This window comes from Ammospiza caudacuta, chromosome 17 (assembly GCF_027887145.1).
Source record: "Ammospiza caudacuta isolate bAmmCau1 chromosome 17, bAmmCau1.pri, whole genome shotgun sequence".
Classification (NCBI taxonomy): Eukaryota; Metazoa; Chordata; class Aves; order Passeriformes; family Passerellidae; genus Ammospiza; species Ammospiza caudacuta.
The window spans coordinates 14,882,281-15,008,182 of NC_080609.1; the positions used below are offsets into that span (position 1 = coordinate 14,882,281).

At 52.3% G+C, this 125,902-nt stretch overlaps 5 protein-coding genes across 17 annotated transcripts; 2 read left to right on the top strand and 3 right to left on the bottom strand.

The window, feature by feature from the left end:
• The first annotated feature begins 2,093 nt into the window (after positions 1-2,093).
• Positions 2,094-78,192, top strand: MPRIP (myosin phosphatase Rho interacting protein). Of its 6 annotated transcripts, none has more exons than XM_058816369.1 (25): positions 2,097-2,279; positions 12,998-13,075; positions 14,889-14,954; positions 32,439-32,590; positions 34,516-34,600; positions 37,933-38,143; positions 38,539-38,698; positions 44,858-44,999; positions 45,476-45,592; positions 47,758-47,814; positions 48,995-49,063; positions 49,292-49,381; positions 49,805-49,914; positions 54,166-54,751; positions 55,631-55,747; positions 58,699-62,553; positions 65,352-65,499; positions 66,090-66,207; positions 67,100-67,259; positions 67,349-67,468; positions 67,975-68,061; positions 68,694-68,856; positions 69,168-69,253; positions 70,313-70,374; positions 73,440-78,192. In XM_058816369.1, the coding sequence occupies exons 1-24, from the start codon at positions 2,160-2,162 to the stop codon at positions 70,343-70,345; spliced, it is 6,930 nt and encodes a 2,309-aa protein (XP_058672352.1). In that variant the 5' UTR covers positions 2,097-2,159; the 3' UTR covers positions 70,346-70,374; positions 73,440-78,192. The 6 variants fall into 6 exon arrangements, with proteins under 6 accessions (XP_058672350.1, XP_058672353.1, XP_058672352.1 ...); XM_058816368.1 differs by having other exon boundaries at positions 2,098-2,279; positions 70,313-70,378; XM_058816367.1 differs by lacking the exon at positions 70,313-70,374 and having other exon boundaries at positions 2,094-2,279; positions 38,539-39,055.
• A 422-nt stretch (positions 78,193-78,614) lies between these two features.
• Positions 78,615-80,430, bottom strand: PLD6 (phospholipase D family member 6). The gene is made up of 2 exons (XM_058815699.1): positions 80,037-80,430; positions 78,615-79,914 (listed from the first exon to the last, which is right to left on the bottom strand). Exons 1-2 carry the CDS (start codon positions 80,428-80,430, stop codon positions 79,676-79,678), a joined length of 633 nt encoding a protein of 210 aa, XP_058671682.1. The 3' UTR covers positions 78,615-79,675.
• Positions 80,431-82,083: 1,653 nt separating this feature from the next.
• Positions 82,084-93,437, bottom strand: FLCN (folliculin). Of its 2 annotated transcripts, none has more exons than XM_058815946.1 (12): positions 93,370-93,437; positions 91,829-92,112; positions 90,511-90,657; positions 89,656-89,877; positions 88,923-89,083; positions 88,106-88,197; positions 87,193-87,383; positions 86,501-86,614; positions 85,978-86,101; positions 85,600-85,731; positions 84,218-84,323; positions 82,084-83,481 (listed from the first exon to the last, which is right to left on the bottom strand). In XM_058815946.1, exons 2-12 carry the CDS (start codon positions 92,075-92,077, stop codon positions 83,280-83,282), a joined length of 1,740 nt encoding a protein of 579 aa, XP_058671929.1. In that variant the 5' UTR covers positions 92,078-92,112; positions 93,370-93,437; the 3' UTR covers positions 82,084-83,279. The 2 variants fall into 2 exon arrangements, with proteins under 2 accessions (XP_058671929.1, XP_058671928.1); XM_058815945.1 differs by lacking the exon at positions 93,370-93,437 and adding an exon at positions 93,176-93,223.
• Positions 93,438-97,583: 4,146 nt separating this feature from the next.
• On the bottom strand, positions 97,584-108,339 carry COPS3 (COP9 signalosome subunit 3). 7 transcript variants are annotated; one of them, XM_058815672.1, is made up of 12 exons: positions 108,257-108,339; positions 105,375-105,504; positions 104,408-104,520; positions 104,255-104,304; positions 103,306-103,398; positions 102,408-102,587; positions 101,376-101,516; positions 100,209-100,382; positions 99,290-99,376; positions 98,891-99,004; positions 98,241-98,321; positions 97,584-97,922 (listed from the first exon to the last, which is right to left on the bottom strand). In XM_058815672.1, the coding sequence occupies exons 1-12, from the start codon at positions 108,309-108,311 to the stop codon at positions 97,869-97,871; spliced, it is 1,272 nt and encodes a 423-aa protein (XP_058671655.1). In that variant the 5' UTR covers positions 108,312-108,339; the 3' UTR covers positions 97,584-97,868. The 7 variants fall into 7 exon arrangements, with proteins under 7 accessions (XP_058671655.1, XP_058671656.1, XP_058671660.1 ...); XM_058815673.1 differs by lacking the exon at positions 108,257-108,339 and adding an exon at positions 107,829-108,206; XM_058815677.1 differs by lacking the exon at positions 108,257-108,339 and adding an exon at positions 107,829-108,202 and having other exon boundaries at positions 103,306-103,466.
• A 2,738-nt stretch (positions 108,340-111,077) lies between these two features.
• NT5M (5',3'-nucleotidase, mitochondrial) lies at positions 111,078-115,828 on the top strand. The gene is made up of 5 exons (XM_058815679.1): positions 111,078-111,344; positions 114,009-114,109; positions 114,486-114,546; positions 114,838-114,952; positions 115,152-115,828. The coding sequence occupies exons 1-5, from the start codon at positions 111,078-111,080 to the stop codon at positions 115,307-115,309; spliced, it is 702 nt and encodes a 233-aa protein (XP_058671662.1). The 3' UTR covers positions 115,310-115,828.
• The last annotated feature ends 10,074 nt before the right edge of the window (positions 115,829-125,902 follow it).

The window sequence follows — 125,902 nt, forward strand, 5'->3', positions numbered from 1 at the left end:
AGACGATCATCCACCCCTCTCCACGGAACAGAATTTCCACAGTCGTGTGCCAGGTGAACCCTGGACCCACAGCCAGGGCAGCAGGGTCTGTACAGTCCAGAGGGGAAAATCCTCCCTCCCTGGGCTAGGGTCATGCTGCTTTTGTAACATTGGGATCAAGGAAAAGGTGGGGAAATCCTCCAAAAACGGTGAGGTGTGGGGGTCTGGTGGGCACCCCCAGCCTGGGATCATCCTGGGCTCAGATGCACTGGGGTCACTGGTGCTCTGCTGTCCCATCCCAGTCCGTGGCACACGGTGTGCTGCGAGTGGCCCTGGCAGGAGGGACAGGGATGATTAAAGCTGCCTTTGATGAAGCAAAACTTAATAAACAAGCAGGCAATTGTGCTGGGCTCTATTTACTGGGGATGACAGCGCGGAGCCGGCGTGGCGAGGCCGCCCGGGCCAGGCCCACATCAAACACCAGGACAGCGCCAGGCGTGAGGGGACCACGCCATCACCTCCTCTCCGACGGGTTTTTCCTGGCCCCAAAAATCCAGGAAGATCCATGTGCCTGTTCCTCATAGCAGGGCCCCATCCCACACCCGTGGGGAGCCTGGGATGAGCAGGAGATGCTCTGTGCCATGCTGAGGTTGGACTGGGGCAGGGTGTGCCAGGCTTGGGTGCATTTTGGAGGTGACACTTGGCACCTTTGCCCTGTCCTCCTGCCCCAGGTCAGCATTCCCAGCTCTCTCCTGATCCAGAGATGCTGCACAGGCTCTGAGGTCCCTTCCCTGGTGCTTCTGTGCAGAACACAGGGGCAGAGCAGGGAGGCCAAGCCTGTGGCCTCACACCAGGCCCTTATCAGCCGGTCAGGAATATTTACCCGCCGGTTTCCACCGGATAAAAATTCACTGGACAAACAGGAGCACCCAGCTGGCCCCAGGGTGGTGGCACAGCAGGGACGTGGCTCAGCTGGGACCCCTGTCCCTGCTTCATCCCCCCTCTGTCCCCAGTGCCGCAGGAGTGTGAGGGACATTGTCCCCCCCTAATCCGAGTGCCCGAGGGTTGGTGACCCCCGTGTGCCCTCGTGTGCCAGGGCTGGGGACAGGGCCATGGATTGTCACCCCGTGTCACCATGTGTCCCACGGCTGGGGGTGGGCTGTGTGGGGAGGTCACTGTGCTCTATGGGGGGCACAGGACAATGCTCCTACAGGGGGCTGAACTGAGCTGGTCCGGGACAAACTGAGCTGAGCAACGCCCAGCTGAGCTGAGCCGTGCTGAAACAGGCTGAAGAGAGCTGAGCTGGGACAAGCAGAGCCAAACAAAGCGGTGCCAGGCTAACCCGAGGCGAGCTTATCTATGCCAGGCTGAGCCAAACCATGTTGAACTGACTCGGGCTGAAGGAAGTTGGGCCGTACTGAGCAGAGCCGAGCTGAGCTAAGACACGTCCCCAAACTGTGCTGGGCTGAGCTGAGCCAGTCTGTGCAAGGCTGAGCCAAACCGAGCTGGGCCGATCCGATTCGAACCAAGCTGGGCTGAGCCGAGCCGGGCCGAACGCAGCCGAGCCGGGCCGAACGGAGTCGGGCCAAGCTGGGCCGAACGCAGCCGATAAGAGCCGAGCGGAGCCGATGGGGGCCGATCCTGACCCAGCTGTCAGCGCACCGCCCCTCCCTCTTTCCTCTTTTCCCATTGGCCAGCACGGCCATCCGTTAGGGGCGGAGGCGCGTTCCCATTGGCGGGCGGGCACGTCTGTCCGCGCCGCGGCTCCGCCCCCTTTTCCGCCTGGCTCCGCGGCGCTGGAAACTTTGCGGGCGGCGCAGTCGGGAGCGGCTCCCGCAGCGCCCGCACGCCCGGACCCGGCCCTGCTCCTGCTCCGCACCGACCCCCGCGCCGCCCCTCACCGGCCCGCCCGGCCCGGTCCCGCACGGCGCGGGCAGCGCCGCCCCTCCGCGCTCCGCCGCCGCCGCCCGGCCATGCGCGCCCGCTGAGCCGCAGCAGAGGCGGCCGCCCTGCGCTGCGCTCCCTCCTTTGATTTTTCCTGCCGTGTTCCTCGGGGTTCTGTGTCGGCTTTTGCGTTCGCGTGACGCCCCCCGCGGGCGCGGGGCGGCGGCGATGGGCGCGGCGGCGGGCGGGCGCTCCGCGGGGCGCTGAGCGGGCGCGCAGCGGGCGCGGGCCGCGCCATGGCCGCCAAGGACAATCCCTGCAGGAAGTTCCAGGCCAACATCTTCAATAAGAGCAAGTGCCAGAACTGCTTCAAGCCCCGCGAGTCTCACCTGCTCAACGACGAGGATCTCAACCAGGTGGGATCTTACCCCAAAATCCAATGTTTTTCCCCCAAAATCTACCGCGGCGTCCCGCCCCTAGGACGCTCTGGGTCTCCGTGCCGGTGTCCGCTGGCACCGTGGGTAGCCTAGGGTCCCACAGGTATCTTGGGAGCCCCCTGGGTAGGTAGGTTAGGGTCCCACGGGTGTCCCGGTGGGTATTATAGGGTCCCATGGATGTTCTGGGGTCGCAAGGATAGAACGGGGTACCAGGTGTGCCTGCTGTCCCCACGGCTGGCACAGAATCCCATGGGATTCCCAGGGGATCTGCCTGCTGGACACTGATATTGTAGCGTCCTGTGGGTGCCTGTGGCTCTAGGTACCGTGGAATCAGGTCAGGGATGCTCTGGGGTCCCATGGATGGCACAGGGACCTACAGGTATCCCTATATTCCAAGGGATGTTGGGGAACTCCAAAGGTGCTTCCTGGTTCCATAGGGTATCTAGGAACCCTATGGGTGTTTGCTGATCATACAGATAGCCCAGGGACCCATAGGTATCCATGAGTTCTGTGGGGTGTTCAGGAGCACTCTGGTCCCATAAAGTGTCCAGGAGTCCCATGTGGTGCCTGATGACCCCATGGGTGGTGTGTGGTCCTGTGGGGTGTCTGCTGACCCCACGGATAGCACAGGGACCCACATGTGTTTGTGGATCCCATGGGGTGTCCAGGAGCCCCGTGGTTGCTCTCTGTTGCCATTAAGTATCCAGTGATTCCAGCGGGTGCCTGCTGGTCCCACGCATAGCTTGTGGGTCACTTGGGGTGCCTGCTGACCTCACAGACAGCACAGGGACTCTCAGGTATTTGCGAAGCCCATGGCCCGTCCAGGAGCTCTTTGGGTGCTCTCTGGTCTCACAGGGTGTCCAGAGATCCCATGGGATGCCTGCTGACCCCACAGATTCCCAGGTGTCCCACGGAGCACCCACAGTGCCCACTGGTCCATGAGGCTATGGCTCACCCCAGTGCCACCTCCCCAAGGGACTTCACCCCCTGAGGACGTCTGGGGTCCCGCACCAGCACTTGGGGTGATCCCGTCCCCTCCTGGGGTGCACGGCAGCAGGTGGGGGGTGTCCTGTGAGCTCCATCAGGCGATCCAGAAAGTCCTGGGAAAAACTCGGTTGGAAACAAAACGTCCCCTCCTGGACGTGCGGGACATGATCCCCCTGCCCTACACCCCCCTGCACTCCCGGGGACATGGCAAGGGGACCCCAGCCCCTTTCCAGAGAGGGTTCAGCGCTGGGGGGCTGCCAGGGCTGGGCCTTCCTCCTCTTCGTCCTCTTCCTCCCAGGCCTCACGCAGGCCCAAGGCCGGTGCTCCCATGGCAGGGGGTGTTGGGGGCATGGGGGGCGTTTTTGGGGTGCAGGGGCCCGTCCGTGGGTTGGGGTGAGGGGAACAGGGCCGCCCTCCCTCCTCCCACACCTTTCTGGGCCAGGGCTGCCATCCCCGCTCCCGATCCTATTATGGCAATGAGATCAGACATATTGCAGCGCTCGCTGGGGGGGCGGCGGAGGGGAGGGGGGGGCATCGTGAAATCTGAGGGCTAATATGGAAAAAATGTAACTGGAAAAAAATGCCGTGGTGTGTGCGGGAAAGGGGCGGGCGGCGCGGAGCGTCGCGGCCGTGCCCAGACAAAGGAGCCGTCCCGGAGGGGGCTCGGGAAGAGCCCCCCGCTCCCGGCCAGCCCCTTCCCGCTGCCCGGGTACTGCGCTGCCGCCTGGTGCAAAGCTTATTTACTTTTTGTTGGGGGGCTGAGAGCATCGCACGCAGCCCGCCGTGGTGCCTGCCTGCCCTGCCACGGCGGCCACCCACCTCTCTGGGGACGCGTTTCGGGCAGCCCCTCGCTGGCTTTGTTCCCGTCGGGGTGGTGGGTGGCCCTGGGGGGCTGCCCAGCGTCCGCTTCCCATGGGGTCGGGGTCAGCGCCGTGGCCGGATCCAGGCCGTGCGCGGGGGGCTCCGGTTGGGAAAACGGCGCAGTCCTGCTCGGCTTTCTCCCTTGCAGCTGGGGTGAAGTAATCCCGCTTCCCAGATAAGATGGTGGCTGTGGTGGTGTGTGATGCACGCACGCACCTCCCGCCCTGCCCGCAGCCCCCCGTGCCCAGCAGCCCCCCGAGCGCGGCCACCCCGGCGCTTCCCCGCCTCCCCTCCCAGTTTGTGCCCCGTTTCCCAGCCTGGCTGGATGTGGGGGTGTGCTTGCTCCGAAGCACACCCAGGAATAACGGTTCATTTAACAGCTCTGAATGTTTCTTCCTCTTTCACTCAAACATTTTGGGTTGGGAGGTCTCACTCTGCAGCCCACTCTGCTGGGCTCAGTGCCCAGCAATGTCCTGCTCGCCCCATGGACAAGGGACAGTGTTGGTGATTACCTAGAGTCAGGCTAGAAAAGTCTTTTGGAGTCATCTGACCTTTGTACTTGGCTTGGAGGAAAGGTGAAGGTACTTCACACTTACGCACTCGTGTCCCTTTTGGATTTTTCTTAGATAAAAATACCTGCGTGCGTGTCAGGAGCTGCCCCCGCTGCTTCCTGGGATGCTGCAGGGCGCTGGAGCCGCTCGGGGCAGAGACCCAGAGTGTGTTTGCAAAGAGTCACAAATATTTAGTGGTAGTAGTGGATTTCCGTCGTACTCGGGAACCGGCTTAGGAATGGGGCTGGGAGGGGGGAAATCCAGCCCCAAACATCAGGATTAATGAGCTGGAGCTCTCTAATAATAATCAGACTTAGCACTTCCAACTTCAAAGGGCTGTGCGGACGCTAAGTCCCTAATCCCGGGAGCGCTGCGTTCACGAGTTGTTTTTGTGCGTGGCTGTGCTGCCGGACGGGGCTCGGTGTGATTTGGGGCAGCTCCTTGTGGTCCCACCACCTGTTGGGGACGTGACTGTCCCCTCCCAGGGCTGCAGGTGGGAGGTGATGTGCCCTTGCCCCCCACAGTGTGTGTTTGACCTTCTGGGGTGCCCACACAGCATGGGAAAAACTGGGTCAGTCAGCGCAGCTGTTCTCCCTTTGGGAAAATCTGTTGCTGTGGGGAGTGGGCTGTCAGATCCCTTGATCCTTTGTGGTGGCAGGATCTGGCTGCTGGCAGACGTGGTGCTGTTGGTGGCTGTGTCGTGGCTGTGCCACCCACCTGTTGCCAGCTTGTCTTACGCTGCTCCTTTCCCATCCAGGCAGAAATTCCCTTTTTGTGGGAATTTCCACTTTCCTGGCAAGACATGCCCATGCTGGCACTGCACGGTCCCTCTGTAACCACCTGCAAATCTCATATGGAGCTCAACTTTCCAGAACCTGCCCTGGGAGAATGGATGGTTCCCAGGGTCCCCCTCCTGTCTCCAAGAGAAAGCCAGCCTGTCCAGTGGGACCCTTTCCCCAAGCAGCCTTTTCTCGTGGGGGTGTCCCCATGGGGTCTCTGCTCTCCACACTGGCTGTTCCACGCCAATCCATGTTTGCACACACACATGCCCTTGGTCTGTGAGATGAAGCTCCCAACAACATGGGACAGGCTGGGAATTAACCTAAAAATTTTGCCTGGCCTGAATTGGAAGAAGAGCAGAGTGTAAAACAGTTGCTTTTAATTTTCTCCATGCATTTGCTCTCTCGGGGAGTGGGGACTGGCACAGATAGAGGAATTTGAGGATGTCTTTCCAGCTACCAGTGTCTCTTTTTTTCCCTCTTTTTTTCTTTTTATTAGACGTCATGGCATAGATGCCCAGAGGACCACCCAGTTAGAAAATAAAGCTCTCGGACTTTTCCCACTGCCTCTTCCTGTGACACCCCTGCCCAGTGACAGGGGGTAGTTATTTCCATCCCTCCTCCATTGGACATTATCACTTTCCTACTGTTCTGGATGCTGAGCAGCTGGTGGCCAGCAGCCTTGAGGCTGCAGCGTGTCAGTGTTTGGTCACAGGCTTGGCTTTGCTCTGGGACATTGCATCCATAGGGCTGGGATGCCCTGTGCCGGTGCAGGGGTCTTGTCCTGGCTCCTTGCATTGTCCAAAGGGTGACAGGGTGAGGGATCATGTCCCAGCCACACTTTTCCCTCCAGCTCTGCTCCTTTTTGGGAGGAAAAGCCCCCATTTTCCTGGAAAGCAGCCCCCGCGCTTGCATTCCCTGCTCCCCACTGCTTGTATCATGCTGCAAAAATCCGCCTCTACTTGACTGGTTATTAGCACTGAACAGGGGGAGATTTCTCTGCAAATGTCAAATTTGCCTCTCTGGGTGGCTGTGGAGGTCAGGGACTTGGAGGGCACAGCCAAGGGGGCTTGGGGGGCAGGCTCATTCTGGCTCTGCCCTGTGGGCAGTACCCATCCTTGGGCAGTGACGTGCAGGCAGGGAGGGCAGCGGGCACTCGGAAGCTGTGTTGGATGCTGGTGTTGATTTGGGGAGCACTTGAACCTCTGTCTGGCCCAAGGGGAGGGACGAGCCGGCGCCTTTGGGTGCTGGAGAGCCGTCCCCTTTGCTCACACTCTCTTGCTGCTGGGTTTTTGCATGGCGCCGCACCTTATCTGCGCCGGCAGCCGACAGAGTGATAAATCCCCTCTCCAGCACTGTGGAGAGATGTTGCGGCTTCTCCCAGGCGCTGAGGCAGGCCAGTGGTGGGAAGTGGTTAGATATTCCTGGTGGCTGCCAGGCACACCGGCTTGGGGCTGCTCGAGAAGGAGCTGGAATTGCAAAGTCCATTCTGTCCCGCTTTGTTTTGTTGCTGTTTGACCAATTCCCCGTGCGTGCCACAGCCGGGCTCAGCCAGCTCTTGCTCTGACTGCCCCGGGCGATGGCAGCGCTGGGACCCAAGCGCAGCCCTGGGACCAGGGGTGTTTGCAGAAAGGGGCCGGCTGTTTGCACGAAGGGTGAATCCAACCTGTCCTCTTCCTGTTCCTCTGGTCGGTCAGTCACTCCCACTGCCCCACACGACAAACTGTCAGGGCAGCTCTGTCCTTTGGGATTTGTCAACACCTGGATCAGTGGTAGCGTTGTGCCAGGAGGGCTGTGCCATGCCCAGTGCCCACCAGCTGATCTGTGACAGTGGCATTTGGTGCTCCTTGTGCCCCAAGTCTGGTCTGTCCAGTCTGGTTTGGCCTTGTGCTGCATGTGGAGATGTGTTGGTGGTGAAATCCTGGCCTGGGATTTGCAGCTCTGGCAGTGGCAAATGTGTTTTGGCAAAAGAACAGGATACGGATGGAGAGGGGACTCTCCCCATCATCCAGGGTGGCCTCCAGAAGCTGCCCAGGTCTCATCCTGGAAAAAGCACTGTCTGGGCTGGACCCAGGGGCAGTGAGCAGCCACTTGGATGAGGAGCTGGGGGATGGGAGAGTGTTTTTGCTTTAGGAATGGTTGTGGATGCTCAGAGGCAGCGCTGCAGCCTCCGCGCTGGGGTTTGGCGTCACCAGGTGACAGACAGCAGAGGGGAAATGTAGAGGCAGGAAAACAGGGATGTAAGCAGCTTAACTACTGAGGCTGGGCTTCATCCTGGCCCTGGGGATTGCTGCTGGAGCATGGATTTGCACAGCAGCGTTTGCAGAGCCTCCCCACAGCCGTGGTCACGGGTCTCTGGTGGGTCTCCATCTGCCATCCCCCTGGGAGCACACAGAATATCAAGTGATGGCTGTCTCAGTTCCTAGAAGCCATGCTGTGGGCAGGAATGCCTGCTTGGCTGTTGCATCCCATTCCCTCCCTGAACACCGTGTCACCTTCCCCATTCCTGCCGTGTGACGGCTGCTCCGACTCATCCATCAGCGATGTTCTCTTGGCTCCAAGGTGTGCAAAACTGAGAGCACAGCGGAGCTGGAACGGCCCAGATTTCCTATTTTGAGGTTGCAACCACAGTATTTGTGGTGACTTTCTCCTTGAACTGTGCCAGAAACGGGTCCCTGCCTCTGGAGAGCTCTGAGTGGATCAGGAGACAGCACACAGGCAATGATGACCTTACTGTCCCCCCTCTCTGGGTCTGGATGAGAGCTGTCACCCCATTGTGCTCCCCTGGGTGTGGGAAGCAGCAGGCGCTGCTGTCAGAGAGGCTCCTTTGGTGAATATTGGGGCTGACCCATAAAGGTGATGGAACAAGTTCCACCTTGGATCCACCCCCAGCCTGGGTGGGTTGGGTACATCATTTTTTTGTGGGGCTGCTGGAAGCCCTGGCATCACTCCCCTGGTGCACAGGGCTCCCTGCTCCCAGTGCTGGAGGCAGAGCCTAAAGCTCCGATGCAACAATCCATTTTTCTTCCCCTTCCCGCTCAGTTGCCAAGCCTGAACAAAACAAGCCCTGCCTCCACCCGAGACAGGCTGATTACGTCTGCCGGCAGCCTAAACAGATTATCCCTCCCGCCACGCGCTCCGGGCCAGGAGTCTCTCCCAGCAATGGATTCGGGCTTCCCTCAGAACGTGTGGGGTGGGTGGGCAGAGGCTGTGGGGGCCTCCCAGCCCACCCAGGTGTGCAGCACCCCAGCAGGGATGTGGCTGCTCTGCCGTGGGGTTGAGTCTGGAGCCTAGGAGGGGATGTGGGTGTTGGTACAGCTCTCCTGTTCCACCCTGTGCAATGAACTCCTGCAGCACTGTGGGGCTGACACAATGTGGCTCTGCTGGGTCCTGACTGCTTTGCATGGGGAGGGAAGAGCTGAAGGCACCATAAAAAACACAGGAGGTGTGAAAGCCTGTCAGACAGGCAGCTGGTTGGTGTCACAGCCCACCTCCAGCCCTGTGGCTTGGCACTCCATGGGCTGCCACGCTCCTGTGACCCATCCTGCCCTCTGGAAGCGGGTGCCCTGTGGCCCTGGGGGTGTGCAGGGGTTCCTGTATCAGCCTGGGCTCTGGGAAGTGATGAGTGGCTCTGCACGTCCTTCAAGCCCAGTTCCCCATCTGCTGGGATTGTTTTCCCAGTGCTGGTGGAGCTGGTTGGGGTGGTTTGTCCATGCCTGGGCAGCATCAGCACAGCAGCCTGACAGCTTTGTGTAAACCCAGCTGGGGCCGCTTCCTTCTCCGCTTCCTCCCACCCGCCGTGCTGCCGGCGCTGGGCTGGAGGCAGCGTCCTCCCCCTGGCTGCACTGTGGGATGAGGGGACGGAAGCAGTGGCTGGAACTGCGACCTGAGAGGCAGCTGAGGTGCTGGTGTGCCCCACAGCCCCGCTCCGGTGTCGGATCAAAGGTGGGATCCGATACCTGGGCACTCCCAGAGGTGTGACAGGAAGCAGAGCGGTGACGTGGGGGTGTTTCTGCCTGAGTCATCCACCAGTAGTGCCAGGGATGGACTGGGCACCGTGGGGCTGCAACCCGGCCGCACCTCTGCCCTGATGGTGGGGTGAGCGTCACCCCACCCCAGCCCCATCAGCGGCCGCTCTCCACTCTGCTCTCCCACAGCATTTTGTGGCTCACCCTCCGGCCAGGCACCTTCTGGATAAAAGCAAAGCCACCCACCCAGTGCCTGAGCACCCTGTGTGGCTGCTACCTGTGGAGAAACTACATGAAGCTGCCCTTTGGATATCACTGAAGCTCCCAGGAGGCAAGCAGGGCCCTGTGTGGTCAAAGGCATCCTGGGAACCCTGGGGTTGTTTCTAACACCATCCCTAGGTGTGAAGTTGGACAAATCTCCTTGGAAGAAGGAAATTTTGCTCGGAGGTCTTGCTCAGTGTTGGCTGTTGGATTTTCTTCCTCTTGAGGAGCTTTCCAGAGGAGGCCAAGCCAGTGGAAAGGACGTGTGATTCCAGCTCCATCCTGGTGCTCCAGCACCCTCCAGGACCTGCCTCCCACACTGGGTTTATTTTAAACTTTGCTTCAGCTGGGCCATTCCAATGCAGGTGTGATGAGCTTATTTCAGACACTTCGTGTGCTAATTCATATCCCTTTCATTTAGGCTTGTATCTCTCTGGGCATTTGCTTGGTTTTAGCAGGAGCTTGTTTTGGTTTGGCTTTAAAAAGCGCTGCTGCGTGTTCATTTGTTGATGGGTGGAACCAGGCTGCCCACGCTGCCTGGCTCTAATTCATACCTTTCAGCTATTTTGGTTTCAATATCTGCAATTGGATGCTTCTGCCAAAATAAGTGAAGCCCACTGGTGGTTTTTTATGATGCTGGTACAGAAATGACCGTGCTCTGTGTTAAGGGTGTATATTTCAGGTGCTCGGTGTTTATTTACAGACAGTTTGAGCTAAAATTGGAATGGCTGAAGGCAAATTAATGTCTGCTGGGGGGTGTGAGCCAGGCTGAGGTAGGGCAGGACTTCATGCCTGTAATACTGGGTTAAGGTTGCTTGCTGCTGGCCCTGGTGATGATTCCCCTGTTGGTTTCACAGTTATTTTGTCCCTGGTGTGTCACTGGGACCTGCCTGCTGCTTGTCACACAGGCTGGATGCTGTGGGGTGCTCAGAGTGGCTGTGGTGGCTGCAGTGCTGTGGCTTGTGTCAGGGAGAGTTGTTGCTCATGGGGCTTTGCTGAGTGAGCACTTGGTCTTGGCTGGGAGCTGTGCTGGGACACAGAGGGGAGGAGAGCTGAGCCCTGCCTGCATCTCGTCTGTTGGGAGCATCACCACGGTGCTGCCCTGGCGCTGTGGTGCCGAGCATCGGGGACATCATGTGCTATTGTCACTGTCATCCTCTTGTTCCTGCATGGTGGAGGCCACTCCTGAGATTTTCCCAAGCCCCAGCTGCTCAGCACTCACCCCAGGTTCTCTCCTGGGAATTCGGGGACCCCATTTGTTGTCACAGTGACCCACTGAAGGGTCTCTGATGGTTCATCAGTAACGATTTGCAATTCTGCTTTTCCCCTGTAAACCACAAGAGACATTTGGGGTGTCTGGCTCTTCCCAGGCCACACGGGTGGCCGTGGCCACATCCCAGCACCAAGGGAACATCGGGATCCCCGCTCCCTGCGGAGCCCTCCCATGGTGCGGGCACGGATGCGTCACGGGCGGCTCTGGGTGGGGGCGCGGGGCGGGCGGGGTGTGCCGGGGGAGTGGCACAGCCTGGCTCACCTGCGGGGCGCTGCCAGCGTGGGCGGCACCGAGTCGGGCACGGAGCTGGGCACGGAGCGGGGCTGAGCGGCTGCAGGTGGCATGGGGGCCACGGGCGAGCAGGGCACCGGCATCCAGGTGAGCTGGGCAGGGCTGACGGGGGACTCCGGGCCCTTTGCCAAACCCAAGGAGGGTGGTGGTGCACGCAGGTGCCTTTCTGTGCCCCCACTGGGGTCGTGGGAACAGATGTAGGGGTGTCCTGGGCCCCCATGACTCCCCCAAATTGGATGCCAATCCCAGCGCTTTGTTTTCATTGGTTTAAATCTCATTTAAAGGGGAAAGGAAGGAAGGTCTTCTCAAATCATGTTTTCCCAGCTGCTGGGAGAGCAGCACCTCGAGCTGGTATGTCATATTGTGGAGGGGATAAGAGATTTTGTTATTTCTTTTCACTTTATAAACAGTAAAAGGTCTCCTCCGGCGTGTTTCCAGTTTGCTTACTCAGTGCTTCATGCATTTGACAGTTTCTGGTGCATAGGCAGTTTCTTCTATTGTTTGCAGGGATTTTTCCAGAGGGGAAACTTTTTTTTAACATTACAAAACCACAGAAACTGGCAGGAGGAATCTAGGGGAGGTACTGAATTGGAAACAGTTTTAAACTTTAAGGAACGGAAAAGAATGAAAGCAACAAGATTAACTGAATCAGTTAGAGAAGAGCTGGGAGTGTGTGTCCTTGTGACTTTTTGGCTGGGCCAGGATGGACGTGCATGGATGTTCCATGGTGGAAAGCAGTGTTCCCAGGCCCAGGGTCTCCTGGAGCTGGCTCTGCTCTGGGTTTCCTCCCTCCTGGTCTGCCTTGGTATCTGTGGAGCCGCCTTGCTGGTGTGGCAATGTCTTGCCACTCTTGCAGCAGGATTTGGCCCCCGCCCTTGCCAGGTGTTGGCTCATCGTTTACAGCTTGACAAGGCAGCGGGAGCGGTGCCCGCGGGAGTTTGCGTGGGAGGACATGCCCGGTGCCCATCCCCATCCCACGCCTGCTGTGGCGTGGGCCAGCTTCACCCTGGCCACTTCTGCATCCAAACCATCAGTGGAAAGAGCCTGGATAATTTTTTTTCCACTGACATACGGCAGTGCTGCAAGGTTCTTTCCGAGTATTCTTTCCCTTTCTCTTCCCGGCTGGCTGAGTGAGCTGTTTTCCCTCCTCCTGGCTCTGACCTTCCTGTGTGCTCGCTGTGGGGAGCGGGCTGGCAGGGGCTGCCCTGCAGGGAAGCAGGAGTTGGATGTGCACAGCACGGGAAGCGGCTGGGAGCTGGAGAACTGCCAGCACCGGGTAGTTTTTCCTCTCTTAATTAACGAACGGAAAACATGGAGCTCTCCTTTGGAGTGTGTTTTTGCTTTGGAGTAGAGGCACGCTGCCGATGGCGACGGGAAGAGCCACGCTGGGGATGGGCTCTGCCGGAGCTTGGTGCTCCGGGCACGGTGCCATGCAGGAGCAGCTGTGTTTGGAGTTTGTGCCTGGGGTTTTGCCTCCTCCCGAGTCCTCGTCTCAGTCCCGTTGGCACACAGTGTGTGTCACACCACGGGTTGGCATCAGACACCACGTTCCCTGCACTGGGAAGGCTGAGCTTGCCTGCGTGCAGGAGGCTGAGCTCACACAGCTGCCTTCGTGCTGGGGCTGCTGCAGCTTTCCATAGTCCCTGACCATTGATTCCCTGTGGTGCTGATCTGTGTTGAGCTGCTTTCTGCTGTGAGTGACTGTTCCTCTGCTGTTTCTTTGCAGGCCAAACCCATTTATGGTGGCTGGCTGCTGCTGGCCCCGGAAGGAACAGACTTTGATAACCCCGTGCATCGCTCCCGGGTAAGTGAAGCTGAGACATCCCCTCCCCATGACGCTGGTGGGGGTGGCAGGAGGAGCAGCCAGGGCTGTCCCCGCCCATGGGGGTGGCTGTGACCCTGGGAGTGTGCTGAAGGCACCTCCATGCTCCCATTCTCTTGTGCAAATCAGGAAGCTGGGAGATGTTTCTGGCAGCAAGGTTGGAATGCCTTCTTTGGGATGGAGGGTCTCCTTGTGCTGGGCAGCAGCCTGGGGCACTGCAGGTGCGGGTCAGGCTCAGTCTGTGCAGTTTTATTGCTTGTTGCTTTTGCTTTTTGATGTTTTGATGCTGCTCTGCTTTGCCTGACACGTGCCATGCTGCCAGGAAGGCGCTCAGGCCAGTGGGGTGTGGGCTGTGTCACTCTGAGCTGTGCTGTGACCATCAGAAAAGCTCCTGGTTTTCCTTTGAGGCTTGGAAGCAGCTACTTTATTATTCTGCAGCTCGTCATGAGCATGCCCAGAGCTTTAGAGGTAGGCTGCAACCTGTGCCCTAGTGTGGATATGCCAATGTCAGGCAGGTTCTGCAGCAAGGAAGGGGCTGAGTGGAGGTTCCCATTTGCTTTAATCCTGCAGAGCACTGAAGCCAAGTGCTGGCAGCAGTGACCTGCAGACAGAGCAGGACACACTCAGCTCCTTCCCAAAGGGGTTTTCTCATGCCTGGCAGAAACATCAGCATCCTGTGGGGTTGGAGCATCCCCCACTTTCCTGTCCTGGCGGGTGTGAGGCTCAGAAGGATGTGGCCAGGCTGGGCTCCTTTCACTGCTGGCTTTTGACGAGGACTTCCAGCCTGTCCCCAGGCTTGTCTTGCAGGGAGCTGGCTGCTGAGGCTGCCAGGATGGGGCTGTCTTGTGCGTGGGAGGGATGGCAGTGGTCCGTGAACCCTCTGTCACGCAGCCAAAATGTTCTGGGAGCTGTTTGTAATAAAAAAATTGCTCCCGAACGAGCAAGAATTGGGTTCTGAGTTCAGCCTGGGGTATATGGGTTATTATTTGGAGTCTCAGCTTGTCATAGGCTTGCTGGCCTGACATAAAGGGGACATGGGACCCAGGTCTCCCCAGAACCCAGGCTACCTGCTAAGCTGGGGCTTGTGGAGGTCCACAAGCTCCTCCCTGGTTCTGCTTGTCCCTAAGCACTCTGGACTTTGCCCGAAGGGCTGAGAAAAGTGAGATAAGAATTGCTGCACTGGGGCTATGAATCCAGGACTTTTTTCTTTCAGCCTGCTCAACCAGTTTTTGCTCTTGGCTGAAAACAACCTGGCACACATGAAAAAAAAAAGGGCAGTTTTCCAGCCAGATCAGTTCTCCAATCTGATTTGCTGTGCAGCTGCAGAGGCAGCAGTGCCAGCGTGGTGCCAGGATTGCCTGGGCAGAGCCATGCCAGGAGTGCAGCACCATCCAAACTGAGCTCATGTGCTGCTGGGGGACATCTGACATGACACCCTGTCAGCCCCCAGCACTGGATGCTGGAATGGATGAAGCTGAGGCCTCAGAGCATTTAGTTTGGGGATCCTTCTGGTGTCCCCAGTACTTGTGGCATGAACCTGAGTCATGAGAGGTTTAGTTTGGATATTAGGAAAAGGTTCTTCCCCCAGCGGGTGGTCAGGCTCTGAACAGGCTCCCCAGGGAACGGTCAAAGTCCCGAGGCTGCCAGAGCTCAGGGCAGTGAGCTTGGGCAATGTGGGCTGATGCACACAGACCTTTGGCAGAGCCCTGCCAGGTGATGTGCAGCTCCAGTGCTCCCAGCAAGGCCCAGGGGCTGGTGGGCACTGCCATGACCCACCTCATGTCCTCTCTTGCAGAAATGGCAGCGTCGGTTCTTCATCCTCTACGAGCACGGGCTGCTGCGCTATGCCCTCGACGAGATGGTGAGTGCTGCCTGGCTCCGTCCAGCTCTGGGGATGGATCAGCTGGGTTATCTGCTGCCCTTGGAGTGCTCTGCCAAGCTGGAGGAGAGTTGTGCTCGCTGGGTTTGACTCTGTGCCAGGCTGGGTTTGTGTGGGACCTCAGTGGACACTCTGCAGAGGACCGGTGGGTGTTTCGGAGACATGCGAGTCCCTCCTGGCATGGGATTCAGCAGTTGCTGACAGATCCCACGCTGACAGGAAGTGCTGCAGGGGGTCCCCAAGGTTGTTGCCCCTCCTTTTTGCCCAGTTTCCCGGTGCCAGCTGGGTTTTGGATGTGGTGAATCACCTTGGCAGTGTCCGAGGAGGAGGCCCTGCCTGGCGATGCCCGTGGAAAGTAGGTCAGCTGGAACGCCCTGGAGCTGCAGCTTGTCACCAGCACTGTTCCCAGCAGTAAAAGGGGATCAAAGGAAGGCAAACCCATTCACTGGGAGCTGCTGAGTGGGGCTGAATAGCCCAGTAGGTCAGTCCCAGGAGCACCCAGGACTGCTGATCCATCCTGCTGGAAGCCCGCGGGAGGGTACCCAAGGCTGAGCAGGCTGGCACAGTAGGCACCCGTGTGCTGGGATCTGCCTGGGCAGGAGGCTCAGGAAGCCAGCTGGAGAGAGCACACCTGTGGGACAGGGACGCATGGGGACCTGTGTCTGTGGCAGGGAGGCTCCCTGAGAGGTCAGTGTGCCTTGGTCCTCCTCCAGTACCTCCTGTGAGGGCACCGTGGAATGAGGAGTCTCGGCGAGTGTGGCTCAGATTTCATGCTGTGTTTGTTTGTATTTTTACTTGGGGTTGGTCCAAGTGCCCTAAATAATTTAAATGTCTTTGGTAGGAGCAGTGGAGGCTTTAATACATTTTCAGTGTCAGCAACCTGGCTCTGCACTGGGCTGCTGTTTCCTGTCCTACACTGACAGGGGGGTGCTTTGTGTTTGGGTGGAGTAGGGAGATGCCCAGTCTGAGGGTAGAGGTGCAGAAATGCTGGGAGGGACAATCTGGGATATTTTTTTTGCTGTTTTGCATCCTGAGGAGGTTGAGCTGCCCCAGGTTCTGCCACATCTGGGCAGGAGCAGACAGGCAGTGCCCCAGCCCTGTGCCACAGAGAGCACCCAGAGGAGAGCAGGAGCATCCCACACTTCTCCAGGCACCTGTTGGGCTTTTTCCCCTTGAGAAGGGAGAACGTGGAAAAATACAAACAAAAAGGGAAGGTACACATGTGCAGCATGGGATGGTGTCCTGGGCTGTGTGACAGCCCTGTGCTGGCTCCTGGACTCGCTGCCCCATGGCCACTTGTGATGTGTGATGGATCCCAGGAGGGTTTGAGGCAGCAGGAGACCTCCCAGGCAGTGGCAGGCTGGGATTGAATGGCTCTGCTTGAACCTTTCAGACATTAATTTTGTGGATTTGGCAATTTCTACTCTTATTAAAAGTGGAATTGGAGGGAGGAGTGAGCTTGGGAGGGAGTCCTGGGCTGTTGATGCTGGTGGAGACATTCCTGTGCCGGGCCAGGGAGGTTCTGCTCCTGGCTCCCAGCAGGCTGGAGAGCAGTGGGGTGTGGAGGGGCAGCTCAAAGCACAAGCCCAGGTGGAGGAGACCTTGGAGAGTCCCCAGAGATGTTGGTGCTGTGGTACTCAGACTGTGGAATGGGGCAGCACTGGGCACAGGGAGCCTTTTGCCAAGGGATGGGTAAAGTTTGGTGTTGGATTGGAGCGTTTTGGGCATGGAAGGTGGGACAAGCAGGCCCCAGCTGTCCTGCTTGTCCTGTTCTCTCCTGAGACCTGCCCAGGGATATCCCAGAGCTGATCCTGAGTCTGTGCTCCTGCTTGGCCATCTTCTTTCTGTGTGTCAGTCATTCTGTCTGTCCTTGCTCTGCCATAGTTCCAGTCTGAAAACAAAATTAGTTCTGCCTGATGGCTGTGATGGGGAGAATTTGCACAGGCTCTGGACCTTTACCCCCTCAGAGCAGGCTGAGCTGCCAGACTCTCTCCCTGGGGTCTCCCTCTTTCAGGCTGGGTGCAGTTTGTGGCACCCAGATCCAGCCTGGCTGCTGGGAATGCCCAGGAGATCCTTCCCTCTGCAGGGACCATTCCAGCAGCTGTTCCCAGCTCTGCTGAGCCCTGCCTAAGCTGAGCCTGCTCAGACGTGCAGAAATTCTTGCCTCTCAGCTGTGGGTGGATGTGGAGGTTGTGTGATCACTTGGGGATGCCTTCCCATCCTGAACATCCACGACTGCACCTGATGCTGGCTTGCTCCTGCTGTTTGATAAACCTTCATGCTGGCACCGATGATGATGGGCTGATGCTTCTCTGCAGCAGCTGGAGGATGACAAAGCCACTCTTACTGAGGGAAAGCAGGAAAGGACAGGCTTGGGGTTGAGCTGCTGTGTTGTGAGTGTCCAAGGACAAATTTCAGTTCTCCTGGTAGAGCAGCCTGTGGTCTCCAGTGCAACCACTGCTGTGGAAGAGCAGCACCAACCCACTGCAGTGCTGGGAGGGTTTGGTTGGGATTTGGGAGCTGCCACAAGAATAGTGCAGGGCTCAGGGGCCAGAGGCAGCGAGTGGCAAGTGCAGAGCTTTGGCTGCCTTTGTTTTGATTGCTGTGATCTATAATTAGCGGCCGAGGTCTCTATAAATAGAGCCAGCCTGCGTGGGAATGGAAAGGCAGGAGGGGTTTGTGGGGATGGAGAGCTCTGCCGTGTCCCTCCCTGGGGCTGCAGGTGGGCTGTGGCCTCAGCCTCTGCCTGGGGATGGATCCAGGCCCATGGCTGGGGCACGTGAGAGGAGTGGGTCTGGATCTCCAGGCCAGATTCTTCTTAATGAATCACTGCATATCCAAGCCAGGCCTTGTCTCTGTGCCTCAGTTTACCCCTGTGCTGCTTCTCTTGAGCTGGGATTTATGCTAGGTTGGCATTTTGCATCCTCCCTGGGGTATTCTCGTGTCACATCAGGCTTCCTTTTGGTAGCTGACACTTAATTTAGAGGCTTTTTGCTTTGTGCATATGCTGGTTTGAAAACAGGACAAAATTCGGGCTTGTCTGGGAGCATCTCAGACTCGCTGGTGCTGTGGATGAGAGGCAAGGTGAGGGCATCTTCTGATTGGGCTCTTTTAGTTTCCCTGCAGGGATTCAGGAGGAGCATCCCTGTGCAGGAAATACCCACTTTGCAACAAGCTGACCTCAGTTGGTGTCTGGCACTTTCCAGCTTGATGAAATGTGTGAGCCTTATCTCTACCCTTCCTGTAACTTGCTGGAGTCAAATTGCTTTGTGAAATTGGGAAGGGATCTAGGAGGATGCTTGAATCAGTAGTCAGCCACCTCAATACCAGAATTGCTGGGGTTGGATGGTTGTGTCCTCCATGGTGGTGCTGCAGACCCTTCCCAAGCTCACAGCAGGGTGGTCCTGCTCCTAAATCAGGAGCTCAGATGGCTCATAATGTCATTAACCTCAGTACAATGGAGCAGACATCCCTGCTCCAGCGTGTGGTGGAGGGAGGGAGGTCAGGAGGGAGCTGGTGGGACTGGGGTGGGATGGAGAGCGAGGCCAGCCTGGCATCTGGCAATGGTTAGGGAGCAGTGGGACCCCTGGGCTGGGTGTATAAATAGGAGAAGAGAGGCCAGCTCAGAGGTGGGAGGTCTGGCACTCCACAGCAGGGCTGTGGGGTCACATCTGGAGACCTGCTTGGCCCCAGGCCCCATTCCTGGCCACAGAAACCTAAGGAACTGATAAATGGGTAAAAAAGGAGAATGGTGCAAGCATTGGTGGCAGCTGGAGGGGGATCAGAGGAAGGGATGCATGCTTGCTGATGCTGTGATCCACGGACCTGTGTGATTATTGTTTCCTAATTCACCCCCCTCCAAACACCTCTTTACTTGGAGGAAAGGGGCATTTTAAAATGTCACTGTCAGCAGAGCTGTGCTGTGTTGATTCTCATTGTAGTTACCTCCTTTGTCATCTGTATTGTTTTAAGAAGCTGAGAGCCCGTGTGTGTGTTTCCCCCCTCCTTTTTAGATCAAAGCAGTTTACTTCAGTTTTGGCACAGAATTGAAATTCATTGGCAGGGATTAAAAACGAACCTTAAACATCCTGGCCTCTCTGTCCTTACTTTTTCCACACATTTTGCCATTTAAGTGTTTCCAAGCTCTCCCTGCCCCCTCCTCCGTGGGAGCACCAGGCTTTACAAACCCCATTCCCCTCATCCCCAGTGGTTTCCCACCACGGACACAGTTTTGCCAGTGCCTCTGTTTGCCAGATCCAGACTTTCAGTTTCTGTTTAGCATAAAAAGCTTTTGGCTTGAATCAAAGCATGTTTGAAATTTAAAGTAAGCAGAGACAGAAAGGCTGGGTGGGAGTGACTGTGTGAGGCTCAGACAGTGACAGGGACTCCCCATCCCAATTTTGTTTTCTGGATGTAGTCAAGTCAGGGTGGATGATGATTTGTGAGGTTTTGTGGGGGATATTTGGTGTGTATCTCATAGATGATGCAGTGGCAATAAGGAAATGATGGGAAAATTGGGAAGCAGAGATCCTTTCTCCTTCAGGGAAGCTGGGCAGGAAAGGGACACCAGGGAGAGGGGACACAGTACATGCTTGTGATTGCTCTAGAGGAGTGCTAGTGACTCTGAACAGAGCTCAGAGATCTTTGAGGAATTTATTGTGTTTAATTTTCAATACTGATTTGGGGGAATAAAGTCCGTGAACCTACAGGGAGCCCTGGGAACTCATTCCCTGGGACATTGCTGAGGTCAGGACCAAGCAGCCTTGAAGGGGGTGAGAGGAGGACACACAAATCTTCATTTGTGCTTTTATATTGTCTGTCTTGCTGCTGATGCAAGTGTCATTACTGGGGTTGGGTGTGGGGTGACTTTGGGGTGTTCATGTCTTCCCATTTCTCTCGGCTCCAAGTGTCTGGCCCCAGTTGCTGTGGGAGGTGGGTTCTGCTGTCAGGACACCCTGGGCTCCTCCAGGAATGGTTCCCTACATTTGCTGAACCCTCTTCTGGTTTATGTCTTTTAGTTTGGCTTTTAGTTTGAGAAGGTAAAAGTGCTGAGCTGCAGAAGGAGAATTTGGGAGGGGGCTGAGGGAGTAGGAAGTTCTCCTCCAGGGATGGCTCCATCACGAGTTCTGGCAACTGACAATGACCAGGGACATCATCAGGGCCCCAAAAGTGCCTGGGTTTATTGTGAGCTTTGGAAATCACTGTTGTCCACATCCAAGCCCCCCAAGAAGGACATTTCATGGCTGCAGGACCCTGTCCGGAGAGGCCTGGTGTGAAACAACCCGTGGTGGGAGGTTTGGGAGTTAACAGGCAGAAAGAGGATGAAAGTGGAGTTGAAAGCTGGATGCAGCCAGCGACCTCCTAACACAAGCTGCTTTGATGACCTGGCCCAGGTGCTTCCTTCCTGGAAACAACACAGCCCCTATTGTCTTCTGCAGGGCGAGCCACAAAGCTGGAATTGCTCTTAGGCTGAGCAGCAGGGACAGGTTCAAGTGGCTCCATCCTTCTGCTTTTTCCCCACTCCTCGTCCCTCAGGACTTTTCTGTAGAGGACGTGTGCCAGAGCAGCGAGGGAAGTGAGCTGGAGTTTAGATTGCATTTATCTTGTTCCTGGGGGGGCAGAGTGAAACAGGCACTTGCAGCAGCTGCAGTGCTTTTGTGACTCCTGGACCTGTGGCTTCCAGCCGGGCTGCGGGCTCTTGGTGAAGGAAAAATTGTATCTGCTGGAAAAGGTTAATGTGGAAATCAAGCTCTGATGGCATTTAGGAGGGAAGATGTCAGGGCTGGCAGTGAAATGGCACAGCTGAGGCTGAGCAGTTACCCTGGCATGGGCCCTGAGGTCCCCCCAGGCAGCAGAGCAAGGGGCAGAGGTGGGTGCCTGATCCCAGCTCTTTCCAAGCCAGGACAGTGCTGGGCTCCCAAGCATCCCCCAGTCCCTGGGTGGCCTGCCAGTGTACATGTGAATCACCAAACCAACAAAAATTCCAGTTTTTCACCCTGCTGTTGCTTGGTGCTGGGGAGGGGATGTGAAATAAGATGCCTGCCGAACAACCCTGAGCCCACCAGCTGCAGCCATGTGGTGGGGATGGTTTGGTTTAATTCTTTCCACCCTATCAGGTTGGTGAGGACCACCAGTGGGCTGTGAGCTGCAGGCTGGGTGAAGCTGGGTGACAGCATCCCTTTCCCTGCTCCTGAAAGCAGCAGCATCCCTGCAGCTGGCACATCCCTCTTCCCACTGAGGATCATGAGCTATCCTGGCACGGACTGGTGGGATTCAGTGCTGCAAACCCCTCAGTGACAGCTCAGAGAGGAGGATGAGGACATGAATGGAACGAGGCAACAAAGCTGCTCCAAAAATCAAAGCGCGTTCCCCCTTTTTTTTTTCCCCGGCAGAGATCCTGCATTCATTGATTGTTGACATGACATATGTGGGTTGGAGAAAGGCAGCGGCAGCTTCTGGCAGGGGAGGAAGGGGCTGGGGGGGCCGGAGGGGCTCTGCAAGCTGAGATGCTGATTACCAGGGGCAGCAAATAGCTTGCAGCTGCCTCCGCTCAACACGCTCTTTGTGGCGCTTGCAGCCACTCTTTGGACGCAGCTATTTTTAATTTCCCCAAGCGCGCACAAAGCGAAGGGGGTGGGCGATGCCGCTGGCGTCCCCCCTTCCTGCCCCCGCTCCCACCCCCTTTCCCAGCCAGCCCTGCGCTTCCCGGCTTCCTCCCACCCTCCGGGGAATGTGGGGAGCTGCACTCCCTCTTTTTTGGGTTTCTTTTTTTTTTTTTTTTTAATTTTTGATTTATTTTTAATTTTTTTTTGGGTCCGCGTTGGGAGCCGGCCTTGGTTTCCCCCTCTCCCCCCCCCCCCCCGCACTCCACCCTGCGCCAGTGAGTGCGGGGAGCTGGGAAAATGCAGAAATAAATAAATACACAATTAGGCAGGCGTCCAGCCGTGGAGGGGGGCACGCTGCAAAAAGAGACTCCGGCCAAATTTTGGAATGCCTGAGAAAGCGGCTGGAGCCGTGCGCGAGTGTGGGGCTGTGGGCTTCCCACCAGAGCAGGGGTGGCTGTGACCCCCGATGAGGAGGATGAGGAGGGTGGCAGCTCCCAGCCTTGCTCTTGGGGGGCTTCCCCCCGCTGGCATCTCACTAAGTCCAGGACAAGGCGTGTTTGTGCTGGAGCATGGTGAGAATGGGGGTCTCAGCGTGCTCTTGCCTCAGCTCAGGAGTGATTTTTCCACCAAAACCTGAGTTGTGCCCTCTGTTCAAGCAGCAACACGGCTCGGGGTTAATAAATTACTTATTTGCAATCTTTGTTTCTCTGTTAGGTAAGCATTGGTGAATATGATATTTCTGCTTTATCCCAGGCATGAATTATTCATCAGGTTTGGAGGCTGTGAAAGGGATGTCAGGTTAAAACTTGCGTGGAGACAAGCTGAGGTCTTCAGTGAGATTTTGTAAACAGCTTTTCTCAGGGTTACCAAGTGCAGGGGTTTTGCAGGAGTCTTCCTCATTTTGTCTGTGCTGTTTTAAGGCATTTCTGGTGAAAAATGAGAATTTCCAGGCAGATTTGATTATTGGTCTTGCTCATTTACTTACCATGGGCTGCAAGATACAAAAGTAGAAAAAAAAATCAAAATACTGTTTTTCCTTTATGGAGAACCAGGTAACAGTGTGTGAATGTGCTCTTGGTGATATGTATTTTGTACGATCTTTTTATTTTGCCCTGTTTCTTCAAAGCCACAGAGGAGGCTCTTCCCTTCAGTCGCTGAAGTCTGACTGCAAACAGGCAACGAGATAAAACAGCCAGACAACTTTGCTGAAAGTTGAAATTACCATAGGTAAATCACGTGTGCAGCAACTTCACTTACCCTTCACCTCCTTCCTGCAGGATCCCATCCAGGAGCTGGTTTGTGGGAGTGTGTTAACAGCCTTGTGCTCTGCTCCTGCAGGCAGCACAGCTCCTCTTGTGCTGCTGCTGCAGGAGAGAGGTGCTGCATGTGGGGCTTGGGGTGCTCCAGGAGCTGGGGAGAGCAGGAAAAAAATCACCTTCCATGGAGGTTTTTTCCCCGCAGTATTTTCCTGGCATGCACTCCACGGCTGTGCCACATCTCTGCTGCCATGGCAGATGCAGGGAGGAAATTCTTCCCTGTGAGGGTGGGGAGAGCCTGGCACAGGTTGCCCAGAGAAGCTGGGGCTGCTCCATCCCTGGAAGTGTCCATGGCTGGGTTGGATGGGGTTTGGAGCAGCCTGGTCTAGTGGAAGGTGTCCCTGCCCATGGCAGTGAGCAGGAACTGGGTGAACTTTAAGGTCCCTTCCAACCCAAACCATTCTGTGATTCTGTGGCATGATCATGGGGGTCTTGGCTCTTGCACCCCCCAGGACATGGGTGCTGTGGCTCTCCATGATTTTATGGCCAAGCAAAGCCCTGGGAAGCTGCAGTGAGGCCGTGGGCTGCTGTCCCACTGTGCCCCATGGCTGTCCCCACTCTCCTCCCAGTTCCCTTTGAGTGGGTGGCTGTCCTTGGGCAGAGGAGGCAGAGGGAACAGGCACACAGCGTGGCTTTAGAAGTGTCCCAGCAGCGTCCTGAGCTCATGCAGGATTTCCACCTGTTGTGATGGTGTGACTGGAGAGAAAGGTGGGGTTTTGGAGCACACCCAGCCTTGGCCCTTTGCTCCACATTTTATCAGCCCTGCTGCGATCGCATCGATAAAGGCTCAGGGATCACCAGGGCGCTGGGGAGCTACTGGGATATAATTAGGGTTTTGGTTCACTTTCCTGGCTGCTTTCCCGTTAGGGGAGGGACAGCAGGGATTATGGATGGAGCAGATGTGAGGAGGGGAGGGGATGTTTGGCTTGCATGGGTGGTTAATGCCATGTACAGGCCAGTGCTGGGGGGAGTGAAGTCTGTCATCCCAGGCATGGAGAAACCTTTTGCGCTCATCCCCCTCACGTGCACGAGCCCCAGATTGCTCCTCTCTGCTGGGATTGCACAGCTGCTCCCAAAGGAGGGGTTGGGAGCAGCACAGGGCTGTGAATTCCCTCCTCTCCCTGTGCTCCTCTACAGGAGCCAGATGTGAGCAGCAGGTTTAGGGAGAAAATGCTGCTACCCTGAGACAGTTCCAGCAGCCTTATGTGTTAGTAGTGAATTTTTCCTGGGCATTTAAAGCACTTCTTATCCCAGGTGCCACTTTCCTGTGAACCTGGTGGTGCCTGCCTGGCCAGGACAGCTCTTTGCTATCAGTGTCAATGCCTCCACCACATTGTGCCTGTGGCAGCAAAGCCCAGCTCAAGCTGCTGCTGGGTGGTCTCCTTCCCCCACAATGGTCGTGTGTGTGTGCCTGTTGGGAGCTTTTCTCCTTGGAACTGCCCAGAAGGCTCACATTTTGTACCAGTTGGTGAGATGGCCAATGGTCAAAGTTTGGGAAACTCTCTCCAGCCCTCACCTTGGCCTTTGGGAAGGTCTGCAGGGTCCAAGCTGGTCTGGAAGTTGCTGGAAGCAGCTTAGAGTGGGTGTGGGGTTCCCTGTAGGGTGTGGGATGCAGGATGTGGCTGCTGCTTGGTTGGCCAAGCCAAGCCAACCTCTCAGGCTTGGCCAACCCTCACACCTCCAGCTGCAGACCCCCAGGGCCCTGGGAGCCTGGCCTCCTGGTATTCCCAGCCCGGCAGGAAGCTCTGCAAAGCTCATAAGAGCAGTGCTGGGGAATAATGAGATTTCCAGACTAATTTGGCCGGATTCAAGAACTTCCACTGAAGCATCTGCGCCCGTGGGAGTTGCCCGAGCCTCTGGTGGATCTGGTGCTGCTGATCCTCAGGCCTGTCATCTCCTCCTCTGCAGTTGCTGGGTGCCAGTATAAGATCCTGCATTGACAGTCCTGGGGAGTGAAGGTGGGATACCCCACCATGGTGGCTGCAGGGCCTGAAATTATCCAGAGCTCCAGACAATGGCTGTTGGAGGTGGCTCTTCATGGCTGTGATGCTGCTGATGGCCTGCTCTGTCCCTGTGTTCTTGCACTGATTCCTCTGTTTGGTTGCATTTGCAGGAGAGGTTGTGGGATGGCTGGGGAGGAGATCTGTCCCTCCTTTCCCTCTAGGCTGGAAGGGAGATGGGTTTACGTGGTGGGAGGTACAGGGATTCGATTGATCTAATTTTCTGCTTTCCTTGGATGGCAATTACCTTGGTCATGTTCCCTCACCCCCATGAAGCAGAAATCCAGTTCCAGCTGGAACTGGCCAACATGGGTAGAGGTCATCCTGCCTCTATCCAAGCTTTCCTCCTCCTGAGCTGTGTCCAAAGCTGGCATCACTGTGTGTTTGGCCATCTTGGTGTGTGGGTGACCTTAGGGAGCTGTGTTTGCTGGTGTTTGGTGAAGCCCCTGCTGCTGAGGAGGCTCTGTGAGCACAGAGGTGGTGCTGAGCTCCTGCACATGTGTGCCTGGCACGCGGTGCTGCGACCACCTGGGACTCGTCTCCTACACCGAGGGGGTGGAGGATAAAGTTGACAAGGCCAATTTGGAGCAGTGCAATTTAAGATTCAAGTATCAAGATGCAAATGAAGCCCATTTTTCCTTCCCACCTCCAAACAACTGCAGTTCCCTCTCCAGGAAACTCTTGTCATGATCTCTGCACCAAGCTCTGGTCTGTCCGTGGTCTTGCCAGGTTTTTGCCATCAGGCTGATTACCATGACAACTTGCTGCAAGGCTGCAGATATTTGTTTCCCCGTTGGCTGTTGTGCCTGTGCATCTGGGAGCAGGGAAGATGCCACGCTGGCAGCTGGGAGCAGATGGGGTCGGATCTGTTATCATCTATTCCTCCCACCCCCCTCCTCAGAGGGGAGGAGGACATTTTGCATTTTAAATGCATCTAAATCCCATAGAGCAAGAGGAAAGAGTGACTTTGGGTTTGCAGGGCTGCAAGGTGGTGCCTTTGGTACTGCAGGACTGGCAAATGCCTGTGCATGTCTGGGCTTCTGCTTTGATCCCCAGAGAGTTGGGACAGGGCTTGAGTGGATGCTCTGAGCTCCTTGTACAACGTTTGGCTTTTACTTTGGTCCACAAACAGCCATGATGGCAGCTCAGAGCAGCCTTTGGATACCCCCCCCTGGTGGGACCTTGCTGACCATCCCATCACGGTGCCAATGTCTTCTGTATCTCTCTCCCTCTTCCTCTCCAGCAGCATTGGAAGCGGAATGTGCATATCCCTGGTTGCAAGCTTCCCTGAAAGGCTCCTGGGTTTGTCCATGCTGCTGAGGACCTAGAAGGTCAGACAGCAGTGCTGAGAGAGGTTGAACCCACTTGGTGACCACCAGTGGGTTTGCTGACCCTCCCTGCCCAGCACGGCTGGTTGCGCCAGGACTGGACACGGCTGTTCCCACCATGCACAGACCCCTCAGAGACTGTTCAGCAGGAAAGAGGTTAACAGGAAAGAGGCAGGCTAGGCTCTGGCTGCCAACTCCGACCCTGCTTTGGAGTGGGGAGCAGCTGGGAGCTGCAAGAGCAGTGCGAAAATAGCCTTATAAGGCCAAGAGGAGCCGGCTCCAGCCTCCGCACAGCCCGGGCCGGGCTCGCTCCGCTCCAGCTCCCGCTCGCAGGATGGGTGCCCGTGGGGATGGGGCTACAAATGGGATGTGTGGCCCCAAATCTGCTGTCTGGGCACCCCTGGGGTGGGTGCTGGCCGTGCCTGGCTGAGGTGGCACTGGGTGGGAGAGGAGCCCAGGGGTGCACGCAGTCAGTTTGCAGCAGCTCCCGGCCCCGCTCAGTGTTTAGACTCGCTGTCTGTGCACATAAACACCGACTCTGCTGAAAAACGGCCCCTGGCTGAACTCTCCTGCCCAGCCCCTGCACTTCACCCCCTTCTCAAAGTGCTCCCCGAGGAAGAAAATTCCATCCCACTGGTAAAAGGGGAGCTAATGTTGTTTTATGTCCTGGTGGAGGCTCAGGAGGGCTCTTCAGGGGCTGGCATGCAGGGACAGGTGTGTGTGGCACTTGCTAACCCATCCCAGCTCCTTGTGGTGGGTGACCTGGGGCTGTGGGGAATTCCTTCAGCAAAACAAATCCCAGGAGCTGGCTGTCAGCATCTGTGATGAGCAACCCAGGGTCAACAGTGGGGAAGTCTGTGGTGGGGCTGGGGGAAGTGGCATTTGTGGCATTTATCCGTGTGGGGGATGTTCTGCAGTGCTGGCTGCATGCCAGGGCAAGTGTCCCATCCCCTTCTTGTGCTGGCACAGGTTTGTAGCCAGTACAGAGGCACATTGGCAGGTCACATCTGCAGAGCACTGCTTGTGCCTCTATCTGTGAAAGGGAAGTTTGCAGGTGAGAAAGGTGTGCTCAGGTGGCCAAGAAAAGGATACCTTCCTCTAGGATGGCACAGGGAAAGCATAGCTGCCATGGGGATGTAGGAGCACAACCTTCTGCTGCCCTTCAATGGGTGACTCCTCCAGTCCATCCTTTTGCAGAGCCCTCAGAGGTTGTTTTCAACCTCTTTGTCTAATTTAATAAATCCAGGATGCTCAGCCTGCCAGCTGATCTATAAGTGTAATAAATCTGTCCACTGCAGCGCTCCGGCCCCGTTGTGGCCCTGTCGAGAGCCTCGTGCCTGGTGGCAGGAAGCCCAAAGGGCTCATTAAAGCCCTGCTGCTGTGCCAGCCATGCTAGCCTGGCACCTGGGCAGCTCAGGGCAGGCTGAGCCAGCCCTGTGTGTGTGCACAGAGCATCCAAGCTGGGATTTGGGAGCTGCATCCCCAGCTGGATTTAGGTCATGCCTCGCCTTGCATGGCTGAAAAGGGGTGACTCTACATCTGAAAAGGGATCTCTGCAACTCCCTGAAAGGTGGCAGCCAATTGTGGGTCAGTGTCTTCTAACAGCTGATAGGACAAGAGGAAATAGCCTCAATTTGCTCCGGAGGAGTTTTAGGTTGGATATTAGGAAAAATTTCTGTAATGAAAGAGTGGTCAAGCATAGGAACAGGCTGCCCAGGGAAGTGGTAGAGTCACCATCCCTTTAAGTGGTCAAAGAACCCATAGATGTGGTGCTCAGGAGGATGTGGTTTAGTGGAGGACCTGGCAGTGCTGTGGGTTGATGGTTGGAGGTGTTTCTACAATTCTGTAACTTTTCAAGGAGTTGGTGCTGTCCTGACGGCCTCCAGGCGGGAATGGTGGACGTGGCTCTGGGTTAGGCTCCCAGTGCCATGCTGGTGCTGGGAGCTGCATGTCCAAGCTCTGTCTGTGCCCTTGCCCAGCCGTGGTTGTCTCCATGTTGCCCTGATGTGCCTGTGACAGTGTGACAGCAAAGTCCTGCTCCCTTCTGTTTGCATCCTGCCTGGAGCACTGTGATCAGCTGAGCCCAGGCACTGGGATGGGGGAAGCTTTTAGCAGACACAGGAGCTGCCTTTGCAGAGCACAGGGGAGTGCTGTGAGTGAGCAGCACTCGGCAGCCACCTTCATGAATATTTTAGCTGGGAGAATTAACATTTGTCAAGGCACATTTATGGAGGCAGCGTGGATGTCTCTTCCCCAGGCTCGCTGCTGCTCCAGGGCAGCGCTGGGAGCCAGGGCAGAGCTGCCAGATCCTGAGCCCAGAGTGGGGCAGCAGAGCTGTGATCTCCCCTGGGACAGCCAGGCCCCGGTGCCAAGGCAACCAGCCCGCCATGCAAGATAGACAAATGGTTGTGGGGTTTTTTTTTTTCCTCTCTCTTCCCCTCCTGGTTCTTGGCAGAAAGTAAAATGTCCCTTTTGTTTGGTTTTCTCCTCCCCCTGCCCCATCGCCTTTCTTTAAAGGTTGTGTTCCAGATTTCATCAACCCACGTTGTGTAATAGCCCTGGACAACAGGCTGGGCATTGGCCATGTCCAATGGAGGCCGTGGCACAGCCCCTCCTCAGGAGCCTGACCCTGGGGTTACCTGCTCCAAAACATCCTGTGTACAGCTCTTGAGCAAAGCTTTCTTGTAGTTTGTATCGAGCTGCTATGTGTTAGAAATGACAGGGAAAGTCTTTGGAAAAAAATTAGAATTTTAAAAATCAAAATAATCCTGTTTTTCTACCTAAAATAATCCTGGTTTTCTACCTCAGCCCTGCAATGCCTTATGGAAATGAGGGACTTTGCAGATAAACCCTTTTTATTTACAGCATCTGCTCCTATACTTGGTAGTTCATCACCTGTGAAGCTCCAGCACTGTGCAGGAGGATGCAGTAATGTCCTGCTTGGGATTTCTTCCTGCAAGCTTCTGAGAGGTCCCCATTCTTTCTTTCCCTCCTTTCCACTGCCCAAGGAGGGGACTGCTGCACTTGCTGAGCTCTGCATCCCAGGAGCATCCATCCAAAGACCCCTGCATCTCATCCAGAGGCTGCTGCTGCTGTTGATGTGGAGAGCCTGGCATGACTCACGGCCTGGGCACCCAGGGAGGGAGAGGAGGAGGAGGAAGAGGAGGAGGAGAGCTCTCTATAGGCTTTGTGTGTTCTGGAGAGGGACACTGTGAGCACGTGTGTGTGTGTCAATAGGGATCTGTCACTCCAGAGGGAAACAGCAGCACAATTGTTTCTTGTCTCTGGTTCCTCTGCTGGTACTGGCAGCCTGGAGAGCTGGAGCTGCTCTTGTGATGTGAGTGCTCCTTTCCTGTGCTGGTGAGGGACAGGCACTGCTCCAGTGACTGGGCTGGAGGCACCTGCTGGCACTGGTGGCCTCAAGGAGAGCTGGAGGTGGTGGTGGCCTTGATGATGTCCTCTGCTTCCACAGAGGTACACCCTGCTGTGCTTCCACTCCTACCCCTAGTTAAATGACACACCCAGCCACCAGATCCAGCTCTGGGGTAGCTGGGGGCTCCAAACCAGCAGCAATGGGAGAGGGCAGAGGCAGGGCCAGCACCTGGGGACAGGGCTGTCCCTCAGCTGGGGACTGGCAGCGTTCAGGAGCTGAGGCTGAGCATCCCCTCCTGCCTCACCCAGACACAAAGCCACTCTGGGGTCTGGTGCTGGGTTCAGCCTTGTATCAAAGCATCTGCTCTTCCAAGGGCTGGTTGAAATCCCAGCCCTGTTGTTTTGGTGTCTCTGCCATGCAACACTTCTCTGCTTCTGCATTTATTTATTTATTCCCTTTCAATGCTGGAGCCACACGGTCCTCACCTGGCCAGGCACCGGCTTTGCTCATCCTTCTCCAAGGTTCCCCAGCCTTGAGAAACCCTCCAGCCCAGAAACAGGGGCTCAGAGGTGAAGAAGGGGCCCAAGCCATCCCCTTTTCCTTGGTGCAGTTTGTGTGTGTGCACAAGCATTTCCACCAGGCACCATTTGCATTTTGCTTCACTTCAAAGTGCCTGTGCTGCCTCCAAGGAAGGAAACAAATGGTGTCAAGGAATTTACATCCCAAGTGAGTGAGGCTGCTGGTCTGTCAGGTTTCATCTGCTGCTGAGGGGTGTGGGGTGCAGGGGAGCTGCAGTGGGATGGAGGGTTCATCCCCAGGGCTGCAGATGGAAAATGGTCATTCCCAGCTTTGTTCCCAGCTCTTTCCTGCTGTCCTGGCTCTGAAGTGCAGTGCTCATGTGTCAGGCTGTGCAAGATGCCAGCATTCACCTTTCACAGGGAGGGCTGAGTGGCAAAACCACTTTGCAGGGCCAGCCTCCAAACCGGCTCCTCGGCTCCCGGCACGCTCCGGTCCGGGCTGGGCGTGGGCAGCAGGAGCAGCCACCCTGCACTGCCATGGCCTTGCAGGGTGTTGCTTCTTCCTCTCCTCCTGTGCCAGCTCCCAGCCAAATCCCTCTGGGGCCTTTCAGGGAGACTGAGTAACCCAAGATCCCCCTGTGGGGCTCCCTCCCTCCTCCTCACCCCCTTGTCTTTGTTGAATTCCCTGGTGTAAAACTGCTCTGGGAGGGGAAGGAGGTTGGACCTGGACCTTACAGTCCTGGAGGCCTTGGCTCTGCCAGAGGCCAGCAAGACAAAAACTGTTCTAAGACTCCACTTGGAACAGGAGAAAGTTTTTTCCGTTGGGTTTTTATAGCTCCCGGAAAGCGGGGTTTTATTTTTGTCGTCTAACACAAAAAAATCCTCTTAGGAGCTGACTACACGTGGTGGTGCAGGGCAGGAGGCTGGGCATGCGCCCTGCTGGGGTCTGGGCTGGGCTTTGCTCTCCCTCCCTCCATCCTGGGGGGTCTCTGGATGCTGATTCCCACAAGGAAAAGAGGAGGGTTTGGTGTCCCTGATGTACAACTGGTCCCATTTATGTACCCAGTGCTGAGCACCTGTGATGGCTCCTTGCCACCCCTGGGCTGTCATAGGATGCTCCCACCCAGGGACACAGCTGCACGGAACAACCTTTTTCCTGGGGAAAGGGGTTATTTCCCACCACTCACAGACGGCTAAACTGGAGGCTCTGGGAGACTGATCTGGATTTTCTGGGTTTGTAGGCTGGGGCCATTGAGCTCTCTCCTGTCATCCATTCTTTGCATGGCACATGCTGCTTTTGGAGGGGTTTTGCTGGTAGGGGAGCTGGTTTCCATGGTAAAAACCTTAACAGCATCTGCCAGAAATCCGTCTCCTTGTTGGCCCGGCCATCTGGAGGGCGCAGGGAGGCTTTGGCAGGGTGAGGAGGTGTCCACAGGCTGCTTTAGGTCCCCCTTTGGTGCTGTTGGCAGCTCAGAGGGGTCTCTCCCTCACCATTTATGTCCCAGGTGCAGGTTTGCCCTGGGGTGCTAGAAGGACCCCAGTGTCCCCAAGCCTGGTGGGGACAGGCAGCCTGGGGACGTGGAATGGCTCAGGGGGGAGGGCTGCAGGCACTGGGGACGGGTGGATACGCTGTAATCGGATGAGCCAGCGCTGCTCCAGATGGACCTGTCAGCTCTTGTCAGTGCTGACACCCCTCTGCATGTCCCTCAGTGTCCTCTTGGGCCACAGGGGCCACCACCTGTCCCACTTCACCAGGTCTCCTTGGAGCTATGGGGCTGAGAGGTGACACTGTGCAGAAAACCCACCAAGCAAGGTCCCTTCCATGCAGCAGTCCCTCTGTGGTTTTTTAGAATTTTAATGAAAAAACCTGGTGCTTGTGTCTGTGTGTTTATCCCTGAGCCATCCTGTGCTGAGGACAGTGGGACCTTGCTGCTTTGCCATCCCTGTCCCCAGGTGCCACCCTACCAGGCCAGACGGATTGCAGCTGCAGAGCAAAGCTGGCCACTTGGTGCCCTTCCTCAGTGTCCAGGTGCCACAACAGGGCAGCCATCCTTCCCTGCATGTTTGGCATAGGAGAAGCACTTCAGTGGCAGCAGTGGACCATGCTGGTGTGGCAGGAGTTGTACTGGTTGGTCTGTGTCCCCAGGTGTGTGGCACAGAGCTTTGCTGTGCACTGGGCATGGCACACAGATGGATCTGGTTATGTGTGGGCAAATCACCTTGGTGTGTAGGATCCTGGTGTGCTCCAGGAGAGCTTTTAGGGCTCAGCTCTGCACTCCTCTGCTCTTCTCTCCTTAAAGTTGCTCCTTTCTCCTTTCCCTTGCAGCCAACCACCCTCCCCCAGGGCACCATCAACATGAACCAGTGCACGGACGTGGTGGACGGGGAGGGCAGGACAGGGCAGAAGTTCTCCCTGTGCATCCTGACCCCGGAGAAGGAGCATTTCATCCGAGCTGAGAACAAGGAGATCATCAGTGGGTGAGTGATGATCAGAGCTGGGGCTCAGCCACTCCCAGGCTCTTCCATTAGCCAGGAGGAAGAGGAAGGTGGGTAGGACCTATGGCTGTGCATACCCAGACTGATCCTGGGTGCTGGGGTAACCCCACAGTGCTTTTAGGGACCCCATCCCATCCCATTTTAGTCACCAAGCCCACTGGCACATGTCCCATAATTCTGGGGCTGGCATGTCTGACCCTGAGTACCATCCACTCTCTGGTCTTCATCCATCCATCCATCCATCCATCCATCCTCATCCTGGGCAGATGTGGAATCCTGGGGTGGATGCTCCCCACCTCCCTGGTCCCAGGGAATCATCTCACCTCCAAGGATGGTTAAAATGTCACAGGAATGCAGTGGCTCAGTGACACTGAAGATTAGACCATTAAAGCGAGCAAATCAGGGTAAAATTCCCAACTCCAGGTGTTGAGTGGTGACCTAGAAACATCCTCTTCCATCACTCACACACTCACATGCCAGCTGGGGTTGAAGCTGGTGCTGGTGAAGGTGCAGAGCCCTGGAGAGCCGAGCTGCCAGCACACAGTGACAGAGTGGGGCTGTGCTGCTGCTCACCTGAGAGCCTTTCCCACATGGAGTGCCTGGAGCGCAGTGCCTCCCTCTCAAAATCTGACATTTGAAACTCCAGCAGGAAGGTGAAGGGATGAACACTTGCTCTTTCCCACTGTTCCCAGGGCACAGCGTCTCCTGCCTCCCCCAGCCCTGGCAGCAGCAGAGTCAGCACTTTCTGCTGAGATTTCTATTTCCGAGCCTTATCTTCGGTCGAGACTCCCCTCATTCTGTAAATACCTGTTGAAATAGACATCTTTCTACCAAGAATTTGTGATTTTGACCAGATGAGTGTTTTCATGCATTGAAATTTCCCTGCCTACTGAGACAAGAGAGCGCAGGTGAGCCTTGGGTTGACAAACCTGTCCCCGCAGCCCCATTCACAGCGACGTGCTGCAGTGGCTGTGGAGCTGGGATGCAGAGCCATGTGGGAATCACAGCCCAGGGGAGTGAGCTCCTCTCCTCCCTGCAGGAGCACTGACTGCCCCAAACCATGGCCAGCCCCATGGCCTGCTCTCTCCACCCTCTCCCCACGCTCTGGTTCCCAGCTCAGCCTTTGTTGCTGGTCCTGCCTGCCGTGGGAGGGAGAGGCATTGCGGAGTGAGGTGGGGCTGATTTATTGCTCATCAGCCCAGCAATGGGTTTTGAAGCAGTGCTTTTGCTCCTGACTGCAGGCATTAATCATCCCCCAGCAGTCCCACTCTGGGGCTGAGCCAGGCTGGTTTTGTTTGCAGTTGCAGCACGACAGGAAGATTTCCCTGGCTGGGGGAGAATTGGTTTCACGTTCATTCTGTGCTTCTGGCGTTCATTGCTTCACCAAACCCCACTTGATGTTGTCATCTCCGAACACTTTACAGCAGCAGTGTGCAAAGCAGGGGGAGAAGGAAAGGGGAGCAGGGACATTTGGGGTGGGAATGTTTCCCAGTGGTGCAGGGATCCCTGTGGAGCTCTCAGAGATGCGGGGCAGGTTGTCAGGCCACGGTGGGAGGACACAGGACTTCTCAATGCCGAGTTCATGCTGCTCTTCCTTGGACAAAAGCGCTCTGTCTGCAGTGTGCGGGTGTTGGCATGGCTCAAGGGGACGGTCCTGCTGGAGGCTCTGTCCCTCTCCACTGTCTTTCAGGATCCTTGAATCCCTGCCCCATGTCAGCCTTGGCTGTGGCCTCACTTTTGTATAGAGCCAAAGCGCCCTGGGGTCATCCCTCTTCTCCTGCCTTATTTATCCCCCAGGAGCTGGTTGGGATGGTTTCTGGGTATTGTTCAGCAAGCTGACCCTGACCAGGTCAGCATCAGTCCTGTCCCTGTGGCACACACCTCACCTTCTGCTTCTCTGCCTGCAGGTGGCTGGAGATGCTGATTGTCTATCCCAGGACAAACAAGCAGAATCAGAAGAAGAAGAGGAAGGTAGAGCCCCCAACTCCCCAGGTAACCCAGGGACACACACACACACACTGTCACCCAGTCCCTTGCCTCACTCTCAGGGCTGTGGCCTTGCTCTGGTCCTGGGGTAGATCCCCCCAAGCCATCAGGATCACCAGCCCTCTGATGCTGCCTGTGTGAGAGTTGGGGCAAGCCAGGACAGCAGATTGGTGTGAATTAATTCCTGGTCATCACTTCCAGGCTCACACACTCCTGCTTTCCTGGCTGCTTTGGGGCCACGTTCTGCCCCCTGTGTGCTGCTTTGTGGTGCCACCCCTGCACACAATCCTGGGAGTGGCCACAAAGCCACATGGTCCCCAAGGGGGACCAGGGAGAGGTGCTGTTCATGGGCCTTTTCCTCAGAAACAGGATGAAATTCCATCGGGTTCCAGTTACTCCCTTAGAGATGACCCCAGAGATAATGGGAATGAAAGGAAAATACGACAGGCCAGGGCCAGGCTGGGAGCTCCGGGGGCCGGAGCTGGGCTCTCCAGGGACCCGCCAGTGGCTTCGTGCTCACTTTGACTATAAATGGTAAAAAGTGGGGCCAGCTCTGACTCACTCGTTCCTGCTTGGCTCCCACGTGGCTGGAATGGGGGACAGTCCCACAGATGGGGAACGTGACCCCAGGGCCACCCTCGTCCCTCGCCGGGGCTGAGAACAGCCGTGTCCCTGAGGCCGCCTGACCTCTGCCTGTGTGTCCCACCACAGGGAGGGCTCCTCCAGCCTTGCTGGGGACCAAAACCAGCATCAGGGCTCCCCTGAGCCTTGGTTTTCATGTCCTCTTTGATGAGGTTCCAAGGATGGCCCTGGTGCAAACTGGGCCATGGATGGGTTTTGTGCAGTGTTTGTTTGAATAAGTTTTCATCACTCCACTGGATAAAGACGTTCTGGGCAATGGGAAAAATGTTAGTGGGGGGATGATCCTTTTTTCAACACCAAACTGTAAGTCTGAGCCACCCCCTGCCAAGGTCTGGGGTCCTCACAGCCTGAACAACCCCGTAAGTGCTGGCTCTGGTGATGCTCTAGGGAAAATGCCTCCTCCCTTCACATTCTGAGTTGTCAATCCTCAATTCCTAAGAAATGGACTGTTGCATTTGGGGCACCCCAGGGAGTGGATGCAGCAGGGCAGGGATGCTCACCCTGGCCAGGGTGCAGCACTAAACCCAGGCTGGCTTCAGCAGGGGGACGGGGTGGAGACGACAAGAGGCGCAGAGCCAGAAAAACATCATTCTGGGTTACATTTCATCACCATGGCAACTTCTTGGAAACCGTACAGGATCTGAGCTCCTGAGCACCAAATAAGGGAAGTGGCTGTGGGAAGGATGGCGGCTCCCCGTGGGCAGATGGGCTCCCCAGGTGCTTGGGGATGGGGACCTGGGACCCTGGTGGCACACTGCCCTCTTGTCTTGGCACAGACCACCCTGTTTTGAGTGCTACCCTCCTTGCACTCTCTCCATCCCATGGCTTCCATCCCCATGGTGCTGGAAAAAGGCTCAAATTCACTTTGCAAAACCAACCTCCGTGTGGGAGCTGCTGCTGATGGATGCTGTGCTGTGTCAGGAGCAACCTGCAAAGGCAGAAGCAGCATCTTTCCTCTGTCTCCCACATCCTGCTGATGCAGGTGGCTGGTCCAGGGAAGGAAAGAGGATGCTGAGGAGAAAATCAGCCCTGAATTCTGCTCTGTGAAATGGCCTCTCCTGAAGTTGGCTGCTGTTCAGCTTGCTCTCCATGTGCTGGTGGAGAAAGCTTGCATTCTTCCTAAAGATGGCCACACACTAATCAGGCAGTAGATCATGTCTTAGAGCTGCTTAGGGAGGGGTGGGCACCTTTGTGATATAAAAAAATAATTTTATATTCTTGCTTTTTCTCACTCTCCATAGCTTTTGGTTGTGTGTGGTACAGCAGATCTTGGTTACAACTGGATGCTCTTGGAGCATCAAGGTCATTTTCAACTCCCCATCATTTTGCATCATCCCTCTGCAAAATCACCAGGGTGGGAGCAATGCACAGAATACCACTCCTGCTGCAGATTTTTGGACAGGGAGTTTCAGGTGTTTTCACTTTGCTTTGCAAGCAGGTTGCAGTTTTAGGGGGAAAAGGGCAGGATTCTCTTGCAGCTTTAGCTGTGCTCCAGCATTGGGAGAGACTGGAATGCCTGTGCCTGCCTGCTGCCCATGGGAACCTGAGGCAGGGTTTGGGGCTGAAATGTGGGATTTGAGGCTCTGCCCTGGGTTTGCACAAGGGTGTGGCAGGCTCAGGTAAGCAGAGCGTGCCCAGACACACCTCACGCAACCAGAGGCTGGTTTTGCTGATTTTGGTGCATTCTGTCTCTTAGAGTTGTTCATACTCCTGAGCAGGAGAGAGTTAATGTCTCTGTTCCCTCACAGACTTCTTTTTGGCCCACATCTCTTCCTAATTAAATACATATCTACAAATAATTACGTGGGGGTGTGTGTAAGAGATATATAAAGATATATATCCTGAGCTGGTGATTAGCTTTGGGCTTGGATCAATGAAGGAGAGTGTAAGGGACCTTGGAGATTGGCCTGATCCCCTGCCTGAGCAGGATGCCCCTGAACTCTGGATCGTTTACCTCCAGCACTGCATTCCTTTGGTGTGAAATTTCCCAAGGGGATTTTTTTTCAAATTGAGGTCATTTGCTGCTTGTCATGGCTGTATGTGGAGCCAGGACACACTCCCTGGGAGATCCCTGGTGGCTCTGGCACAGCCCTGCAAATGCCAATGGAGGTGCAGGGCTAAGACCCACCTGATGTGGGAAGAGGGGATGGAAAGGATGCTCTTTGCAGCCCTTGTTCCCAGCTTTCAGTTGTCTGTTTGTGCACTCCTGTGTTCCCCCCTGCTCCATGGAAAGGGAACAAGCAGCTGGAAAACTTCCCACAATCCAAAGGGGAGTTAATTGTCACTGATTTATGGGTGGCTTTAAGAAAAATAATCTGTGAATGCAGAAGTTTAATATGACAACAGCAAAACATCTGCTAATGAACAAAGCCAAGGAAGGAGTTGGGAAAGCTGCTGCCTCTTCTGGGTCACATTCTGAACCTGGGCTGGCCGGGCTGTGGCCACCAAAGGGGCATCATCCATCATCTGATGGGCTCCAGAGCTCCTTGTTAGCAGAGAAGCACTGAACATGATGGGGAGTGTTTTGAAAGCTGTAAACAGTGACACATGCCACTGTCCCATCCCTGTCCTGCTGTGACATGTCATGGGCAGCACCCAAGCTATGTGGAGCTCACACCTTGGGGCCAAGCTCTTGGGGATCCTGAGTGTGGAGCTGGGGCAAACTCTCTAACTCCCGTGTCAACTGTTTTTTTTAGGAGCCTGGTCCTGCTAAGATGGCTGTGACCAGCAGCAACATTCCCAGCGCTGAGAAGGTTCCTGCCACCAAGTCCACGCTCTGGCAGGAAGAAATGAGGGGCAAAGACCAAGCAGATGGGGGCAGTGGCATTGGTCCAGCCCAGAGCCCCATGCAAGGCCAGGCTGGGGCTGCCAGCTCCATGAAGGACCCTGTGCTGGACAGCAAGGAAGGTGAGAGATGGGGGTGGATGAGGTGTCCATTGCCTTGCACCATGGAACTGTGCTTAAACCAGACTGGCAAGGACAGAGATGGAAATGGATGCAGAGCTGTGACTACAGCTACCCATTTCTTGGTTTGAAAGTTCAGATCTTTCACCTGTACAAACCTAGCCCAAGGGTTGGATCTGCATCCCCAGTTCCCTGCAGACTATCCCACCATGTCCATGGGCGTGAGGGCTGCTCAGGGTGGAAAAGCCAAGGGTGCAGGAGGTAGCACTACGTGGGGCTGGTACCCAGACCAACTTTGCTCTCACATCTGCCCCTGTCCTGGGTGGAATCAGGGTGTTTCTTTCTTAAAAGCAGAACTTGGACTCGAAACCAAGCGTGGTGACTTCTCTGTCCCTTAGAGGAGAGCTCCATGAACGGGGACCGGATAGACTGCGGGCGGAAGACGCGTGTCGAGAGCGGGTACTTCTCCTTGGAGAAGACCAAACAAGACTCGAAGCTGGAAGAGCAGCAACTGCCACCCCCACCAAGCCCACCCAGCCCCAGCACCCCGAACAACAGGTACAGTTATCCCAAATCGCCCTCACAGGAGCATGCCCAGCCCTTTCCTTCCCCAGGTATCCGATCAGGCGACCGAATGATTCACAGCTTCTCTCTGAACTCCTTGGACTCGAAGAGCAGTTGCCCCATGCACAAGGACTCCAACAGCAGAGATGTGGGAAGGGGAGCTGAGAAATCGGGGCGGCCCCTTTCTTTTAAAGCCAGCCGGCAGTACACCACCCTGGCCGACGTTCCCAAGGCCATTAGGATCAGTAATCGTGAGGCCTTCCAGGTGGAGAGGAAGCGGCTAGAGCGGAGAACCCGCGCTCGTAGCCCTGGCAGAGAAGAAGTGGCCCGGCTCTTTGGGAATGAGAGAAGGTAAGGGATGAGTGGCTCATCTCCTTGCATGCTTTCAGCAGCACTGAGGTTGCGTTCCCAGCGCAGCCCGGATGGAGCAGGTGGAATTTGCTGGGTAGAGCTTCTTTGTTTTTCAGTGCTCCTGGGTTTAAGGGTGCTCATCCTTGCTGAGCAGGTGGTGGGATGTCTTTAATAGTGGTAGTGGGCAGGTGTCACCCTGCCTGGCTGCTCTGGGGATATAGAATGATTTGGGTTGGAAGGGACCTTAAAGTTCATCCAGTTCCATCCTCTGCCATGGGCAGGGACATCTTCCACTATCCCAGGTTGCTCCAAGCCCCATCCAACCTGGCCTTGGACACTTCCAGAGATGGGGCAGCCAGAGCTTCACTGGGCCACCTGTGCCAGTGCCTCCCACCCTCACAGGGAAGAATTTCTTGCTAGTATTTAATGTAAAGCTGCCCTGGTGTTGGGTGGTGTTGGATGCCCACCCTGGTGGCACACGCTGGCAGCCAGCACCAATAATTAGGTTAGCTCTCCTCGTGGCGTTAGTGCCAGGTGCCTTACGCAACTGCCTAATGAGCTGAGAGAGGTTTCAAAATGTCACAGCATTAATCTGGGAGGGGAGGGAGAGGTGGGTGCAGTGCCAAGGCAGGGCTCAGCAGGCTGCAAAACAGCTTAGTGTGGAGGAGGATGGGGAGGGCGAATGCAGCGCACGCCGGGTGCCCTCTGGGCGAGGCCGAGGATGGGCTCCACTCGCCCTGAGAGAGTCACATTTGTGCAGTGAGGGCAGTGGAGCAAACTGGGAGACAGGCCCTGGGCAAGAGGGCTGCCTGCCAGTCTGATTTTCCTGCCCTGCTTCTCCTCCGGGCATGTTCTCTCTCGCACAGTTGCAGTAGGAGCTTCTCCTCTGCTCCTTCCCAGCCCCTAAAGGATTGTTTTCCAGACTGGCTGGGAGAGCTGGGAGCAGCTCTGGGATGTGCAGCACAGCCTTGTGCTGGTGCCATCAGTCGGCAGGAGGATCCCAAACCTGGCCCAGAGTGTGTGCAGGGAGTGCTGGACTGGGTATAAATGAGGAAAGCTTGGGTTTGGCTTTGTCTGCCTTGGGATTTGGCTTTTCCCCAGGATGGAGGAGTAGGATACCACCTTGGCTGTCCTGGCCAGGGACAGGGCTGACAAAAGGCCAGTGGCTCTGGTTATCAGGCTGAGTTGGTGCTGCCTGTGACATTATGTCCCTGCTGCCTTTGCTTGCACAGGATGCCCTGGCCAGTGCCTGTCCCCAGCCTGACAGAGCAGGGCATTCCTCCAGTGCCAGCAGTCCCTTGCCCTGGGTGTCCTGCAGCACTGGGATCATCCTGCATGGAACTGGGGAGCAGAATTATAACAGATAACAGGGCCTGGGAGAGGACATTGCTGCCAGAGTCTGTCCTTTTTTAATGTCAGCCCCACTCACTGCCTGCTGGTGGGTGCCTTTTCCCAGGGAAACTCTGTTTTTCCCAGCCTGCCTGTTAACAGTATTTTTGCTTTATCAGTATTGGCAGCAATTCCCCTGCATCAGTCCAGGGCTTTTATCAGAGCAGAAGGGGTGCAGGGAGAGGAGCAGGAGCTGCACCAGGCACTGGGGTCTTGCTGCCCACAGGGCTGAACCTGGTCCAGCTTTTGGGAGGGGGGTGATGGCAGAGAGAAAGGGGAGGGGTCCCCACCTGCCAGAGGGTTTGGCTGTGGATCACAGCCCTCGGTGCTGGAGGAATGTGCCATGAGCAGGGATGGCTCAGTGGGTGTTCAGGGATGGGCACGTTTGTTTTCTCCTCTGGTAACCTGGGAATTGCCATGCAGGTGGTGTGGGTGGAGAGGCCCTGTGTCCTGGAGCTGGGACAGCCATGTTGGAGCTCAGTGGACTCAACAGGGCACACAGACACTGTCCAGTGTTGCACCAGAGAATTAACATTCCCCAGCACCCTGCTCAGCTTGACTTGGCTGCTTTTTAACTCGAGTTTACTTAGTCTCTGTGTCCCTCTCATTTTTCTCCTCTGAGCTCAGACTGTGCTGTTTGAGGCTGGGCAGATACAATAACTCATTTCCATGCTGTGGGGTTGGCTTTTCCCCCTGGTTTAACACCATTTGTAATAATCCTTCTCAGTAACCCACTAACATGTCTGGGCACACTTGTCCCATGCCAACCCCACAGGCACCAGCCAGGCATTGTGCAGATCTGCCTTTCAGTGCAGCCAAATGAACTCACTCAGATTCTGTTGGTATTTTCAGCTCTTCCTCCCTTTTTTTTTGGTGTGTAAATCAGTGCAAATGTCAGAGCTGTGGATGGAAAATAATTATTTCAGGTACCCACTGTTGCATCCTGAGTGCCACACCTGCAGGCTTTGCTCCAGATAAAAACATTTGTCAAGGCTTGTCATCCTGCTTCCTTATCACAAGAAATATTACGTGATTTAAGGCCAGGAATTTTCTGTGCTGACCATTTATACCTGACTCTGCCTCCATGCAGACATCTGAGCTTGCAACCATTCAGAATCAGGAAACAGGAGATAATCTCCACGATTTTGGCAGAGCAGCAGAGTGCGAGTTCCCTCTGCTGGCACGTGGCAGGACAGGGCTGCAGCACCCACCAGGATGTCACACTGGGCTGGGGGACAGGGATTGAGGCCAGAGAGGTGGAGCCATCTCCAGTCTCCCCTCTCAGACCCATCCCTAGGGGAGAAGGGCAGGGGCAGCTCTTTGGAAACCCCATGGATGAATCTGGAGGTGCTGCACACAAAAATCACAGCTGAAAAGAGCTGCAGGGATGTCCTTAGACAGCAGTCCCCATATCCCAGAGGGACTCTGCAGCTGCAGGGATAAATTCCTGCACATCTCAGGATTTCTGTTTGACAAACTTGGGGTGTTGTGCACAATTCCAGGGGTGCAGCCTGTAAAACCACAGCTTTCCCAGTTCACCTGATGTTCTTCTCACACTGGCAAGAGTTCACTGTGGTGTCAGTCACATCTGCTGTAGGAATGTGGTCAGGGGCTGAGGTGTATTTCTAGCATCAATTAATAGCAGAATTGCCTGAAATTGCTTAAATGACCTTTCTCACTCAAATTCCTTCTCTGGAGTTTCTTGAGGTGTAAAGCTCTGCTCTGAATTCTGCTTCTCCCTATACAGTGGAGCTCCTGCTCTCCCAAATACAGTTTTTTTATCTTGTAAAACTATCCTCATCATTCTGGTGGACCTCTTGGGAAATGCCTCTTCCTTTTCCTGACACTCTCTATTTTTCTTCATGCTAAATAATGAATGAATCCAATAAAAATAAAGGTCTTTCTTCCAATCAAAGAAAATCACTTTAATGACAGCTCCTCCTGGTCTTTTGAGCTTTCCTTCCCACTGCACACCCCCTCCACTAACAGCTGAGATCTGCAGCCTGGGTTTAGTGGCCTGGAAAAGATTAACAGCCTGCATGGCCAAGGCATTCCTTGGGATGAGCTTTTGTAGTTGAAAAGCACTAAATGGCACTGCAGCTTTTAAAAAGCTTCTTCATACCTGTCCCAGCCTTGTTTTGTCCACCCAGAGCTGCTGTGCAGAGGGAGCAGCTCAATCCAACAAGTGGGGAGGGGAGGAGAGCCCTTCCTTCCCCATCCCTCCAGGATCTCTGTCAGTAACCTCTCTGAAATGTTGAACTAATGGGAAAAAAAATAAAAATCTTTCCTGTAATCTGGATGATATTAACCCTTGGGGCTGTGATTTGGTTGCAGTGATTTATTTTTCTCCTCCTTTTTTTCAATGATGAATGACTGGAATGATTTTGATTTTGTTTTGTATGTAGATGCAGATATATATAATTTCCTCTTCTGTTCATTCATTTTCCAGCCTTGTTTTCTTCCAGGTCTTGTTGCTCTCCACCTTCTCCTGCTGTGTTGCTGTGTGACGTGTCCACCTTTACTTCGCCTGCTTCGCTACCATCTCATCTCAATCTCAAGCCGTAGAACAACCTGGTGGTGCAGCCCCTTTCATGAGAAATCAACCTGCTTTTGATTTTGTTTTTATGGTTGTTTTTTTTTTTTTTGGTTGGGTTTTTGTTCTTTTTTTTTTCCTCTTGATTTGTTTTTCTTCAGACCTTCACCTAATAGGGCACAGACAATGTTAATTCATGGACTTTTTCCTCCCTTCCGAACTGAGACTCAGAGAAGGCTGGGCCAGTATAAAAAGGGTTGAAAGAATATGACTCCAAAACAGTTCCCTGTGTTTTGACTGTGTGTCAGTGAACACAGAACATGGATTTATGCTCCACAGCCTGGCCTATGTCAGGCTTCTCATGAGCAGAGCATCCCAGGGAAATCGGGAGCTCTGCTCGAGCCTGGGATTGCAAACTGGGAGGCAGCAGGGGCTGAACAGATGTCCCCTAAAACCATCAAAGATCTTTAAATTTACAAAGCAACGTCTTCCCCACCAATTTTGTCCCTTCCTCTTTGGTTGTGTCCTGGCAGCCTGGCTCTGAGCAGCAGTGGGGGGCCCCAGCCCCCAATGGGATGGGATGTGCTCAGACTGGTTGTCTCATTTACAGAATTTGGTGCAAATATTGGTTGAAAACTGAACATCTCATGGTATTTGAACCCTTAACCTGCTGTTCCTCTTTGTGGAAAGTGTTAAAAATGTTTTTATTTTGGATAACTTGTTATCCCTCGTGTGGTTGCCATTGTGATTTTCATGCACATCAGAGGCTCACACAGAGCAAGCAGCTCCAAGTTTAGATGTGGCACATGTGGGTCCAAATTTTGTGTCAAGAAGCCACTCAGAGAGAATTTTTTGGGGAGCTTTGAAATGAAACTTTAAGCCTCACAGCTTGAAGCACAGCTGCCATGTGCTGGTGGTGGGTTATTGCTTTATATTCCCAGTTTGTGATTGAAGACCTGAGGCTGATACTTTCCTGCAAACTTAGACACGAGCAGGTTCTTTGGAAATTCCTCTCCTGTGGGTCAGCAAGCAGCTTTTCATGCTGAAACAGCACTTCTGATTCCGCCTGTTTGCTTTCCTTAAGAGAATCCCGTTTGGGTTTGGTCCAGGGTTGGCTCCTGCTCCATCCACATTTCTTCATAGTTCTCCATCCTCAGAGACACAAGTGCCATGGGCCACCAAGCCAGTGTTTGAGAGCCCAGGGCATGCCCCCTGATGTCCAGACTGGATTTTCAGCCCAATTAAGAGGAGGGAAAGGCCCCAGGTTCTGCAGGGAGTGCCCTTCCATGGTACAGAGTGCTCCTCATCTCCTCAGGCCCTTTCAGCAGATGCATCCATCCTGTGAGCCAGAGCCGTGGACACCCCTTGCTCCATGCAATCCTGTGGTTGTTCCCCATGTGGGGTTCAGTTTTCAGAGGGTTCCTGTTGCAGTGAACACACTAGGGGACCCAGAGCCACCCATTACCTCTGCTTGGTGTGACATGTCAGGGGTCTGGGGTGCAATTGAGAACCCCAGTGCTAGATAGCAGAGGCAAAGCTTAAGCCAAAGCTGCTCCATAACCCCTACTTCCAAGAGGCTGTAAAAGTCACAGATAAAAATTGTGTGAGGGGTTTCTAGTTGCTGAAGGAGCTGCTAGGTGCAGAGCTGAGTAAAGTGAGGTTTTCCCCCACTTTGTGGGTAAAATGATGTCAGATCAGGGTTTTACTCTGGATTTGGCCATGTCAGAGCTCACAGAGAAACAGGGACCACAATCCAGGTGTGCATGAACTCTGGGTCGAGCAATTCTGCAACCTTTAACTTGTGGGGTTGTACAGCTCCACCCAGTTGCTGCTCTTGTGTTTAAAGCATCTCTGGTTTCCCTTTTGTCCCTGTTTTGCAGGAGATCCCAGGTGATTGAGAAATTCGAGGCGCTGGATATTGAGAATGCAGAGCACATGGAGACGAGCGCGCCGGGAGGCGCCGCCCTGTCCAGCGAGACGCGGCAGGGCAGGAGTGAGAAGAGGGTTTTCCCAAGGAAACGGGTAAGATCCTCAGCCAGACAATCCTGAAACATGAAACCTGGAGTCCTGCAGCCAGGATAGAGGGTTTAGCTCAGGGTTTGTCCCTGGATGTAGATTTGGAGTCCTGCAGAACTGCTGTGTGTGCTCAGTGTGGGCAAATTTTCCTGCTCTGCTCCCTTGGCCCAGGGAGATTGGAGTGGAAAATCAGGCTGTCTCTTCTTTCTTCATAATACAAAGGGAAACTTAGATCTGGCGTGGCAGGATACATCAGGATAGGGTGAAGTAACAAAAGAAACATGTTTGAGAGTCCCAGATTTGCTTGGGTATAATGAGAACAAATTAATGCCTGAAAGGACAAAAAATGTATTGCTAAGGAAATGACACTTGTTCTGAGCCTGAGATGCCCCTTAAATAAAGCAGATTTTTATGCCATGAGCCAAGAGAGCAGGACTCTGTCCTAGTTCCTGCACTGATCTGGGCTAATGCTGTTCACACAGGACTTCACTTGTGAGGGAGCAGCCGTGGGCTCCATCCTGGACGTGTCTGCGTCACCTCTGTCCCCACACCGCAGGGCAAAGTCACTGGACAGAAGGTCCACGGAGTCCTCAATGACGGTGAGCCACCAGGGGGGTGTCCCCTGCCTTGGGGAAGGACATGAGAGGCCCTTCCCAGCAGGTCCCACAGAAACTGTTGGACTGTTGCTGCTTTCCTCACATGGGATATGGGATACACTCAGACTTGGAGCAGGTTCAGGGACCTGAATCAGGTGTGACCAATGCAGAAAGTCTCAGGGGCCCAGCTGGAAAAGGGCCACACTTTTTGCCTGTTGCAGAAATTAAAACTCAGTCTTGTGAGGAGCACTTTTCCTTAAAGTACAGCAGCAGCTTGGGAAGCAGACCCTGCTCTGGATATTTTCCCCTTGAGTACCCCATTTCCTCCATGCTTTGTGTGATGTGTCAGGCACTCATGCTGTAGGTAACCCTGGAATTGCTGGGGTCACCTCACCTGGCCAGAGCCCCTCTTTGCCCCATGGTGTCCCCCAGCAGAGGCTGCAGCAGGGCATTTCCAGCTCAGCAGAGAGTCAGTCCAGTTTCTGGACTTGGACCAGCTGCTGTGTCATGACTGTGGTATTTTCATAGCACCACAGAATCCCAGAATGGTTTAGGATGGAAGGGACCTTAAAGATCATCTTGTTCCAACTCCCCTGCCAGAGGCAGGGACACAGACCAGGCTGAGCAAACACATGTCCCAGTTTTCTAATGCCATTTCCTTGATGTTTATGCAGTTGGAAGTGGGTGTGAGTGGGATGAAGGCTGCAAGGAAGGGCTGAACCTTCCCTCCTGAGCTTTCCTCCCTTTGCATATTTCAAATGCTCACCAGACCTGGAGGCAAACAGTACAGAATAAACACAAAGTACTCTCCTCTCCCTCACCACCCTTCTGTAGGGACAAAATAAATACACTTGCTAATCTCTCAAATAGATTACAGAGCTACTGTAAATACAAGTTGCATTTTTTGTGGATGGACAGCTTCTGTTCAAGGACTTATCAGAAAAATGCAGGAGCTTGGTGTTTCTGGAGCTTTTCCTGTATACTTGTACAGCCACAAGAGTGATTTTTAAATTCCTGGTGGGAATAAAAAGTCAAGAAGTGCATATGAAGTGGCAATACACATTATCTAGTGAAGGGAAGAAAGTCATGCAGGTTTAGATTAGATATTAGGAAGGAACTCTTCCCTGTGAGGGTGGTGAAGCACTGGCACAGGTTGCCCAGAGAAGCTGTGGCTGCCACATCTCTGGAAGTGTTAAAGGCCAGGTTGGATGGGGTTTGGAGCAGTCTGGGATAGTGGAAGATGTCCCTGTCCATGGCAGGGAGTTGGAACAGGATGATTTTACCGTTCCTTCCAGCCCAAAACATTCTATAATTCAATACTTTACTTTCCCCTGTGTTTTTGTGGAGCAGGACTGGGTTCCCACCACCACAGGATCACTCAGATATGGGAAGTGCTGCCCCACAGGTTTGATTGAATAGGCTCCCAGACCCAAGTTCCACTGCTGCCCTTGCTGTAGCCCATTTCAGAGCTGCAGCTGGGTTTCACACACTGCTGTGTTTTCCTCCTCCACTCTGCAGCACGTGGAGCAGCTGGAGGAGCTCAGCCTCGGGGGAGTGAAAGCATTTCCACCACATCCTTCCCTGCACACAGGCAGGGCTGGGAGGAGGGGCTGGCAGCAGTTATCCCACGCTGTCCTGCTTGCTTTCTGCAGGAATTCAACATCCCCGTGCACCCACATGGGAGGGAAAAGCAGGTGTCATTTGGGTGGTGCAGAGCTCAGATTCCCTGTATTTCCAGCCTTGGGAACTCAGCCTGTTTTGAACCCTGCAGCCTTGCATCAATAGCACATCGTTTTTCTTTCATAATATATAATAGAGGGTGAAACTGCCTGAAGTCATGCTAATTCCTTGTTTATCCTTTCTCTGCAATGCTGATGTAGCAGTAGGAAATTGCAGGAGAAATGGTAGGAAGGGAACAGCCTGAATAAACTGAGCAGAGGTCTCCATTCCTCCTGAGAGCAAACATTTAGCCACCATGCAGTGTAATGATTCAGCTTGGGGTAGATGACCTTTAAAAGGCCCTTCAAACCCAAACTATTCTATGATTCTATGAATTTAACTGGTTTTGGTCTCTTTCATTGCTCTGCTGGGTTTTATCAACTCACTGCTGTTGCCTTCAGGGCACAGACACTTCTTCCATCTCCTGATCCCTCTCTCCTTTCTTCCAGCCCGACCTGCTGAACTTCAAGAAGGGCTGGTTGACAAAGCAGTATGAGGATGGGCAGGTGAGTCAGGAGAAAGCTCTGCCCTTCTTGTCAGTGTTTGGTGCTGTGGTCAGTCCTGTTTCTGGCAGCTCACTCTAACATCCTCTGTTGGCACCACGTGGAGCAGCTCTCAGTGCTGATGGAGCCCCAGTGTCCTGGGTAGATCAATATTGGGCTTCTCTCAAAGTGGGAATTGCTGTTGCTCTGTCCTGGGGAGGTTTCAGAGGTGGATATCACATTGTGGGTTTCTAGGGAGCCAGGGCAGCTTGGATGGCAGCACTGGTTTCATGTTCCTGTTCCCTATTTATTACTCTCGTCTCCCTTGTGACCCAGCGACCTCTTTGGTGTCAGAAATGAGGCTCAGGTAAAGTCTCCTGAGTGCCAGGGAAATGGCAATAAATAAATAAATAAATAAATAATGGCTCTGAGGGAAGCAGCTGGTTCCACTTCCCTGCTACCAGTTCCCAAATGGATGCAGGATATTCTGCCCTATTGGAGCTTTAGGAGTGGGCACTGATGCTGAGGCAGCGTGGATGGCCCTGGCTGTTTGCAAACCACCCCTTCCCTGCATTTCCTTCCCTCCTACTCAGCTCTCAGGGAAAATAAAGGCAATTTGCCTGTGGCTGTGGCTGTGGCTGGCCCAGGCTCTGCTGTGGGTACCCCTGGTCCAAGGACACATCCATAGACAGCCAGAGGGGAATTGGCAGCTGGAGCAAGTGCTTTATTGACTGAAAGCTGCCTTGGGTGAGCCTGTGCTGGAAGCATTCAGGAGGCAGATTTGTGTAGAAGGAAGTCTAGGAATAGACTTCCAACTCAATTTCTAGGTACTGTAGATAAAGTATGAATGGCTTACTACTTTTTTTGTGCTAAAAAGGCTTGAAGTGCAGTCCCTAAAAGCCTCATCTTGTAGTGGAGCTAATGGGGAGGCTGTGACTGTCCTGTGGCTCTCGTGGTGTCACTGCTATGTGCAGTGTCTGGTACTGTGCAGGGTGGCAGCAAACCATCACTGTTCCTTGCCCTGCTGCCTGTTTGGGTCTCCCCTTTCCCATGGAGTGGCCTTGATGAAGCCATGTGTGGAGCTGGGAGGGACAGGCATCGAGCTGCCTCCTGCAGGGCAGTTCTGATGGTCGACCTGTGACAAGCAGCCATGAATATGGGAAAGGAGCAGGATTGTAACTGCTCCATCTTTGTTGTTTCCTAGTGGAAGAAGCACTGGTTTGTGCTGACTGACCAGAGCCTGAGATACTACCGGGATTCAGTGGCAGAGGAGGTGAGTGTCTTCTGTCAGTGTTCAGCCCATTACAGGGCAGCTCCTGGTGCTCCCAAACGGATCCTGGGCAGGTCACTGCCTCCCTCAGTGCCCCCATTCCCAGATGCCAAAGTCCTGGAGCCCCTTCAGGGCTTTGTGCTTCTCAGGGGCCTGCTGTGCCTTCCTGCAAGCCCACCATGCTTTGGGGCTGCAAAGCTTGGTTGCTTATTTTACCTCTTCCCTCTGCAGGCAGCTGACCTGGATGGAGAAATCGATTTATCCACGTGCTATGATGTCACTGAGTACCCAGTTCAGCGGAACTACGGCTTCCAGATCCATGTAAGGAAAATGTGGGGAGCAGGAAGAATCCAGCTGCAGGACAGCTGATGGAGATGCTTGTCCATGACAAGGGGAACATCTCCCCAGACACCCAGGAGAGGCCACTCAGCATCCCCCCACAGTGCTCCAGAGAGCTAGGTTTGGGTTTGAGAGTCAGTTTTTTGACTGTCAGAAAAGGAAGGGGGAAAGGGAAGGTTTTGTCACAGCCTTAGGGTCTCACTTATGGCAGAATCATCCTGATTGCTGGGAAATGGCAGTTCCCACTGGGAGTGTGCTGGGGGACAGAGGGGCTGGGTTTTACCTCTGTGCAAGTAGTGCCCTAGCACTGAGGGCTTGGGGATGGGTGCAGGGTGGTCTTGGGGAGTTGGGAAGCTGCTGGTGGATGCAGTCACCTGCTCTGAGCTGTTCTTTCTCTCTCTGTAGACAAAGGAAGGGGAGTTCACCCTCTCTGCCATGACATCGGGCATCCGCCGCAACTGGATCCAGACCATCATGAAACACGTTCGCCCCACCACTGCTCCTGATGTGACAAGGTAAGGGGGGGCTGTAGCAGCCCCTGCAGCTCTGTGGTTTGCTGTGCAGGAGTAACTCATCCCTCATCCCTTTTCTTTCCTCTTCCTGAGCCTGTCTGTTCCTGGAAGCTGCAGCTTTTTCTCGCTTCTCTCTGAGCTTAATTTGGATACGCGTTGTGGGGATGCTGATATGCCGAGTTATTCTTACACGTGCAGATTTCAAAGAGGGTTGAAAATGTGGTTTTAATTTGTGCATAGGAATATGAAACACTGTTCCTATATCAAGGCTCCTCTGGATTCCCACCAGGTATTGTGAAACCACTTGGATTCAGTTGTGCTGGGTTCACCCTTTCCTCTGGCTACTGTTCAGCACGAGCTGCCCAGCCCCTCTATGGGTCACAGCAGCAGGAGCTCAGGGTTCAGTTTAGAAGTCGTTTGGCTCTGATCTATTTTAAACTCCAGCCAGGAAATCATCTTCCCTCCTCTTCTGATCTTGCAGAAAGCTGCTGCAGCTCGTCCCCCTTGAGCAGTAGTAATGCTGGTGTCTCCTCCTGCGTCAGTGCCAGAGGAAAGGGACCTCCTGCGTCACAGAGTACCTTCTGTGGGCGCTTCTGGCTGTGTGTACTGGGTGTTTGGCCTCCTCACAGCTGTCTGTGCTGGCCACACTCACACAGGCCACTTCTTACAGGCTGTGTGGACACAGCTACACCACTAACTCCATCTCCTGTCCTTACTGTAGCTGCAGCCAGCAGGTTTTTGTCAGGTTTGTTCCTGTGTTGATGGAATGGCTCTTCTCACCCAGTGCTGTTGACCTGGAGATGCTCCAGCTTCTCCTTCTCCATCCTGCTTAGCCCTCAGCCATTGTTTTCCCAGCCGTGCCCGAGCTCTGGTGGATTTCACAGGGGTCTCATGGAAGCTGCCTTTCTCCTCACTCCTGTGTATGTTTGATTTCCATGCAATCCCAGGAAAAACTTCTCTTTGAAACTATCCGTGCTGAAGCCCAGGTTGGAAAACTGTGTTCTCTCCTGTATTAACGTTCTGTGGTTTGTATATCTCGTGATTCACTGCATGCTCCTCCTTTTCTGCACCTCGGATGGGAAGTCCTGCAGTTTCCATTTATTTTTCTTTCTTTTCTTCCCCCCCTTCCTTTTTTTTTTTTTTTTTTTTTTTTTTTTTTTTTTTTTTTTTTTTTCCTTTAAATAAAAACCAGAGAGAAGGGAAGAAGCAACCTGGTCTTGACCCTTGATTTCCCCACACTGGTATCTTCCGATGTGACTAGATACGAAGATGAAGACCAAGGAAATTTGAGGGGACCTCTCTGCCTTTAAAGAGCCAGATGTATTTATGGTTGCTCACAGGTTACTGCAGCACGATAGCCCTGTGCTCACTGTCTGCACCTGCTCCAAGCCCACACAGAGTGGTTTCACTTGGCTTTCCCTCTGAGAGGGTCCAGGCGCAGGTCCCTGTTGGGCAGTAACTTGTTACACTGCACAAACAGACTGTGAACCAATCCTGAGCTGGGAAAAGGGAATGATGTGTGTGTGCTTCTGTGGTTTCCCACCCAGCTGGTGCCGTGGGTTAGTCACGTTGCTGGAGTCCTGCTCTGTGTGTGCAGCAGGGCTGTGTTCACTGGTGCCTGCCTGGCAGCCCTTTGCAGCAGTGTGGGGTATCCCAGCCCATCCCACCTGGCTTTGGGATGCCATTGCATTCTGCACCAGGGAAGCAGAGGGTGAAGGGGGCTGCTGGAAGGACAAACTGCCCAAGGCTCAGCATGGAGGGGTGCTGGGTGTTGTGCTCAGTGTGTCAGGAGGGCAGCAGTGCTCACCCACCCCCAGGGATGGTCCCACACACTCCTGCAGCCCTCAGTTGTGTCTCATTAACCTGCTGCCGTGGCTCCACCCTGCCAAACACTCCTTGTCTTGGTTTCTTGAGCCCTAATGATGGTTTACAGTGCTGCATGCTACCCAGCATGGGCAGCAGATGCTGCACTGCTCCCTGCCCTCAGCAGTGTCCTGCAATCTGCAGAGGCACTAATTACACTCTGCTAATGATGATGGGCCAAATAGAAGATATCCCCATGAACAAAAGTGGCTGCTTCAGAACTGGATCCGTGTTGAGCTCACAGCCCTTGTGAGGCTGGGTTCCCCAGTGCACCCCAGTTCCTTGCAACCTTTGTACTCTTCTTGCCACAGTGTGCTCAGCTTGCAGCTTGCACCACTCCCACCCCTATTTAAAAAAGCCTTTTTATTTTAACCTATGAATACCATTGGGAGGCAAAGATCACCCCCTTCCTGTGTGATATGAATTAATTTCTCTGTGGTGAAGGAGATGTGAAATGGTTGAGCAGAATTAATAGCCGTGGGGCACTTGCAGGAGATGAAATGAGAAACTTTGGGTCAACCTTCTGAGCGTCTTCACTTCGTTCCCAGCGGCCATCCCTCTGCTCCCTGACCCACATCCCGTGCCCTTTGGAAAGCAGCAGAGAAGAAATGAGAGAGAGACATGTCACCTCTAGAAATGCCAAGGTTCTTCCATGTGGGATTTAGAGCAGCAAAATATCTGTGTCCCAACACCATATGGCAGGCCCCAGGACCCCCATTTCTTTACTAACACTTCTCCATTTTAAGACTCATTCTCATCCCTGCTTTACTTTAAAATGCAGCTGTAATCACTAACTGACTCCAGATTGAGAGGCTGGCTTTGGAGTCGTGCAGTGTCATGGGTGAGGAGCAGTGACATTTCATTCATCATTGTGCCTTCTGGGTTTATTTTATTAGCTGCAAGTGACAGCACAGAAAAAGGAATTATCTCTGAGCTGGTTTTTTGCCTGTAACTGCCAGAGTCTCTCCAAACCCAGCTCTACTGAACCTGTGGTTTGCTGCTGGATGACAGTGCATCGGAAGATACTAGCCCACACAGAGCCATGTGTTCTGCTCCATGCTTTGTTCCGGGCATATGCACATCCATGAGGTTCTTGGCTGGGGCTGGGGTGTGTTTCTGAGGTGAGAGAAGCTGTGATGCTGCTGCTCTGCTGCTGCTGCTGTTGCTGCTGCTGTTCTTGGTCACAGCAGTGATCCCGTGCATGTGGTCCCGTGGGTCAGAGCCTGCAGTGAAGGCCCCAGTGAGCTGCTTTCCAGCTCTTGCACAAAGCTTGTTGAGTCCCTGCTGGAGGCTGAGGATGCTGTGGTTGTATTGGAAGGAGGTAGAGCCAGGAGTCAGCCTGAGCAGCAGGATTGTGCCTTGGGAGGCAGCTTTTGGAGGTTTGGGGAGCAGAGAGAGTACAGCAAGTGCCCACTACTCCCTTGAGAGAGGCATCCTCCACAGACTTAGCATATTGCTGTTTTCTGGTTTAATTTTGATCTGCATGTTACAGGGCGGGCATGTCCGTATTTAATAAACTAATACTGCATTATGGATTATCTGTAGGTTAGAAATGGTATTGCCTTCCCCTATTAACTTCCCCTGCTTGATGAGTATGTCTCCCTCCTCAACCCACCACCCTCTATCTCAGCACTAAAAATCATTCCTTGCTTGAGAAATTGGCATTTTCAGTGATTTCTGTGATGTGTTGAGTAACGTGCTCTCCTTGCTGCACTCACCCCTGCCCATGTCCAGGGGCTGCCCAGTGCCAGGGGGCTGCCCATGTTGCCTGCGGGGCTGGGTGCCCTGGGGAGGTCTGTGCCTTCAGTGCAGATAGTGGCACAGAGAAGTTATGGACCCATTAATACTTTTCCAAGCTGAAAGGGAACCTTGGCTTTGTTTCCCAAGACTCTCAGAGCTGCTCTGTGCTTCTCCACCCCACAGCTCCGAAGCCAGCCTGGCTTTGGTGGAATTGATGGCATCTTTCCCACAAGCACGTGACTATGGGTTGTGCATGGAGCCCCCACAGCCTGGGGGCTGGAGGAGCTGTTGGAACCTCTGACAGGACAGTTTGGGGTTGCTGTCTCAGCCATGGGTTGCTGCTTGCTCATGGTCACTCAGTGTGGCTGCCGAGGAGGAACAAGGTTGGGATCAGCCACTCTCCAGGTGCCAGAGTGTCCCAGGAGCAGCTGGGGCTGCTTGCACCAAGGCTTTGCACACCAGCACATCCTGGGCAAGGGCAGCAACAGCTCCTGTGCCCGAGGGGCGATGGAGGGGCAGGGGCACCCACGTGGCATTGGCTTGGGCTTCCAGCAGCCCTTTCCCACCCGGCTCTTGGAGGCATGCATGGCAGCACCTGGCTGTCCCCAGCACCCACTGACACTTTCCTTCACCCTCTCTCTGTCCTCACAGCTCGCTGCCGGAAGAGAAAAGCAAAACAGGCTCTTCCTTCGAGAGCGGCCCAAAGCCGAGCGAGAAGCCGGATGCGGAACAAGCCGAGCTGGACACGGAGCAGAAGCGGAGCCGCGCCCGGGAGCGCCGACGAGAAGGACGCTCCAAGACGTTTGACTGGGCTGAATTCCGCCCCATCCAGCAGGCCCTGGTGCAGGAGCGTGCCAACGCTGCAGACTCCTCCAGCAGCGGCTCGGCCGCCTTCCCCAGGGACGCCGGAGCCGCCGATGCCGACCCCGGGGAGCTGGAGCGGGAGCGCGCCCGGCGGCGCGAGGAGCGGCGCAAGCGCTTCGAGATGATCGATGCCGTGGACGGGGCAGGGTCAGAAGAGGCGCTGAGGATGGAGGTGGACAGGATCCTGCCTGTCCCTGGAGACATCAAACCACAGAACGTCCATGTGGAGATCGAGCAGCGCTGGCACCAGGTGGAGACCACCCCGCTGCGGGAGGAGAAGCAGATCCCCATCACGCCCCTGCACCTCGCCCACGCCGAGGAGCGGGAAGAGGGGCTGACCAAGCAGCACCTGACCACGCTGCTGGAGAAGGAGGTAAAGGGGTGTTTAGGATGCAGGCTGCCTCCCAGAATAGCCTTCAGGCCGCTGGGGTGACTGTAGGGAGCGTGATATAGGCTTAAAAATAGCTGTAAATATTCCTCCCTTATAACAGCAACTAGTAGGGGTGCTATAGGTTCCTTAGGGAGCTGGCAGGGAGCAGATCCTGAATCCATTCCACCCCTGCCAGCAGCTTTCAAGTTTCCCACAGTTGCAGAAAGGGCTGTTCTTATGGCCTGGTAATTCCTTACCCCTCCCAGCCAACACAGCCTGATTTGTGGTGGTTGCAGCCAGCCTGTCTCTGACAAAATGGGTACAAATTCCAGCTCCTAATCCTCTGTGCCTGTGCACCTATAGAGACCAGTGTCTGCATTTATGAACTGCTGTGAGCTGAGCACACAACACAAAAGTTCCCTTTTTGTGGAGCCTACATCAAATAGTCTTAAGATTTTTGGAAAAGAATGGAGGAGACTCAGCTCACTTGGAAGAGTTCTGTGCCTGGGATAACAAAGGTTGTTGTTAGCTGGGATTAAGGTGTATTAGTGGGAATGAAAGGGTAACCTTTTCTTATGGAGTAACCAGGAATATCACCGAGCTGCACTGGGCTGGGATTTGCCAGGGTCGTGCCTGGCACAAGCTGGTGCCGTTCATCCTTTGCTGCAGTGAGCTTTACGAATTACAGTATTGCATAAATAAGTTCTTTCAGAGGGGAGGGATTTTCCTGGCAAAATGAAATCCAGGTCCCAGAGCAGAGCAGAACAGCGGTGCCATCAAAAGCTCCGTTAATTCTGCTCTGTGTCCCCTCCGAGCCACTTGTTCCTTATGGCTGATCCCCTGCCCACTCCCTGGACGCTGTCTCTGTTCATGTCCCTCCAGCTGGAGCAGAAGCAGAAGGAGGCCCTGGAGCTCCTGGAGCAGAACCGGTACCTGCAGGATCAGCTGAAAGTGGCTCTGGGCCGGGAGCAGAGCGCCCGGGAGGGCTACGTGTTGCAGGTAGGAGAGCAGGGAGGAGATGGAGATCCAGATCCATCTTCCCTGTGCATGAGGGATCCCTGGTGGGCTTCCATCTGCGGTGTTCATGGGGACATCCTGGGTGACCACCACTGAGCACCCAGAGATTTGACCTCCTTGCAAATGTGGCTAATTCTGTAGCACTAGCAGAGTTATCTGCTTACGGAAACCTCTGATCTGGGATGGAATAGAAGGTAGCATTACCTGTTAGCATTCCCAAGAGAAAACAAACCAGAGCCAGACAGATGGGACTTCAGCAAAGTCCAGCTCTGATTCATCCCGTACTGTGTTTGCCTTTGCAACAGCTGTTTCCCCCTTTCTGTGGCCCAGATTCTCCCCTCAGGCAGTGGGGTGCCCAAAAGGCTTTCCAAGCATATTGTAGCCCACCAGTTGTTCCTGGCTGGGGATTTTGTGTGCCCGTTACACGGGCAAACACAGGACACTCAGATGTATTTCCCGGGCACATTCCCTGCAACCAGAGTGGGATTTGCACTGGGATGACCTGTTATCTTGGATCGCTTTGGTGGTTTCTGCTGTCACAAGATTCCTCAGCAAAGCCTTGAAATGAGTTTTGGAGGATCTGACAAAAGAAACAGGATGATCTTTGGGAAAACCTTTCCTCCCCTCGTCCAAACAAAAGCTTTTTCCAGCCTTTCCTCTGGAAACATCCATGCCCAGGGGAAGTTGTGGCACCTGCAGGGCAGCTTCTGGCTGCTCTCAGGGGTCCGTAGTCATGTTCTGTGCAGGGACAGCATTTTGACTTGCTCAAATCTACTTGACCAAACTGGCTGTGGATCAAAGTGGCCGTGCGCTGCTGCACGCTGCATGCTGCGCTCCCGCGGCAGCAAAACCCAGTGTCGATGCCAAACCTTGCATCCTTATTTCTCACAGGAAAATTTTCCCTGAAGAAGTTGCACAGGCAGTGGAGCCAGCCCAGGGAGGGGGACATCTTGCCTTCCTTGCCCATGATCTCCCAGGAGGAGTAATTAATTCATTTCTGGAGTCTCCGAGCTGACAGTGCCTGCTTGGAGGAGTTCCATTTTCACTTGGCAGAGCTGGAGGAGTAACTAAGTCCCACTTCCCTGGGGCAGAGGCGTCTGACCTCCCTTTGCCTGGAGCCTGGAAAAATCAGGGACTGGGGATAAAAGCTGGATGCTGAATCCACCATCAGATTGAAGTTGGCCACAGTGCCTCGATACGAGGAGGGGTGGTGAGGGGGACAGCCTGCAGAGAGGCTGAGCTGCAGAGAGAAGTGACCCAAACTTGGACCTGGAAGTTGGAGAAGGTTTTTGGAAAGGTTGGAGGTTTTTGCCTGCTCCAATCTAATTGTTCTGGGGATTTCCCTTGTGTTTCCTGGGAACCAGAGGGATTAAAGTCCTATTGTAGAAGGGAGTAACCCCTCCAAACCCTGCTGGGATGGAGAGAGTGGAGCCACTGAGGAAATTCTGCAGCCAAACATCGCAGCATTTTTTTGGACAACCCCTCTGAATTTCATGCCCTTCCATCCCATCATGCCTGATTTTGGGGAAGTTCCTGCATTGTCTCTTAGGAGGGCTGATAGAGAAGCCTGACTGCTTCCAAGCCCATCCCTCCTGAGCTGCCTGGGAGGCACCAGCCCCTCCTTGGCAGCCTGACCAGCCCCACAGGGATGGACCCCCAGGCGCTGCCTGTTCCGTGAGGCAGTGCTGAGCCACCCCTCCAATGCATGCACCGAAGCCTCTCTGGCCTCGTGTAACCCCTCTCTTGCTCTGAGCTTCCTCGGGATGGGGCACCCTAACCTTGATCCCTACTGGGAGAAACACCAGGAGCTCCTGTTCCTGGAAAATGGGCGGGGGACATCCCCTGCTCTGGCCACTGTGGGTGGGAGGGGGCACGTACTAACCTGTCCCAGACGGATATTCTTGCATGTTTTTGGTGTAAAGCATGAAATTTAACTTAACATAACTGAGTGTCACATCTGTGGGCTTTCCTTAATCAGCAACCAGAGTACAGCAAGGCAGGCCAAATTCCTAAGCTTAACGCTGTGCTTCTCTCACCTCTTCCTGTCTGTGTATTTTTCTTTTTTAAGATACATAATTTCTGTCGCCTTTTGCATGACGCTTTCTGTGAGTTTTCTCTTTGCATGCTCCATTGCTTTGGTTTGAATCTCACAAAGGTTGGTTTCTTTCATTTTTACATTCTCATCACACCTTTTCCTTCCCTCCATTTGTTGGGCTTTTCATTTTGTCCTTTGTTGGTTTATTTTATTTTGCAGGTAGAGAAATTAGATCCTCCCTAGCCCTAAGCTTTAGCTTAACAGCATCTCTCTGAAACCATGAGCAGCCACTCAGTCTTGTTTGGCAGGCACAGAAATGACATCTCCACCATGATGGCTGGCCCGTCGCCCCGTGTATGGGTGGGATGTGATGTCATTTGCTGTCACCTCACTTTCTGTTGTTGCTTTTGGTCGGTGGACTGTATTACCTGAACTGTGCACTTTTTGTTTCAAAAACAAATAAGCAAACTTGCTAAAAAGAAGCAGTTCCTTTCTCCTCCACCTTGTTTCATCTCCTCATCCTCATCATCCTTGGCATTTTTCTTTTGTCTGTCTGTCTCCGTTTTGCTGGTGGTGTTTCTTTTTCATTGTTTTTTTGTTCTGTTTGAGTTTGGGTTTATTTTTTTTTTCCATTTAGCCTGTTACTGTACAGCTGTTTTGATGTTGTGGTCAGTGTTTTCTGTTACTGGAAAGCAGTTGTCGCTCATTAAAAAAAATAATAAAAAAAGTTGGTCAAACAAACCAAATTGTGCCAAGAACAAATCATCCCAATTGGAGCAGTGGGTAGCAGCCAAGTCGCTGTGAGGAACTTTTCCACGGCCTGCCTGGCCAGAGGTGTGACACTCAGAAGGGAGAGCCAAGAGTGTTACTAATCTAGTATTTAATCAATTTTTTTAAGACCGAGGTGGCCGCCTCGCCATCAGGTGCCTGGCAGAGGCTTCACAAAGTCAACCAAGACCTCCAAAGCGAGCTGGAAGCCCAATGCCAGCGCCAAGAGGTGATCAATCAGCAGATTCAGTCGCTGAAGCGCAGCTACGCCGAGGCCAAGGACGTGATCCGGCACCACGAGGCCGAGATTCAGAGCCTGCAGGCGAGGCTCAGTAACGCGGCGGCCGAGCTCGCCATCAAGGAGCAGACCCTGGCCAAGCTCAAGAGCGACCTGAGGAGCGAGAAGGAGAAAGCCAAGGAGCAGCTGGAGGAGTGGCAGCACGGCGAGGCCGCGCTCAGCTCCCAGCTGAAGGCCAGCGAGCAGAAGCTGAAGAGCGCGGAGGCGCTGCTGCTGGAGAAGACGCAGGAGCTGCGGGACCTGGAGATGCAGCAGGCTCTGCAGAGGGACCACCAGAAGGAAGTGCAGCGGCTCCAGGACAGGATCGCAGACCTCAGCGGGCAGCTGAATGCCAGCGAGCAGGCGCGGGTCCTCATGGAGGAGAAGCTGCAGAAGAACTACGAGGCTTTGCTGGAGAGCTGCGAGAGGGAGAGGCAGGTTTTGATACGGAGCCTGAAGGAGGTGGAGGACAAGGCCAACGAGTATGAGAATCAGCTGCAGAACAGCGAGCAGCAAATGGAGATTCTGCAGAAGGAGAAGCTGAGCGCCAAGTTCGAAGGCAGCGAGCTTGTCCACCAGCTGGAGGAGCAGCTGGCCATGAAGGAGGCCAGCATCCAAAAACTTGCTGAGCACATCAAGGAGCTCGAAAGGGAGAGAGATCAGATCAAGTGCCGGTTCCACGAGCTCATGAATCAGGTGGCCGAGTCGGATAACGAAGTTGCAAAGCTACAAGCAAAGTTGAAAATGGAAGAGACCAACTACCACAATCTGGAGCAGTCGTTTGAGGAGGTGTCGGATCAGTTCCGGGGGGTGCAGGAGGTGCTGAAAGAGAAAGAAGAAGAGCTGAGACACGTTAAGGAAATGCACTTGAGAATTGTGGAGAAGAAAGATCAAGATCTCAGTGAGGCTTTGGTTAAAGTGGTTGCTTTAGATAGCAGTTTAGAGGAGACTAAAGTAAAGCTAAAGGCCAAGGAAGAGGCTTTAAAGAAATTAGCTAGTGTGGGCACAGGTCCATGTGCTGAGGAGGCAGAAGGCCTTGGCCCCAGTCTTGAGGTGGATGAAAATCATCCATCCCAACTGGGGCAAACTCAGGATGTCCTCCCAGCTATGACTTATGCACTGAAGGAGGAGGAGGATGAGGTTCTTGAGACCAGTCAGAGGCAAGTGGAGGAATTTGGCTCCCCATCTAAAGTTGTAGAGCTCCAGGACCAAGAGTTGGTTCAGAAAGCTTTAGCAAAGCCTGATGTAGGAATCATGGGGGCCAAGAGGCAAAGGATCCGTTTTTCAAGCATCCAGTGTCAAAAGTACATCCATCCAGACGGATCAGAGAAAAACTGGACAAGCAGTACCTCTTCAGACACAAGCCAGGACAGATCTCTGTCTGAAGAAAGCATGTCCTCAGAGCCAGCTCTGGGTTACCCCTCATCAGGGACCAGTGATTCTGAGACTTATCTCTCCATCATCCATTCCCTGGAAACCAAACTGTACATTACAGAGGAGAAGCTCAAAGATGTGACGATGAAGCTTGAAAGCCAGCACGGCCACAACCAGGAGACGCTCATCGCCCTGCACCATCAGTGGGCCAGCACGGAGTCCCAGCTGCGGGAACAGCTTCAGACCAGCTTGTCCCAAGTCAATGCTTTGATCTCACAGCTGGAGAGCGAGAGGCAGGAAAAGTTCAAGCTCATAGAAAGTCACGTCAGCGAGCTGGGAGGTTTCCAGATGAAAAACGATCAAGCGCTGACTTGCTTAGAGAAGTGCAGGGAGCAGCTAAGATCCTTGCCCAAATCAGACAAGGATAAAGAGGGTGATTTGTTCCTTGTTACTCTGTCTAGCATGGAAGCAACTTTATCAAATGCAATCCAGGCCTTGAGTGGAGCGCCAGTCCTATCAGAGTATCAGCAGAGTGAAAGCCTCACCAGGGAGAGCCCCACTCCAGAAGGAGGGGATCTGGGAGAAGAGGAGCACATCTCCAAGGAGCAACAAGCAGATGTGTTTGACACCGGCCAGCTGAGGTGGCTTTCTGAGAGGGTGGCATTTGAGGCCTCTCTCATCAACCAAATAGCAGAGTCTTTGAAAAATGCGAGCTCTGAGATAGCCCAGCTTCTGAGAGAGATCCAGGGAACGGCAGAGGTGGTTTTGTTGGAGCCAGCAAGTGTTTCTCATACAGCCAATGATTTGGCCAGCGTCCTGTCTAAAAAGCTGCTGCTGGAAGGGGAGTTTTGGAGCCAGGTGGAGGAGCTGAGAGCATATTTGAGCACTAGAGAAGGAGAAGCTGAGGGTAAAACAGAAACAAGTTTGGGCATTTCCCCATGTTTTCTCAGTGCTGTAGCAGATGCTACATTGATCAAGGCAGAACTTGGGTTTGTTGCAGAGAAAATGAGGGAATCTTTTCATCAGAGGTTAAAAGCAATTGAAGAAGAGCTCCATAATACCAAAACAGCTCTCCAGCAGCACAAATGCATGTTGGAGGAGATCATCAAAGCATACAGGACTCCTGAGTTTGACGGAGTTATGCACCAGATTTCTGAAGCACTTGAAATTCAAAAAGATGCTTCGGAAAGAATACAAATCTCTTGGGATGGGAGCCGTGTCCAAATGGTGCCATGCCAGGAATTAGCCAAGGTGGAGGAGACTGGCAGTGCCCCGGACCGTAGTAGTGAAGCTCTTGTTTCCATTCAGGAAGATCTTGCCCAGCAGCTAAAGGACAAATCCAATGTTCTGAAGGAGATATCTGTTGCCTTACTCTCTCTGCCTCCCGAGGAGGCCATGAGAGACTGTCAGAAGCTCCTGAAGATGTCCCAGAGTCTTTCCTACCATTCGTGTATGGGAGACCTGGAGCGGTATTCGTCTCTGTTAGTCCGCGATGCCATTGTACAGGCTCAGGTTTGTTACGCCGCTTGCAAAGTCCGGCTGGAGCACGAGAGGGAGATGAAGTCCTACAAGGAGTCCCTGCAGAGCATGGATGCCCTGTGCCAGGAGCGCGTGAAGACGGTGTCTCTCCTGCGCGACGAGTACGAGGAGCTGCTGAGGAAGCAGCAGGGCGAGTACAGCGAGGTGATCGCCGTGCTGGAGAGGGAGAACGCTGACCTCAAGGCAAAGGTGTCCCAGCTGGACAACCAGCGCAGGCTCCTGGAGGAGGAAGGGCACGAGCACAGCAAGAGCTTGAGCGAGCTGCAGGGGCGGTACGAGGAGGAGATCCGAAACGTCATCGAGCAGCTCAACAGGACCGAGGATGCCCTGAAGGCTGAGAGGGTGGAGGGGCTCAGCCAGCTGGACGCCGTTGTCCGCGACAAGCAGAACATGGAGCAGTATCACCTGGAGCAGATGCAAACGCTGGAGGAGAAGTTCCAGGCCAAGATCAAGGAGCTGCAGGTCATCCACGGCGAGGAGCTGCAGGCGCTGCAGGAGCACTACAGCCAGAACCTGCAGCGCCTGCAAGAGACCCTGGATGAGTACCAGAGGCAGCACCCGGAGGCGTCCCCCGCGGTGGCCCCGGGCTCTGGGGACACCTGGGTGGCCAGAGAGGGGGGTGGCGCCGGGCAGGACCCCGGCAGCGACCCCGACTCCATGCACGGCCTGAGGGAACGCATCCAGGAGCTGGAGGCCCAGATGAACGTCATGAGGGATGAGCTGGAGAACAAACATCTGGAGGGGAACGCTTCCACGTTGAGGGAAAAATACCAGAAAGACTTTGAAAACCTAAAGGTCTTGATATGTTTAACGCTTTCTGCCTTCTGCTGCTGAGCGTGTGGGAGGGCACGTGCAGTCCCAGGGTTTTCAGCCATCCCCTGAAACAGCCAGCGTGCTGAAACAAGCCCCAGGGTATTAGCCAGGCCTCTGTAAAGCATGGTGTTTCCTACTTCTCCATGCTGGGGTATTCTAAATGCATTGCTCAGGGCTTGGGAAGGTGGATTTCCAGAGGTGGTCTTTGTGTGGAGAGAGAGTTTCAAAGTAGCTCGATAACATCACACTCTCCTTCAACACGAAGACCTCAGTGTTTCTCCTGCATTTTGCTTGTGACTTCCTTTTAAAAGCATTCCTCAGCTCTGTCTTTCACAGTCTGATCAAATCTCCGGTCTGTCTCTGCTGCCTTCAAAAATGCAGGATGAAATGGAAACTTTATGCTCTCAAAATGTATGTTCCTAGGGAAAGTAGCTGCAAACAGATGCCAAATTCTGTAGCAAAGCAGAGCTCCTCTGCAGGAGGCTGCGAGGACCATGCTGGTGTTGGACACAATAATTCTGTACACGACAAAGAGTGCACAGTTACAGAACACCCAGGTGAGGTGCAGAGAAACCCACTGGCAATGAAATGCCACCGTTCAAATTGCCCCAGCAGTCAGACTGGCTGTAAAACTGGTTTGAGATCATCCAGCATCTAAAAAAAATAGTGGGTTTGTTGGTTTGCTTTTCCTAGGAGAGCATTCCCAGTTCAGAAGTGAGTTTAGGGGTGTAGAGGACTCTGGCAGCACCAGGAGAGGCTGCCTGGTTGAACAGGAAGCCAAAAGGGCAGCGATGCAGAGGCTGAGCCAGTGAGGCTCTCACAAACCAGTTGCTCTTAAGAATCAGCAAAAACGTGGGAGAGATTGCTTCCAGCCTCAAGATCCAGCACACATTTGAGCTGGGGGTAAAGTGTGGCTCAGCTCCAGCCAAAAGCTGGTTTTAGCCTGGGGAGAGCGCTAGTTTTGCTGAATCCCATTGGAGTTAAGCAGTGGTGGTCAGAAAGCCAACCAAGCATTGGAAACCTGCCCAAATAGAGGCTTGAATGTGCTTAATTCTTCTCTTAAGAACCTGATGGAGAATGTAATGTTAGTAGCACAAGCATAGCTCTTCAACTTGGAGAAGAGAAGGCTCCAGGAACACTTTGGAGCCCTTTCCAGTGCTTAGAGGGGCTCCAAGAGAGCTGGAGGGGACTTTTGACAAAGGCATGAAGTGGCCGGACAAGGGGGAATGGCCTTTAGATGAAGAAAAAGTAGATTTAGATTTAATATTAGGAAGAAATTATTCCCTGTGAGGGTGGTGAGGCCCTGGCACAGGTGGCCCCAAGAAGCTGTGGCTGTCCCATCCCTGGAAGTGTCCAAGACCAGGTTAAAGACTTGGGGCAACCTGGGGTAGTGAAAGGTGTCCCTGCTTGTGGCTGGGGGTGGAACAGGATGTACTTTAAGGTCCCTTCCACCCCAAACCATTCTGTGATTATATGAGATTCTGATTTGTACGTATGGATTTATGGCAATGCATTTACAATACATTAAATAGTGAATCTACAGCCAGACCTATGGCAGAGTATGCACCTTTTTCTTCCAAAATTCAAGGTGTTTCAAGAGTTGGACTTGATGATCCTTGCGGATGCCTTCCAACTCAGCATATTCTATGATTCTGGGTGTAAAGAAGAATCCTGCAAGGCTGCTCTGTGCCACAGCCAAGTCCAGGCAGGTTCTGGCAGTGAGTTAGGAGTCTAAAAAAAACAAATAAACAGACAATGCTGGGAAAGTGAAGAATGCCTCGGGATTAAAAACTAAATGGGAGGGAAAAAACCCACCAAAGCTAAAAATTGGGAATGAGGATTAGGTGTAGGTAACAGAGCATTAGCCAAAAAGGTGATGCTGAGGGGTGTATGTTAGTGAGGGTCAGTGGTGTTGAACTGTCATGAGCACTTTTGCCACTAGGTGAGTGAATTTGTCCCCCTAAAATTTCCCATGGCGTCCCAGAGGTGACAGTTCTCATTTTCCATGGAAAACACTGGTGTTAGTCAAGGGGAGCTCAGCTGAAATCAGGGAATAAAGCCAGCCTGTGTCATTAAGGGAAAAGCCCTGTACAGTGCTTGGCATCAGGTGTGTCCCAAGCTGCCTGATGGGGCTCAGCACCTTGTCCCCAGTGTGTGCCCCTTCTTCCCTCGTGGCTTGGGCCTGCCTGTGGCTTTGCTGGTCCTGTCCATGTCCTGCAGCCGTGTGTCCATCCAGGATCCCAATGTGCTTAGGCTGGCAGCTGAGCTGGGAACAGAAGGACCAGGCAGGAGTTCAGGACCTCACCCCTTGTGAATCCCAACTCCCCACATTGCTCCTCCTGTGTCCTGGCTCGAGTTCCTTCCTAGTAATTCAATTAGCAAGAAATTTTCCCTGCAGCATTTGTAGCAATACTTGGTTGGGAATTAAGATCCTGTTGCTGTCACGTCATCTTCCTTACACCCAGAGACTGAAAAAAAACCCAGGCATTGAAAAGAGCAGAAGGGGCACAGAAGGGTTTTTTTTTTGATCTTTTTTTGACACACATTTGCATTCCCCAACAGGGTGTGCCCCTGTGTATCCTTTTCCCTGGAGCTGTCAGGGGTCAAGCGACTGCAGGACAAGCCCTGACCTTTGCAAGGTCCATCGTGCTCCTTGGCTGGGGGAGCAGAAGATCCCTGCTGGACCTGGGGAGCTGAGCTGTGGCTCCTGGTGGGCTCCCCACCACCGTGGCACCGGCCCTGTGCTCCTGGGCCAACCCTTTCCCCTCCTCCCTTTGCAGGCAACATGTGAGAGGGGCTTTGCAGCCATGGAGGAGACGCACCAGAAGAAGATCGAGGACCTGCAGCGGCAGCACCAGCGGGAGCTGGAGAAGCTGCGGGAGGAGAAGGATCGCCTGCTGGCAGAGGAAACGGCTGCCACCATCTCAGGTGCCAGGGGAGCCCATGGTGGGGCAGCTCTGTGGTGGTGGGGACATGGGGATGGTGTTGGCTGCGTTGAGGAGCAGAGCAGGGGTGGGATGAGGGCTGGGTGGGCTGCACAGGAAGATGGGAACAGGCTTGTGAGAAAGATATTTTAGGTGGAGGTCTATCTCCTGATCATCCAGGTTTGATACCCATCTCCTGGTCTTTCTCCAGGCTTGGTACCCCTGTCTTTGGTTGTTACACATTCTGATCTGTTTTGCATTCCAACTCCGAAAGGCATTAGTCATTCCTGTGGTTAAATTATTGCCAATTCCACACTGAATTAATTCTTTAGTGCCCCAGGGAATGTTGAAACACTGGAGTTCAAGGGCTCTGCACTAGGAGTCCCACAGTCCAGGAAACAATGTGTGAAGGGGACAATCATTTGGACTCTTGAAAACCAGGATTTGCAGAATCCCCTTTGCAGCTGGGGCACAGACTGAAGGGGCCATGAAGCAGTGGGAGATTTGTTTTATTCCTTTAAAAAATGAACAAAAACTCAGAAAGCCATCAGTGGGTGGAGGGTGCTGGGTGCTAACCCTGTGTGCCCCTCGCAGCCATCGAAGCCATGAAGAACGCGCACCGGGAGGAGCTGGAGCGGGAGCTGGAGAAGTCCCAGCGCTCCCAGATCAGCAGCGTCAACGCCGACATCGAGGCCCTCCGGAGGCAGTACCTGTAAGCCCATCCCTGTCCTCTGCCACCATCTGCCAGGGAGATCGTGTCTGGGGGACCCTTCTCTGCCATTTGATTCTGGCCATGAGTTTGGGGTTGTTTCTGCATCCATCAGAGCCTCCTGGTTGCCCATAACCTTTCAGGCTCCAGGTCAATGTCCCCACATTACCCAAAATAGCTGCTTTATGGTCCCCAGAAGTAGCAGATGAGCAGCCAGTGCTGTTTTTCACACAGCTGCAGCAGCAAGGTCCTTCAGAAGGTGAGCAGGAAGCTCTGAGCTTTCCATGGCAAGGCTGTCCTCCCGTGGGAGCTGAGCAGGGCTGCCTGTCAGCTTTATCAACCTTGATACATCTATATAAGTTGGGGAGGTGTGCAAATACACCTGGTCCTGAGTGCCCACAGCAAACTTAGAATACTGGGATGGTTTGGGTTGGAAGGGACTTAAAGCTCATCTCATTCCAGCCCCTTGCCATGGAGAGGGACACCTTCCACTGTCCCAGGTTGCCCCAAGCGCCATCCAACCTGGCCTTGGATACTTTCAGAGGTGGCGCAGCCACAGCTGCTCTGGACAACCTCTGCTGGGGCCTCCCCACCCTCACAAGGAAGAACTTGGCTTTGGTAGATTTTGGTAGATCTCAGCTCAGTTTTTGGAAACCTGAGAAAGTTCTGCCACTTGATCTCTGAGAGAATGACCTCATGTACCCTTTGGTGCCCAAGCATGACTCTGCCAGGAGAGGGAAGAGTTTACTTGCTCTGGACTTGAGTTTTTCCCCAAAGGGAATATGCAATCCTCATCCTCGGTGCTTAGCTCGCTGTTGGGTTGTCCTGGGATGCTGAAGGAAGAATGGGGATGTGTGTGTGTGGAGAGGGCACTACCCCCCGGTGTGTTGTGCAGGGAGGAGCTGCAGTCGGTGCAGCGGGAGCTGGAGGTGCTGTCGGAGCAGTATTCCCAGAAGTGTTTGGAGAACGCGCACCTGGCGCAGGCGCTGGAGGCTGAGAGGCAGGCCCTCCGCCAGTGCCAGCGGGAGAACCAGGAGCTCAACGCCCACAACCAGGTGAGGATCCTCGCCCCGGTGACCCTGGGCTCCGTGCTGAGCTGTGGCCCTGCTCCCCCTTCCCACAACGGCTCCTCTGCTCTCCCCAGGAGCTGAATAACCGCCTGGCTGCGGAGATCACGCGACTGCGGACCCTGCTGACCGGGGAGGGCGGGGGAGAGGCTGCTGGGTCGCCTCTCACGCAGGGCAAGGACGCCTACGAGCTGGAGGTGAGCTCTGCAGAGAGGCACGTGGGTGGGCACAAGTGCTGTGTACCCCAGGAGCGTGTCACACCCTCGCAGTGTGTCACAACTGGGAGGTGTCACAGCCAGGAGGTGTTGCAGCCGTCTGTCCCCCAGTCGGCTCTCGTGGCTGGTCAGCACTGTTATCATGAGCTGCATCAGGCCAGGAGATTCTGGGGTCCTGATCTCCTCACCACGTTGAGCCAGACACTTGCTCTTCCTTCAGCAGCCCCTGCTTGTCACTGAAATGCAATCCATGCAGAGCAGTGGGGACAGAAACTGGGGTGTGCAGGGAGCACCTCAGCACTGCAAGCTTGGGCGAGTTCCCAAGAAAACCAGGAGTTTTCTTGTGAGAAGCAGAAGATGGGTGGCCTAGAGGCTTTGTGGTGCTGGCATGGGGCTGAGTCTCCAGCCCTTGGCTTGGCTGCTCTGGGTACAGCAGGTGTCACACTGTGTCTGCTCAGGTGCAAAGATGCTGATTTTTGTTCCCACAGGTCCTGCTGCGGGTGAAAGAATCCGAAATCCAGTACCTGAAGCAGGAGATCAGCTCCCTCAAAGATGAGCTGCAGACAGCACTGAGGGTAATGCCAGGGGTGGTTCTGCAAATCCTCTTAACTGTGCTCTGCTCCTGAATGTCTGTGCTTAGATTTCAGCCCATTTACACCTAGATTTGAAACCATATTTAATTTTTCCCCTGAATGTAATGCAATATCCATTTTGATGTCATCAGTAAAGCACTCCATGCATCAACTAAAGACTTACCCCTCAAAGGAGACAGTGTGAGAAAACATCCCTTTCAGCCTGATTTCCCCATTTACTGTCACATCAGATCAGATTTAACTGGCACAAACAATCAGTGTTAGAGATCTGCCCAGCCTCGCAGCGGTGGAACTGGTTTGCTCTGGACAAACCAAAGCCATTTCTGGGAATTCTGCTTGAATTCTGTGTCTTGGCTAAAATGAAAAGCCACTAAGAGCCCTGTAGCTGAGGGGCTGCAGGGACTGTGCTGGCCCTTGGCTCTCTGCTCTCTCTGTCCGTCTCCATTCCCTGTTGGAAGCAGCTTTCAGGGTGTGAGCTGCCCTGGCCAAGCCTCTCTCCCGCTGCCGGCTCTTCTTCCGTCGGCATTTGCCAAGCTCCTCTTGAGTGCATCCACAAACCCCTGGGCTCCAGCTGTCTGTCTGGCTCCATGGGGTTGTTCTTGTTCCCTTGCCAGGATAAGAAATACGCCAGCGACAAGTACAAAGACATCTACACGGAGCTGAGCATCGTGAAGGCCAAGGCAGACTGTGATATCAGCAGGTTGAAAGAGCAGCTGAAAGCAGCCACAGAAGCTCAGGGAGAGAAATCCCCTGTGAACACCACTGTATCGGGATATGGTCAGTCCTCCTCCAGCAGCTCTAAGCAGTCTTGGGTGTCCTGAGCTAACAGGGAATCCTGGAATACAAACCCTTGTGCAGGAATGGGTCTGAGTGTAGAACTTGGCCTTCCAGCCCAAAGCTGATGGGCTTTGAAAGCCTTCTGGTGTTTTGCATCAGGAAAACCTCGTGATGCAGGGATGTCCAAAAGCCCCCTCTGCCCTTGGGCTCATTGGGGCACTGTCCTGGGCTGGGAGGGCACAGCCTCAGCCCTGTCCTTGCAGGAAGGCAGTAGGCACCAGGCTAATCCCACTTCTTTTGCTTCTTCCCAGATATTATGAAATCAAAAAGCAACCCTGATTTCTTGAAGAAAGACAGATCCAGTGTTAGCCGGCAACTAAGGAATATCAGGTCAAAGGTGAGCTCAGATGTCCTGCCCAGTGGGATGGGAGTGAGGAATGCCCAGCATTTCTCTTTGATGGGGATCCCAAATGGGAAGAAATGGGCACGGGGAACAAAATTAAGAATTTCCCAGCCACTAGTGCTAGCCTGGATGGTTTTTTACTGCAAAAGGACTGACTGGGCAGCCAGGCAGGGCCCACTCTAGACCTTGCTCAGATGGAGGCATGAAGCTGCTCCCTGGTTGGGAAAAAGGCTGACATTCTCCTTATTCCTTGGTCTTTCACAGGAGGACTATTCCAGTATCTGCTCCTTCTTTTCAGCTGAAATATAGGTGGAAATATACCCATCATTCTAGTTTAGTGTTCATCACTGCAAGATTTTTTTGTCTTTATGTGTATCAGCAATGTCTGGGTCCTGGGCATATTTAACACACATTTTGCTTGTGTGTTAACATGGTGCAGATGGCCCTGTGCTTCTGTGGTCCTTCTGTGCTTGCTGTTGATCCCAAAGCCCAGTGATGCTGTGCCAAGCTCTCCTTGGCAGCCAGTTCCATCATGTGGGACTGGGGATAAGGAAGGGCAAATAATGCTGATCAGGAGTCAGCATTAAACATAGGGCACTTGGGAGGAAGCTCAGCATGAGCAAACCTGCTTTGCCTCTCACCTGGTGTCTCTTGCTGATGTTTGAAGTGGTTGGGCCCTTGCAGGGCAGGCAGAATACTTTGAGCTTGGTGCCCAGGTGGGGAAACACTCGGAGCTCTGTGAGCAGCAGCTCCTCAGCTCAGGGCACCCGGGGAACAGAGAGGGACTTGGCACATTTTGGGGCAGCCCAGACCTGCTGGGCCACTCTGATGCTGGGTTTCCCTTCACCACTTCAACTCAGATCACTTTCTGTGTGGTGCCCATGTGTGTTGCTTGGTGGGGAAGGAGAGGAGAAGGAGCAGGGGCTGTGCCAGGGCATCGCTGCGGGATGGGGGGCTGGGGCTGCGCCAGCGCAAATTCACGTGGGATTTATGAGCTTCTTCTTTTGTTTTTTTTGTTCTTTTTTTGTTTTATTTTGCTTTTTCCTTCAACAGTCCGTTATTGAGCAGGTCTCATGGGATAACTGAAATGAACCCGAGTCCAGGTTCCCTGCCACGTAGGTAAACACAGCGGCACCGCCCACGGCCCAACCTCTGCATGCACTGCTCACACCTCCCTGCCAAACTAGATCCCTCCTCTCTTAATGACTGACTGACTGACTGACTGACTGACAGGTTTATTCACTGCTAATTCTTCTCCTGGGTGAGGGGGAAGGGGAGGGGAGAAGTCAGTGTACCCAGGATCTGTGTGGAACAAAGTCTCTCTGCCTCTTCCCTGGGGAATGTGGCTTTTTTGTCTTCCTGCTCTTCCCACCCTCACCAACACAGCTCATCATCACAGAGAGCATTTGGACATGGTGGGGCACATTTTCTGTTTACTGTGTTGGGAGTGTGGGACACTGAGTGTGCATGCCTGAATGACTCTGCATGCCTCAGACTAAACTCCAGCACTGTCCAGGTCTCGTAGGAAAACACCTGTTTTGCTGTTAGCCAGGTGCAGGAATAATCTGGGATGCCTTTGAGTGTACTTCCCATAACAGCCTGGAGCATGGAAAATGGTCTCAGCCACCTCAGCTGCAGAGGGAATGTTCTGGACTGCTCTGATTTCCTTTACCTGCAGTTGCTGCTTTTTCAGGTTGATCCATGCCTGAGCAAGAGCCCAGTTACCTTCTCCTCCTGCTCTCCATCCCTGAGCCTCCAAGGCTTCCAAGCTCATCCACCAAAAGGAGGGAGCTGATAAGAAATGAGGCTGATTCTAATGAGCCAGATACCTCCATTAACTGGAGCAATAGTGAATTTCCTGGCCCATGGCAAAGACTGAGGTGGGAGCACCTGCAGAGGCTGGTTAGGAGAAGGGAGCTCCCAGCACGGTGGGTGGAGAGCCCCAGGAAGTCTGTGGAAGATTCCTTTATCACAGATATCACCCTGCATTAGTCTCACTTCATCAGGCTCTCCTCATCAGCAACTGAAACGGTTGTGGGACTGCCTGGGGGCTGAATTTGCTGGAATTTGTGCCATCAGGCAGAACAGGCTGATGACTCCTGGTGTCTCTTTCCATCCACTGAAAAATCAGATGTGAGAACTGGAATGCATGAGCTGCTCCCATTTAAAGAGGCCCAAAGTAAACTTCCTTTAGGAAGTGTGTGCTCAGAGCCTCTCATCCCAGGAGACTCTGCTGCCCCTTGGAAAGAGAGCACTCAGCATTTGGAAATCCACTCCAATTTAGTGCTTTCATTTCCATGCTGCCTGGCAAAGCCCTTCTGTGTTCGTGGGCCTGTGGGAGGAAAAACATTTCCAGAAATACAGTAACCATGGGAATCTGCACAGCCCTGGGGCAAGTTTATCATGGAGTCCTGCCTTGTTAAATACATGGGAAGGAAAATGCAGCCCAAAAGTCCAACCTGCTGCTGTGGTAGAACAGTCCCACAGCCAGGGAAGGGAGGTGGCTGCCTGATAGTAAGATCATGGAATCGCAGAATGGTTTGGGTTGGAAAGGATGAGAAGTCATCCAGTTCCAACCCCCTGTCATGGGCAGGGACACCTTCCACTATCCCAGGATGCTCCAAGCCCTGTTCAGCCTGGCCTGGAACATTTCCAGGGATCCAGGGGCAGCCACAGCTCCTCTGGGCACCCTGTGCCAGGGCATCACCACCCTCACAGGGAAGAATTTATTCCCTGTATCCCATCCATCCCTGCCCTCTGGTAATGGAAAGCCGTCCCCTCTTGTCTGTCACTCCAAGCTCTCTCCAAAGTCCCTCTCCAGCTCTCCTGGAGCCCCTTTGGTCTCTGGAAGGGGCCTTAAGGTTACCTTGAGCCTTCTTCAGACCAGACAATCCCAGTTCTCTCAGACTTTCCTATAGGAGCTGATTTCCATCCCTGCAATCTGTGCCTTTGAAGGTGCCAGGGCTTGGTCTGTGCAGTGAATCATGTCCAGCTGCAGCATGAATTCCTTGCAAGTTCCAAGGACGGGGCTGGCAGGCAGAGCTGTGGGGCTGGGACAGGCAGTGGGGCACAGAGGGGCAGAGCCCTGGCTATGGGGCTGTTTTAGGGATGGGAGGTGGCTGTGCCTCCTCATCTACAGGGACAGCTCACCACCTAATGCTTTGCTCTCCTCAGTCTCTTGTGCCACAGGTTTGGGGCTGCAGGAAGGAGGGTGCTGCCATTGGACTGGTGCATCTCCTCAGGCTGGTTTCAATTTAAAGCTGTCCTACAGGAGTCAGGCAATTTGTTTCTGGGTTTCTGCCCCTCTCAATACTGTGCTACTGAGTCCTCATGTGTAGCTGATGGATTTTACAACTCCACGTGCCAGGGGGCTGCTGGCCAACTGAGAGTTGTGCCTTGAAATCTGGATGCTGCATCTGAATTGGATCAGCCATGAGCCACATTTAGGATCCTCTGTCTAACTGTGGGCTGTCCCAGGGTGGGGTGAGAGAAGGGATGGGATGGTCATTGGCAGCACACAGCAGTTTCCAGGGTTTCCTGAGCAAATCCTGCACGGAGTGTGGCCAGGACTGTCCCCATGGGTGCTGCATGGTGGGGCAGGCTGGGAAGGACCAGCCTGCAGGTCCAGCTCAGCATCCTGGGCCTTCAGCACAGCAGATCCCAGCTGGCCTGCCTGGAGCTCACTTGCTGGAATTGCCCCATCCAGCAGTGCCCTGTGAGCCCGGGGGTGTCCTGGTTTCGGGCAAATTTGGGAGGGAACCTCCAAAGAGATTCCTCTAGAAAGCAGATTCAAGCAGCCTCTCCCCCAACCAGTTTGGGAAAATATTTCTGCATGCTTCTTCTTCCCCCCTTCACTCTCAGAACCAGTCTGTAAGGTGCAAAACTTATTTCTGGGCTAACCAGAGTGGGGATACATGCACCATAAAGCCACCCCAGCACAGGGGTCGTTCCCAAGTCAGCTAATCCTGCTTGCAGCATGATGTGCCTCTCATTGCTTCTGGTTCGTCGCCTGGTTCATCTGCAATCTCACCCTGTCTCCAGGCAGTAGCTGCCCTCCATAACCGTGTGTTCTCCTCAGCATGTCCCACTAATCCTCGCCCAGGATCCCACTCCGCTGCCACGGCTGTGCCTGAGCGCCGCCCCTGCCCCAACTCCGCTCTCTGTCTTTTGTGTCTCGCAGAGTCTGAAGGAAGGCCTGACTGTGCAAGAACGCCTGAAGCTTTTTGAATCCAGGGACTTGAAGAAAGACTAGTTCTCCCCGCTCCGCTTGACCACGCGCACCTCCCAGCTTGAGGCAGCACAGCACCAGCACCGTTTGTCTCTGCTCCTTACGATGTCCTCGCTGTCGTTGTCCTGACGCCCCGACGGGACCTGGCGGTGCCCTCCCCTCGCCTCCCCAGCTCCTTTCCCTGCTTGTGAGATGCTCCAGAGACTCTGAGAGGGAGAGGAAGGGATTGGAGTGGGGTTTTCCCCCCCTCTCTTCGGCGCTTTGTAGGAGAATCCTTTCTTTACTGTAAACCATTACACTAAGTGTCAGTATTAAGGCTCAGCAGCCTGTTAATAAGCTATAGCTCTGTTGGGAAGAGCGAGCAGGGCCTGGGTGCTGTCAGCCAGACCGAGCTCTTACTGCTGTCTAGAGACCCCGTGCCCAGAGCACACAGGAGCCTGATCTAACCATTGATCTCCACTGCATTACTTGCACCTACAAGGGGGGAAAGCCGGGGGAAGCTGCCGGGGAGCTGAGCCCGCGCCGGCGCCCGCAGCCTGGAGGTACCACACTGACATCTGGCTGGAGAAGGATGCAAGAAGTGATTCTCCTGCCCCGTGACTGTGCCGTGTCCTGAATGTAGGTGCCACCGAAGCCTGGCCAGCTTGGGTGGCTGCCCAGGTGGTTGTGGATGGGGAGCTGCAGCTACTGAAGAGCACCCTCGAGCCGGCGCCGTCGGCGCGTCCTCGCTCCCGTCTGCCGGTGGCCGGAGTTGGTGTTCAGGGGCCGAGCTGTAAGATCACTTTCTTGCCTCTGTTAGATCAAGCCCAGCACTCTCTTTAATTTTTTTTTTTTTTTTTTTTTGCTGTTACTCCCTTCCTCTCATCGAATCCCGTGTATCCCAGGGTCTGTGCGCATGTGAAACTCCCTTTTCCTAGTCAAAGGAAAGTAGAGTAGAAAGTAGAGCCAATATTGACTGAAAATGCACAGTGCTCAATGCATATAATGCTCCTTTTTTACCAGCTTCTTGAATTCAACTCTTCTTGTCAGCAGGGCAGCTCCTATTTTAATTCTTTAATCTTTTCCTGAAATAAAGATCTCAAAACCAGTATGTGCTTCAGACCTTCTCAGTCCTAATAGCTTCTGTACTTAAAACATACAATTTAGCACCATGAGGCAGATAAATGCATACAAACCAAGGGATGAGGAGCTGGTAGCACTAGATGGTCACAGCCAGCTGAGCAGAGGCTGCCTAGGAGAAGCCTGTGCTGCTTTGCAGGTGTGGAGCTTCATTCCTGAATAAATCTCAAGATGCCACCTGGAAGGTCACCAGGGCTGAAGGAGATTCTGGCACATTGGCTTCCCAGCCTGGTTGGGTGCTGAGTGACCTCTTCAGGCTGGGATGTGGAAGATATCCTGGCCTTCAGCGGAGCAGAGCTTCCTCTTGTCCTTCAGGCACGCAGCCAAGGTTGAGCCAGCAGCTCCTGGTGCTTCCCTGCTGTTTTTGGGTGTGGTGCTTGGTACAGGTGCAGCTCTCAGAGCCCCATGGGGCTGGTGAAGGACCCCCAGTCCTGCCAGGCTGGACCACGGCAGCTGCCAGAGTCACCTTCACCCTCCTGGGAGCAGAATCTCTTTTTTCCAGCAGGACCCTCAGCAGGACACGGTGTCACTGGACTATGGTGGGAGTCAGGCTCTTGTCCAGCTTGTGTGGTCTTGCTTGGCACTGGTCCTGCCCAGAGGAGCCCCTTTGTCCCCAGGCAGGATGGCAGCACCTTGCAGGGGACACAGCAGGGATGCTCTGTGTGCCTGGCTGTGCATGGAGGTGCTGGAGGTGGAGCAGGGCAGGAAAGGTGCTCATCCTGTTGGACACAAAGCCTTTCCCTCATCAGCAGTGCCCTCAGATGTGGGCAGGGGCAGCCTGCAGAGCCACTCCGAGCTCACCACAGCACTTCCATGGTCTGGAGAGCCTGGGGACCTTCCTGGGGACCCACCTGGATCGGCCCTGGCTGCTCTGCTGTCTGAGGTGAGCTCTGATCTCCTGTGGGAGGCAGCAAGGATTTGGGATGGCACGTGGGCCTTGTTATTGTCATTGCTCTCCATTGCAGGGTGTCACCGGCTCTAGAACCCCCCCCCCCCCCCTCCTCCTCCTCCTCCTCCTCCTCCTCCTCTTCTCTGTAGACTCATGGTGGGACTTTGTCCTTTTCAGCCAACCAAGCAGAACATCCTGGTCTCCTTCTTGCCATGTGGACCTTGCCCTTTCTTAGATTCCCCAGCAAATCCTGCTCAGCTTGTAGGAGCAGTTATTTTCCATGGGCTCCTCTGGACAAATAAACAGAGAATCTTGGTCAGCTGTACAGCCAGGGCTGAGCATCATCAGGAGCAGCTGCACCCTCTGGGGCAGTGCTTGGGAAGGATGTCTGGGGTGTGTTTAAGGTGGGAGCTGTGAATTGTGGGGGTCACTGAGAGGAAGAGGAGGGAGGAAGGTCCCTTATGCATCCAAATGTTCTGAACCTGTGCTGAGGGCTCTGGGCTCCTCTGGTCAGTGTGAGCATCTCTCCAAGGCCAGGGGCAGCACTTCACCTCCATTTAAAGAAAAAGAACCTGCAGCGCCAATAAACAGCCCCAAACTGAAATATTCCTGCTGTAGAGCCTTGAAATTAAAGGGAGAAGTCCTTTTACTCATAGCAGTGATCCTCAGTTATCCTCCTGCCTCTTCCTGCTCCAGGCTTCATCCATCTTTTGGGATTAATCAGTGGCTATTTAAATTAGAAAGTGTGTGGGCAAGCTGCTGCATTCTGTATCACTCCTCACTATTGATAGCACCAAAAAGGGAGGTTTAGGAAAACTCAAGTGCAGCAAAGGCACAGGTCTTGGAGCCTTGTTGGCTCCAAGTAATCCTATTTTTCCTGAGTAAAATTTTCCTCCCATTTGCACCATCTCCCCTGAGCCAGACAGAATCCTTCTTTAAATGTTACCTGTTCTTTGCCCATGTGTTAAAAAAAGAAGCAAATTGTGTTCATTTGTTTCAAAAATAGAATTGCTTAGAATTGGTGCTGGCTTGCAAACCAGAAAATTCCCTTTTTATGGTACCAGAGAACAGGGCTGTAATAAAAGTGCTCACATTTTGTACCTACTCTATTTGATGGCACTTCCACAAGACCTTTACATATTTGTCCTGGTTTGGATACTTAGTTTGTTGTGGCTTGCCTTTGCTCTATATTTTTTCCATTTTTTTAGGTAAAAAAAAAAGCTTTCTTATTCTTCTTTTTTAAAAACAAAAGTAATTTAATACCTGTATAGTATTCCAAGCAGTGCAGTGTAAATATTTATTCCTCAGCAGTTTGCAGAGGGTTCTCTTTTGTCACTGAGTTGTGGGTTTGATTTTTAAGTCTTGTTTTAGCACAGAGGCCCCACAAAGTGGGTTGGGAGAGGACGAATGAGTGTAACGAGTCCAACCCACCCCACCTGCCCTGATAAACTGCTTTTTTGGGGGTTTGAGGACTGTTTAAAAACCTTTTCAAACCTTTTCTGCTGATCTATGCCTTTAGCTTTGCAGGTACCTGCCTGAAGATTGTGTACACTCTGTTTGACCACTGTAACCTTCTTTGCTATAAATTTGGGGTATTTTTTTCCAGTCAGAGGCCTCAATAACCTTGTGTTTGATAGCAGCATCAGTGCTGTGCATGTGCAAACTGTGCCCTGTTTTTATAGAGAGCACCAACAGCTCCCTGCCAGCCACAGCCCCCTGCACACACGAAAATCACGCAGCAGCCTGGCCATGAGCTGTAACTCACTGAGTAACTTCCAACCAGTGGAACTACAACAAGAAAAGTGAAAGCACTGCTGCAGACACAGGGAAACAACCTCAGTGTGAGGCTGCTGAGGAAACAGAGGGTGTGGGATTTACCAGAGAAACCTGACAAGTTGAACTAGCCCAGCTGGCTCTGAGCTCGTGAATAATGGGTGCAATTAGCATTATTTTCTTCGTGCTTTCTTCACCCTGTGTGCAGGACAAGCGTGCTCACTGTTCTCACCTAGAGAAAGCAAAGCATGTAAAACACTGGAGACTGGGGTGAGTAGGAACCAGAAATCCTCTGGCTTGGCCCTTGTGCCTCTTCCTGGAGTTCTGGATGACTTGGGAGTTTAGAGAATCACTTGGAAGGATGGAGGTTTGGGAGAAGGAGGTTCTGTGAGGCCAAGGGTGGTGTCTGATGTGGCATTTCAGGTGTTCATGGCCAGGTTTCCTCCTGTGGCCTCGGAACAGCCCAGCCTTGTCTCTGTCAGGGCAGAGCTTCACCCAGCAGTGGGGACTGGTTCTGGGTCACATCTGTGCCTGGGAGGGAGCAGCCCGGGCACTGGGAGCACTGGGGGTGGAGGATTCATCGTCTCCCAGAGCAGTTTCTGTGCTGATGTGACAGAGCAGCCATCCCTCAGCTCCAGCTGTGCCAGTGCTGCAGCCCCGGGGCTCTCACACATCGATTTATCCCCTGCAGAGGGGAGGGTGTGGAAAGCTCCTGTTCCTCCCCGTGTGTGAGTTCCTCTCTCCTTCCCCCTTCCACTCCCAGTTTATTCTCCAGTGCTTTTTTAAGAACCACCATTCCTGATCAATTGCTGGCTCTACTAGAAACGTCACTTTTTCTCACTGTATTTATTCCTTACAAACCTTGTGTGACACGCTAGGCTCCCCTGGATGTAGCTGATCATTTTTACTTTGTAAATATAATTACCTAACTTTACATTAACTATATGGTAATAAACTATTTTTCCACCACCCTTTGCACGCCGTGTGTGACAGATTTATTTCTAAAAAGAAGGAAGAATGGGGCAGAGGTCAGAGCAGGAAAAGGGAGATGGTTTTTATAGTCACCCTTCACATAGGAAATGCAATAGGCAGCATTTTAACAGCAATAATATATTTTAAGTAGTTTAAATCTAGTGCTGCTGAATGGGATTTATTGGAGAATGACCTTCCCAAGGTGCATCCATACAGGTAACATCATTTTCTTTCCCCCATGCAAACTTTCTCAGAACAAATCTAAAATCTGGGGATGTCCATGGATCATAAATATCTTAGTAAGGATCTACAGGAATTGAAATGAAAAAGTCAGATGAAGCTGTTGATGTTTTCTGTGAAAATGGTTTATTTAACAGTGCCAATCACAGCACTACTGGTAACAAAAATAGTAACAGAATATAAAAACCTCTTTTCATTTTGAGAGATATTAAGGCACTTTCCATTCAGTATAAAACAATTCTTACATAGGCACTATTTTGAGTTAGAAATTCTGAGGTTTTTACATCATCTTTGTTTCACCCTGAGCTGTGGGGACAGAGGTGTCACCTCCCTCCCCTCGCTGTCCCCAGACTGGTGCTGCCAGGGGAGGGCACAGACCATGACAGGTGTCCCAACACCTGAAAGAACCAGGTGGGATTTCCAGAGCCCACCTGAAGTGGTGACCCAGCTCCAGCCGTGTCTGCTCTCCAGATAAACCCTGATCCCAAAGAACCATTTCTCCCATTTCCCTCCAGAGCTCCTGACCCTTCCTTGCTGGAAGAGAAGCTCTCATTACCATCTGTGTTCATCTTTTACACCAGAGTTCTGATCTGTGTTCATCTTTTACACCAGAGTTCTGATAACCTTTAACCAAAAGAAACAGGTGCACAATCAAAACTTAAAAATTGTTGCTATTTCCCAGGAATTTCGTTTTACCAACTTTCAACAATTAATGCCAACAAGAAATGTAACTGAGGCACTTAATCTATAGAAACTCTTAATTCTGCTGTAGCCCTCTTATCTCTCCCTACCTTTTCAGTGTAGAGGAGCCCTTGGGCTACAATTCCATTTGGAATTTGCTACAATTCCATTCCATATCCCAAGCTGAAAATGTTCCTTTTACCACACAAGCTCAGCACTGTAGGAACACACCAGGTCTGCACCAGGGCACAGCAACGAGCCTGCCCCAAGTTTTAATGCCCATGGATGCAGTTCTGTCACTGTCACCCTCACAACCAAACAGTTGTGTCATTCCCTCTAGCACGGGAATGACCCACAGCAAGAGATCTGTGGCATTTTAGGGCAGAGAACACTTCTCTGGAGACATTTACCACCAAAGTTACACCCAGATGGACAAAACAATGATGTCTATACATAATAATAAACTCTGTGGGTGTTACCATGCTCTACTAGGCCTGTGAGGCAGCTCTATCATTTACTGCCTTTCAGAAAAAAACCTGTAATTGGCAGGATTGTACTCTTCCCAAATCCTTTCAAACTCCTCCTGGAAAGCCTTCACGTACTCGGCGTCCTCCACCACCAGCACGTTCTCGCGGTTGCTCTGGATGGCCTGGGTGGTCCAGTTGAGGGAGCCTGTGATGAGCATCCTGCGGTCCACGATGGCGAACTTGTGGTGCATGTAGCCGCTGTGCTGGTCGTGGCGCACCTGGATCCCTGCAGGGACACACACACAGACACAGATAGACAGACACAGACACACAGGGGCTGTCAGACACAACTCGGGGCTCACCGGGCCCGCAGCGGGGCAGGCCCGGCCCCGGTCCCTCAGCGCTCACCCGCGTGGCGCAGGCGGCCGATCTGGGAGCCGTGCAGCCCCATGTACTGCGCGTCCGTCACCAGGCGGATGCGGACCCCGCGGCGGTGCAGGAGCTGCACGGCCCGGGCGAGCTGCGGGCAGGAGAAGGAGAAGAGGCAGAGGTCGAGCGAGCGGCGGGCGGAGAGGAGGCGGCGCACCAGGCGGCTCAGGGCGGTGTCGCCGCTGGGCAGCGGGCACGGGCAGGGCCGGGCGGGCGCGCCGGGCTCGGCAGCCTCGGCCAGCAGCGCCTCGATGCAGCAGGGCGGCGAGGGGAAGAACAGCACCTCCCGCACGGGCCGGGCCCGCCGCCAGGCCGCCACCGCCAGCGCCACCGCGGTCACGGCCGCCGCCGCCAGCGCCCCCGCCGCCCTCATGGCCCGGCCCGGCCCGCGCAGCCGCGGCGGAGGCGGGAGCGGCCCGCGGGGAGGAGCGGCCGCCACACGGGGCTGGGCCGGGCTCCCACATCCCGACACCGACCCTGCCCCGAGGGGCTCCGGATCCTGCCCCGAACACCGACCCCTCCCCAAGTACCGGAACCCTGACAGCGAACCCGACACCGCACACCGAGCCCATGCAGCGGATTCCCATCCTTTAATCACAGAATGGTTTAGTGGGAAGGGATCTCAGAGATCATCCAGCTCCAGCCCCATGCCATGGGCAGGGACACTTTCTGCTATTCCTTCCCAATATCCCGTCCAGCCCCGCCCTCTGGCAGTGGGAAGCCATTCCCTGTGTTCTGCCCCTCCAGGCCCTCATCCAAAGTCCCTCTCCAGCCCTCCTGGAGCCCCTTTAGGCTCTGGAAGGGGCTCTGAGGCCTCTCTGGGTCTTCTCCAGGTGAACACCCCCAGCTGTCCCAGCCTGTCCCAGAGCAGAGGGGCTTTAACCCTTGGAGCATCTCTGTGGCCTCCTCTGGGCTCGCTCCAGCAGCTCCACACCCTTGTGATGCTGCGGGCCCAGAGCTGGAGGCAGCTCTGCAGGTGGAGTCTCATGAGGGTGGAATAGAGGGGACCATCAGCTGCTCGACCCTGCCTGGCAGAGGGGACAGGGGTGGCAGAACTGGTACCAGAAGGGTTTGTCTGTAACTGCAGAACTGCCACCAAAGGGGTTTGTCTGTAGCTGCGGCCAGCAGTGAGCCAGCACTGGCTCCATCACACGGCAGCTGCAGCACTCACAGCTCCCACCTCGCTCCCAGCTACACGCTGCTCAGCCGGGCAGAAATCACTCTGGAATAAAGAATTATCCTGTCTCCATCAGTTTGTCTCTGAGGCATATCGTTTGGAGGGAAGGAGGGTGCTGAAAGGTGTCTGCAGAGATGATTTTTTTGTTAATTGAGTTGTGCACATTCCAGCTCTCGCTGACGGCAAAGGGAGCAGCCGCGGCCTCACCTGAGAGCTGCAGGAACCTGCCCAGGCAATCCTTTGGCAATCCCACCTACAGATGTGTTCTGGCAGGCAAGCACAGCTGGGTGGAGCTTCACTGACTTGGCAGCTCTCCCCCTTCTTTCCTGTGGGCATTTTTATAAGCTTTAGTGGTTTCCTTGCCCTGGCTCAAAGCTGAGTCTGCTTGTCCATGACAGCCTACCAGGTCAGGATGGAGAGGGATCAACGTCCTGCACAACTCACCAGGAGCAAGGGAGCAGCAGCAGCCTCGGCTCGACCTTGTGACCAACCCTTTTGCTGTTCTGGGAAGAAGCACTAGGTGAGGTTTTGATGCTGGATTTCTTGGGAGAGCTGTTTTTTTTAAGACAAATCCAGTTCAGCAATCAGGAAGGTCTCAATGTCAAATGATGTCTCACCTGTTCTGTTACACAGCTCTGGACTGGACCAGAATAGTTTTAAAATAAAATTACTAGGTTAGTCTACAAGAAACTAATACAAAAATAAGAGTAAAAGACCAGTATTAAATTCTCTACATTAGATCTAGGCTAAGGATGCAGGAATTTTGTGGATCAGCTGCTGCTTTCCCTCACCACAACAACACACACACTGAAAATAAACACAAAACCAGGCTTTGTTCATTTTACAAAAATAGCTCTTACGAGATTTAATGCCTGTCTCCATTTTACAGATGTTCCAGACAAAAATCAACCTCCGTATTTTATATATAAGAACAGAACTTGTGACAAAGCTGGAACATCCTCTCTGAGCTTGAGTGAGTGTAGAAGGTCACCTGGGTAAAACCTGCCTTTAGCTTGTTCAAAACATCTGTGGTAATGTCAAGTGTTCCCAATAATGATCCAGAAAACAAAAAGAAAAGACATAAACCCCAGACTTCACAACAGAAACAGAGATTCCTTACAGAACAGCTAAGGAATATCTGGTTAGGTAATTAAAAAATGCACCAATGTTTTCAGGAACTATTAAGCAAAAATGGCTACTATAGAGTTATATAAGGGAGCACCTACAGGTTGAATCTCTTCTGCTTTATTAGGAAGCTAAAAAAGACAGAAGAGAACCTTATCCTGGCGAGGTTATCTTCATTACCTGGAAGTTCTGCAACCACAGGCAAAACAAGGCGAGTATTTTCCCCTCTGAGAGGCAAGCAGGCTGCATTTTGAGGCTTCTTATTTTACAATTCGCCCTCCCAGACAAGATTTCCAAAGCAAATGCTAAAACCGTCTCAAGTTAAGATTATAAATAAATAAAGAGGAGTGACAGGACTCCCATGGGATATCCTGACTTATGCTACAGCAGAAAATAGTCTCTTAAATCTGAGCACAAAGTGGTTTGAAATAATTTACATGTGATCCATACCCTGTGACGTGCCTCTTATTTTTGGTTCTTGTTCTCTCAGGCATTGAGGAGATTTATGTGGGATTTCAGTGAGATTAACCATATGCACTCCCAGGAGTTCTGGATGCTGTCACAGGCCTGCCAAGCAACCTAAAGGTGAGGCCTGCTGCCACACCACGATGCCTAATGAGGACAGGATGGGATTTTAATTAATTTAGCTGATTCTTTGAGCGTTGCTGTGTTTTAGTCTTGAGTGTGCACGTCTAGATTGAGAGCTGAGTTCCTGGGGAGACAGCAGCACTGTGGATTAGCACTTATTAGTCCAGTCTCACAGCAAGTAGAAAAGACTCAAGTCACTCTTCAAGTTGGTTTGAGGACCAGGAGAATAGTGATGAAGCCTCACTATCCACCTAAAGCACAAGCTGCAGGCTCAGCAGAGGTAACCAGGGGTCCCTGCCCTTCTCTGAAGGCAGCAGGGGGTTGGGCACCCTTCAATTCCGGCACTCTGAGGACGTCGGGCTGCGAACTGTCGACATCAGGTGCGACTTGTAGGTCTTGCTCAGGCCGGTCATCCAGAACTTGAGGAGTTTGACATTGTCCTCCTCTGCAGCTCCCAGGATGCTCAGCAGCTTTTGGGTGTCCTCCTTGGGTCTGCTGTCCACTTTAGTGAACTTAAAGAGGACTTTCACTTTACTGCAGGAACAAGAGATTGCTGTCATTATCAAATGGACTCACACACCATCAAACAGGGAACAAGGAGGAGCTGGAGCTTCTCTTGGCACCTACTGCAACTAAATGTTAATAAAAGCTTCTACCAGTGTTTCATTGAAACTATTCTCATGCTTTGATGAAGAAGGGTGATGATTAGTCAGGGAGATGACTCATTTTCAGTAATAATGGGCATATTTCTAGTTTGGCTTTTTCATTCTAGCAGAAAGTAAAACAATTAATTGTGACAACTGGGAGACACATCCAGTGCCCATCTGCCTTCAGGTAAATTCACACAGTCATGATGTGCCATGAATTATTCACATGACTGACTGGTCCTCCTTTACAGCTACCTGCACCTCTGAAATGCAGAGCCTGAAGGCAGAACCCGGGCATGTGTTTGGGTGTCAGCTGTGCTGGGCTATGGCCACGCTGACAGGCACAGAGGGATCTGCAGCTTTAATCCTCCTAACCTGGGTGAGGCAGGCAGGTGGTGTCATGCAGGTAACCTACAGATGTGTGAACTGAAGCATAAAGGTTAAGAACTGCTGAAAGCCAAAAAGAGAGTTAGGACTAGAGTAGGAAATTCTTAACTCCTGACTTAATTTGTTCCTGTAAATCCAAATGAGCTGCAGCAGAAGTCACCTGACTGAAGTGTGTCCTGCACTCTGCTGTTGCTGTGTCAAAGCTGCTCCTCTGAGAGCAAGGGAGCTGTACTTACTTCATCCACTCCTCCTTCAGGCACACAAGGCACTGATCCACAACGTCCACTGAGAGGTTCTGGTTGGTCAGGGCAGCTTCGATCTTGTTCAAGATTGTTGGGCCAACTGCAGGAGCAGAAAAAGGGGGAAGGGTGAGAAAGAGGACACACAAGGTAAAGGTTACTGCTTACACCTTTACTGCTAATAATTGTTAACTATAGCCCCCAGTGGCCTGCTGGGATTTCACTGCCATGGAAGAGCAGCTAAAGGTCATCCCATTAGAAACACATCTGATCAAAGAAGCAACATGGAGTTTAGTGAAGGACCCTAGACATCCAAACAGGTTCAGGGATCTTTGTTTTCTCTTCAGACCCACTTTTAAACTCCTGCTTAGCTTTTGTTGTGCCCTTATCAAAAGATCATTAAAAACACAAGGTTATGAAAAGACCTTCGTGCTTCTTTGTACAATATAGAAACATACATATAAAAATATAACCCCCCAACTTATACTTGATTTAATGTTCCACTTGTTAAGGGCAGTTCCAGGATACTTAGTGAAAAAATAAACCAGCAACCAACCCAAAGCATTCCTGGACCACTTTTTGGAAGTCCCTAGGAGACTTTTTTCCCCAGCAGTCCATGGCCCAGTAAGTTTGATGCCATGGTGGAGAAAAGACCTTGCAGTGACTATTTTTGTGCAGAAGTTTCTGGACATGCCACCGACTGGATGGAAAATAAACTGGTGTATTTATACATGTGGGATCAACAACGGGAAGAGCACTGTGCAGAGAGCAAGTCTCTGCTTTGCATCTCTGTCTTCAGGGACCAAGAGGAAGGATGAGCCATCTGCTGTGTCTTTTGAGACACTCAGTGAGGCAAATTCTTCTAAATTAAGACTTCCCAGAAAAGACAAGACTGATGGACCTGACTCAAATCACCTCTAGGTGCAAGTGTTCAACTGCTGGAAGGAAGTAGGTAAAATTAAATAGAAAAGTCTGGGTATTTCTCTATCAGCCATATTTGACTACCAAGTGGAACATGGAAAATCAGTGATGTCATGGTCCTTACAAGTTAGTCTTACTCAAAATAAACACACGAGTATCCCAGGATTGAAAGTGTTCACTGTGGGTTACAGAATTTCCCTACAATTTTTCTTATACCTATGTTACAGAATCCATTTCTCATTTATGAAAATTAACAAGCAAAATGCTGATCTGGTAGAGCAAATGTTTTATAACTAAACAATCTGTGGTAAACCTCACCTCAAGCAGCTAACCCCTAGCTGAATATTGACCTGGCTTCTACCCAAACCTCCTTCAGGGCCAGTACATGAAAACCAGCTAAAGATCAAGATGCTCTTTTAATCTCAGTGACAGAGGCTCTTTCTGCTTCCATCACCCACCTCGATCTGCTGCCACGGGGCTCCCACTGGTGACAAGGAACTCGTACTTGTTGAGGGACTGCTCATCATCAAACAGGGTTGGGTAGAGGCTGGAGCGGGAGGCAGCACGGACTTCCACAATGACTGCAAACTCTGCAGCAACAAGAGCCCAAAAGAGCATGAGCTGTGCTAGCCCAGACTCTAAAACACAGCTACAGACCCTGCTTTGCCTAGAGAAGGTGTCACATCTTTCAGTCACTGACCAGGAAAAGTCACGCGGAAAACAAAATGAAATGGTTGGAGCTTTTTTTCATGCAGCCAATTCTTATTAAAAAAAAATAAATCTAGTGTCTTTTGACATGACTAGGGAGAGGAGAGGGTTCAGCAAGGGGTTCTTACCAGATGCCAGGATGTGGGGAGGGATCTGGACGTGCGGGCCCAGGCCCAGGAAGTTGCAGCGATAGGCCTCCTCGTACTGCTCGCTGTAGGGGATGATCCGCACGCACCCGATGGGCAGCATCGTCTGCAGGGAGAACCAGCCAAGAGAAACTCTGGAATTCAACAACCAACTGCAATTCCCTCCCTGACCCCCAGGGCTAAACCTGGAGCTTAGCTTCCAGGCTAAAACATGGAGCACTGCTTAGGAAAATGCTCCTGATCTGGGGGATCAAAGTAACCCACTCAGCCTGAGAGCCCCTGCAGTCACTGAGGACAAGCAAGATATCCAGAGGTTGAGGGGATTTTGTTTTGTGCATGTTTTTTGGGTTATTTTGATTGCTATTTTTTTTCAAAACCACATAATTTAGAACAAACTCTTCACAAGATCACATGTTGGGGCAGATCATTATAAAGGCTGGAGTAGTAGAGAAATACATGTACAAATATAAATATGCAGCCAAGAAACAAATGAAAAGGTTTCTACCCGTAGGACATCAAAGGCAGACTGGACAAGATCCACATCCTGAGCTTTCCAGATGACCTGGTTCCCCATCAGAACATGCCAAGCCAGCATTCGGAATGCTGATGCCCCGAGAACCTGGAATAAAAACCCAAACCATTTTGCATTGGTTATAAAAATGACTGAAATGTCTAGTTTGCCATGTTAAAAACATGAGTGACAGGTAGGAAAGGGCTAGACCAGGACAGCAGGAATGGACATGGACATTTAGCACATGAACCTTGGACACATGAACCTTCCCCCTCAGCCAGGTCACAGGAAGCACAGCAGATAAGCAAGATCCATACAGAATAATTTATTCTATTTGTAAATCGTTTTTCCGTTTGAAACACTTTTTTAAAAAGCAAATATTGCTTGGCTTTCCAGATGCTGCAGAACCTCTGTATTAAATTACTGCCACTGCTCTTGGGAAGAAGAGAAGTGCAGAGTTTGAGGGAAATCATCTGACCCCACCCCACATGACTGCTGATCACCAGAGGCCCATGTGAGGAAGGGAGCGTGCCCAGAGATCCAGTTCACATTGTGTTCCTGGCTGGGCAGGCACTGTGCTGAGCACAGCACACGGAATGTGCAGATTGCTGGAAATAAATGTATCTTAAAAAAAAATCAAACATTATCAGGAGAAAAGAGCTTGTGAACTCTGCAGCCTCTGTTACCTGTCTCATGTGCCTGAGAGAACGGAACACTGACAACCTCCTGTGAGCCACGTTCCAGCTGTTGCAATCTGGCACCAGAGAGGTTTCAGGGGAGCTTTTGGACAGCTCCTGCCCTTCCACAACATCTGGCTGGGAAGAAGGCTTCTCTTCTTCCTCAGAACCGTCCCAGCCCTCTGACTCTTCTTTCAGATCTAAAAAAAAACCGCAAAAAACAGAGGGGGAGATTGGTCATAAAAATTGCTGCTCTCTAGGAATGGAAAGTGGAAAGTGCTCACATGCTGCAGCCATGTGATTTTGGGTGGATGTGGGAAGAGGGAGAGCTCAGAACACAGTAACTGAAAGTACTGGCAGCAGCACAGACACACTTAAGTGTTAATTCAGATAAAAAATAACTACTCAAGGATCAAGAACGAATTTTCATTTTCTACAGAACTGAAAGTCACATTTTTTGATCAGCTATGTTCTCTATTCTTGTTTTAAAGGTTATGGACAAAGCTTTGTAGATTCTAGTATACACGGTTAATAAAATAGTTCAACCTAGGGAAAAAATCCCAAAAAAACTATGATCCTTTACTTTTAGAAAGTTTGTAGAAAAAGAAGCAAGAAATCCATATGTTGTGACTGCAAATCCTTCTGGCTGTACAGATTCACTGGGAGGGCCAGCCCAGCCACAGAGAGCAACAATCTTGATGATGCAACTCTGCTACTCAAGTGACAAACACCACGTGCAGAGAGCCTTTGAGGTGCCTGGATTTCACATTCCTGTCAGAGCCCTCTCCAGATGGGAGAGACTACCAGCAAGGTGAAACTGATGAGCAATGGCTGTGCTGAAGATGCTGATCAAAGAACTCAGTGTTTCATCATCTGAAGCATTCTCAGAGGGTTTTTGCAGCTCTGGAAACCTCTGTCTCACCTGCAAGTTTTTCCATCTGAACCAGGGTGTCTTCTGTGGGTGCTCCCTCCAGAAGCTTCTCTGTAAGCCGGCTACCACAAGCCTTCAGCAGCCTGGAGACATTGAAAGGAAGAGAAGCAGTCATGCAGCTTGCCAGGTGCAAAAATCCAGTAAGAAACTTTATGTCATGATGTCAAACAAAATATCCAAGCACTAACCACTTTGTGCTACCTTCCAGCACATCCCAGTGCTTTCCTGAGTGTGGGACTATCAGCCCATCTTACAACCCCTGCCACATAGAGTCACCCAGATCCCAGCGTTCTGCAATTTCTTTGTGCAGCATGCTTATCCCCCATCCAAATCACATGCCAGTGTTGCAACCCTCCCTGTGGCATCTTTCCAGGGAGGTTTAATGAGCCAGTCAGGCACTGGAGCAACTGAACTCTCTCAGAGCCCAATGGCTGCATCTCCCACGCTGCTGATGCAGCACAGGGGCACTGTCAGGTGAAGCACCATGGTCTGTCACCTGTGAATTCCATGTGCAACACACTGGGGGCAGGAGCATCTTTTATTCCTTTCTTCCACACTGCAAAACCTTTCCATCTGCAAAACCTTTCCATCTGCATAGCCATGGCTTCTATCAGTATTACTTCACAGCAAAAAGAAATTTTTTTGTCCTAAAGACATCAGTGTTGGCTCCTTCCAATTAAGACGCTACTTAGAAAAGTCTGAGTATTACCTCAAAAAAACCACCCAAACACTCAAATCCCATTCCCACTGTTTCAGGCAGCATCCTCCTGAGGAGGGACTGCCCAGGCTGAGCCCAGCAGTGCATTACCAGGCAAAGGAGGTGTGCAGGCAGGCCCAGAGGTTCTCGTCGTTGGTCAGCGAGGTCAGGGAGCGCGCGGCGTTGCCGTTGCGCTGGTGCAGGAAGGGGGTGAAGGCCGTGTTCATGCGCTGGGCACGCTGGGGACACCCAAACTGCTCTGCTTCAAACACCTGCACACACAGCAAGGGCACTGTCACTGACTGGAAGAAGTTCAGTGTTTGCAAAACTCAGGCAAAAAAAACCCCCAAAAATACCAAGTGAAAAGGGTGTGTCACACACATTCGTCCAGTCATGGCAAAACAGAGAAAGAAGGGACATCTTATTCTTAGATGGACTAAAATTGTCATCAAGTAACACCTGTGCTCCAAAATCATTGTCCTTCCCAGATTGACTTAATTACATTTGTAACAAAGCTGTTCTGTGAAAAGCACTGAGTGTTTCAAATTCCTGTTCCTTCCCTCCTACATCCCCAGACACAGAATCCTGGGATGGTTTGGGTTGGGAAGATCAAATTGTTCCAACCCCCCCTGCCACAGGCACCTGGCACCTTCCATGAGATCAGGGATGCTCCAAGCCCTGTCCAACCTGGCCATGAACACTTCCAGGGATGGGGATAAACATCCCTGGAGCCTTGTGTCAATCTTCATGACCACCCTGTCAAGAGCTGGATCAGCTTTTTGACTCAGCTGTCAATCAGAGATCATGATGCTGCACTGACACTGAGTCACAGGGACTGACCCACCTTCAGTGCTTTGCCCTGCAGCTCATCAATGATGCCTCTGATTTTTCCCAGCAAGAAAGGCCAGGAGTTGATGAGGTAAATCCGGTCCATCATGATGGTGATGATGCTGTACCAGCGCTGGAAACCTCGGGCCAGGCTGTCTTTGATAAAGAAGGTGTGGCTGAACACAAAACCATGTTGCTCATCTCCAAAAAAAATAGGGCCTTCACGTCCTGGGCAGACCTGAAGGGAAGGGACAACACACCAAAGTTATTAAACACATCACAGAGTAACAACTAAACAGCTCCCTGCACTTTAACACCCACTTGGTGAATAAATGAAGCCTTTTTACAATACTATCCCAAAACTGTGCTCAAACAGCCTTCCAGAGATATCCTACAAACACTCCAAACCCTTCAATTTAACTGTATTTTAAGAATTCGGCTCCATTCAACTGAGAATCCAGAAGGAATTTTGCTGATCCTGACACACAAATGTTCATTAATCTTTGAGGTTTTTCCTTCATATCTATTAGAGGATGAATATTAATGGTCTATAAAGGGCACTCAACACCACATTCAGAGGTTTTTACAAAAACCAGGTTATCTTACTATGACTAATAATAAGCACAAGGAACAAAACCAAGGAGGGCATATTTTTAGCCTCACAAAGTGAGAGGAAGGAACCCTTGAGGTCATCAAAAATCAAGCTAAAAAACACCACCAATCCTGCAATAACAGACTTCTGTGCCTGTCTTTCCCCCTGTTCCCTGCATGTTCCAGTCTGCACAGAGCAGGCAGGAGCAGCAGTGGAATATCTTGGGTTTGAAGTGCTGGAGGAGGCACAGAGAGCATTCCCTGTGCCCAAGGCAGGTACCTCACAGCTGAGGCTGCGCACGCAGGCCTGGCGCACGATGCTGAACAGCTGGGGATGGTTTGGGTGCTGGTGGCTGACGTACTTGATGGAGGTCTCCTTGTCGTGGCTGACGTACCCTGGGTGTCCTCCTGCAAGGGAGCGGCAGCCCTGAAGGCAGAAAAGCAAATCCAGCCATAAATGAGCGTGCAGGTAGCTCAGGTTTCCAAAGAGCTCTCACTGTTCCCTCCAAAACACCATAAAATGTTATTTACACACACAGACAGGAACACAAACACTCAGAAGACAAGGAAAGTGAGTCAGGGTCAGGATTTGAACTCAGCTCCTCACACAAAACTCTGATATACTTTCTCTGGTCTTATGCTCATTTTCCACTATTAAATTCCACTGTGAACTTGGTGCTGGTAAAGTTCAGTTCCACCAGCTGTGAAACCAATTGGCCAAACAAAACTGGCCACAACTGAAGGGAAAGTAAATAATAAATATATCAGAGGAAGTACTGATAGAGGACAAGTATGAAAATTATAGAATGGTTTGGGTAGAAAGGGACCTTAAAGATCCCCTCATTCCACCCCCATGGGCAGGGACACCTTCCACTATCCCAGGTGGCTCCAAGCCCCATCCAGCCTGGCCTGGGACACTTCCAGGGATGGGGCAGCCACAGCTTCTCTGTGTCAGGGCCTCACCACCTTGACACGGAACAATTTCTTTAGTATATCTAATCTAAATTTCCCCTCTTTCAGTTTCAACACACTACTCCTTGTCCTATCACTGCAGTTCCTGATGAAGAGTCCCCCTCTGGATTTCCTGCAAGCCCCTTTAGACAGGAATGTTGTTGCAAGGTCTCCACACAAACTTCTGTTCTCCAGGCTGAACAGCTCTGAATGACTGAGAATATACATATTTCCTATTTTTTTATTATTTTTGCTTTATTTTTTTTTTGTTTCCTAACCAATACTGCTCTTAAAATTACTATTAATAAATGATCTGATCTAATCTAACAAAGTAAATGCTCTTTGAGAATAAAGAAAGCATTTCAAAGCCACAAAAGAATCACAGATCACAGAGCTTAAAGAGACCTCAAGGTCCTGTCAAGGTGTATGTGTTCAACTCCTTCATCCTCTTGTTGGTCATTAGGATTAGAGTTAGGGCTAGTTTGCAGTTTATGACGACTTGGAGACCTTCTGGCACTGACACATACAAAACCAGTGCTGTTCACATTTTTATTTGTCTCTAAACAATTCGATTTACATCAGAGAACCCCAGAGCCCTTCAGCCAAGCCAAGGACACCAATGCTCACACACAGATTTCCCCACTTACCTCACACATGTCAGATTTCTTTGGGCCAGGGCTGCTGGAGTCGGCGCTGGCGCCTTCGGCCGGGCTGTGCGAGCGGATCCTGCTGCTCATCTGAATCCCCCCTTCCTCCTCCTCGGCCTGCTCGTTCTGCCCGGAGATGTCCCCGCTGCCGGCGCCCTGCGGGAGCGGCGAGTGCAGCACCTCGGTGCAGAACAGCGTGCGGGGGCCGTGCAGCTCGCAGAAATGGCACAGGGCCACGATGGCGTTCATGGTGAGGGCTCAGCGCGGCCGCCAGGCCAGGCCTCCTGCGGCAGGGACAGAGACGCGGTCAGCACAGGGATACCCCAGGATACCTCAGGCCTCACTGCTGCCAGGGCTGCTCTGCATCCCACCCGGAGCAGCTGGCCTTGAGCTCAGCCTGAGATAATCAAGTCCAACCTGTGACCAAACCCCACCTTGTCACCCAGATCAGAGCGCTGAGTGCCATGCCCACTCTTTCCTTAAACACCTCCAGGGATGGTGACTGCAACATCTCCCTAGGAATTCCACTGATCCAGGACCAACCTCCTGCTTGCTGATGGGATGGCCTCGAGCAACCCAGCCTGCCATGCCCAGATGCTGGATGCTGATCCAGGACACCTCCGGCCCCATGGGGGGGAATGGGGCTGGACCAATCCCTCATGCCCAGATACCTCCAGCATCACAGGGACAGGTTCAGGGAATCTCAGAATGGTTTGGGTTGGAAGCGACCTTGAAAATCATCCAACACAACCTCCTGCCACTGACAGGGACACGTTCCACTGTCCCAGGTGGCTCCAAGCCCCATCCAACCTGACCTTGGACACTTCCAGAGATCCAGGGGCATCCACAGCTGCTCTGGACAACCTGTGCAAAGGCCTCACCACCCTCACAGACCAAATTTCTTCCCAATATCCTGTCTAACCCTGCTGTCAGTTTGAAGCTGTTCCCCCCCTCTCCTGTCACTCCAGACCCCTGTAAATATCCTTTCCCATCTTTCCTGTAAGTTCTATTTAAGTACTGGAAGGCCACAAACAAGTCACCCCGAAGCCTTCTCCTTTCTAGGCTGAACAATCCCCATTGTTCCAGCCTTTCCACAAAGGACAGGTTCTCTTCCCGCCTGATCAGCCCGGTGGCCTCCTCTGGATCAAGGCTGAGCTCGCACAGAGCAGCCCCCGGTGCCCGGAGCCTCAGGCCGGAACGGGCCGGCCCTGCTGAGCGCCCGCGGACCCGAACGCCTCCGGCCCTGCCGGACCCGGGCCGGCCTGTCCCGCCGGGTCCAGTGTCCGGTTCCCCGTGCCCCATCACCCCAGCCCGGCCCCGGTCCCCGTGCCCGGAGCCCCCGCTCACCGCGGCTCCCCCGGCCCGTCCCGTGTCCGCGGGCGCCTGACACCGACTGACCCACCGGCCGTACCACCCCCACCGCCAGCTGGGGGGGGACACAGAGAGACAGCTCCCCGCCCGCGCGCCCGCCGCCGCCGCGGAGAAGCGAGAAGATGGAGAACAACGTAGGAGAAAGAGAGAGATGAGAAATCCGTTCGTACCGGGAACTGAGCTGGCCGTCCCGCCGCTCTCCCGGGGAGCCGCCACCCCCCGGCTGCCGCAGTGGCTCGGCCCAGGGCCGCCCTGTCCACAGGGGCCGGGCGGAGCCATTACCTCAAAGGAGGTGGGGTGTGAGGAGGTCTGGAAGACGCATCCTCCCCTCCCGCGCTACACCTGCCCAGCTGTCACAGCGCAGATCGAAGCAGAGATCTCCGATCATCGGGGACACGAGAAGGGACGAGCGGCAGACAGCAACCCGCGGGTGCCACACCGGGAGCGGGCGGCGCTCCCCCCGCAGGGTGGTATGGGCCGCACGGTGGGTCACGTGACCCGCTGGCTCTGGGAGGGGACCCGGGGTGGCCGCGGGCGGAGCCCCCGAAGGAGCCGGGACCGGGACTGGGACCGGGACCGGTTTGGAGTGTGCCGCGTTAAGGAGCTTCGCCATCAGCTGCCGCAGAGCCCCTTCCCGGGACTTTCCCTGGCCTCAGGGCGGTGCCGTGTTCTCCTCAGGCTCGGCGCGATTTCTCCATCGGAGACTCAGCACCCACCGTCCATGTTAATTCCTTAAAGTGCTTAGAATGTGAGATTTTGGCAGATGAAAGTTTCAAATATTGTCGTTTCCCGATTTATAAAGCGGCTCTGTGGAAGTGTTTGCACAGGTACAGCCCGAGAAGGGCAGGGGAGCAAACGCCCAAGTTAAACCTGTTCAGGCTCTTCATTTCCATTAAACGACTCCTGTTTCTCTTCAGGGTATCGAGTTTAAGTATGAAAGGATTATTTACCTCTAAGAATCTATGACGGAAAGCTAAACCAAATTCCACATGAACTATTAGGCTTCAAAATAATAAAGTACCAGATTCCCCCCTGCCCCTTGGAGTTGCCCCTTAAAGAGCTGTAAATACCTGAATCTGAACAAAAGTAGAAAGTTTTCAAGTAGATAACAGCTTAGATTATTCAAAGGAGTAAAACTTGTACTATAATCCCAAGAAATAGCAGCTATTGCTGATGCTGCTACAAGACACCTCTGGATCCAAGCACAGCCACACATGGACAATAATTATGTCTCTGATTAAAACAATAGCCAGATGGTCAGCAAGATGGATTATTACAGAAACACTGAGCTCAGACACAAATCCCAGAATGGTTTGGGTTGGAAGGACCTTCTGGACCATCCCATTCCCAGCCCCTCTGTGGGCAGGGACAGCTTCACTAGTCCAGGTTGCTCAGAGTAAAAGTGTTCCATCCAAAATCCCAAAGCCCAGCTCAGACAAGGACCTGCAGCAGCATTTCCCAAGAAAGACACTAAAGAAAAATTGTTTCTACTTGGAGTTGCTCAGCAGAGCTCTGAGAAGCCACCAGGAGGGCTGGAACACCTCTGGAGCAGAGGGCCCTGCCACACACAGCAGGCAAGCAGCATCCTCCCCAGTCAGCCAAAATCACCTCCTGAAAAACAACCAGAACAAAGAGATCCCCCCCAAAAAACTAAGGAAACCCCAAATGCAAAAGACCTACAATCTCATTTAAGACAAACTAAGAAGCACTGGTTTGTTATCTTTATTTTCCAATAGTACATTTGAACAGGTTCTCAGGACTAAGCTCTCCACAAGGAGAACATTTCCTAGGTTATACAGATGGCCTGTGACAACACAAACACGGGGCTGTGGCTGTGGCTGTGCTGTGGGACACTCAGGGGAGCTGAGGAGGAGGAGGAGGCAGCTGGGGTTGTTACACCATGGAGTGATGGTCACACACTGGGGCTCCTCAGGGCACAAAACCAGCAGTGGGGGCTGGACACAAACAGCTTCAACCATTCCTTCTTAGAAACATTTCAAAATCTCACCATGACTGGCCTAGAGACCCCTCCTGTGGCTAGGAACTGCAGCTGCACATCTAACACTGCCTTCAGAAGTGTATTTGGTGTCTTTGCTAATTAAAATGCATCAAAATCAGAGTCAGATATCAAAGCATGCACTCAGTATTCCCTGGACACATCCTGTGACTGTGCAGGATGGGAAGGAACAGCCACAGGACCTCTGAGAGCCCAAGGTGGGAGCAGCAAGCACGCAGTGTTCCTAGATTTCAGCAAAAGTCCTTCCCTGCAGGAAATCCAAATTAAAACCAGAAAGCCCAGGCAATTAGTTCCAAGTCTTGGAAGGAGCTGCTTCATTAAAAATCTGACTTAATTTCAGTGCTATCTCAAGATGTGCAGATGCCAGGCCACGTGTGTTTATCAAAGCAGGACTTAAAAGCCCTTCCCTGGAGCACTTCTGGTGAATGCTTTATCTACTGATTCTACAGGTGGGACCTGACTTTGAAATTCTTACAGAATTCAGACATTAACAGCACAACTATCCACGCCAGAAAAGGAACCTCAGCAGTTCTCTAAAAGCATCTGCCTTCTTAAAAATCAGATATGTAATGGAATATATCACTTTAAACTATTACACAGCTATTTTTGCCATCCTTTTGATGTGAGCATGGATTTGTTTTATCTACTTTGGGCAAGATAAAAGGAGAAAAATCTAGAGCTATTCACCAGCTGCATAGATTAGTTTGCTTCTAATTCCACAGCTGGAAAACCATCCTGCAGATCTCCATGCTCACCAATAGGAACTAGTAAAAATGGACATTCCTGTTTTTTTTGTAACTCCATGACAGCATCCTGAATACATTCTCCCCTGGCAAGGAGAGTTGAGGCAGGCACATTTCTGGATGGGTGGGGTTTGGGGTCAGTGTTTGCAGTCCCTTCTGTGAGTGCCACATGTGGCTGTGACAAACACCCTGTTCTGGGCTCGAGCCACAGCACCACTAATTACTCATTAACACTTCCATGGGACCAGAGGGGAAAATGGTGAATGTTCAGCATTAAAATCACTGCAGGATTAATTAGGATAAAAACCTTCAAAATCATAGATCTCTTCTAGTTAACTCACAAGACTTGTGAGTTATGATAAACCCCAAGATTTTGCCTAAAGATCAGATATAAAAGTTGTCCCAATGGAATTCTCTCAGGCAGGAAGTGATGATCTGCTCACACTGTGGACCTCCACTGTGTTCAATACTAAACTGCTATTTTATACTTTTAAAAACATCCTTCACCACCAACCACAACCTGGGACACCTCTCTTCACCAGAAGGCAGCACCCTGCTGCCACAGAGGCTCTGCTACACTTATGACACCGGTTTTAAGTGAAAACCCCAACACTTGTGTATCAGCACTGGAAGCACAAATGGAGTATTTTCAACCACAGGTGACCTGAATACATAAAAACTTCACAAAGCAAGAGCCAAGAATGCTCAGCTCCCACCTGGAAAAAAGCTGGCAGGGTAGCAGAAGCAAGCAGCTCCTGGTCAGGTGGTTCAGTAGGAAGCAGTGGCTGCTGAGCTTCTCGTTTTCTGACTTGGTGACAGGTTTATTTCTGCCTCACAGGAAGGTGTTTGAACAGTGAGAATCTTCAGATACACAAGAACGACAGAAAATTAAACAGCCCGTTGATTTAAGGGGTGAAGCACTTTAAAGAATCCAATAACAAAGTTTAAAATAGTAAATTAAAAACCAGGTACCATTCCAACACATTATATCTGAATAAAATCCTGCATTTTGAGAGCTGTATAGAGTTCTATTTATGTTCCATGCAGAAGTACTGGTTTCCACCAAAGAAACTATCAGCCTGTTGAATACCTTCCTGCCAGTTGCACAGGAACAAACATTTAAATTGCTTTCAGTGTAAACAACTTCCTATCTAGGATCCTCCAGAACACCAATGTTTTCCAAATGTCCTTTTGTTTAGGTCTAGTAAGTTTCATCTAAGAGCAAATAATATTAGCAGATATTTTGCAACAGAAACTTAAAATCATAAACAGTTGTCATGTATGTTTTCCATATATGATTCCTACTGTGCAGCAAACTTCCTTACAAGGACATGTTGATATCCTCATCCTTTTGGGAAGAACAGTTCTTATTTCCTCATTTAACAGACAGCACCAGCTACATTGGGCATATGCAAATTCCCTACATTATGATTTGCTTGAACTCCACCCCTCTGCCCCCACCACACATATGATAAATCTGCACTTTGAGCCAACTTTAAATACAGAATAATGAACCAATAATTATCTTGTAAGTGAACCAACACTAGTTTGTATTCTTCCCTGAATAACACTTTCTTTTGCAGAAGAGAAGGACTGCTACAGAAACACGGCAACATTCAAACCCTTTAAAACAAAAGGTAGATTATTTAATGCATTAACAATGTTAATCTGAAGATAAATAAATCCACAACAGACTTTCAAGTTTCTTTTGAGATTTCCTTTTTCTTTGCAGAGAATATTTCTGATACTATACAGTACTGAGAGGATGTTCTTTTATTTTCTTAATGTCCAGGTGAAAAGCAAAGCTCAGTTCTCTCTGCTCTCTTTGTGGAACTCCTCAATGCCCTGCTCCAGGCGTGATTCTTTCATAAGCTTTTACTTGAAAGCGGAGTGGTGAGCAACATTAATTTCAAGAATAACTGGATGGTTTGGTCCCTGAGTCATCTTCTTGAGAGCCCATACTCTGAAAGGGAGAGAGTTAGTTCTGTTCAGAAACAGGTCTGCAGGCTTGACAATGACAATTCTTTCAAGTGAACAGGCAGGAAAATAAAGTGCCTATGAAATAACATGCACTTAATTTTCTGGTTGAAATCACTGCAGGATTAATTAGGGAAAAGCACCTTCAAAATGAATAAATTATCTTTATGATGTGTCATGATGTTTATGCACATATTATTAATAATGTGTAAAGACAACACTGTAAATACTGACATTCAGTACAACACACTCACTGCACTGAATGAATCTCTCACATACTCTTACAAGACATTAAATCCATTACCTTCTGCACAAACTGAGGGTTCACAGTGATCTCTTGATCCATGGCTTTCAGTCGTTCATCAAGCTCTATACATTTCAGCATCTTAAAAATATTTATGAAATTCATTACTTTGTCCAGCTTGTACCTGATCTTCAACACATTTCATGGCTGTGTCATGTAGAACTAATAACTTTTGCCATCCACTGAAGTTCCACATCAAAATGTTCTCACCCCTCACCTCCCAAACAAAAGTGTCAGACCATTTTTTATTCCCTTCATTTGATCCATGTCCCCCTAACAGCCCTTTTTAAGGCCATTGATGGACAGTCCCCTGAGGGTCAACCACCTTAAACTAGGTTTTTGAGAGCCAATGAAGTGATTCTTCAAGTTTAAAACTCTAAAAACAATCTTTCTAATCCATTCAAGGATCTTCCCATCACCAACAGCAAGCAGCCAGTCTCCTGAAACAGCTCAAGCTGTGCAGGACACAACAAGCAACACACTGCAAAGAGTATTAATCTAAAACTGATGAAAATATTGTGCAACATTCAAATAGTGATATACAGTCCTCACTCTCTATACCTAAGTTACTACACTGGCTTCTGCCAGCAGCTCTCTGATTACAGACTGAGGTTCTTTGGTAAGAATTCCAAAAGCAGTAAAAGATTTACCTCCTGATCAATGTTATGAAGCATAGCTGGATTGTTATATTTTTCAGGATTATCATGGAAACAGACCATACCATCTTTCTGATTAATACTTGCAAAGATTTCACCATCTTCTATCTGAAATGACAGAGGGTTTAAAAGAAGTTGTCACCAAGATCAGAATTTCAGCTAATTACAACACAGAGACTCTTTGTGGAATTGTCTTTAAATTGGTTGTTTTTATTTCCCACACTTCCCAAAACCACAATTCATGCCTTATCTATGTGGAGAAAGCTTTTTAGATTTTTTGAGAACAGTCTCCACACCACAGCAGACTGCCAGCATTTCCTCCACCCTGCTCAGGATGTGTACTGCCAACCCAAACACTAATTTTGGGATAGCTTACCCAAAATTAAGTCTTACCATGTGGAGGACGTATTTTTCTGCTTCTTGGGGCCCCGACAGCTGCACTCGACTTGCCATGTCTTGTAATGACAATGTTAAAAACGTCTGAAATGTAGAAAGTTTGAAAGTGTTAAAACTGGATGCTAAGCATTTTCTTGTTGATGCTTCATGGCCTATGTAAGCTGGCTGTGGAAGTCTGATGGGAAGGAACAAGTGGAACCCACAATTATTGAAGGGCTCATGAGAGTGAGTCGGTTCTTTCTCCAGACATTCATTTGTTACACTGAGCACATATGGAGTCATTACTGATTCCTGCAATTTCATTCTACACCAGACAGTCCTGACCATGTCCAACCTCTTTCTCTCACCTTTTTACACAAAAAAGTGACTCTCTACCTCTTGAATTCCCTTCAAGAGATGCATATATAAAGGTCCTTATGAGATTTTTTTACTGCAGCAAATAGCATTTGAGCTTGCAAATAAACTGCTTTCCCCAATCACCTTTCAGGATTAATCTGATCTCTCAGCTGAAGGAATAAATCAGTTCAGTACTTCTGGTTTTCATTTTATTTCAGGCATTTCCAAAATCTGTCCTATTCACTCACTCCTTTCTAATGAAGTGGCCTGTAAAGGTCAGTTTCCCTATTTTTTGAATAGGGATGAAGGTCACTGGGTTGTAGTACTCACTTTTTTGATTATCTACAAAAACATCACAGGCAAAGCTCCCTGACAGACAGATTGAATCACCTTTTAAATAATGCATAAGCAGCCAACTGATTTGTTTTCCTATACAGGGCATTCTAGTCTCCTTTGTTTCAGACACAAATCTCAGTTCAAGTAATTTCTCTGCCACATTACTATGTTATCATTTAGCTCTAAATTGAATATATTTCAGAAACATTCTCTTAGAGGAAAACTGCTCACAAGTTTCTCTTACCTTGGTTAGCCTCTGAATATTCTTTTTGTAGAGAGATGACAAGCATTGCTTAACCAGCCCCATATTGTTATCTCTTGTGAAAGTTTCACTGTGTTTGTTCACCAGATTTCGAAGCTCCGAGGGTTTATTGGTTGAATAAACTTGTGCTAATTCATGGTAAGCATTGCTAAGAGGCTGCAATTAGAAAAATGAGAACCCTTCTTGAAGAACACAGTGTTCACTCAGCCTCACAAAACCTATTCAGTGCTCCAACATTAGAAGCCAAGCAGGCATTGAAGTAAATTGAAGTAGCTTGGGCATTTCTCATAAAAAACCCAGTGTGCCCATACATGGCTTTATGGCAATGACAGACCCTATACACTAAAATCTGTATTACTGCAGTGTAAGATTTAATAAACATCATTCCAGGACCTCTGTGTGACAGTTTTACTTACAGCAGTGTGAAAAAACTCTCAACTGACCAGCTGAGTTTGAGGTAAGTATTGCCAGTTGTGTCCTCTAAAACATCCATCCCTGACCACATCGGGTCACAGCATTGACAGCAGAGACTCAGAGGGTGACACCAGTTCACTAAACTACCTTAAAATGTTCTCAGCTTGTTTATTAGTCTCTGAAGCTAGAAGAATTTTGGAACTCTCTAGAATCTTGGTCACAAATCAATAAAATGTTTAGAAGTGTGTTACTTAAGATCAGAACTCTCTCAGCAGCAGTTTTGTCTCCCACCCCATACCCCCTAACCTGAATGCTTACAGACTCCAAACTCACAGTTTTTTTCAGAAGCCTTTATTCTTTAAAAAGTTGGTTTGGGAGTAAACTGTTTAGCATTTTGTGCTTCAATCAGATGAAGTTACAGGTCAAATCTTTTTATAATGACACTGCAGCTTGAAAGCCAATTGAAATTGGAGTATTTTTTAAACTGTAACATAAAAAGCTATAAAGGAAGATGCAGATCAGTGAAAGGAATATTGATTAGTACTATTCAACATTGAAGTTATCCCAGATTTTAAAAACATGTATCACTGACATTATACAATGGTTTGGGTTGGAAGGAACCTTCAAGTTCATCTCACTCCAAACCCCTGCCATGGACAGGGACACCTTCCACTGTTACACATTTACAAATTCAGATTTGCTGATCTATTATTTAGATGAATTTGCAATACTTACCTTAATGAATCTACCAACTATCTGGGAAGTGTATTTTGGTAACTGCTGAACTTTACCAAGTAGTATCAAAGAAACTAGGATATACTTTTTATATGATTCCAACATAATATGACTGACTGCCATGGCTGGAGTAGTTATTGCCTAAGCAAGAGAGAAAGAAATGGAACAGAAATTTAGTCTGCTTACTGGTAGATCCTGATAGTTACTGCATGAACAAAAACCTCAATTTCAAGCTGTATGTAAAAGATACAGTGACATATGAAATTCTCCTTTGAGAACTAACTTCTGTCAAAATTAATTATCCAGACATATGCAAAAGAAAGGAAATTTTATACAAGCTACTCAAAACATATGACATTCCAGTGGTGCCTGTCTTAAAATAGACCTGCTCAGATAAAATCAAAACTTCCTTTCTTGGAATATATCTAAAGTTGTACCAGAAATCATCTCTAGCTACTTGTGAACCTGGATTTACACAGACCCTCAAAGAGGTTTTATAAAGCTATTACATTGTCAAAGGTCAGCAAAATAGGGAAAAGGGATTTTAGTTCACTATGATACTGGAACCACTCAAGAGCTGACCCTCATTGGTTTTGTACATTTCCCAGCATGTCCCTCATACACAAGATTTTCCCAATTTTACTATTTTTGTTTCCTTCCCAGATAAAGCAAATATTATAACAGCATTGAAGAAGTATAACTCCTCTCATAAGAGTAGCGAAGGCCTTACCAAAACCACTGGACTATTTTTTAAGGACACACAACCATATGTCAGCCTATGACCTGTTTCTCTGCTGCACTTTCAAGCAGGCAGCTGAAAAATATTTCTAGTGAGATAAATTTAACATCACTCTTTGAGGTGCACAGCTTTATGGTGCAATAAGGCTGTGAGAGACTTTCTTTAAGGAAAACACCTCCAAGGACAGTCTGCTTGTGCCAGTTTAAAGGTGCTGTGTTTTCTCAGCACTGTTACCCATCTACTTTTGCTTTCCAGACATCACATTTCAGACTTGTGGTTTCATTTCAAGTTACCTGTTCATAAAAGTAGAGTGCTCTTTCAAAGTTCTTTAGCCCAGTGTATATCATCCCACCATAGTAGTAGTAACATAAAAAGTGCTTCGCATCATATGCCCCATTCTCTTTACAAATATCCATCATGTCCACATCTAGATACGGGAGGGCAGGTTTAAAGCATTTTGCTAACAAACAGAGCTACAAGAAAATAAATCAAGTTTTCATCAATTAGCCATTTCCATTCAAGTTTCCATGAGAAGGAATTTAAAATAAATTAATTAGTACTACTGCATAAATATCACTCTCCCATGAGTTAAAAAACAGAGTGTGTCAGTAGTGGAGTAACACAAGTTGAAAATCTTTAACACAGATTATGAACTGTTATGAAATTATCTGACCCTTAAAGAAATTAAAACTCAGACAAAGCTGTTTGAAACTCCAGGACTGCCAGACTACTGTGCTGGCAGCACTAAATATTGCTCTGAATATTCCTGTCCAGCCCCAAATCCCAGGAGCCAGGAATGAGACAGAAATACAAATCCAAGCCAAAGACACCAGACAAACATAAACATGTATTTTGTCAGACTTGAGCAGACAGTAGCTGGATATTACACTGATACCACCCAAGAAAAGTTCAGTGTGACCTTCAGCTCACAGAGAAGGGATGCCAAAGGACTTTCTGAAGTCATCAGCAAAATCAAAGATCTGAGGACATACCTGAGCATTTAAAATTAGTAATAATCTGTATATCAGATTTGGATTTTGTTTCAGTATATCATATTATTTAATACTGGAAAAAACCAAACCAAACAAAAATCCATTCTTACACTGCAATATGTGAACATGCATTTCCTTGAAGTTTTATAGGTATTTTATAAGCTTTTATTCTCACAAAAAGCCATTCTGATGCCCTTACCTGGCAGAGATCTGCATGTATTGAGGTCAGCTGGTTTGTGTTCATCTGCATCTTGTCTATGGCTTGTCTGAGAATGCTAATTCCTCGCAGGGGCTGTCAGAAATTACATCTCTTTCAGATAATTTCTCATAGATGGCAGCACATTGGATCTTATGTTGACACTTACAAATGAAAAATAACACTAATTGACAGGTTCCAGTAAGTAATAGTTAACTTGAGGTTCCCTTTTTGTAGGATATTGCTGTCTCTTGGAAAATAAAATTAACCTTGGCTATACAATTTCTCCTGATCGAGTCCTCAATTCTCTCCACAAAACCAATCTCACCAGGCATACAGTAATCTGTATCAATAAAAAACCTTCCTTGACTCCATGACTCCATCCAAACTCCCAACAAATACTAAAGACAAGGTTCTCACTTCACTCCACTTAGAAGCAAAGATCAGATCTGGTCTGTCTCAGGACAGACTTCACCAAAGTGGCCTGTAAAAGTCAGGATTTTAGCAACAAAACCACTGGTCAAGTATTTCTTAATCAAGTTGCCTGCATATTTTAAGGTATTTCATTAAGAACATTATGTAACACCAGTGAGAATAACACTGAAACTAAAATCATTGACTCATCAGTGCTAATAACCCTGGCAGCTCTCTCCTCTACCCATGCATTGTCTGAAGAACATTCTTGGTACTACAGATTTCCTATTTTGTGTGGGAGAACATGTTTTTAGGTGACTTTTCTCCTCCAAAAATTATCTTCTTAGGTTTCCCTCAGACAAATCTTAGAATTTTGAGTTTGGTTCATTACCTTTCAGTAAATTTAATAACTAAAGAGCTGCACAGAAACACTTGATGTGAAGTTAATGGCAATTTTTTATGGAGTAAGAGGCTGGTAACACCCCCTTGAAGCCTTGGGTAAGGAGTAACTTATTTGTACTAGATGATACTTGCTCACCTGTTTTCTCTCCACAAGGGCATTTGTTAACTGGTGGCACAGGCCAGCAACTAAACACAGTAAAAAACAAACAAGAAAAAAACACCTCAGTGAAAAACCAGTATTACCAAACTATCCAAAAACGTATCAAGTCTGAAATTAGGCTTAACTTACAAGTGTCTGTTGCATATCTAATGTGTTCTCCATTGCAAGTGCTGATAAAAAGCTGCACCTGTGAGAATAACGTTTCGAAGTCAGGGATGCTGGGCATAGAAAACTTCACAAACCTGAAACAAAGAAACAAAAGGTTTAGCATTTATTGCTTGGAGGTTCATAAAAAGATTCACTTTCATTGCTAAGTCTCTGCATGTAGGTGCTTGTAAACAAATCCAAAGTGCTTATGAGACATGGTATAGGACTTCCCAGTAGCTGCACAACATCTGAAAACACCTTTTCATGCACAACATAATTCTCAATTTAGTGCAAATGGCAAAGATCATTTTCAGTATTATCAGTATTTTCTTTTGAAAGAGTAGCAGAACAAGCGCTAGAATTCTGATCTTTCCCTTAAAAGAGAATTTTACAATAGCAGTGAAACGTGCAGATAGTTCACTAAAGTCAGATACAGCCAGTTTGAACTTCAAGACTGAATATCTTTACCTTAGTTCAGCACCCCCAAGGCAACTCAATTTTATCTTAAACTCCAGACAGCAGCAAGAACCTCAGTGCTGTCTAAAGACAAACGACCAAGACCCATGATAAAAGCTTGGTTTGTACTGGAATAAAATGTCTCACTCCATGCTTACAGTTCAGTGAAAATATACCCTGAAATAAAATTTCAAAAGCTCATTCTATATTTTTTTTCTGAACACATATGGAAAAACGCCTATCATGGAATCCCAGAATGGTTTGGGTTGGAAGGGACCTCAAAGCCCATCCAGTTCCAATCCAGGCCATGGGCAGGGACACAATCCCAGGGTGCTCCAAGCCCTGTCCAAGCTGGCCTTGGGCACTCCAGGGATGGGGCAGCCACAGCTTCTCCAGGAACTTGTGCAGTGCCAGGACAAAAAGCTTTGCTTGTCTGACAGTTCAGCCCATTGCCTGAAGTTTTGGTATTTAATCCAAAGCAAGCAACACTTACAAGACAGCAAGAACACCTAGGGAGTGTTCCTGTACATCCAGGGCACCGAGCACTGTATCCAGATGGGAAAGGTTTTTTGCTAGCAGCTCTCCACTTTTATTGATCAGTTCACAAAGCTGGGTCATTTGCCCTGAAAAATAAAAAGCATTGTTGTCAAAGCCTAATTAGAGAACATTCACCCATTCCCACACCTCTTTATAATCTGCTTCCTCATGTAACAGCAGGAAATAATAGATTTGCCCCAAGTTTTAATTTTCTTTAATAAAACAGGCATTAATTTTCTACCCACCATGGTTTTTTTTAATAAAACAAATACCAGAGCTTGTTCCTTGCTGGTCCTCAAGCACTACCCAACTTTCAGGTCTGCTCATAAGCATTTTTTTGAAGTAGACATTAAAGTTACAATTAAGTACCTACAACAAAAGTATTTAAAAACCTCTCCTTAGATTTACTTTGTACAATTAAAACTACAATGTTATTCTATATGAAAAGTGACTACTTTAAATGAGGAAGGTATGGCAAGCCCCAAAACCTTTATAAAGAAAGCAGATCCATTCCCATGAGCTGCTTTCAAACTCTTCCTCCCTGCCAATTAACTGAATGAATCAAAGCTATGTCCTTCTGAAGCAGAGTATTGTTTCAAGCAGAGCATTGTTTCAATGTTCAATCCTTGCAGATTAGAGAGAAAAAACAGAGGTTCTCTCACCCTTAACAAAAGTCTCCATAAAATGAGGAATAGTGCCTCCATTCAGAGAGATTTACACTACCCTCAGCTCTCTGGCCTTTTCCTTTGAGAGAGGAAAAGCAGGGAAATTCTAGCAATGAAATGTTGGTTTTGGAGTGCCAGAGGGATCAAAAATTCCAAATGGGGGACCAGATCCCAGAAATGCCTCCTAAACCATTCTCCTCCCTATGGAATTTTAAAAAGGCAAAAGCATGGGAAGGAACGGGGTTTGTAAATCTCTCTGTGCTTTGGTCGTGGTGATCAGGCACTGCAAACCCCCAGTTCTGGTGTTCTCCCTAGTCCAGAAATCCACCCCTTCTAAAAAACAAAACAAAACAAAACAAACCCCAAACAGACTCTGAGCAAACTGGTCTAGTGGAGGGTGCCCCTGTCCATGGCAAGGGTTGGACAGAAATGGCCTTTAAGGTTTCTTCCAAGCCAAACCATTCTGGGATTCTGTGATCTCTCCCTCTACCCACACATACACTGAACAATTTACAGTCCAAGCAGAAATTCCAGCACCAGGCCCAGCTAAATGTCCCTTCCTGTTGTCTCCCAGGTGGCCAAATGACAATCAGGAACCAGCACAAGCACACACACTGCTCCTGAGTGCTCTCATCCAGCTGCTGCCTCTGGATTTACTTTCACAGAATCCCACAATGTTTGGGCTGGAAGGAACTTCAAAGATCATCTCATTCCATCCTCTATCATGGACAGGGACACCTCCCACTGTCCCAGGGTGCTCCAAGCCCTGTCCAACCCGGCCTTGGACACCTCCAGGTGCAGTCAGAGCTTCTCTGGGAATTCTGTGCCAGGGCCTGCCCACCCTCCCAGGGAAGGATTCTTTCCTAATATCCAATCTAACCCTATTCCCTTGTTACTATGAAGCCATTCCCCCTTTCCTGTCCCTCCAGGCCATTATAAACACTCTCTCCTCATCTTTCCTGCAGCTCCCTCCAGATCCTGGAAGGTCACAATTAGGCCATCCCAGAGCCTTCTCTTTTTTCCAGGCTGAACACTCCAGATTCTCCCAGCCTTTCCTCAAAGCTCCATCCCTGCAATCATCCTGGTGGCCTCAATCTGGACTTGCTCCAATAATTCAATGTCCTGACTGTGCTGGGGACTTTCTCACAGAGAGCATCTCCCTGGCTCATCCCTAATGGGAGAACTCCCACAAAGCCCACCAGTCTCCCCTTGAGCCTTCTGCATCCCCAAAACTCTGCGGTAGAAATTTCTCCAGCTCAACTACAGAACAAAGATCCATCATCCATCTGGTTTGTACCCACACCCTGCAGGTATAAATTGTCTCCAAAGAAGAAATACTTTGTATTTATTAAGTGGAAGCAGAGTAAGAGAAAGGTGGAGTTCAACCCAAGAACTGCAAGAGAGAAAACCTGGGGCCATGGTGGGAAACATCAGTTTTTGATCAGCTTCTGGGAGGAAACATCCCAGGCAGAGACCGGTCAGAACACATTTCACAGAGCATCAACACAGAGGGAAAGTTCAAGAACCAGGAAACGCTGCGCCCACACACAGTAAAATCAGGAGTTTGGCAGGGAAACGGAGGAATTCCAACCGTGATTATTAAAACCCTTTGTGGACACGTGGGTACAGTCTCAGATCTGTCACACAGTTGGGGCGGGACTCTCTGGCCACGCTCTGCTTTGCAAATGTAGAGCGCAGACACTTGGACAATTCGGAAATTTATTTTAAACCACACTCATCACAACCTGGCCGTTCCTTGGGGAGGTGACAGGCTGGGCCGCACAGTCCCATTTAAAGCCCTAGCGATGCTCGCTCCTCCCCCTGTTTTAAAGGCTCGGATTTTGGCAGGATCACCCGTGCATGCTCCGCTACCGAAACCACCCCTGCGAGACCCACGGAGCTCCGTGAGAGCCCCGCCGGCTCCCCGTGCCCGGTCACACCGCCGGGATCCCTTCGGGGCTGCCCTGATCAGACCCCGGCCCGGGCCCCGCCGCGCCGGGGTGCAGCGCCCCGGCCCCGCGCCTGAGGGAGCGCCGTGCGAGCGGCCAGGCCCCGGCGCGCCGCCCCGCCACCCGCGCGGTTTGACGAGCTCCTTCGGTCTCCGCCGTCCTCCCTCGGCCCCGCGGGCCCGCCCCGTCCTCCCGGTGGCCCCGGCGGGCCCCGTCCCCCTCACCCTGGGCCGAGAGCTGCCGGACGCTGTTGACGAACTGCTCCAGGGCCGACGCCATCTTGGCGGCTCGCGCCGCGGCCGCGCGCGCCGGAGGGGCGGAGCGGGGGGAGCGGCGCGCGCCGGGAGCCGCCGCCCGCCGCCCGCCAATCAGCGGCCGCCGCGGGGGCCGCGCGACGCCCGCCGCCCGCGCGCCGCTTCCGCCGCCTCTCGCGAGAAGCGCGGTCGCTATGGCAACCGCCGGGCTCGCGTCAGGCGCGCGGGAGGGGCCGTGACTCAGCAGCGCCGGAGGGGGGGGCGGTGGTGACGTCATGGAGCGTCAGCACTCCGCGACACGAGGCCTCGCGCGACAGCGGCGACATCGGGGCCTCGCGACATGAGGGCCCTGCGATAGGGGAGCCCCGTGACACCGGGCCGTCCGTGACACCGGGCCTTCCCCGACACCGGGCCGTCCCCGACACCGGGCCGTCCCCGACACGGGTGGCCGCTCCCTCCCGCTGCCCGAATGGCCGCGCTGCCCCAGCAGAGGTTTAATCCCTTTTGTCCCCTCTGGCGGGACTCATTGCGTGGAATGTGTGCTCTGGTGTCACGGAATGGGATTGGAATCCCTCAGGTTAATGCGTGTTCTGTATTTTCCATCCCTCTGGAGCTACAGCAGCGCATCCCGGAGCTGTTGCAGGCAGGGAATGTGTCGGTGGTTCAGTATCCATGAAAATGGTGGAAGCCTGAGTGGAGATCACAGAACTGTAAAATATCCAGAGCTGGAAGGGACCCACAGGGAACGTCCAGTCCCACTCCTGGCCCTGCACAGGACAAGTCCGAAATCCCACCCTGTGCCTGAGAGTGTTCTCCGAATGCTCCTTGAGCTCTGTCAGGCTCCGTGCCCTGACCACTGCCCTGGGGAGCCATAAATTTGCATGCATTCCCTCCCTGCTTAGTCAGGAACACCCAGCTGTGTTGAAATCCCATTCCTCGCAGGAAGCAAAACGCCTGCGGTGCAAGTGAAAGCAAAACACAGACCTGAACTTGACACATTCCCCTCCCAGCCTCAGCTGAGATCAACATTGTGTCCAGCCAGTCCTTCCTTCCTTCCTTCCTTCCTTCCTTCCTTCCTTCCTTCCTTCCTTCCTTCCTTCCTTCCTTCCTTCCTTCCTTCCTTCCTTCCTTCCTTCCTTCCTTCCTTCCTTCCTTCCTTCCTTCCTTCCTTCCTTCCTTCCTTCCTTCCTTCCTTCCTTCCTTCCTTCCTTCCTTCCTTCCTTCCTCCCTTCCTCCCTTCCTCCCTTCCTTCCTTCCTTCCTGACCTTCCCCAGGTCACCCGATCTCAACCGCAAATTTACCCTCTCTATGGACCAAGGACAATACATTCCACTTGAAAACATTGTGGACTTGAAAAATTAAATATTTTGGAACCTTATTATTGCTGTCGAGCAGAAACTTTTATTTCCCAGCTCAGTGTTTGCCTAATCCTGTCAGTACCACTTGGAGAACTCCCTCTTCTCCATTAGCTTTAACCCCCAAAGTGGTTTTTGAACATATCTTCGATGTCTGCTCAGAACACCGAGCCCTTCTTGGTGCAGTGCGTGCTCCTTTGGGCTCCGGGATTGGCTTTTAAGGGTTCCTGTCACACGGCTGTCACAGAACTGTCAGAAACGAGTCCGTTTGATGCAGAAAATCACCATTTTACGTGTGTCCCGAAATGTACCTACCACCTCTGCAGGCAGACACGGGCATGGGGAGGGAGTGGGTATCTCAGAGGCTGACAGCGAGGGAAACTGAGGCAGGCAGGGCACGGGCAGCGGTGCCGGGGCAGCCTTAAGGCGGGCGGGCGCGGAGCCGCCGCGCTGTGGCAGGGCGCTTGTGCCGCTTTAAGGCGGTGCCGGCGCTCCGGGCTCGGCAGGCACCGGGAAGAGGAACTGGGCTTTGCACTGCCGGGTCGGGGCGAGCTCCGCCGTCCCCGCTGCCCTCCCGCCGCCGCTCCGCGCTCGCTGCCGGGCAGCGATGGGGAGGACGCGCCGGGGGCCAGGACGGGTCCCTGCATCGCCCCCTCCGCTCCCCATCGCACCCCCCGGCCGCTCCTTCCTCCTGCTGCAAAGGGATGCGCTCGGCAGGGCTGCCCGCTGCCTCGGGGCGTGCTTGAAATAGAGGCACCCCCCCTTTGCTTGGAGAGCCCCCCAGCCCTGCTCTGAGCTCCCTATCCCCTGCCCCGAGCCCCCCATCTGCTTCTTGGGGGCCCCATCGCCTGCTCCGAGCTCCATCCCCTTCCTCAATCTGCCCAGTCCCTTTCTCAACCCCCTATCCCTTCCCTGAGCCCCCTTCCTCTGCTCCAAGCTCCATCCCCTTCCTCAAGCTCCCCAGTCTCTTTCTCAAGCTCCTTTCCCCTTCCCTGAGCTCCCTTCCCCTGCTCCAAGGCTTTATCCCCTGTCCCAGCACCCTTTCCCCTTCTCTGAGCCCCCTTCCCCTGCTCCAAACTCCAACCCCTTCCTCAAGCTCCCCAGTCCCTTTCTCAAGCCCCTTTCCCCTTCCCTGAGTCCCTTTCCTCTGCTCCAAGCCCCCATCCCCTTCCTCAAGCCCCCTTCCCCTGCTCTAAGGTTCCATCCCCTGTCCCAACCCCCTATCCCCTTCCTCGAGCCCCCATCCCCTTCCCTGAACCCCCTATTTTGAGCCCACATCCCCTTGTTCAAGTCCCCCATCCCTTTCCTTGAGCCCCCATTCGCTGCCCCAAACCCCCATCCCCTGCCCTGACCCTGCTTCCCTGAGCCCCCCATTCCCTCCCCTGAGCCCCCTGCCCCAAATCCCCCAGATCCCCCATCCCAAACCCCTCTCCAGGATGATTTTGCTGAGCTGTTTCCTGCACCTGCGGCCCCGCCGGGGCTGTGGCGCCCTGGCCGGGCTGGGCTGGGGGCTGGGCCCCTCAGCCGGGTCCCGCCGGGCCCTGCGGGTGCTGGTGGACATGGACGGGGTGCTGGCCGACTTCGAGGGAGGCTTCCTGAAGAAATTCAGGGCCAGGTACCCCGACAAGCCCTACATTGCCCTGGAGGACCGGAGGGGCTTCTGGGTGTCGGAGCAGTACGGGCGCCTGGGACCCGAGCTGAGCGTGAGTTGTGCTTCCCCCGCATGGGTTTGTCCCCCTCAGGGACCCTCTGAGTGGGACCTGAGCTGAGCACGAGTTGTGCTTCCCCCGCACGGGTTTGTCCCCCTCAGGGACCCTCTGAGCCCCAGATCGTGGGGACAGTGCTGTTCCTTGTGGGGGCCACCAAAAAGCTCCCACAGGAACACAGGAGGGCTTCCAGCAGTGGGTTTTCCCCAGAAATCTAGGGGGTTTTGTGCATGTCTATGTCTTTCTTAGAGCCCTAGAATGGGTTGGGTTGATAAGGACCTTAAAGAGCATCTAATTCCAACTTCCAACTAGGCCAGACTATGATGGTCTAGTGGGCTTTCTCTCTGCATGCCTGGATGGAGACAGATGCAAGAAAAGGGGGTATTTCAGAACATCTGTCTTGAAATACCCCAGATTATATAGCTGGGATTTTCTATCTCTGATTTGGATTGGTACATTCCTAGATAGATTATTTAGCTCCTCAAGAGCATTGTGAGGGGTGGGATGCAGCAGAGCAGTTCAGAACAAACCATGCAATTGATGCTTCATTTGAGAGCTTACTTGAAGTTAAAACAACCTAAGCCCTCCCATGCCAGGAATTATTATATTCAGTTTAATAATTAAAGCTTAAAAGCAGAAGCTCTCTCAACGTTGTAATTTAGCATTCAGCAACAGGCTGACTGATGTAGAGAGTTGGTTTCTGCCTCTACAAATTTCCCATCCCAGTGGATGTCTGTGGTCTCATCCATGGGTTACAGTTGCAGTGGCTGAAATGTGTTATTGTAAATAAAAGTGTTCCTGTTGTTAGGAGTATGATGGTTACAGGAAAGGAGTGGGAATAAGGTCCGGGGCTCTCCCATGGGCAAAGTCCTAAACAACTTGATGAGCTGAAGGAATAAAGTGTCCTTTCTGGCTGGGAGTGGTGAGAGGGAAGTGCAGGACATCATTTGTGCAGTAAAGCAGCTGCTCAAACCCCTGTTTGGCAGGGGTAACACATGATAACAATTTTTTTCTTCCTTGATCCTAACTACTTTGGATGTGTTAAATGAAGTGAGCTCATCTTGTGTCTGCTGTGATCATGTAAAACCACCAAAACATTGGGCTGAACAAGTAGCACAACTTGCACTGTCTGACCTCAGGGCAGTCCTGGTTTTCCCCGTAGTTTCAGGGCAGGGCTGAAGTGAGTGGGAGCTGCTCCAGACATGTGGGCCATTCCAGTCTCTGGGACCAGAAAATAGGACCCAAAGAGTCCAAGGAGCTGCAGGTCCCAGCTCTGAAAGGGAGAGAGTTCAGCAATGCTGCAAGCACACAGACCTGGAGAGCCCTGGACAGGCAGGGAGATTCCTTATGGGGCTGAGGATCTGTCCTGACCCATGGTGGGATTCCCAGCCTGGGGGATTTTTCCATCTGCTGCTGGTCAGCATGCTGGTCATGGTGCCATAAGGAATTTTTCTGGCTCTGGGAGTGGAGTGGGTCTTTTCCTCAAGCTGAGCTGAGTTCTCCCCTCCTCAAGCTTGATTGCAAAATTCTTTTTGACATAATTGGAAGCAGGATGGCTGTGGAAGTGTTGCTGTAGGAAAACACTTCAGTGCAGTTTGAAGTGCTCTGCTGCACAGGCAGAAACACCCCTGTGTTTCTCAGGGGTCTCTTGTGCAACTACAGACAATACCCTAAAAATAAAATCCCATTGCTGCTCAGTCTGAGGCAGAGCAACTGGAGTTTGAATGTTTGCATGGCCCCAAACTTTCAGGCTGGCTGTTTTTGCCATGGAGCCTGGAGGCATTTCTGCATCTGCAGCTCCTCAGCTGCACCTCAGCACTGGGGCTGGGCTGCTTCTGCTTCTTCCCAGCTCTCCTCCCCGAGGACACAGTGTTTGTGCAAAATAATTGTTTTCCTGGCACCTGGCAAGCTGTTAACCTGTTTGAGCAGTGCAGGGGCTGCTGTTCCTTAGAGCTGTGCTGGACCCATTGCAGGCAGCCCCTGGACTCTGCCCTCACCCCAAGGTTTTGCTCACTGTGATCTCCTCTCTGTTCTCCCTGTGCCATACCAGGCTGCTGTCCTGGATGTTGTGTTTCAAATCCTTGCCTGGAGATGCTCTATTTGCCTGCTAGACCTTGTCCAGGCTTCCCAGAGGAGAAGCATCTGCATTCATCCTGACATGTGGTTCCTCCTGTAACGTTCCTGCTCCTGGGAGAGCAGCCTGGCTGCTATTTTAGGTGCTCTCATGGAGACAAATAGGCCAGACAGCACTGATTATTATATACTGAACAGTACCTGAACAGCACCATGGTAGAGCAGGGCCACCAGGCCATGTCAGCTGGATCCACATGGATCTGTCCCTTGGATGGGTTTGGTTTGGATCTGGATAATCTCTGGTGTTTGGCCTTACAGGAAGGTGCAGCTCCCTCTGTGTGTGGGGCTGCAGAGGCAAAACCAACCCTGTTTTTTTGTTCCATCTCCAATCTGAATTGTGTGGGGTGGGTGCAGGGTAGTGAGTAGCGAGCAGAGACACCCACAGAGGCAGAGGGGTGAGCAGGAGAGACTGGAACTGGTGCTCCCACTGTTCTCCTGTCCCCTCCTCTGTCCTAGCAAAGGGTGAGGAGGATGCACATGCAGGAAAAACCACAAGAAGTGCAGTAACTGCTTGCTTTCCCCTCACAGGAGAAAGCCATCAGCATCTGGGAATCCAAGAACTTCTTCATCGAGCTGGACCCTCTCCCTGGGGCTGTGGAAGCTGTGAAGCAAATGGCAAATTTGGCAGAGTGAGTATGAACCTGTCTGTGGGGATGGACAGAGGAGCAGCTGTGTCTTCACTTCCACCTCTTGGCAGAAGTGCTGATACAACAACAGCATTAAAAATAAATATCTCCCAGCCATCAGGGAAGGGAGGGGAGAGAGGGCTTTGACTCCTGGAGCAGTCACCTACAACATCAGCCATGTGCAGCCTCTTCCCTTCAGCTCTCTGCTCCAGCAAGGGCTGTGAAAAGGGGAATATGATTGTGCTGTGGGATTCTGTGAGATGGGGGATTAATGTGTTAAATCTGTTTGATCTGTGTGTGGTGGGGGTTGGCTTTGGGCTGCTCTGGGCCTGCTCTGGCCCAGAATGACACTCTGACCCTGTTTTTCTCCTCGTGGCAGCACTGATGTGTTCATCTGCACCAGCCCAATCAAGAAGTATCGGTACTGCCCTTATGAGAAGGTGAGCAAGCCCAAATCCCAGCTCCCCTCCCATCCACACTGCCCAAGGAAAGGTGTCTGACCATTTGCATGCAATGAGGCTCTTGGTCTCAGTCTTTCATCATGACATCAAAAGCTGCTTGGCTTTCTAAGAACTTTTACTCCAGCAGCATCCAAATCCATCCCACTAATGAACTTAATTAAGAGAGAAATCCTCCCTGTGTGGAGGCCAGAGCTGCTTCCACTCCACCAAGCACCCCCTGCCCCATCCATCAGCCCTCCCTGAGCTCACCAGCCATCTCTTGCCTTCCAGTATGCCTGGGTGGAGAAGCACTTTGGCCCTGAATTTCTCGAGCAGATTGTTTTGACACGAGATAAGACGGTGGTTTCTGCTGATCTGCTTATAGACGACAGACCTGATATAACAGGTAAGGGATGAGGGTGAAGCCAAGGGTAAGGGTGACTGGAGGCAGCCAGGGATGGGTGTTGGTCTTTCTGTGCTCTTTGGGTTTTATAACTTTGGGGTTTTCATGTTGGAGTAAAATCAACTTCAGTGTCTCATGTTGGAGTAAAATCAAGTTCAGTGTCTCATGGAACTGTCCACCACTGACCTTCCTTGCCTTGCAGGGGCAGAGCAGAACCCCAGCTGGGAGCACGTGCTCTTCACTGCCTGCCACAACAAGCACCTGCAGCTGAAGCCCCCCAGCCGCCGGCTGCACTCCTGGGCTGATGACTGGAAGGCCATTCTGGACAGCAAACGCCTCCCACCCGGCCAGGCCACCTAAACACCAGCCCCCAGGGCCACCTGGGGCTGCAGCCATCTGCCTGTGTCCTTGTGGAGTGCTGCTGAAGGCCACAGCCACAGGACAGACAGACAGACGCTGTCCCTGCTGCACAGAGGAAGAGGAGGGTGAGCTGAAGCGCCACAGTCATCTGGACTTGAAAAACAGACCCCAGCCCAGGATTGTGCCTGTGGACCTGGGGGGCATTGCCCTCTGGCTCCTGGGGTCTCTGTGCTGCATCTGCACCCCACAGGGCCATCCTGGACAAGGTCACCCTCAGGGTGTCACTGCCCTTGCCTGGGGCACTGCATGGCACAGAGCAGCTCTGCATCCTCCCCTCCACAGCGTGGTCAGGGATCGTGTGTGTGATTTGTTTAGTCCTTGCCAGGTTTCATCCCAAGGGGCTGCCTCAGGAGATCCCTGCCCCTGGCAGTGCCTGGGTCTGGGGAGAGGGGTGGCTGCAAGGGCAGGGAGAGCAGGCAGGGGCTGCCCAGGCTCCCTGCACTGGGAATTGTCACAGCACATCCCTGGATGCTGTCTGCAGTTCTCACATACTGCAAGGGAAGATGCAGGGGGGATGTTGCTGTTAAAGGCTGGGGAGCTGTGCAGGTTTCAGCCAGGGTAGAGTTAATTTTCTTCATAGAGCCCCATATGAGCTGCTGTGAAAAGAATTAACTCTACCCTGGCTAAAAGCAGCATGGGAGCCCATGAGAGGTGCCCAGGGTGGTTTGTTCTGCAGCTCCACCATGATCCCAGCTCTGTCTGGGGACAGAGGATGCTGCCAGCCCCACTCCCCTGGCTCTGGGCCCCTGCAGAGAGGTGTTCAGTGCCTGGCTGGTGCGAAGGGGTCACAGCTGGACCAGCCCCCTCTGCCAGGGGACAGTGCAGGGGCTGCTGAGCTCTGGGAGCAGCCAGCCCTGCTGGGAAGGTGCAGTTGGCCCCAAAAAAGAGAGGGTTTAGACCAAGGGGCAGCTCCAAGAGGGATGGTTTTGACATAGCTGTGCCCACAGCCTCTTCCTCAATTGTTTGTCTCATTTTTGCTTCTCTGAGCCTGCAGCAGTCCAGCCTTGAACTTCAGTGACCTGTCTGGCAGGAGAAAGCTGCTGCTGCTGCTGGCCCCAGAGAGACATCCCAGCTGCTGGGAGAGCCTGGCATCCCCTCCTGCCCGTGGCACTGCCACAGGGCAGCCACAGCCTGCCTGTCCCCAGTGGGAGCTGCTGCTGGGCCCCCCCAGGCAGAGCCCCAGGGATGAGCTGGGGGTGTCACTGCTGACACCACAGAGGCCATTGGTCCCCTCTGCTGTGTGTCCCCACGTTGTCCAGGACCCCACTGCCCTCCTGGCCCAAGGACTTGCTGGCTGCAGCAGTGAAATTCCCCCCATGGACACTGAACCCCCCAGGCAGAGGTGGTGGCCAGGGCTTGGCTGGGATTTGCCACCCTGCACCCCGTGCTCACACCTTTGCTTTGCCCCTCTGCTCTCCTGTGGACCCCAATCAACGAAAGGACATGAACTTGAAGCTACATAACCAACAAATCATGTAATTCAGCAGTGGCAGCCAGGCCCCTCCTGTGCCAGGAGCTGGAGGGGTTCTGGAGTTGGTGCTTTGGAACCTGTGCCTTCCCTGGGTGCTGCAGGGCCAGGGATGGGGCCTCTGTTGACTTGGGGCTTGCCCTGTTACAAAGTCAGCATGGTTGGCCCAGGGCAGTAGGACTTACATACCACAAGCATCTTTTTATCTTTTCTTTTTTTTTTTTTTTTTTTTTCATTTTTCTTTCCTGTTTAAACCACTGTGTGCTTCTCTGGGCGGTGGGTTTGGTTTGGAGGGGTCTATTTAGGATGTGGAGCCCCCTGGCCAAGAGCTGGCTGGGGGTTCGCAGGCTGGGAACTGGGACAGTGTGGGAGCACCATGGGCAGCTGCTGCAGCTGCTGGACATCAGGAACCCCCTGGCTCCACCAGCCCTCCACCAGCTGTTGGCCCCTCTCTGCAGCCAGGGTGACCTCATGGGGTCCAAGCTGGTTTTTTCTGATGGTACCATGTAAATATGAGCTGCCCAAGCCCCCCAGAGCCTTCTCCCTGCTTATTGAGCCAAAATGAGCTGGCACATCTCTCCAGCAGCTGCCCAAACCTCTCACCTTCCCCCGAGGCTGGGGCAGACCCGAGGGCTGTGGCTCTCTGGGGCAAGCAGGACATTTCCCCGTGGTGAGATGTGATGCCAGAGATAAATACACCACACCAAATATACTTGAAAGCAGGGCTGGAGTTCCTCATGCCTGAGGCTCCAGCTCCATGCACAGAGATCCTGAGCTGGTGGCTGCTCTGTTTGCTCCCACACTCAGGACCTGGAGGTGACTCCATCACTGATGGATCGGCCCGTCCGTCCTTCAAGCCTGTCTGTGTCCAGCTGAGATACACAGAGCTTTTGGTTTTGAATGTACATCTGTAAACCCGAGGGAAATGAGGAGCACTGCAATAAACACTGGGTTGTTTGGCATCCAGCTGCCTGGAAATGGAGTTTGGGGTTTGCAGTTTCCCAGCCGTGGCTCTGTGTGGGGATAGGGCGGGGTTCACCTCCAGGCTGGGAATGTCCCCTTGTCCAGAACACCTGGAACCAGCCCTGCTGCCCTGGCAGTGCCATCACTCTGTTAGACACAGTCCCTGTGGGCAGAAATAAAGCCAAGTGCAGGGTAGAATTCATCTTCCTAAAGATATTTTCAGAGGCAGAGGAGATGGTACACAGGGCACAGGGCAGTGCTCAAGGTGCTGGTGGGAGCCTTTGCACCATTCCCATGGGCAGGAGCTGCTGCACAAATGTGCAAACACTCACACCCCTCAGGGGATTCCCACCTGAGAACATCCCACTTGTCCCCATCCCGAGCTGGTCCAAGGCTGCAGGTCCTGGCAGGGTGGGAACAAGGATGCTCGCCCCTGGATCCTGGAAGCGGCCGCCAGTGGGTGCTCATTAGCTCGGGTGCTCATTAGCTCTGGCGCTCATTAGCTCGTGCTCTTGCTGGCCACTGCCCAAACAGCTCGGAGCAGTGTGAAATCCCAGCGGAGGGGAGAGCAGGAAGGCAGGGGCAGCGGGGCCAGCCCTGACGCAAGGGCGGCGGGGGCTGTGGGACAGAGCCAGGGCAGGGCCGGGGCTGCAGGGAGGATGAGTCACCCCAGCACGCAGGAGGGCGAGGAGAGCAGGAAGCGATGGAGCAGCTGGAGGCAGCTGGATGGGCTCTGCTCTGCCGCCGTGCCCAATTTGAGGAGAGGAGCGGGATGGTGCCCCAGGGTCGCTGCTGGCACCAGGTTTGGAGCCCGGCGGTGCCAAGGCAGCGCGGGCAGGACATGGTGCGGATGGGATGTGGATGGAAGGCGAATATCCACTAGAGGGGACTGTGTGACCGCGTGTGGAGCTGGCAGCCTGCGCTCGGCGCCGTGTGCCAGCCCTCCTTCCAGCCCTCCCGGTTATCCCAGCCCGGGCTCCAGTGCCCTCTGCATCCCTCCCTCTGGAGGCACCGATCACCGGCACCGGGTGATGCTCCGGGGGTACCGGGGGGCAGCCACAGGCGCCAGGAAAACCAGAGAATCATGGAATGGTGTGGGCTGGAAGGGATCTTAAAAACCATCTCTGCAACCCATGGGCAGGAACACCTTCCACTATTCCAGGCTGCTCCAAGCACCATCCAGCCTGGCCTTGGACACTTCCAGGGATGGGGAGATGTTCTGGGGTGGCCTCCACCAGCTGCTGAGCCTCCCCCCAGCCACTTGCTCTCTCTCCAGCTGGATGGGGCAGAGAACGGGATGGGCAAAACATGAATGGCTTGTGGGTTAGAAGATGAACTAGGCACCTATAGGGTCCATACAGAAAATATCCCTGGAAAAATCAAAGGGTTAAAGCCCCTGACAGCCCAGGGCATCCCTCCTGTCCCTGCTCAGCTCTGGCCCTGCTTCCCCTGGGACCCCAGAGCTCTCCCCAGGGCTTGGATTGCTCATCCTGCCCTGAAAGCTGAAATCCCCCAAGGAGCTGGAACATGACTTTGCCCTTTCCTTTTGCTCACTCTGAAGCCAGAGCCTGTTTTGGGGAGCAGAGTGGGGGCAGATCTGCCAGTGGGAGGATGGGGGGACTGCAGTGGTTCCTGGTGGGTTTTTCTGGCCCTTCCACTCTCCCTCAGCACCATGATATTATTTCCCTTCAGGTTGGATTAATGGGACTTGCTTCTCAATTTGTGCACAGGGACTTGAGTAATGCACTCCCCAGAGAGAAACCAACTTCCCTTGCCCCAGCAGTGCTGGGGAGGCCAGAGCAGAGCCCACATGATAGGCTGCACTGCCTTGCTCCTGTCCTTCAAGGCTCCACACACATTAAGCCCGCCCTCCTGGCAAAAATCTTGCAAAATGTTTATTTGTGACTGTGTTAACAAACATGCCTGGGGAACATGTTGTATTCAGACGTGAGCATGCCACCTTCTCCCTGCCTCCCTGGGGCCAGGCCTGTGGGCAGAGAGGAGCCATGGCTCAGAGCTGCCAAAATCCAGCTGACGCTGCACTCGGGGCACCACCGGGACCCAGCACGAGGCCACCAAGCACCAAACCTGCCAGCAACATCCCACCAGTGCCTTTTTCCTGGAGCTTCCCAGCTCATGGCTTTTTCCTGGAGGTACCCAGCTCATGGATGCAGCTGGGGGAAGGGTCTGACCTTGTAGAACCCTGGTGTCCCGCAGTGGACACGAGGGCTCCAGGGATCCTGTCCAGCTCTGTAAACACCCGTCATAGGGGAGGGCACTGCTGTCAGGCCACACCGTGGGCAGAGACCTCACTGGAGCTGAGCCTGCACACCCCACACCGCCCTGAGCCCATCCCTGCCCCTCACCTGCCCTCTCCTCCTCAGCTGCTGCGTGCCAGCAATGATCCTGGGATGGAGAAGGTGCCCTGGTGCTGCTCCTCTCCCAGAACACACTCACCCTCAACACACACTGTTTTAAACTCTCTCTTGCCAGATTTGGGGTGAACTTGTGTCTGGGTTCAATACTCCATGCACCTCAATCTGCTTTCAGCATCTCCAGGTAACCAGGGCTGGAGCTGGGGCTGTTTTTCTGAGATCCAGGGGAGGGAGATGAACAGTAATTATTGAAGGGCTGTAGTTCAGCATTTGAGGGTCTGTGGAGCTCTAATCAAGCCTGTGAGCCCCTGTGTGCCCATGGATTTTTCCTTCATGCCATCCCAGTGGGAGCCTCAGCTGGGCAGCACCTGTGCTGCCTTCACATCCCTCTGGTGAGTCACCCAGCAGCTCCTGGGGATGGTTCAGAACACCAGAGGGCTCAAGAATCTCCCCAAAGCGCTGGGAGATGCACTGGCAGGAGCTGTGGAGGCTGGGAGTTGGCTTCTGTTCAGTAAAAGTGAGGCAAGAGGGGCCTGTTGTGAGCGCCAGGGGACGTGTGAGGATGAGGAGCAGCTCCTGCTGCATGGGCTGAGCCCTTCCCAGGAGAAGGGAGGGGAAAGGCAGGGACCTGGTGCTGCAAAGCACCTGAACACCACGCTGCTGCCACCCAGGCAGGGCTCAGTGCTGTCACCAGGGCTGGAGCTGGATGGTGTTTGAGGTTCCAGCCCAGACCATTCTGTGATCCCTCTGCTGAAGGCTCCATCCAGGTGTGGGCAGCAGCAAGGCCCAGCTCTCACCTCAGTGGGCTGGGATGGATCCCTGGTGCCTTTGTCACCCTTTCTGTGCCCACCTGCACCAGGCTTTTGGCCAGCTGGGAACCCCCTGGCTCAATGCCCCTTCCCCTCCCAGTCCCAGCCATGCCAGGTAAGGACTCCAAGAGCCCTGAGGAACAATCTCTGGAGCTTTCCAGGTGTTACCACCCCTCCTCTGCTCTCAGTCCCAGCCCCTCTGGCTCTCACAGCCTCTGGAAAAGCAAACTCATGCCTTGGGTGCCTGTTTTAGAACAGATTTTCCTTTTCCAGTCAAGCAGAGCAGTGTCACAGCTGTGCTTCCTACTCATGCATTTGTGCACATCCTCTTTTATCCCAGGGAAATGCTCCTGGGTGGCTCCTGGGGACAGGCACTGGTGCCAGGGGCAGCCCCAGCCACCCTCAGGGCACAGGGGATGTTTTGGGACTGATTCCCTGCCCTAAGGCCAGTTTATTGTCTGAAGGTAAACAGGTCTATCAACATCACTGGCATCTCCTCACTCCAAAACTGATCTCTGGGTTACCCACAACCATTCAGATAATGGAAATGGAGGCACAGAATATGTTCTAGCTCCTTCCTGTAGAGTGGGGTTGGGACTGCCCACACCTAAGGGATATAGGAAAATTGGGAGCTGAGTGTCCCACCCTGCCCAGCATGGGCAGAGCCCAGCTTTGTCATGGGAATTCATAAAAAGAGACCACAAAAAAAGGGCAAAGCTTCATTTCTACTCCTCCTGATGTGGCCACAGGGCAGAGCTTCCCATGGACAAGGCTTTTGCCAGTGTTTTGTAGCAAAAAGTGTTTCAGAAGTGCCCAAACCTTTAGGGCTGTATGTTCACAAGAAGCCATAAACCCTCCTGCACCTGTATCCAAAAATGTGCAGCACTGCAGCCCCAGCCATGACCCAGAACTCCCCCAGCCCTATGGACCCTGCTGCTTTCCACCCTGTCCTGCTTGTGGAACATGTCAGACGTGCCTGGAGGAGTGTTTCTGGCCCAGCACCTGCCTTCCCCACGCAGCATTGTTTCCCCAAAGCCCAGCAGAGCAGCAGCAGCTCCACACAGCCTGACTCCAGCCGGCTGTGTCCTGCTCTGAGGTGGTTGTTTCATCCCAAACTAGCTCATTCTTGCTGCTTTTTTTATTCCTGCGCTGGAAGGAGGAAGAGGAGAACAAAACAGCCCTTGGGGTGAAGTTACCTCCTTAATTAACAAGGCTGAGAGCTTTGCAGAGATTGTGCAGGAGGAGAGAAAAATAAGGAAAACTGGGCAAAACCAGAAAGGCTTGGGTTCAGTTGTCAGACCAATTAACCCAGATCCACACTCTCCCCCTGGATGAATTGCTCGTTACTACGTAATTGCTCGGGCCCAGCTCCTGATTGAGAGAAATTAAAATCAGACACTTAACAAGGCAACCTGGTGTGGAGATGGGAGGCAGGAGCTGCCTGGGGATGCCATTCACAAGACAAAACTGAGAGAGAGAGCCCAAGTTTGGAGGATCTTGCTGAAATCAGCATTATCTGCACCATTTGCACCATCCTGGACTCAAAACATGGCTGGGCTGGGGGATAATTTGAAAAGGCCCTGGGAGATGGTGAGAGGAGGAAAGCCCTGATTTAGCCAAGCATTTCAGCTTCTGCATAATTGCAATGTAGCTGCAGGTTCAGCTCAGCTCAGTGCAGGATTTAGATGAAATATAAGATGTGCTCAGTCAGGGACAAAGTGATTCAGGAGCTCTTTTGTCTAAAAAAAAATAAAATTCTTTGCAAACCCTTCTTGACTCTGTGTTAGGACACATCTGCCCAGAGATGAGGGAAAATTCCACCATTATAGACTTTTAAATATAAAAGTGAAACAAAAAAAAAAAAGCCACTAATCCTGATAAATCAGCCTAGGAAAAGCAGCCTGTGCTGCAGCTGAGCACGTTCTGCCATGTGTAGGGCTGATGAGTTCACGTGCAGTGGGAAATTCAGACACAGTGTTTGGGAAAGCTCAGTGGTTTCAATATTAGCTTAAGAGTAGGCAAACATGTTTTCCTGCTGCTGAAGGAGAAGGGGATCTCCTTGTGGGAGCACTGGCCTTTTCCATCCCCTGTGGTTCCATCTGCCTCTTTTCCTGCCCAGGAATTATCTGTGGAGCAAGGGAGGGCTGCAGAAAGCCCCAGGCATGGCTGCACCCCCAGCAGCACTGCACTGCTGTGCTGAGGTGTGATCACAGCTCTGCTTCCAGCTGCTCACCCTCCTGCAATATCTGCATTTCCCCCAGGAGTTTTTGGGGTGCTGTTCCTGTGTCTGGCTCGTGCTGGGTTTCAACCAAGCCCCAAGTGCTGACCCCATCTTTGGCCAAACCCTGCTGCCAGTCTGTGCTTGTTGTGCAATAACCCCTAAAGAAAAAAAGCCCTGGATCCCCCAGTTTCATCAGTTTGAGCTTATCCTGGTGTTTGGTGCCTGCTGTCTCAGCCACACATGTCCCTGGAGCCAGGACAGACACCCCAAAGGGCATTAATCCCATCTGCTTTATTTTTTATTAATGAACCAGCTGTCCCAACAAGTCATAAAAACGACCACAGGCAGGGCAGCAAAGGATGAGAATAGCCCAAACCAACTCTACACCTCCAACTGGAAAACCCCAAAGTCTCCAGCAACACGTGTCTGAAGGAAAACCACCGGTGCTCTGGCTACTCCACGTGTATTTATTGACACAGAAAACAGCCACCGTGTGTTTTCCACCTCCAGGCTCAGCCCACAGCCACCAACACCCTTCAAACATCCCTTGGTGGCATCCAGGAGAGTCTGAAGGGTCCCTCCCCTCCAGGGCAGTTTCATCTGAGGCTGAAACGGGCTCAGGATTTTCCTATGAAGGCACTGGGATTAAATTAAAGAGGATTTAAGCAGATGGTCGGTTCTCTGCCCATGGTAGTTGGCAAAATGGGAGCCATATCACTGAATTGTCTGCCTGCACTAATTAATGTTTGTACAGAGCCCTGCGCTGCAAACCGCTGCCGACGTGCTAACTGCTATCATTAGTATTATTACTAAGCTGTTTATGCCTGTTCCAGTGCTTTCTCTCCCCGTCCCCAAGGGCTTTGCCTCTTTCCTGTGCAGATGTATGGGGAGAGGAATCAGCCCTCTCAGGCTGTGCTGGCTCTACCCCAGGCTCAGATCCCTGGTTTGTTGGTAAAACCCTCTGGCTGTGCCCATGGTGAGGGCAGGAGGAGGTTCTGCCCAGAGATGGGGTTTAGCATCACCCTGCCCAGTCCTGGTTGTTTCAGTGCCCCTCCTGATTGCACAATGGACTGGATGCTGCTTCCCTGCCTCCTTCGTGTTCCCACAGGGAAAAGCTTTTCTGTGCACTCAGGGGCTCTTCACATCCTTCTCTGTCACTGCATGGCAAAGGGTTCTGTAGGGGAAGGGAGGGATCACTCATCCTTCCTAATGACCTGAGAGGAGGCTGAGGAGCAGAGGAGTGCAGTGATGGATGAGCTCAGCCATGCTCCACGACAGGCCCTTGTCCCTGTGCAGTAACCGAGCAGTGACGTCTGCTGCCACCGGCAGAGGGGACACTGCTGCAGTCCCTGAAAACACCATCCTGCAAGGCAGGGTTCTGCAAGGCTGGAGGATGGCTTCTCCCCTTCCTGCCCAGTGAAGCTTTCAGCAGAGATTCAACTCACCAGAAATCAGGGATGCTGCCTCTGGAAAGCAGTGAAAGAACAACATCATGCTGCTCACGGGTGCACGGAGCAGCAAACTCCCCTGACTAACACTCAAACCTCAGAGCTCAAGATCATGGAATCATGGAATGGCCTGGGTTGGAAGGGACCTTGAAGGGCATGGGGTTCCAGTCCCCTTCCATGGGAGGGGCACCTTCCACTATCCCAGGTGGCTCCAAGCCCTGTCCAGCCTGGTCTTGGACACTTCCAGGAATGGGGCAGCCACAGCTTCTCTGGGCTGTTCCAGTTCCAGTTCCTCACAACCCCAGGCACAGATCCTTGACCTGATCAATGTTTCCAAGACCCTGCTTGGGAATCCTTTGCTCATTAAACCCAACCAGGCAGAACATTCCTAACCATCCCCACTGGCACCTTTCAGATACCAGAGTGTTTTTTGTGACTCGGTTGGGAAAGAAACTGCCCAAATCAAGAAACTGGGGCAGTCCCTGAGAAATACAGAATGCAGGGAGCCAGGTATCCAACTTACTACAGCAACATAGCAGGCAGCATCCCAACCTTGCTCCCTGAGGGTGAGGAAAGCACCCTCACTGCCCAAACAGTGAGATGACTTGGCTGAGGACTGATGGGATGCCTCCAATAGGAGCTTTAGGGCGTGAATCATCCTTATTTTTGAAATGAGATTCCGAAAGTTGGATGTGGGATGCAGGCAGAGCAGACAGCTCCTGCAGTGAGAACAGGGATTACTCCATCCAGGACAGGCTCCACTCTTGCCCTGAGCCAGGCTGCATTTGCTTTGCAGAGGGTGTTTAGCCCAAACAAAGAATTGCAGAGAAAAACAGCCCCAGCAAGCAGGCGATCAACATTTTCTGCGTGGTTTGAATTATCCATGACTTTTGACCCAAGATTAAATCTAGTGTGTAACTGGTGGTTATATATTGAGTCATATGAGCAGCCTAATCACAGAAACCCCATGTTCTCCAAACAGCCCGAGCCCCGTCGGGGCCGACTGCGAGCCGCTCACGTTTCCCAGCCAAAGCACCCCGCAGCTTTTGCATCATCCCTTTAATTCAACACTTACAAAGCATTTTTTTCATCCCACCGGTATCTCGAGCCCAGAACAAAACAAACCCAGCCAGGGCATGAGTGGCCAGCCCAAGGAAACCATATTTCCCAGGAAGTTTGGCCTCGGGGCGGCTGCTCCGGTGGCTGCTGGAGGGCTGGGCTCACGCTGCAGCGTTTTTCTCAGCAGGGG

Excerpts from the sequence above, each read along its gene's own strand:
- MPRIP (XM_058816367.1), top strand. The coding sequence starts at position 2,160 with ATGGCCGCCAAGGACAATCCCTGCAGGAAGTTCCAGGCCAACATCTTC. Across the intron at positions 14,955-32,438 it reads GCTATGCCCTCGACGAGATG|CCAACCACCCTCCCCCAGGG; the intron begins GTGAGTGCTGCC and ends TTTCCCTTGCAG. Across the intron at positions 55,748-58,698 it reads GGGAGGGCTACGTGTTGCAG|ACCGAGGTGGCCGCCTCGCC; the intron begins GTAGGAGAGCAG and ends AATTTTTTTAAG.
- PLD6 (XM_058815699.1), bottom strand. The coding sequence starts at position 80,430 with ATGAGGGCGGCGGGGGCGCTGGCGGCGGCGGCCGTGACCGCGGTGGCG. Across the intron at positions 79,915-80,036 it reads CGGCCGCCTGCGCCACGCGG|GGATCCAGGTGCGCCACGAC; the intron begins GTGAGCGCTGAG and ends GTGTCCCTGCAG.
- COPS3 (XM_058815672.1), bottom strand. The coding sequence starts at position 108,311 with ATGGCGTCGGCCCTGGAGCAGTTCGTCAACAGCGTCCGGCAGCTCTCG. Across the intron at positions 105,505-108,256 it reads CCGGCAGCTCTCGGCCCAGG|GGCAAATGACCCAGCTTTGT; the intron begins GTGAGGGGGACG and ends TTTATTTTTCAG. Across the intron at positions 99,005-99,289 it reads AAAAATACGTCCTCCACATG|ATAGAAGATGGTGAAATCTT; the intron begins GTAAGACTTAAT and ends CTGTCATTTCAG.
- FLCN (XM_058815946.1), bottom strand. The coding sequence starts at position 92,077 with ATGAACGCCATCGTGGCCCTGTGCCATTTCTGCGAGCTGCACGGCCCC. Across the intron at positions 89,878-90,510 it reads TGCGCAGCCTCAGCTGTGAG|GTCTGCCCAGGACGTGAAGG; the intron begins GTACCTGCCTTG and ends CCTTCCCTTCAG. Across the intron at positions 83,482-84,217 it reads CTGAAGGAGGAGTGGATGAA|TAAAGTGAAAGTCCTCTTTA; the intron begins GTAAGTACAGCT and ends TTGTTCCTGCAG.
- NT5M (XM_058815679.1), top strand. The coding sequence starts at position 111,078 with ATGATTTTGCTGAGCTGTTTCCTGCACCTGCGGCCCCGCCGGGGCTGT. Across the intron at positions 111,345-114,008 it reads GCCTGGGACCCGAGCTGAGC|GAGAAAGCCATCAGCATCTG; the intron begins GTGAGTTGTGCT and ends TTCCCCTCACAG. Across the intron at positions 114,110-114,485 it reads CAAATGGCAAATTTGGCAGA|CACTGATGTGTTCATCTGCA; the intron begins GTGAGTATGAAC and ends TCCTCGTGGCAG.